A 121,284-nucleotide genomic window follows, 5' to 3' on the forward strand; every position below is an offset into this window, starting at 1 on the left:
ACAGGTCTGACAGGCATTTCCTGAATCTTTTTTTTTTTTTTTCTTCTTTTTTCTTTTGCTGGGCGGTGGGGGTTAAGTGACTTGCCCAGGGTCACACAACTAGTGTCAAGTGTCTGAGGCCAGATCTGAACTCAGGTCCTCCTGAATCCAGGGCCTGTGCAGCAACACCTAGCTGCCCCCCAGATAGGCATTTCCGTTGACGCCTTGGCAAACCTTCTGATAGGGTTTGATTGATTGTTTTTTTTCCCTGTTGGATTGGTTAATCCCATCTTTTGCACCTTCTCCAACCCCTCCAGACAAATGAAAATCTATGGTTTTAGACAAGTTACATTTAAGTTAAAAAACACGCCCGAAAGACAGGTGAATATTCACACTTTTATTTTCTTTTAGGGGTGAAAGGAAAGGATAGTTGAATTAATCAGAAACATCACAAAAGCAATCAATTTCAAACATGGCAGTGATACAGAGTTGAAGCAACACTCCATTTATACGGATTCTGGATTAATAGTTTCTATTTTCATGCCTTGTTGAGCACTTTAATATAGAATTAGGAATAAGGCATTAAATATTACAAAATGCAATCAAAATACATATTTTGGAAACATTCCTTCATTACTGCAAACGTTTTGCTAAATTAAGATAATATTGATATTTCTTATGATAACATGTACTTTATATATATATGTAGTTCAGTGTAATATAAATACTGATAAAGCTGCTCAAATTAATTTAGTATTACAAAATCCATAATGCATTATTTTCCAGTTACTTTGGAAAGTAAGAAAGATACATAGAAATGAGATCCTTATAATCTTAATATTTTGGTGTGCAGAAATGTGATGGTATAGTTTTTCAAAATTAAATGCTTATTAAAGCTAAAGGAAAAGTATCAACAGAAAACGCCAGTGATAAGATAACAAGTTAATATCATACTTAGAGTAGCAAGACAAATCATGGTATTCTCTACATAGAATTCAATGGAATCCCCTTTCCCCCATCTCATGCTTAGATCTGCAGAAAAATAAATAGCGATTTTGTTAAGAATTACTGTTGTTGGTTTTTTTTTTCAGACCCTAAATCTGGATGACAAAACTCATAATGCTAATAGTTGTTTCTCAAAGAGATGCACTGAGCAAATTGAGTGCATTTTAAAGGCAATAAGGAATCCTGCAGCTAGGTGTCTACAAATATATATTTGTTTGGATAACCAGCACCTGACTACAACCTCTAGACCCTAGCCTGCTATATTAATATTGATCATTTGTCAAATTGGGGAAAATGTGACCTGTTTGCCAAAGGATTCGATTGTTCTTCTAATTCCCTCTTATTGTATGATACCAAAATGTAGGATTATCAAATTGTTCCTTTAGTACCCTCTATTCTCACAAAGCATAAACTTCTCTCTTCATAGGTTGAGTCCCCCAATTAGAATAAAAACTCTTTGAAGGCTGGGACAGGTTTTTTGTTTTTGTTTTTTTTTTTGCTTTTTGCAGTAGTTTAATTGCACTGAAAGTCTTTATTTGGTGGGAGTCAGCCTCACACTGGGTGGTAGGAGGATAAAACACAATAATGTATGGAAAGCCGTAAGCACCATATACATATCTATTATTTAAACTTCACTAGTATGGTTTAAAGCTTGGAATACTTTTTTAAAAGCTGCTCAGATGCTTTATATCTACCATAATACTTAGAAATTGAGCGAGATGATGATGTCGCACTTTTTACAGAAGTCGGGCAGGAGCCTGACATGGTGGAATGATTTCGTTGCTGTTTTGCAGAATGTATGAAGTTTGTTAGAATGCTCAACCAGCCCAGTTGGAGAAGATTAAATAGCCACAGAGATCACAACAAATCACTAACAAGCCAAGACAATCTAGCACTAACAATAACACACAGAATTTTATCCAAGTAAGATGTGTACTTCTAGCAAGTGGATTATTCGCTGGAGCAAACTGTGTAATATCCACAGGTTCCTAGGTCTACTTTTAGGACCCACTTTTTCAAAACCTCACTTGTATGTTTGGATGGTACGCGAACAAATCCCGATTTCCCCACTAAACGAAGAGGAAGAACTATTGCACTTTTCCCTTTAAGAGGTACCACTAATGAGATCTGAGCTGATTTTTTGCATCACTCAGGAGAGTGAAATAACTATGGTAGGGCCCATCAGCTGGGGACTTCCTTGGGGTTGAAGGTAGGGGTGTTTCAACTGAAGGGGTCGTGTGGCTGAGGGCTATGGCCAATTTGCATAAAATGGAAAATGGCAATTTGATTGCTGCTGAATGCAGAGGTGGAGTGAGAGGGTGATATAGGCATGCTCAGTCCTTGCAGTGCGGGATCCCCAGCATGCTTGCAGAGACAAGGTAAGCTGATCTCAGTTAAATGGAGAGAAGTAGTGGGTTTCACCTGGTCACCCCCTCTTCTGCATTAATAAATAAGAAGCATCACCCTCCCCTGCCTGGGCAGGAAAATCATGAAACTGCAAACGCTGTGGAAGGATCACACTTTAAACTCAGCCAATGCTACAGTAACAGACGTCCATGATCTCAGTGGTGGGCAGGAGTTCTTCATTACGGACTATACGGAGGCGGCTTTTCAAAAGGCGAATAATATGGTGGAGAGTACTGTGGCGGCTCATTGGAGGACCACATGTAGCTTGGAGAAGGCGAATTAGATTGAGGCTCATCGGAAAGTCCTGGTGGGTTGGAGCCCGGAAAGACACTGCTATGCTGTGTGAAGAAAACAAAAGTCAGTTCAAGGCCCAGTTGGTCACTCTTTGAACAAAGGGTTAATGTATTCAAGAGTCCGTTAACCATCAAATTAATTTCTGCCCCTTTACCTTTGAGTTTCACATTTTCTCATCAGACACAGCTTGGTATAGTGGATGGAGAGCTGCCCAAAAGCTAGGATGACCTGGGTTCAAGTTTTACCTCTGATATACTGGCTGTGTACCCCTGTGCAGGTCCTTTAGCTGAGTGCCAGTGGTGTCAAATTCAAATAGAAACTAAACCATACCTAAGAATCCCTGCTGGTACATACTGACCTAGAAAACCACATATTAACATTGTCTATGTTTTATTGTATTCTTATTTTCTTTGTTAAATATTTCCCAATTATATTTTTAATCTGGTTTTGCATTTGACACCTCTGCTCTAGGCTAACAACTCTCTAAGCTCCTAAATTGCAGAGAAGGTGCCAACCCACAGCCCTTATATCAGTGAAATCTGAGGTCTGCTCCTTACCCCTACTTTCACAACCAGTTAAAAAGCCTTTTTTTGAATGATCAATTGAGAATTTATGAAACTCCTACTATGTGCCGGGTAGAAACCAACTGTGGCAGCTCTACTGTCCTCCATGTCAAAAAAATTGTTATTAAAAATCTTTGCAGTCCATTTTCACTTCCCTGTTTGTTGTCTTAATTCCATTTTCACTCCTACACGGCCTTGGGAAAACTTCTTAGTTGGGTCTCTTGCCAAGCTGCCTTTAAATTGGTTTTTACTTTCCACTGCCTCTCTTTTACGGGGGGATGCTACTTACAGTTTTCTAACAGCCTTTTTGGTCAAAATAGAGACATGAGTTTTGTTATCCCTTCCATATCATGGAGGCTAGGGGCAAAGCACCCCTGCGATCAGGAAAACCCACATAAAATTCTTTGGCCTTCCCTTTATACCAGAGAGGAAGTCTGACTTTGATCTTTTTCTTTTTTTCTTTTCTTTTTTTTTTTTAAGTGAGGCAATTGGGGTTAAGTGACTTGCCCAGGGTCACACAGTTAGTAAGTATCAAGCGTCTGAGGCCGGATTTGAACTCAGGTCCTCCTGAATCCAGGGCCAGTGCTCTATCCACTGCGCCACCTAGCTGCCCCTGATCTTTTTCTTTTATGGGGTGTTTACAGCACCTTATTGCAAAACTGGAGTTAAATATTTGGTCACAGGCTCTGTGTCGTCTTCATATTTCTGTGGCTTCTGTAAGACTTCCTCCAAATTCCCATTTCATTTCTTAGGTACTTGCATGATAGATTGAAATTGCCATGAGGAAAGTTGTGATGTGGAATGGATAACTATATTCTAATCATGTATTGCTATTGGCTGCCATAGCTTTCCGCCTGACAATTACCTATTGCATATGGCCATGATTTTTCAATTCCTTTGGTTTTCCTCATTATGGCCACTGATCGATACTAGTTAAAACTTTTGTATGCGATCATTGTGTTTTGCAATTGTTTTAAATTGTATATCACATCTTGCCCCCCTTTCCTCTAGCTATATACTAAGTTTGGTTTTTAATATGACGTCGGTGGTCTGACTGTACGGCAACAGCTGCTTTGGGAACGACTCCCACATCAGTAACAAGTCATCTCCTGTCTGTTAAAATATCAGTTTCATTTTTTGGTGATGCTATTGGGTACTTGCCATGTCCTGTGTCTTCTAATACTTTAAAATACTTTTTTCCCCTGAAACTTTCTTTTTTTTTTTGTGAGGCAATTGGGGTTAAGTGACTTTCCCAGGGTCACACAGCTAGTAAGTGTTAAGTGTCTGAGGCTGGATCTGAACTCAGGTCCTCCTGACTCCAGGGCCAGTGCTCTATCCACTCCGCCACCTAGCTGCCCCCTAAAACTTTCTTGAAGAAAATATTCATGGTATAAAGGCATAAGACTTCTGTATAGTTAAAAAGTCGAACCCTCTCATTCTTTATTCCAAGCTATACTTTACATCCATATTTCTCTACATCCTCACTTGTTCCTACCTTTCCTTCAAGGTCATTGAGCATACAAGTGTGGATTGATTTAATTTGGAGAGTCTTATCAAATTCTTTGTAGAACTCTACCATTTCATCATTGGCGACAGATATTGGTACATACTCTCATGGTGGACTTTGCTAGTCTTCTTGTTGCCTTTGAGTATGTGATAAAGTTGACTCTGCCAACCTCTTTTTTTTTTGTCTCTACAAGGAACAGACCAATCTTGCCATTTAGCTGCCATCTCCCTCTTTTTTTCTGGTCTCATTTATAACAAGAATGTTGAGATGGCTATCATTTGGTTCCCACAGTGGGATGTCCATTGGTTATACTAGTTGGTCACTGAGCATGGATCTCAAATTAGAGCAAACTACCATTCTCCAGCTAAGAATGGTTTTTGCCTTTTTTTTTTTTTTGGTGAGGCAATTGGGAGTGAAGTGACTTGCCCAGGGTCACACAGCTAGTAAGTGTCAAGTGTCTGGAGCCAGATTTGAACTCAGATCCTCCCGACTCCAGGGCCGGTGCTCTATCCACTGCGCCACCTAGCTGCCCCACATATCCAGAGGCTCTTAAGAGTTCATTGAAGGCTAGGTGGCCCAGTGGATAGAGCACCGGCCCTGGAGTCGGGAGGATCTGAGTTCAAATCCAGCCTCAGACACTTGACACTTACTAGCTGTGTGACCCTGGGCAAGTCACTTCACTCCCAATTGCCTCACCAAAAAAAATGTTAAGAATTCATTGGGAAGTCATAATTCCTATTTTTCCTGCTCACTCAAGTTTGTGTGGGCCCAGAGCTCTCTGCAATCAGTGGAAGGATGGTCTAACATATAGAATAGTAGACCTGGAGTCAGGAGGACCAAGGTTCAAATCCTGCCTGAGATACTTACTGTGTGATCCCAGCCAAGTCACTTAACCTCTATGTGCCTCATCTATAAAACGAGGGGGTTATACTTGATGGCCTCCAAGGTTCCTTCCAGCTAGAAATCTATGAGCCTATGATCATGAAAGCAATAAAGCTGTGCCCTCTTTACCACCCCCCAACCTAGTTGTTGGGGAAGGCATGTCAGGCATTTCCTTTGCTTGATGAACTGTGAGCACTCCTATTACATTACTGAGAAGACATCACAACTGCCATGTTTTATTGCCCCAGGATAAAATTTCCAACTGAAGGAATGAGAGAGTCATTGAAACTGGAGACCTTTCCCCAGGTCTTCATTCCAGGAGGGAAACTGAAGGGAAACTCAGTTCACCTCCCTGATCAGCACAATTTCTCTCTCTTGGCTCTCCAATGAATACATCCTCTGAACCACCAAAGACTGATTGGGGAGAGGGAGGGGGAGGGCAGTGGGGATGGCACCAGTCCTTGTTCGAGTAGATCTGGTCCCTCCCTCCCTCCCTCCCTCCCTCCCTCCCTCCCTCCCTCCCTCCCTTCCTTCCTTCCTTCCTTCCTTCCTTCCTTCCTTCCTTCCTTCCTTCCTTCCTTCCTTCCTTCCTTCCTTCCTTCCTTCCTTCCTTCCTTCCTTCCTTCCTTCCTTCCTTCCTTCCTTCCTTCCTTCCTTCCTTCCTTCCTTCCTTCCTCTCTCTCTCTTTCTTTGCGGGGCAGTGAGGGTTAAGTGACTGTATGTTTGATCATGTGTATGTGTGAAACTGTGTGTGATTATGTGTGAGAGCATGAGAGAGAGTAGGTGGATATGTATGATCATGTGGATGAGTGAGACCACGTGTGTGTATGACAGCATGTGAGAGAACAGGTAGATGGGTGAGCATGTATGTGTTCAACATGTGATCGATTTTTGAATATCATGTATGAGTATGTGTGTTTCTGAGTGTGTATAAGCATGTGTATGAGTGTGTGACACCATACGTGTAAACATGTTTGTGTGAGAGAATATGTATGTGCACATATGTTAAAGAGTATTGTGAGATTGTGTGGATGTGGATGAGCCGGTATGTATGAGTGTAGGAGCATGTGAGAGACAGTATGTGTATGAGTATGAGTGTGAGAATATGTGTATCAGTAAGTATGTGAATGTATGTGTAAGTGCGTGGATGTGTGAATGTGTCTGAGAGCATATATATGTATGAGAGCATTGTGTATGTGTGAGTGTGAGTGCTGAGTTTATGTGGGAGAAAGCATTCTATATAAGTGGCATGTGTGTATGAAAGCATGTGTATGAATGTAAGAGTATGTGAGAGCATGTGTGAGCACATGACCATGAGTATATGTGCGAATGTGTATGCATGTGTATGTATGAGTGAGCATATGTATGTGTATCTACAAATATGCATGTTTGAGAACATGTGTATATGTGTATGTGCATGTGTGCCATACTGTATGTGTCAGCATATGGATACAAGCATGTATAAGCATAAGAATGGGTATGAGAGCATGCATATGAGCACATGTTTGCATGTGCATATGTACATGTATGCATCAGGGTGTGTATATATGTGAGAGAATGTATTAGAGTATATATGAGAATGGTGTGAGTTTGTATATTTGAGAGTGTATGTGTATACAAGTGTGTGTGAGCTTGTATGTGGGTGAGAGCATGTATGTTTGTAAGCATATGTGTGTCTGTGTGTATATGTGAGGAGGCATGTGTGCAAGAGCATGTGGGTATGAGTGTGAGAGCATGTGTGTGACTGGATGTGTGAAAGAGCATGTCGTGTGAGTATGGGAGATCATGTGTACATTAGTGTATGAGACTGAGAGCGTGTGAGTATATGTGTGAGTTCATGTGCATATATGATGATGTGGCCACATTTGTGAGAACGTGTGTGAGGGCACATCTGTGTATAAGCATTGTGTGCATAGGAATTGTTAGAGCATGTAGGTAAACGTGTACACATGTGAGAGAGCATGTACATAAATGTGTGAATGAGTATACTAGAGCATGTATTAGTGTGTATGTGTGAGAATATGGGGTATGAGGTGTGTGAACATGATAGTGTGTGTGTATGAAGGGATTGTGTGTGAATAGGAGCATGCGTATGTGAGAACATATAGATATGTGTGTATGTAGATATGTACGTGCATGCAGATACATGAGAGCATGTAGATATGTATGTGCATGTAGATACATATGGGAGAGTGTATACATGTGTGTAAGCATATAAGTCTATGTGGTATGATTATATGCATGTAGTGTGTGAGAGATGGATATTGTAAAAGAGATGTGTATTGTGTGTGCATATGTGTACATTATAGTGTGTATAAGTATGTATGTGTGACATCATGGGTATGAGTATATGTGTGAGTGTTTGTATAAATGTGTCTAAGTGTGAATGTATCAGTATATATGTGTGAGAGTGTGTGTATAAGTGAGTGTGCGAATGTGAGCCTGTGTGCATGTGCGCTTGTGCGAGAGTGTATACATCTGTAAGCACATGTAGATTGTATTGAGAATATTCTAAGGGGGGGGTGTCAGAGTGTGTCTATGTGTGAGCACATGAACATAAGTATGTATTGTGAGTGTTTATATGAGTGAGGGCATGTGTGTGAGAGCATATTGTATGGGAGTGTGTGATAGCATGTATGTGTATGTGTGTTGTGAAAGAGTATGTAAATACATGTATGTGTTTGTGAGGGCATGTGTGCATAAATGTGTCTGTGTGAGAGGATATTTATTGTGTGGCAGGCAGTGAGAGCATGTGTGTATCAGTATTATATGTGGGTGTGTATGAGTATGAGGGCATATGTGTGTGAATGCATGAGAATATGTATGTGAGAGTGTGTGTATATATGGGGGTGTATATGTGTGTCAGTGTGAGAATGTATATGCAGACAAATATGTGTAAGAATGTGTTATGTGTGTGTGAGAGAATGTGTGTTTGTGTTGTGTGTGAACATGTAAGAGGATATTTGTAGACGTGAGAGTGCACGTGTATGTGTCAGAGCACATGTGCGTATGAGTGTGTGTGTCTTTCTCTCTGCATATGGTGCTCCTGTATCTGGCTGAGGTGATGGAGAAGGGAGAGGCAGGGGTTAAAGATGAGCCCAGGCATTAGCATGTGGCTGCCTAGCAACAGCCGGCACCTTGGAGACCACTAGCTTTGTTCCAGCTGGAGAGCAGGCCGGTGCATTTTGGTCCCAGCCCGAGTCTGCCTTTATTAATGGGATGGGCAGTTGGAGAGGCCAGGCCTTTGATTTTTCCCAGCACACCACAGGGCATGAAAGGCCATCTAAATCGCCTACTGCTGGGCCCAGTCAGCCTAGTCCTTCCTGCTCCTCCTCAGTGGCAGCCTGAGGGTGCCCAAAATTGTACCACACTGGGAGGAAGGCAAGAGGCCAGCCTCTCCCTCCCTCCCTCCCTCCCGCCTTCCCTTTCCTTCCCCCACCTGGCCCCCTGTGAGATTTGAGTTCCCTCTTTAGAACAGCTTCACTGCTTATGGAATCCCAACCACCCCCACCCCACTCACTATACAATCAATTTGGAATAATGACTTGGGCAAAAAAAAAAATCCCTAACTCAATTATGGTAGTAAAGGCTGCCACCAAGTATGGAGGAAGAGGTAGGGCCCTGAAATCCCAGTGCCAACATCACTGCCCTGCTCAGAAACCTTCAGTAGCTCCCTATTACCTACTGAGAGGTATAGTGGATAGTGCTGGCCCTAGTAGCAGGAAGGCCTGGCTTCAACACTGTTTTAGCTGTGTGACTATGGATGAGTCATTTAACCTTTTGGGGCCTCAGTTTCCTCACCTGCAAAATGGGGCTACTAATACTTATACTACCTGTCCCACAGGGTTGATGAGATGAGGCAATTAAACAAAGACATAAAGTTTTCTGCAAATCTTAAAGCATCATATCAGTTTTTACCTCTTATTACAGAATTGAGTTGAAATTCAGCCTGCCATTCAAGGTTTTTCCAAATCTGGCCCAATTCTGCTTTTCCAACCTGACATCTTACAGTTCTTCTACATATAACATATACTCAACAAACCAGACTATTAGTTGTACCCTGTTCCCACACTCTTTTCCTCTTCCTGGAGTTTCCTGTTTCCCCCTGCACCCCCTTCAATCCCTGCCTGTTGAAACCTAGCCATCTCTCAAAGCTGTTTTTCCCAAAGCCTTTTGAGATCCTTTCTGAGCAGACACAAAATGGCTCCCTTGTCACAATCCATGAATTACTTTGATACCTCTCTTAATGCATACAACCTCTGCCCAGCATCATGGTTATTTGTTGCTTATCTTATTTCACCCATTAGATTGGAAGCTCCAGCTGAAATTTTGAGAAAACAGACCTCAAAGGGCTCAGGTAAGATCCCATGGACTAAAAGAATTCTGATCAGGAAGTCCGCTCAGAAGGGTTGGGAAACTCTCGCCAAGAATGAAATTCTGAAGACATAAAGGGAAAGGGTTCCAATGAAGAGGAAAACTGGCAGTGGTCAGAAAGAGAAAGAAGGTCAAAGAAGGGATAAATGGGATTGTGGTTAAGAACATAGAGGAGGCTGAGCTGCTTAATTTTTATTTTGCTTCTCTTTTCTCTACCAAGAAGAATGACCTTTGAATTGCGTGGCTAATATAGGAGTTGGATAGGAAGAGGACACGTAGCTGCCCGGGATGACTACAACCAATGGGCCCAAATGACCTACATCCTTGGGTACTGAAAAAGCTGGCAGATGTGACTGCTGAGTCGTTATCAGTGACATTCAAAAGATGGTGGAGAATGGGAGAGGTCCCAGTAAGCAGGATGAGAGAAGGGGAAGTATTGCAACGTTTTAACAAGGAAAGAGAACAGAGTCTGCAAACAAGTCTGCAAACTTGGGGCCAATGAGCTTGATTTCCACTCCTGGGAAAATCTGAGAACAAGTCATTAAAGGGATGGTTAGTGAACACCTAGAAAAGGAAGCAGCAACTACAAAGACCCAGCAGGGCTTCATGAAGAACAGCTCATGCCAGACTAACCTCATTTCCATTTTTGCACTGTGTTACTAAGAAAAGCAGACCAGAGGAGTGCCACAGATATAGGTTATCTAGCTTTTAGCAAAGTCTTTGATAAAGCATCTCACACTGCTCTGGTGGGAAAAAATATGGGGATTTTGGAAAGAAATGGAGAGAAAAAATATAGATCTCACTAGAGTGAACTCCATATTTTTTGGGGGGGCTGGGCAATGAGGGTTAAGTGACTTGCCCAGGGTCACACAGCTAGCAAGTGTCAAGTGTCTGAGGCTGGATTGGAACTCAGGTCCTCCTGAATCCAGGGCCGGTGCTTTATCCACTGAGCCACCCACCTGTCCCCTATACGTTTTTGATTATGTACCTCATCAGTGAAACATTTTTGAGCTTGTGACATATATATATATAATATACATAATATATATTATACACATATAGTATAATACACATTTTATATATATACATTTATAACTTGTGTGTATACATAGTATACTAATAATTGTGTACATTATGAAGCATCTACATAAATAGAAAGGGAGGAGATAAAGATGAAATAATATTTGATCCTAGAATCAGTAGGGAGCCACTGGAATTTGTTGAGTAAGGGAGTGACATGCTTAGACTGGCACTGTGGTAGCTGTGTGGTAGATGGATTAGAAAAGGGACAGACTTGTGGCAGAGAGGCCATTGCAATAGTCCTGGCGAGAGGTAAGGGCCTTAATTAGGCTGTGGGGATACAGAGAAGAGGACAGATTTTAGAGGCTTAGTTAAGGCAGAAATGACAAGAGCTGGTGCCTGACAAGATAGGTTATATGGATGTAGGGTATGGGAAAGTGAGGCATCCAAGATGATGCTGAGCTTGTGAGAAAACCTAGGCAACTGGAAGGATGGCAGCACCCTTGACGGTAACAGAGAAGCTTAGAAGATGGTGAGGTTTGGGCGGGGGAGGGTCAAGAGATAATGCATTGCAGATCCTAACCCATACATCCCTGCTTATTGTGGGTGACTTTTCCACTCATAATAAAATGGGGGGAGGGGGAGGAAACAGCTGGCTCTTATCCACACGTCAGAGGATGCTTCCATAGCCACAAGGTGATCTTGGGGCCAGATTTTTTCCAGTGGCACCTGTGAACTGCTACGGGTAGCAGTTGGTTTAGATTCTAATTTCCCTGAGGGGCCAGCACCAGGTTCCAAAGGAAGAGGTGGAGTGGGGAAGCAATGGGGAGTAAGAGTTGTGTCAGAGAAAAACCCCGCTACTGACTACTGCAGAGCAGATGGGACACAGTCTGTCAACCTGCACTCAGACTGGTTTTGACACCCTTGGGGTCAGGCCACGGTCCCCCTGGAGCAATGCCATGGCCCACCTGGGGTCCCTGCTCCCACTTGGCTAGATGACAATACGATCAAAGGATTTGGAACTGGTTAAATAGCTAGATCCAAAGAACAGGTCAAAATGGCAGGTCTCCAGTGGAGTGCCCCAGGGATCTATGCCTGGCCCTATGCTGTTTAACATTTTAAGTAATGACTTCCATCACAAAGGCCCAGAAAGAGCTGCCCCTACAAAGGACAACTTCTTTGCAAAGTCCCCAAAGATTTCTTTGGTGCCTTTGCTTGGTCTTCATCTTTTTCTTTCTTTCTTTTTTTCTGATTTCTGCCTCATTTAACCCTGCTGACCACCCTGTTCCTCAAGTTCTCTCTCCAACTTGGTTGGCTCCTTCTGACCTGTTAGACTGGTCTTTCTTGGTTTCCTCCACAGGCCCATTCTCCGCTGCGCTCCTCCCCACCCCGCAGGGCTCTGTACTCAGTTACTCTTTACCCTTCCTCCTTCTCTCTGGGGATGAAGCCATTAGCTCCCATCAGCTCAATTATCCTCTTTCTGCAAAATGACTCTGAAATCTACCTAAGCAACCCAGCAGGCAGCTAGAGCTTACAAGGCTTACAGTATGGGGTCTGGGGTCAGAAAGACCTGGGTTTGAATTCTGTCTGGGAGGGACCCTCATTAGCTGGGTGAGCTGGGGCAAGTCCACTATGAACCTCAGTTTCCTCAACTGTAAAATAAGGCTACAATAGGCCTATTTCCCTGGGTTGTTGTGAAAATCAAAAGAAAGAATATCTGTAAATATAATACTCCAGATAGAAAACATATTCAAACACCTATAATATATGCAAATATATTAATATATGACATATGCAAATATAACACTGTAAATATGATCTGCAAAATATAAGAATATCCCTAAAAGGATTTGGTGAACCTCAACGCACCATGTAAATATTAGATATTATTATTAGTCCCTCCTTGATCTCCAATTCTGAATCTCCAACTGCCTGATAGCTACTGCGCCCCTGGAGAGCTCAGTATGTTTAAAACAGAACTCATCATATTTTCCCCATAACATCCCCACCGCCACCCCACCTCGCCCCCTTCAAACAGCCTTATTTTTGCTGATAGCATCACTCTGATTCTAGTAATAATAGCCAATATTTCTTTTTTAAAAAAATTTTAATCTTTAATTTATTTGATTTTGCTTCCAAAATGAATGCAGATATATTTCCATCTATCTGTATATCTGTACATGTTGGGGATAGTGGGGGGGAAGGGGGGTTTGGCTGTCCGAAATCATGAAGGGCCCTGCTGGGAGGAATAGCCAATATTTCTTCAGAATTTTAAGGTTTGTAAACCATTTATGTAATTTATCTCATCTGACCCTTACAAGAATCCTAGGAGGTATTATTGTCGTCGTTGTCATTATCATCCCTATTTCATAACACCTGCAAACTAGACAAGCCAAATCACCAATAAAAATGTTGATCTACATATTAACAGATTCCTGGGGTGCTTCACCAGAGGGTTCTCTCCAAGGGGAAATCACTGACTTACCAGTGGCTATTGTTGGGGTCTTGTCAATCCACCTAACTAGACTCAATCTTGTTTGTGGTTTTTTTTTAAAGGATGAATCAGTCTGGAATGACTTGCCCTCAATGAAGCTATTGTGATGCTTTGTAATCACTGCTTCCCTTTCTAAATTCTCCCAAACCAACTCTTGGAAATAGTCTTAAATTTACTCCATTGCACATGATGTCCTATCTCCCAACCTGAGGCATTTTCACTGGCTATCCCCTGTGCCTGGAATTCTCTGCCTCCTTATTTCTGGCTTCTGACTTCCTTCAAGCCTCAGTTAAGCTCCCATCTCCTATAAGAAGCCTTTCCTGATTTCCCTTAATGCTAAAGCCTTCCCTCTGAGATTATCTTTGATTCATCCTGTCTATATCCTATTTGTATAGAGTTGTTTGTACATTGTCTTCCAGATTAGCCTAACTCCTTTATGATCATAGTTAATATTTATGTAGTGTTTAATATGTGCCACACTAAGTGCTTTACAACAATTATCTCATGTGACCCTCACAACAACCGTGGAGGGGTAGGTGCCATTATCATCCTTGCTTTGCAGATGGGGAAAGTGCTGCAAGCAGTGGTCATATGACTTGTCCAGGGTCACACAGCTAAGGTGTCTGAGGCTGGATTTGAATTCAGGTCTTCCTGAGTCCAGATCCATCACTCTATCCACTGTGCTACCTAACAGTTCCTCCTTGGCTTTGTGTCTCCAGTGCTTAGTCCAGTGCATGGAATATAGGAGGCACTTAATAAATGCTTATTGACTTGATTCCACTTGGAAGACTAATAATATTGTCCACTATGAGGGGCTATCTCCAGGGATTCAGATAATTGGCAGAAGAACATAGCCTCTCTCTTCCACTTGGCCCCTCTTTTGTCCCAACACTCAGAGGCAAGAGAAAAACCAATATTGCCTGACCAAAAGTCACATAAAGGATCTCCTTGGGAGGTAATGGGCCATTGGCAGGACACAAGATGAACGTTTAAAAAGATACATCCTTTGACTAGAAGTGGGGCTTGTCTATAATTGGATGCAGTAGAGCAGGGCTGGCAGGGCTGTAGGGGGGGGGTTAGTGGGCTGGCACTTTTGTTGGTTTCACAGACCTGGGATACTCCTAACAGCTTTTTATTTATCTGGGAAGAGAAGCAGCTCCTCATTTCTCCAGGTAAAGACTACTATTTCCTTTAGTAAAACTACACAGGATGGTACCACGAACAAAGCACCACTTTGGGCAGTCATTAAGTACTAGAAGGGAGAGTCGGGTGCCCCTTGGTTGGGAAACGGTTGAACAAGTTCATAGGATCTGAAATCAAGAACTGGAAGGGCCCTCAGAAGTCACTTATTGTTTGTTTGTGTGTTTTTGCAGGGCAATAAGGGTCAAGTGACTTGCCCAGGGTCACATAGCTAGTAAGTGTCAAGTATCTGAGGCCAAATTTGAACTCAGGTCCTCCTGAATCCAGGGCTGGTGCTTTATCCACTGTGCCACCTAGCTGTCCCCCCTCATAAGTCACTTAGAGCTCTTTCATTTTACAGATGAGGACATCAAAGCCCGGAAAATGACTTATCCAAGGTAAAACCACTGGATCCTAGATCTAGAACTAGAAGGAATAGCAGAGGTTACCCAGTCCAAATCCCCATTTTTCAGATGAAGTCTCTTCTAGCTCTTTCTTTCCCATAACTTACTCAAAGTCATGTAGAAAATAATCGTTAGAGAAGGGATTTGAAACCAGGGCCTTTGACCCCAGATTCTGTGCTCTTTCTTTTCATATATCCCATTGCCCGACTCGTGAATATCATGAAATATTGTTGTATAAGAACTGATGGATATAAAGAAATTCAGAGAAACTTTGGGAAACTTCTACAAACTGATAGAGAGGGAAGCAAGCAGAATTAGGAGAACCATTTCCATGACGACTATAATAATATAAACCAAACCAATATGAAAAGGCTCAGAGCTCTGATTAATTCTGAAAAACCCTAGAACCAATGACCAATCTTGACTTCTGAGAACTGGTAGGCAATCATGTTTCCCACTTCTAGGTACAGAAGTGGTGGGCCATGGGTATGGAATGAAGGAGACATTTTCAGACATTGCCAAAGGGTTGATTTATTTCATTTGACTGTACTTGTTATAGTCAAGGGAGGGTTCAAATCAATGGTGGAGGCTTCAGGGAGTCCCCAGGAAGAGGCAGTGAACGTAGGAGTGTGGTATGGTAGAAAGGATGCTGACTCCTTTGGAATCCTAGCTCTACCACTTACAAGCTATGTAGCCTTGGACAAGTCCCTTAACCTCTCTGGTTTTGTTTGTTTGTTTGTTTGGTTTTTTGCAGGGCAATGAGGGTTAAGTGACTTGCCCAGAGTCACACAGCTAGTAAGTGTCAAGTGTCTGAGGCCGGATTTGAACTCAGGTACACCTGAATCCAGGGCCAGTGCTCTATCCACTGCGCCATCTAGCTGCCCCCCTTAACCTCTCTGGACTTCAGTTTCCTTGTCTGTAAAATGAGGGAGCTGGACTAAATGACTTCTGAGATCCCTCCCAGTTCTAGAGCTCAGATCCTCTGTGTGACCTTGAGCAAGTCCCCTCCATGGGCTTCAGTTTCCTCCTCTGTAAAAGGAGGGGCTTAGAGTAGATGGCTTATGTTGGTCCCTTCCAACTCTAGATCTGTGTCCCTGAGAAAAATAGAAGGGTTAATAAAAGGATTTACAAAGAAAAATAAAGGATAAAATAATGTTTGCTTTGCAAACCTTGAAGGTTTTTTAAATGTCAGTTATGATTGCTGGGTAAAACTAAACTGAGAATGTTGAAAGAAAGCTGAGCTTGGATACTCCAGAGAAATGTTCATCTGAGCTCTTTTCTGTCAAAAACAAACCAAATTTTTTATTGATGCCTTTTGTCTTTACATCACAGGGAATGCGGGAAAAATACACATCTTCCCTTCCAGAGTGAACTCTCCTTTGTAACAAAGAAAAACTAAATAAACTACCCGAAACAATGCCCACATCTGACAACATGCACAGCCTTCTACTCTAGTCCCTAAGCTTAGAAGAGGGGGGAAGTTGGAAATCACCTATTCCAACTCCATGATTTTTATCTGATGAAACCAAGGCCCAGAGAAGTCATATAATTTGACCCAAGTCACACAGGCAGTTAGATATGGAGTCAGATTTTAAACCTAGGTCCTTTTATACTTCCAAATCCAATGTTCTTTCTGGGAGGACACTTACTAGCTGTGTGACCCTGGGCAAATCACTTAACCCCAATTGCCTTAAACATCCGGGGCCATCTCCAATCATCCTGATATGTATCTTGCCACTGGACCCAAATGGCTCTGGAGGAGAGACTGGTGACTTTGCACAGCCCTCCCTCACTTGAATCCAATTCACTGCAAGTCATGACATCAACCTGATGTCATGGTCCTCTCAGAGAACAAAGGACAAACAACAACAATCAACTCTATATTTGTCAGGGAGGGTTGGAGGGGGAAAAACAAATGTTTAACAACTGAGGGAAATTTTTTTTTTGGTGGGGCAATGAGGGTTAAATGACTTGCCTAAGGTCACACAGCTACTAAGTGTCTGAGGTCAGATTCGAACTCAGGTCCTCCTGAATCCAGGGCCCGTGCTTTATCAACCTAGCTGCCCCTGAGGAAAATTTTTAAATAAAAGGAGGCAAAATGTAAACTCCTTAAGGGCAAGAACTGTCTCTCCTTAAATGTATTTTCCTTCTCTCCCTTCCTCCTTTCTTTCCCTCTGTTTGTCACCACTACAACCTTGCCCTATACAGATATTTATCATTTAGGAATTTTGTAACGAGTACCAGCCTCCATTTGTGAACGGAAAATAACAGATGCTACTTGCTAGACAATGTGTCCACGCATTAGGATCTGCCTGCTGACCTCAGAGATAATTTAGTCCAACCCCCTCATTTTACAGAGGAGGAAACTGAGGCCCAGGGAGGGGAAGGGACTTAGCTAAGGTCACACATAGAATCCTAGATCTAAAGCTGGAAGAGACCTCTGAGGCCATCTAGGCCAACCCCTCATCACTTGCCAGAGGAGGAAACTGAGGCCGATTTACTTTATTTCAAGCTGAAACAAGGTCCCCAAAGTATTTCAACATGATTTAAATGGAAACCTCATACAGTGATCCCTTCATGTTCTCTTTTTTTTCCTTTTTTTTTGTGAAGCAATTGGGGTTAAGTGACTTTCCCAAGGTCACACAGCTAGTAAGTGTTAAGTGTCTGAGGCTGGATCTGAACTCAGGTCCTCCTGAATCTAGGGCCGGTGCTCTATCTACTGCACCACCTAGCTGCCCCGCCTTTAGGTTCTCTTGAGATTCTTCATGCGGTTCTTTGAAAAACCAAACTAACGAGGCAGGAGTTTTCATCTCCTTTGTCTGTTATAGATTACTTATTCCTCTAACATTGTTCATTGATTTAACGAAAATATGTCAAGAGAAACAATATAAAAGGGATAATTAATTCTATCAAAGTAGTGTTATAAATGTCACACACAAGTGGGTGCTCAGATAATTGACATTGTAGTGGTATTTGCACAACATATTGTGGGGTTTGGTTAGAATATATTTACGAACCAATTTTGTCCAGGGCAAAACTCAGGCCAGGTTGGGGGGCGGTGCTGTCTGTACATCTCTGGATCAGTCTGAGGCTTGGCACAGTACCATGAGCTGACATACATGTTTGTTGAATGAATGAATGAATGAATGAGTAAATGAATGAATCTAGAAACAATCATCATTTAGGGGGCACCCGGTCTGACTTTCTATGAGACTGACTGCACCAAAAGAAGGAAGAAGAAGAAGGGGAAGGAAGACTAGCAAAATCAGAAAAATCTACTAACTCCTCTCCAGTTTGCCTAGACAATTGCAGTAGCCAGCTGATTGGTCTCCCTGCCTCACATTTCTCCCCCTCCCAAACCCATCTTCCACTTAGCTTCCAAAGTGATCCTCCCAAACTACGTCATCCAGCCCCCTACTCAATAAACTCCAGTGCTTCTCGGTCACAGCCAGGATCAAATCCAAAATCCTCTGGCTTTTAGAACCTGGCACCTTCCTGCCTTTCCAATCTTCTTCTACCTTCCAACCCAACACATACTTCACAATCCTGTGACTCTGGCTTCTTTGCCGTTCCTTGAACCTGCTACTCCATCTCTGGAATCTGGGCATTTTCACTTGTTGGCCTCCAAGAGTTCTCTCACTCTTCATCCCTTTCCCCCTCTCTTTCTCCCTCTGTCTGTCCCTCTCTATCTCTGTTTCTCTCTCCCTCTCTCTTGCTCTCTGTATGTCTCTCCCTCTCCTCTCTCTTTCTGTCTCTTTCTCTCTCCCCCCTTTCCTCCTCTCTCTCTCCCTCTTTCTCCCCCATATTACCTGCAATCTGCCCAGGAGAGATCTGGTACATACAGAGTTGTTTGCATGCTTTCTCCCCCATTAGAATGGGAGCTCCCTGAGGGCAGGGCATGTTTTTGCCTGGCTGCACATCCCAGGTGCCTGCCACATAGCTTAATGAATGCTTCTTGATTTGAGTTCACTGAGTCTCTTCCATCTCAATATCCTTGCTCCCTTTAACTGCTTTTAAAGAACCATCTCACAGGCCTTGTTGGAGAATATCCCCAGCTCATGGACGTGCACATCCAAATGGGGTGCAAGCTGGCATGTGTACATTTTAGCCCTTATTCTATGATGCCGCATCACTCTGTATTCTCCTTAGCTTATCAATGTCCTTGTTAATCTGTGACCCAACCAAGAGCAGAGGAAAGAGACTATCGCTTCATTTCTGGAAGCTCCAATATATATCTCTTCATGTAGTCCAAGATCCACACTGGCTTAGAGTGTAGGGCCTGGAGTCAGGAAGACTCATCTTCCTGAGTTCCAATCTGGCCTCATACATTTACCAGCCGTGTGGGGGGCAAGTCACTTCACCCTGTTGGCCTCAGTTTCCTCATTTGCAAAATGAGCAGCTAGAGAAGGAAATGGCAAAGCACTCTGGCATCTCTGCCAAGAAAACCCCAAATGAAGTCACCAAGAGTTGGACCTGCTGAAAAAAACAACAGATTTGTATTGAGCCCCAGGCAAACTGGGAAGGGAGGGGAAGAGAAAGGAAAGGAATAACCATTTTTATAGCACCTACTATTTGTCAGGCACAGTGCTAAGGATCCCAACAAAGGCAGAGACATTCCCTGCCCTCAAGAAATGTACATTCTAATGGACAGAAAACATGTACATAGGGAAATGGTAGGGAATGAGAATCTATAGTACCTACTATGTGGTAGGTGCTGTGCCAAGTGCTTTTTAGAAATTTTCTCTCATTTGATTCTCACAACAACCTGTGAGGTGGGTGCTATTATTAGTCCCTCTTTATAGTTGGGGAAACTGAGGCAGACAGCATTTAAGTGACCCGCCATAGTCATACAGCTAACAAGTATCTGAGGCCAGATTTGGGCTCCAGGCCCACCTCTATCCACTGTGCCACCAGCTTCTGTCTAACCATGCCTATACTGGTGATTTAAAAAATTTTTTGAACCAAAGTATAAAACTTTCCATTTGTCCCTAGTGAATTTCATCTCCGTGAGCCCAGTGAGCTAGCCTGTCAAGATCTCTTCGGATCCCAACTTGTCATCCAAGGGGTGAGCAGACCCTTCCAAGTTTGGTGTTATCTCCCAAAGTGATGAGAGTGCCATCTCTTGGCTAAAGCCAAGTCAGTGATCAAAATATTCAACAGCACAGATTTTCCAGGCAGTGCACTACACCCTTGCCAGGTTCCAAGCAAATCATTAACAACGATTCTTTGAATCCAACCATTCAAGCAGTTCCCAAAGTAATCTGGATTACTGCCTAATCCACATCTCTCCATATCTGCTACCCAAACCTCATGAGATTCTTTATCAAATGCTTTGCGAAAGCCCAGGTACATGGTCTTGGCTGAATTACCTTGAGCTGCTAGTTAAGTGACTCTGCTAAAGAAGGAAATAAGGTTAACCAGGCATGAACTATTCTGGATGAAGCTTCTCTGGCTCTTCATAATCACTGTTTTCTTTGCTAGATATTCAGTAACCATCTCTTTAATGATCCATTCTAGGATTTTGCCATGAATAAATTTCAAGCTCACTGACCTACTCTGGTCTCTTCCCTTTTTTGAAAATTGCGGGGGGGGGGGCAGCCAGGTGGCACTATAGTAGCTAGAGCACCGGCTCTGGATTCAGGAGGACTTGAGTTCAAATCCGGCCTCAGACACTTGACACTTACTAACTGTGTGATCCTGGGCAAGTCACTTAACCCCCATTGCCTCACCAAAAAAATAAATAAATTGGGGCAGTGACTTTCTCTAGGCCGTTGGTACCGCTCCCATTCTCCATAGTCTTGAAAATATCTCTAATAGTGGCTTAGCAATCCCGTCCTCCCATTCTTTCATCCTCTGGGCCTGGTGACTTGAATTTATCAAAGGTCAGCACTTCTTTTTTTTTGTGGGGCAATGAGGGTTAAGTGACTTGCCCAGGGTCACACAGCTAGTAAGTGTCAAGTATCTGAGGCCAAATTTGAACTCAGGTCCTCCTGAATCCAGGGCCAGTGCTCTATCCACTGTGCTACCTAGCTGCCCCAGGTCAGCACTTCTAACACTATTTTTACAACCCTTATACTTCTCCTGCATTATTCAGACTCGCCTCAATCTTCTGTATGGATCTAAGTTGGTGGGGGGGGCAGCTAGGTGGTGCTGCAGTGGATAAAGAACCAGCCCTGAATTTGGGAGGACCTGAGTTCAAATCCGGCCTCAGATACTTGACACTTACTAGCTGTGTGACCCTGGGTAAATCACTTAACCCTCATTGCCCCTGCAAAAACAAAACAAAACAAAACAAAACAAAACAAAACAAAACAAAACAACTAAGTTGGCTAGTGAGTTCCCTGGGCAGTCACATCCCATTTTTTTCTTCTCATTGAAATATTTCCCTTTGAATCATTATAATTCCCTTTAATCGTTTACTAACCCCCCTGGGCTGAATTTCTCTATAAAATTTCCATGGAATCCTGTGTATCTTTCCTACCTACAAGACTTCTGAAATTTGTTTCCCCCAAAACTGTTCAGCCTGTTTCCAGCTTTCCTCTCCATCTCTTCTCCTCCAGTTTCTGCATTTCTTCGCATACAAGGCTTCCTTACCCACTCCCTGACTTCCCCCTCCCCTTTTTCCTATCTTGTTTCTTTTGAATGATGTTGTGAATGAGCTGTTTTAGTAACTCAGCACTTCCAAGTGAAAGATAAACTGAGACTGCTACCTTAGCCTACTAGCTTACTGACTTCCATTTCCATCTGCCAATTGGAGATCTCAAAGTAGATATCCAGTAGACATCTTAGCCTCAGCATGTCTAAAACGGAACTTATTACTTCCCCCCAAACCCTCCTGCTTCCTAGCTTCTCCATTACTGTAGAGGGTTACACCATTCTCCTAGTCCCCCAGGCCCATAAGCTAAGATTCATCCCGGATTCCTCACTAGCTCTCACTTCTCACATGCAATTTCATGTCAAGTCTTGTTGTTTGTACCTTTGTAACATTTCTCCTATATGCCCCCTTCTCTCCTGTGCCATTGCTACTACTCTGGGGAAGGCCTTCATCACCCTATGCCTGGACTACTGCAATATCCTGCTGGATGGTCTCCCTGCCTCAAATCTAGTCCCACTCCAGTCTACCTTCCATTCAGCTATTTGCTGACAGTATCAAATTAATCTTCCTAAAGCATAGGACTGACCATGTCACCCCTCCCTCCTGTAACTCCAGTAGCTCCCTATTACTTCCAGTATTGAATATAAAATCCTTTGTTTGACATTCAAAGCTCTTCATAATCTGGCCCCTTTCTAACCTTTCCAGTCTTCTTCTACCTTATGTCCTCCCTGCCCCCATACTCTGTGATCTCGGGACACTTGGCCACCTTGCTATCCCTTGAGCATGACATTTCATCTCTGGTGTCTGGGATTTTCACCAGCTGTCCCTAAGCTCCTCATGAGAAACCATTCTAAGGAGGCACAGCTGAATTCCCCAAGCAAGGGGATGCCAAAGTTAACCCAATTAGAAGAATATCAATTTCCTGCCATTTTAATCAGAGGGATACAAACTAGGGCAGTGCAAGGTTCTGAGTTCCTTCTTTATCCACAGTGGTGCTGGAGGGTCATGTGAGAAGAACATCAGTGGCTGGGATCAACATCTGTCTATGTCACACTGACCATAGTGGGGCTTGTGCAAAAAAAGGGGAATTGACAAGGGCCTGGATTTGCTTTGGAACAGGAGCCAGGGGAGGAGGGAGGATGGATCTATTTGGAGATGAAGGTCATGTTAAAACCAAAGAGAGAAATACAAATTTCTTTTAAAGTGATTATTAAGAAAAAGGCAGAATAAAGGAGGAAGGAGGGGAAGGAGGGAGGGAAGGAAGGAAAAAAGGGAGGGAGGGAAGGAGGGAGCCATTTCCTAATGAAACATACCTGGAAGTCATAAGCAGAATAGGGCGGCAGATGGGGCGTACTATGGTAGTAAGTATTGTACGATGCTATCTGAGGCCGCGAGTAGTAAGAGACCCTCGGATGGGCACTTTCCACCGAACAGTTCATTGCCGGAATCGTAGGAGTCTGTTTAAAAACATCAAACAAACAATCCATAAATTGTCCTTGTGTAAAGTTGAATGGGCAGGGGAATGGTTTTGTCCTCTAAAAAACCATGTAGATAAGGGGCATCAGAATGTTATGGAAAGAATATATGCCTGGGAATTAGGAGGCTTGGGTGTGAGTCCTGACTCAGTCATCAACTTGCTGGGTAACCTTAAGTGCCCAGTTTAGTCAGATGGGGAAGAACAGGATTTAGTGAGATGGTCTGCTGATTCTTTAAAGACCAGTTCTTTTTTTTGTGAGGCAATTGGGGTTAAGTGACTTGCCCAGGGTCATACAGCCAGTAAGTGTCAAGTGTCTGAGGCCGGATTTGAACTCAAGTCCTCATGAATCCAGGGCCGGTGCTCTAACCACTGTGCCACCTAGCGGCCCCTGACCAGTTCTTTTTGAGAAAAGACAACAAATGCCATAAAAAGAATGTGCTTTCCACTTCACTTTTCTACATCCTCCCCAACCCTTCCTCAGTGCCCTCTCCTTCCTTCTTGAGGGCCCACTACTCTCCATTTGTCTCTTGTTGGTAGGCTCCTATAAAGATCCAGAGTTGGGAAATAGCTTCAGATCCATCTGGTCCAACTCCCTCATTTTACAGAAAAGGAAACTGAGGCCCAGAAAGGGGAAGGGATTTACCTGCCTGAGGCCACACAGGTGGTAACTGTCAGAAGTGGGATTGAAACCCACTTCCTGTAGTCCCAGAACCAAGGTTTTCCCCAATATACCACAATGATCCTTCGAAAGGGATCTCATCAAGTCATTTATTCTCACACTAAGGAGGGCAGAGTTTCTTGTGGTTTTTTTTTTGTGGGGCAATGAGGGTTAAGTGACTTGCCTAGGGTCACACAGCTAGTAAGTGTCAAGTATCTGAGGCCAGATTTGAACTCAGGTCCTCCTGAATCCAGGGCTGGTGCTCTATTCACTGTGCCACCTAGCTGCCCCTGAGGGCAGAGTTTCTTAACCTGAGGCCCATGACCTTGCTTTTAAAAAGTCTTTTGACAAGTGTAATTCAATATAATTGGCTTGCTTTGCCTTCCTCTGTATTTTATTTGATGCCTTTAAAACCATGATTCTGAGAAGGAATCTATATAGATTTTCCCAGACTGCCCAAGAAGTCCAGGACCCCAAAGGTGAAAAATCCGTGCACTAAGACCCCATGACTTGTTGGGCTGGGTCTCCTGATTGCATTTGCCCAAAGGAATGAATACTGAATATTTTAATTTTTTTCATCATCTGACCCCTTCCTGCCATGACGGTCACAGTACTTGGCACATAACAGATGTTTAATAAATGCTTGTTCCTTTTTCTTCCCTTTCCTCATATTCTACTTTATTCCTCTTCCAATTATTCTGTTATCTAACCACAGTGGCCATCCCCCATGCCTGGAATAAGAGTTCTTCCTCTTTACTTCCTCTGCCCGGCTTCCCCAGCCTCCTTCAAGACTCAGATGGAATCCTACCCCACCCCAATGCTGGCCTTCCAAGATCACCCTCCAACTACTTTGTATATATCTGTATGTATGCAGTTATTGATGTGTTGGCTCCCTAAGTAGAATGGGAGCTTATTGAGAGCAGGGTTTGTGTCTTTTGTTTTTGTTTTTGTTTTGTTTTTTTAAGTGAGGCAATTGGGGTTAAGTGACTTGCCCAGGGTCACACAGCTAGTAAGTGTTAAGTGTCTGAGGTTGGATTTGAACTCAAGTCCTCCTGACTCCAGGGCCGGTACTCTATCCATTGCGCCACCTAGCTGCCCCGTTGCCTGTCTTTGTATCTGCAATACTTAGCACAGTGCCTGGAACATAATAAGCGCTTAACAAACAGTTGTAGACTGACATCTGAGAGAGAGAGAGAGAGAGAGAGAGAGAAAACCATACCTTATATGTAAGGCTGACCTTGCTACGTATACTTTTTTTGTTCGTTTTGTTTTTTGGTGGGGCAATGAGGGTTAAGTGACTTGCCCAGGGTCACACAGCTAGTAAGTGTCAAGTGTCTGAGGCCAGATTTGAACTTAGGTCCTCCTGAATCTAGGGCCAGTGCTCTATCCATTGCACCACCCAGCTGCCCCCACTACCTACACTTTAAGCTTATGGGAACCCACTAAGAATAATTCATGGCTTTACTAAAGAGGAAGCCTGGTAGAATCGTAGCCCGGAGCCTAAGGTTCTGGGTTTGAATCTAAGCCTTGTCAAGGCACCAGATTACATTTATCACCTGACCTCTCTGGGACTCAGTTTCCTGCTCTGTAAAACTTGATGGCCCTCACAGTCCTTTCTAGATTCATGCTCCTATGACCACAGAGATGGTCTCCAAGGTTCCTTCTCACTTCCAATGCTAGGGCCCTCTGACATGGAGAATCTCTCACACTAATAGGAGCTGGGCAGCTCCCCCTCAATGGAAATACACAGTAATCAATGAACTCTGCATCCTATGCAGACTCCTCTGCTCTCCCATCTCGTTTACCCAGGTCTCCCAGGGGGAGCCCCAACCCAAGAGCCAAATCTTCCCAAGGATCCTTCACCTGAATGCCCACAGGTGATTAAAATTTCCTCTACTTTTTTCCTCTACTTTTGCTCCTCTAGAGGAGACACAAAGCTATTTCCTTCCAGCATCCTTTTGGCTTTCCAGAAAATGAAAGGAGGGGTTATTGGGAGGGAGGAGAGGTGCAGAATTGGGGGATTCATCTGCTTTAGAGGCAGCAGCACCCCTCCACTAACACAATCCTACCACTAATATCCTGCCCAAATATTACTGGGCCTTGGGGGAAACAGAGGGTGTGTGAGTCAAAGGAAGGCCTTATTAACTGCCCTCCCACTCCCCATAGTTCACAGATGAGCAAGACACACTTGTGTGAGGATTGGGGCACCCATGGCCTGGGATGGGAGAAGGTGGGGGGCATCCCAGCAGCCCGACCTGCTCTGCTAGTTTGCCTTTCACTAACAAAAAGAAAACTCTCTTGACAAACCCTGGGGCCAAACCAGGGAGAGAATCCCAATGAAATCCAGGTTACCAATATTTCGAATGACTCAAAAATTGTGCAAATGAGGTTATTCCATAGGAGAAAAATATAGGTCGGCATTTATATGATAATTAGTGTGAGTGGGGGAAGCAGAAAGGCCACCCCTCCACTCTTCCCATTAGTGTTTAGAACAGGAGACACTGTGTATATTGGCATCCTGGGAAATACACTACAACCTCCTGGCAGAAAAGGTGCCAACTTGAATTGATGGAAGGAGTTTCTTCACCTGGGAAATCACAAGTCCAATATCCCTCTCTCTTCCTCCCTCTCTCTTTGACCCTGTCCCTCCATTCAGAACATTATGTACCCAAAGCAGATTTATCTGGTTTCCAAACCTTGGGTCTCATTCTCCCTTCCCCCACTCCCATCTACCAGGGCATCACAAACAGGATGTTTTGTGCCTTGGGACTCCCCCTTCTCTCCATATTGTTTTTGGTGAGGCAATTGGGGTTAAGTGACTTGCCCAGGGTCACACAGCTAGCAAGTGTCAAGTGTCTGCGGTCACATTTGAACTCAGGTCCTCCTGAATCCAGGACTGGTGCTCTATCCACTGCGCCACCTAGAGCTGCCCCCTCCTTACCATATCTTTAAAGCTTCCAAGGATGGCCGCAGTGATGATTCCCAAGAAGAGTCCCACTATATTCAAGATGGTGGCCGACCACAGCAGGTGGTAGAGATGGATGATATCCTGGCAGCTGCTGACATCAATGTATTCGTAATAGCCTCCAGAGATCTCCACACGGCTGGATGGGGAAAGGAGGAGGACACACACACATACATACATCAGTTTCCCAGGAGTACCTTAGGGTATCCTATAGGCATGGGGATCGAATGGCCCAATGGATAAAAAGCACAGGGGGATGTCCTGGAAATAAAAGCATTTTGGAAATAAGACACTATATCAATCCAAGGTATGGTTTGTATCATGAGAGGCAGTGTGGTGTAGTAGATGGAGAGCTAGCGTTAGTGAGAGAAACCTGGATTCAAGTCCCACTTCTGACCCTGACTAGCTATGAAACCATAGGCAAGACACCTCCCTTCTTCTCCCTCAGTTGTATCACCTAGCAAATGACTTATAAAGAAATGCAAGCCATGCCTAACCTGTCCAAAGGCCAAGAGCTAGAGGAGAGGCTCTCTTGAGGTCCTTTCTATAGCTCTTGGATCTCTGAGTCTACAAACCCAAGCCGTCAGTCTCTGTCTACTTAGGCAAGGCCAAATCAGCTGAGAGTTTAAGCACGAAAATGAATGATGACATCGGCAGCCCATGGTCCTTTGAATGAAAAGCAGCATGGCGGAGCAGAGAGAGACCTGGCCTGGGAGACTAGAAGATCTACATTCCAATCCCAACTCAATTTAGCTGTATGACATTGGGCAAGTCACTTACCCTCTCCAGGCCTCAGTTCCCTCATCTGCAAAATGAGGTGTTAGAATAGATGATGTCTAAGGGTCCCTTCCAGCTCTAAGTCTATGATCCTATAAACCTAAATGTCACATATTGAGACGAATATTTCTACTTTAAGAAAAAACGAACTCAACAATCCAATCACGTAAGACACTCTTACTCTGTTTACTCAAGAAATCTCATGGTTCTTTTCTTTTTCTTTTTTGCAGGGCAATGGGGGTTAAGTGACTTGCCCAGGGTCACACAGCTAGTAAGTGTCAAGTGTCTGAGGCCGGATTTGAATTCAGGTCCTTCTGAATCCAGGGCCGGTGCTTTATCCACTGTGCCACCTAGCTGCCCCCTTCATGGTTCATTTAACTAGTGAGTTTCTCAAGAGCATTCCACATATGCCTCAAGAGACCCAAATGTATGGGGCAGAGAGGTGGTGCAGTGGATAGAGCACAGGCCCTGGAGTCAGGAGGACCTGAGTTCATATCCGGCCTCAGACAATTGACACTTACTAGCTGTGTGACCCTGGGCAAGTCACTTAACCCCAACTGCCTCACCAAAAAAAAGACCCAAATGTGAAGTGTGCACATTTTTTTCCAGTAACACATCCACTTCATAAACTGAAAGCCACCTGTAAATGGGACTCAGATGAAATCTGAGTGATGGGTCTGAGTGATGAGAGAGGCTAGGGTAGATGTGCAGGGAGGCAGATAGTGGAGTCTGAGAGTCTCAGTTCAAATCCTGTCTCTGCTACTTACTAGTTATATGACCTTGGGCAAGACCCTTCCCCTCCCTGTGTCTCAGTTTCCTCCTCTGTAAAATGAAGGACTAGTTGTCCTCTGAGGTCCTTTCCAGTTCTAGATTTAGGAAACTATATGGGACCTTGGGCAGGTCACTTCCCTTTCTTGGGCCTCAGTTTCCTCCTCTGTAAAATAAGGGAGTTGAGCCAGATAATTACTAAGGCCCTTCCAGCTCTGAATGCTGTGATTCTCCTGGTTTTGGTTGTTTGTTTTGTATGCGAATTCCCAGGGCCTAGCACAGTACCTTGAACACAGTAGGTGGTTGAATTAATGATTAATTTATAATGAATGAATGAATATTGAGTGAATCCAATGATTCTAGTTCCTGATGCAGCAACATCAGTTTCCAAACCCAGCCTTTCTTTACATTGTTAAGTGTGCCTACTGCTTACTTACTTGAGTGTGATGGTGCTGGGCATTGCCAATAACAGTAACCATGTCTCCATCCCTAAGAACAGCCAGAATGATCTAGGTGCTATAGGAGGACCAAAGATGAAGAGGAGGAGACAGAGGAGGAGAAGGAGGAGGAGGAAGAGGAAGAAGAGGAGGAGGCAGTGGCTTTCTCTTGTTTCGTTTTTGTTTTTTGCTTTTTGAGGGTTAAGTGACTTGCCCAGGGCCACACAGCTAGTAAGTGTGTCAAGTGTCTGAGGCTGGATTTGAACTCAGGTCCTCTTGAATCCAAGGCCAGCGCTTTATCCACTATAGCACCACCTAGCTGCCCCTAGTGGCTTTCCCTTTAGAGAAAACTTGACTACCACACATACAACAGTCAGAGAGCAAGGAATGGTGTCTGGAACCAAAGGCCAAGTAGGGCACTATGGACCAGGGTATAGTGAAAAGGATGCTGGATTTGAAGTCACTTACTCATTTTGGGTCTCAGTTTTCTCATTGGGAAAATAAGAGGATAGATTAGATTGGAGTTGTCAAACACTTGGCCTAGGCCTGGTGCTGCCTGAAGCAGGTTAAATGGTAATTGGGAAACACTGAACAAAATAAAAATACAATAAAATGTAGATGATGTTAATTTGTGGTTTTCTAAGTTGAGATACCACCTGCTGGGACCCTTAGAAATGGGGGTTTAGTGGCCCCCAGGTGGGGATAGAATGCCAGGCCTGGAGTTAGGAAGACTCATCTTCCTGTGCAAATCCATCCTCAGACACTCACCAGCTGTGTGACCCTGGGCAAGTCACTTTACCCTGTTTGCCTCAGATCCTCATCTGTAAAATGAGCTAGAGAAGGCAATGGCAAACCGCCCCAGTATGTTTGCTAAGAAAACCCCAAATGGGGTCATGAAGAGTGTTACACTACTAACAACCACGACTGGACCAGATGACATGAGAGAGCCTTTTTTTAATACTTATGACTATAGTATTCAGGAATTCAGTTCAGAAATTATCTTAATGCTTAGGTTTTATAGGGGTAAAGACAGGGACTGGTCCTGTGGATTTTACTGGAAGAGGGAACTCCCAGGGGAGGAAATTCCCTCTGCTAATGCAAGGCAGCACCTGCTCTGTGAACGCAGATCAAAGGCTTTGCCCAGAGTCATGCAGTGGGTATGTGCCAGAAATGGGCCTTGGAGCCCAGGTTTTCTGGCATTGAGGCAGCTCTCCATTCGCTAATGCTGTAAGTGTTCATGGAAAGGAGTCCAGATTCAGTTTCAAATGGTTTGCCAAGTAGAGGGGTTTCTTTTATTTGTTTACATTTGGGTTGTGTTTTTTTTAATAGTAGAATCAAAGTGACCCTTTCAGATTCGGTGTCTCACAAAGGGCGCTTTGTTCTTGTCTAGATCAATTTACTGATCAATTTTTTAAAAAAATTAAGCATCCCTGCAAAATGGTGGCTGTAACTGCTCTATCCTCTATGCTCCGGGCCCTCACTGTCTGGGCTCTTTTTTTTTGCAAGACAATGAGGGTTAAGTGACTTGCCCAGGGTCACACAGCTAGTGTCAAGTGTCTGAGGCTGGATTTGAACTCAGGTCCTACTGAATCCAGGGCCGGTGCTTTATCCACTATAGCTTTATCCACCTAGCTGCTCCCTGGGCTCAAATAGCCTCCTGAAACAGTCTCTGCCTCCATACAGTCCCTCCCTTCTGTAATCTACCCCTGCCTGCACACAGCTGCCACATTAATGCTCCGATGCATCTGCGCGATCCTGCCTTTGAATATTCCCTTCACTGATGGGCACATTCATGCATGTATTCGTTCCTTTACGCCTTCTTCACAAATCCTTCACAGAGGATTAAGGGAGCATGACGCCCTGGACACAGACTAGCCTGAGGTTCAAATGCTGCTTCAGATACTCTACTTCCTAGCTATGTGACTGGATAAGTTACTTCCCTCACTGGGCCTCAGTTTCCTCCTCTGAAAATGGGAGGTTTGGTTTAGATGGCCTGGGAGGTCTCTCTCAGCTCTCAGTCAAGGATCTTCTGAGTATAAGATTCTTTCATTAAGTTGGAAGCTTGCCTCTGGTTCTTTTGGTATACTGGAGTACCAATGAACCCCATGGTTGTCCACCTGCCATCCTACATTCCCATTTCCTTTAAAAGTCAGATTCTCCAATGTGGTTCCAACACACCTCTCTGCTCTGGCCAGGCTGGGCTCCTTACCAGCCCCTGGTCATATCATGCTGGTTTCCAACTTGAAACCTTTGCTCACATTCTTTACTTTTCCATCTGCCTGTTCTAATCTTCTCTATCCTTCCAAGCTAAGCTTTGTCTTCTCCCTTCTCTGATCACGTCTGGTACAATCTGTACCACCCACCTTGGCCCTGAATATATTGCCTTATATTGTCATTAGTGGTTTCATATTTGCCTATCTTTTCTCCTCAACTAGATAATGAATTCTTGGGGGCAGAGACTGTGTGTGTATGTATACACACACATACATGTATGTACATGTGTATATGTACATATGTATATACATGTGTATTTATCTATCTACTTTTGTACATCTTATATCTGGTGTACAGTAGGCACTCAATAAAACCTTGGGAAATGAATGGTGTTCAGTCTCATCGGATCATAGACTTAGAGCTGGAAGGATCCTTAGATATTATTAAACTTGACCCCCTCAATTTAGAGATGAGGAAACTGAGGCAGAGAGAGGTTAAGTGTCCAAGGTCACACAACCACTAAGCGTCAGAGGCAGGATTCAAACTCAGGTCTTCTCATCTCCAAGTCCAGTGCTCTATCTGTTATACCATGCTGCCAGTAACAATAAGAATGACTAACATTATATGATACATTATTATATGTAGTGATACCTAATATTTGTATAGCACTTTCAGGTTTATAAAGCACTTTACATATGTAGGAGTCATTTGATTGTGAGTTATGTATCCTTATCATCTCAATTTTACAGTTGGGGGAAACTGAGGCTAACAGAGATGAAGTGATTTGACCAGGGTCACACAACTAGTAAATGTCAGATGCTAGATTTGAATTCAAGTCTTCCTGACTCCAAAATTAGGTGTCCATTCAGTGGGCTGCCTAGATGATTCTTGTGGTGATCATCAGAAGTACCCAGTGTTTGTCTCCCCTTTCTTTGCTCTCAAGTTGTGTGTCTTGTCTTGGGAAACCTAATCTACATCTTTGTGTCAGTGTCTAGTTTATAAAGGCCTGGAGCAGGGCTGTATTATTTTTGTGGGGCAATGAGGGTTAAATGACTTGCCCAGGGTCACACAGCTAGTGTCAAGTGTCTGAGGCCGGATTTGAACTCAGGTCCTCCTGAATCCAGGGCCGGTGCTTTATCCACTGCAGCACCACCTAGCCCACAGGGCTATATTAACGAGAGGCTCTTTGTGTCAAGTGGAAGGCAAGGACTAGACAATCTCTCAAGTCTCTTCCAAGTCTAGGCTTCAATGGTTCCAAGGCAGGAGATGATACTGGTTCTTTCTAAAAGGCATCACAGGGGCAGCTAGGTGGCACAGTGGATAAAGCACAGGCCCTGGATTCAGGAGGACCTGAGTTCAAATCTGGCCTCAGACACTTGGCACTTACTAGTTGTGTGACCTTGGGCAAGTCACCTAACCCTCATTGCCCTGCAAAAAAACAAAAAACAAAAAACAAAAAAACAAAAAAAGGCATCATGGCTTAGCAGATAGAGTATCGTCCTTGGAGTCAGGAAGACTAGGTCGAGTTCAAACCCTGCCTTCCAAACTCGCTGTGTGTCCTTGGGCAAATCAATCAAATCACCTCAGTTTCACTTTCCTCATGTCTAAAATGAGAGGGTTGGGCCAGATGGCCTCGGAGGTCCCTTGCACATCTAGACCCAGGAGCCTGGGTGTGACCTGGACAAATCACTTCCCCTCCCAGAACCTCAGTTTCCCCCTCTGTTAAACGAGAGAGCTGGAGCCGATGGCCTCTAAGGTCCCTCCCAGTTCTACATCTCTCCTTTGATTCTGTGACGCTTTGATCCCACGGTCCTTGCGTCCCACAGCTATCGATGCCTCTCCTGTCCCTGACTTTGGTGAATTTCGGCGGGCACAGAGCGGTGGAGGTCGTTTCCATAGCGCCATACAAATGACTACCTGGTCGTTTTTCTCCCGACATTTTTCTTCTTGGCCTTCTTTCCAGGAAATGTGCTGGGGGAGCTGGTAATTGATTAAAAATAGGTGAGGAAGACATATACGCACGCATTAGGCAAAATCACGGTCCCTGGCCCCTGGGGGCTCGTCATCAGCTATATTTAGTCCTTGTGGTCAGGTCTGAATTTTAGCTGGCCTGAAAAAACCTTGGTACTGGACAGCGGCTGTTCCACAGAGATATATGCCTCCTATTATAGGATTATTGCTTCCTGACTCTTGGGCCTTGAACGGACTGCAGACTCCCCACAGAACAGCTGGGGCTAATCTCTAAGTGACCTTGTCCTTAGAAGGGGTCTCCAAAGCTTTCCAACCTTCATGCAAGTGAAGAGCTAACCATTCAGCACAGACAATTTGCTAATCTCATCATGAAAGTATTCAGAGAGAGACAGCGGCCAACCTTTCCAAACTTGCTACCCAGTCTAATAAAAATGTCCCTTGGTATGGTGAGAAGGGTGTCGAGGGACCTGGGTTCGAATCCTAGCTCTACCACTTCCTACCTGTGTGACCTTGAGCAAGTCCCTTCTCCTCCTTGGGCCTCAGTTTCTTCCTATGTAAAATAAGGGGGGGGTTGGAGTAGAGGGCATCTGAAGGACCTTCCTGTTCTAAATCTAGACCCCAGACCTAGAACATTATGATTGACCTCTTTCTCTTCTTTATACACTTAAAGACAGTAATGCTGTACTTTACTTGAAACAAAGCTGATGCTATGGAAATATTGACTTTGAGACAGGGTAGCTTGGTGAATTGACTGTTGGACCTGGACTCATGAAGATCTGCCTGCCACCTCAGTGCTGCTTTGGATTTTTACTAGGTGTATGACTATGGGCAAATCAATTCACTTCTCTCAGCCTCAGTTTCCTCATCTATAAAATGGGGAGAATATTCTCTATAACAGTTACAGGGCTGTTGGATGTAAAACCCTTTGTAAATGATAAAGCACAATCTAAATAGCAGGGCTTTTTTGAATCACTCCTATTATTTTATTGGGCAAGGAACTCCAGCTGAGGTGATTCCCTCCACCGATGAAGATGGGCACCCATTCTTCACCTTATAGTTGGAGAGAGTTGGTGGGAGCAATGAGAGGTACAGTGATTTGCCCAGAGTCAAACAGTCCATAGGTATCAAAGGCAGGATTTAAACTCGGGTCTTCTTGACTCATGGCTAGCCATGCCCCCAAACAGTGGCTCATATAAGTGAGGGCTCAGAGTCTGATTCAGATGAGAAGGGACCTAAGTGTTTGGTAGGTTAGTAAAGTTCAGGAAAAGCCACTGAGTCTTTCCTGGACCAAGGGGAATCTCTGTCTAGGTGGGGCTATGGGAAGGATGAACCCAGAGGCAGCCCATTTCCTGCCTAAAATCCCAGTGGTGAGGAGCCCTGTGGGAACAGAGGCCCCCTATGTGAGTTGGAGCTAGGGACAAGCACTACAGGCTAGCCACATGCTCTGAATTCAGAGTGCAGAGCAGCGCCATTAAGGATGTTGATAGTCAGGCCTGGTCATTCCCAGGTTTGGGATTAGGCCTGTAGCTGGGTATATCTGAAGATTCCAAGGGGACAGAACTGCCAATAGGCTACTAGCAAAGTGCCAGAGACCAAGCTACCTTACGATGTATTATTTTGTGATCATTTACTTGTGTAGCCACTGTAGAGAATGAATGTAAGCACCTTGGGGGTAGGCATGATTTTGTTTTCATCTTTGTATCCATCCCCAGAATCTAACTTAGTGCCTTGCAGATGGTAGGTATTTAATAAATGTTGACAGAATTGAATGCTTTGCTTTTGGTTACCCATTATGTAGTTGGGATAATCACCTGTATTCAGGGACTACAAATTTCTTACTAGGAGGGGAATATGGGGAGACAAGCAAGAGGGGATCTTTACTTCTCACTTTATTTGCTGTGCTGTTTGCTTAAATGTCTTTTTTTCAACTGATGCAGTGGAGAAACGAATCAGAAAGTTGGTAAGATGCTGTGAGGCCAAATGCATTAGTCATCAAGAAAACTGTGATGGTGGGGGACCTTCTGAGCAGCCGAGACATAGGGCAGAATTAGTGAGAAACAAATGTATGTATATAAGAGCAAAAGGGCAGGAAAACCCGAGAAAATAAAAAACAAAGAATGTTTACACATCTGGTCAAGAGAAAGCAAAAGGGTCAGCTACAGTGACTTTGGCACAAAGGTGAAAATAGGTGGGGATGGCAAAAAATATTGGATGGTCAGTCCCTAAGAACATCACAAAAATGAAATTGATTGTATTTTAATAGACAGGAAAGGCCTGATTATGATGTGGAAACCATTCCTCAATCAGCCATCTGTACAGAGAGAACACTGATCAAAATCAATTACATATCTAGAAGAAAGAGTAAAAATGAGAAAAAAGATACTATGCCCAATTAAAACAACTCCAATCTGACCTCTTTAGACACGTGATTAATGCTAAAATGGGATATGGATAGATACAAAGACATCAGCACGACTGCTATTATTTCATGGCAAATTCAACCCATGTAAATTGATTACCAGAACAAAGAGACCCAAAAGAGCCTAAGATCCACCCCAATCAGCAACCACTTGACTTATTTGCCAAGCAGATAGAGATATGGCAGCCAAGGGTAACATCGGTTTGGAATATAGACTCATTTATAAAATCTTATGGAAAAGAATGGGAATGGATTATAAGCATTATCACCTCATAAAAGAGAGAAAAAGCAGAAGGAATTTAAAGAAATCTTGGCCAAGAGACCCCTACAAAGCAAAGTCATTCTGGGGGTGGGAGGCATTTAAGGATAAAGCTGGATGAAAGACAACAAAGGGAAGAGATCTGCATAATATATGTATTTTATCAGATAAAGATTGGTAAAACGGGTATATTTTAAACACACTCTTTCCGTCATTAAGGAGTAAGGTCCTCCCATTTGTACTCTAACCTCACAGTCTTTTGGATGAGTCTACAGAGGAGATAGGAATGATATTGAAGGGAACAAAGATAGCAAACCACTGGACTAGAACAAGTATACCCAGAGGAGGTCTGTCTGAGGTTGGGAGGTAGTATAAACATGAGTGTAGCGAGGGATCAGTTCTCAAGGTATTTGAGGGAGGGGAAGACACTAAAAGCCTGGGGAAAACATCTCAGGCTTTATTACTACCAAAAAGAAAAAAAAGAAAAAGGTAACTGAGAGAACATAAATAATGACCAACCTACATGCTTAGTTTCCCATCTATATAAATATTTTATGAGAATCATCTTCACACACATGGACAGCATCCTTGATGAGGGCATTAGCAGGGAAAAGGCAGGTTTCTGCAAGTGATATTTCATAGTACGCCACATCTTTACCATCCCGCAATGGAAGACAGAGAAAATAAGATCCTGCTGTGCTTACTGCTTGGAGAGTATAAAAAAAGCATTGTACTTGATGGTGAAAATGTGATCTTAAAGACTGTCCTCCAACAAGGGGGCTTCTGTGGATCAAAATTATACGAGACATCATCTGAAAGATATAATGGCAGCCCCTTTGATCATAATAAAAGGAGAGGTAGAAAACAGAGATCTGTAGCTCTAGCCAAGGTGTGCCTCACTGTCATGGAGGGGATCTGGTATAACATCCAAGATAAAGGGGAATCCCCTAGAGAGAGAGAGAGTGACATGTTTGCATATGACATGTTGACTTCACCAAGCCTTAGAAGGGGGCGGAGCCTCCTGGATGATCAGATGAGAACCACAGGAAAGAGTCTGGCCAAGTGGATGAAAAAGTTGCCTATTTGTCCAGACTATGATACACAGTTTTAAGGATAATCTACTGAGCTTCATTCTGTGTGTGTGTGTGTGTGTGTGTGTGTATGGCAGGTGTGTACACACACACACAGACCACATGTAGACACAAACCTCAGATATGTATGTGAGCAGATAAAGAGTGATCCTCTATCATTTTTTCTTCAGCCTGTTTACAATTAATTGATTTTTATGCCGTAACTGCTTAATTCATAGTTCTTTGTCTCTGAACTTAGTTCACAGTTAAGCTGGCCTGCAATGGGTTAAATTTAAAAAACCCATCTAGCCTTGCCTCGAGATATTTTGCCTAACCTTGGGAAATGCATGTGAACAGAAAGGGAGTTTGGCCCTACTATCTTTTGTCCACCAGTTTATCCTTCAAGGATATCTGGTTTGCTGTCCAAAAGTCTGGGCCACTATCTCAAACCTGGACTCAAACAAAGAGCACATCTTAGTCTCATGAGAGAAGAGGATGGGGGTCATTGTTAGCCCCCATTACCAAATTTCCAACCAATCATGTTGTTCCTTGTGCAACCAATCATGTTGCTCTTAATTCTATGATGTCATCTCCCCCATTTTGTTCTTTGTTCTGAACTCCCCAAAACCTATAGAAGGGGAACTGTCCTTTTGCTTGGGGTCTTTGACATTCACAGAGGTGATCCATTGACCCATTTGTTGACAGGTAGCATGCCCCTGCTAACAAATGTTATCTTGCGTGGAGATCTGCCTCAGTTTACCCTTTGGTTGAAATTTAATTGTGAAAATGTTTTTGTATATATGTATGTATACACACACACACACACACACACACACAAATACACCTTCGGGTAGACACGGCAAATGGACAATAAACTGGGCCCTCAGTTTAATAGGAAGAAGAGAGCTAATAGGATTGCCTTTGGAAGAGTGTGCTTAATTTTAAGCATTCCAAATGTCTCCCAGAAACCAAGGCCCATCTTTTTAATACCAATTTCTTTCAGTGTTGTTGTAGTGTATGGCTGTGGGACATGGAACCCTACTGTTTTTCATTCATTTATTTATTTATTTGTTTGTTTGTTTATTTATTCATTCATTCATTCATTCATTTATCTATCTATCTATCTATCTATCTATCTATCTATCTATCTATCTATCTATCTATCTATCTATCTATCTATCTATCTATCTATTTGTGAGGCAATTGGGGTTAAGTGACTTGCCCAGAGTCACCCAGCTAGTATTAAGTGTCTGAGGCCAGATTTGAACTCAGGTTCTCCTGACTCCAGGGCCAGTGCTCTATCCACTGTGCCACCTAGCTGTCCTGAACCCTACTGTCTTGAAAGAACTGAAAATGAGCATTTTCCTAAGGGCAGTGACATGCCAAGGCATATAGTGAATATTCGATGATAAGAGGAGGAATAATGAAGAAGTAGAAGGAACAGTTACTAAAGAAATATTTGAGTGAAAAGAAGATGCTAATTGATTGATGTTGGTATGCTCCTTTTTTTTCAAGAGAAAGCAAGGAGGGCTCCCAGAACTCTGGGAGCATCCCATGTGGACTTATGGGAGGACAGGGACAAGAATCTCACAGTCTGGGCTGGCATGGATGAGTACTCTGCTTTGCTGGAGGGAATCCCCATATCAATGAGATCATGGGTGCAACTCAAGTATTTCAGAAATCGTGAAGCAGATTTATGGCCAACGCCCAGCTGACTATGTTCAGAAAGGACAGGGAGTGTATAAGTACTGGAAAGACCAGGAATCCCTAAGCTTCATCTCCAAACTAATGAAAGAGACTGTTTATAAGAAAGTAGGGGCACTGACTGGTAAGTGTTCTACCCTCCTGCTTCCAGACTGAAGTGGGAGAGAGGGGCTAATGGATAACACAGAACAGAGCCCAAAGTTTGGAAGAGCAACTCTGGAAGGAAAGGGGCAAGAGCTAATCCAGAGATCCAAGGACTCCCTGAATAACTGCAAGAAGAATACTGGAGATGAAATAACAGGAAGATTAATAACAGAGATTAAACTGTACCATTTCAAGGTCCATACGTGGCCTCTGCTGGAACAATCTGCAGCCCATGCTCATGATTTCAGACTCAGTTCAAGCAGTGCCTTTTATGGGAAGCCCTTCCTGATCCCCACCTCACCCCCAACTGCCTCCTTCCCTCCCTCCCTATATGGTATTTAATTATTCTTGTATTTAATGACTTCTGATTTATTCTAGATACACTTAGATGTGTACTTGTGTCTCACCCATTAAAATGTAAGCTCCGTGAGACTAGGAAGGGTTTCATTTTTTGTCTTGATCTCATCAGCACCCAGGACATTGGTCGTACACAGCATGTGCTTAATAAATGCTTGTTGATTGTGAGATGCCCCCTCTGGCTTTCCATAAACAGTTTGGCATTATGAGTGCACACAGCCTGACGCATTTCACCTATGTGTTCTAATCTATATCCCCACCTAGTCAGCAAACCATTGGTGGGTTGGGCCCAAATTCGAGGGTAAATTTAAGCTTGATGTCAGGGAAAGCTTCCTAATAATTGAAGGTATCCTCAGGTGCAATGGGTTGACCCAATAGGTGGCGGGCTCTCTCTCTCTATGGTGCTTTCCAAATAGAGGCTGCATTACCACTTGTCGGGGATATTTCACTGGAGATTTCTGCCATGGGTGGGTTGGCTACATGGCCTGTGTGGTCCCTTCCAATTCTCCAATCTGGTGATTTTATGCCTGGCACAGAATTGGTGCTTATGAGATTATCAAATGCTCAGGGACCGACTGATTTTGTGACCACATCCTTGAGTTCTTTGATGTCTGCCCCCATCACAGTGCCTAGCACAGGGCTGGATGAATGGGGGTGGAGATTCCTCCCTTCCAGGGATAACCCACTTCTACTCCCTTCCCAGCCCTGCCCCAGGCTCCTTCCTTACTTGCCACAGTTGTAGAGATCACAGCAGAAGCAGGTGTTGCCCCGAATCCTGGATTTGCAATAGCCCTGGTTTGCTCGGAGGCAGTTCACCTGGAGGGGAATATGGGGAGTTTAGGCAAGGCAGGAGGGGAGGACGGAGCCTGGGACTGGAAGGAGTGTTAATGAAGATGGCGGCCATTGGTAGGAATTTCTTGCAAGCAAACAACCCAGAAATGAGAAGTGTGGGGCTAGGCAGGAAGTTGTGACCAGAGCTGGAAGAGGCTGGTGGCTGGATGGTTGGGTTTATGTCCATTCTCAAACTGGAGGGAGGATCTGAATTAGCAGGGGAAATGGGAACTGCAAGGCTTCCTGGCATCCTCCCTGAGAAGTCTGAAGAGCAACTCGTGCATCCCTTCCCCCCACCACATCCCCCATGCGTGGAGAGAAGGAGACAGAGAAAAGGAGACGGTCTGAGATAACAACACTCAAAAAGAGCAGGACAAGGAAGATGATGGAGTTCCAAGGAAGCCAATCAACCCTGCATGCCATGCCACCAGGACCTCCAGTATACGTTACTCTGCCAGCATGCGGATGCTGTCTTTCATGAACCAAGATGGCGACACTGGACAACCATCCTAGGCGATGCCCTCGGAGATGGGTTTCCAGGGCTAAGGAAATGTCTTGGCCCTGAGCCATGCACACTCTCACCTCATCTCTCTTGTGGCCAGGATCACATACCTGGGAAGTAACTGGGGCCAAGGGGAACAGCCTGGCTCTGGAACAGGGTGAAGCTAGGTGGGCCACATGGGGACAGAAAGCCTGGCCATGGCTCCTTAGCCCACTGACAGCTAGCTGTAGATTCTCCCCAAAAGATCAGCTCTAGTCCTGTGAGAAGGAAGGGGTTGGGGGGGCGGGGCAGGGGTGGGGGGAAAATGGCCTCTCTGGGAAGCCACCTGCTCTTACCTCCTCAGCCTCCTTCTGGGATGTCTTAGAGTAGTAGTGACAGCGGTTCGCGTAAAGAGGTTTGAGATCCTGAGAAAAACAGAATGAAGGTAAAGGTGTTAGATGTTTGGGAAGCAAACAAGGTAACTTTGTTTAGCAATAAGGAGGCTGCGCACATACACACACACACACACACACACACACACACACACACACACACCACTGGGTGGAACAAGAAGAGGGGGGCAAAATGATAAGCTTGTTATTTCCAGGAAGCAGCAAGTTTCCTATAGAGGCAAAATGTCCCTGACACTTGAGGGAACCCCAGATGTAACAACAATAGCTAGCACTTTTTACATGTCATCTCACAAAAACCCTTGGTTGTTACATCTAAGTAAAAAATCAGCCAAGAGAAAAGGCAAAATCCAGATTGTCAGGCCAGGGTAGGAAATAGTTGACTTGCGGTCCTTTAGGGCCCCTGAGAGTGATTTCCAGTGACAAGGCTACAAAAGCAGTCCTGGTAGAAGTCACTCGCTGGCTCCCTAGGACAAATCAGGCTCCTACTAACAGCTTCTCCTATGCTAGCTTTTCCTTCTTTCAGAGGAGCACTCTTTTTTTTTTTTTTTTAGTGAGGCAATTGGGGTTAAGTGACTTGCCCAGGGTCACACAGCTAGTAAGTGTCAAGTGTCTGAGGCCAGATTTGAACTCAGGTCCTCCTGAATCTAGGGTTGGTGCTCTATCCACTGCGCCACCTAGCTGCCCCTCACAGGAGCACTCTTGACATGAGTGGCTCCATCTTGAATTTGTCATACTCTAAGCCCATAGGTATGTGACCAGCTTGGTGGGGTAAATCTGCTGTTGGTACCGATCAGGCTGGCTCAGTCTGATTGATGGCCAGTCATTTAGCATCAACATTTGATAGTCATCTCCAAGGTATAAAGGTGGGAGTGGGGGTGTGTGGCCAATGGATTAAAAAAGAGAGGACAACAAAGAGCTGAAATGGCTAACTATTGGGCTAAAGTTGGACGGTGACCAGTGGAGGGATTAAAAATGTTGATGTGGGGGGCAGCTAGATGGCGCAGTGGATAGAGCACCGGCCCTGGAGTCAGAAGTACCTGAGTTCAAATCCGGCCTCAGACACTTAACACTTACTAGCTGTGTGACCCTAGGCAAGTCACTTAACCCCAATTGCCTCACTAAAAAAAAAATGTTGATGTGGGTGAATAGGCTTGGGGAGGTGGTGAAGCAATTGGGGGAGATGGAATGGTAGGAGGGTAGGGTCAGTTAAGGGGAAGAGTTTCTAATCAAGGAAGTGGAAGCCTTGTGGGTAATGGCTATATCTAGTGTATGACTCTCTCAATGTGTGGATGAAGTGGACTGAAGGAGTGGCTCATGGGATTTAAGGGGCTGGGGAGGAGAAGAAGATGGTGAACAAGGTGCTGGACTCCTTGAGAAAGGAGGAAGAATGACCACTATAGGAACCGTAATTTTGATTGAAATAAGAATTTTGATTTGAGTAAACTTCAAAAGATGAAAGTTTGCTGAGTGAAGGAGGCAAAGGGGTTGACTTTGGAAGAAAGGATGGAGCTCAAGGAGTCTTCGAATTATTCCAGGACCAGTGTGAATGGGCATGTGTGCTGCAGTCAGCTCAAACTGGAGCTGATTGTTCAATTTTCACTGTGAACATTTACACCTCAGAAATTGGTAATTGCTACAAATTGCCTGATAATTGCCTGATTTATTGCATTGTTGATTTCTAGACTTAAGAAAGTGTCTGGAGAAAATGTTAATAATGCAAATTAAACTTAAAAGTGTAGCATGCACAATTTGGGGGGGGGAGTGCCAGTTGTTAAACATTTCCCAGCACACCCCAGGGTGTGAGAAAAGGCATAGCCAGCACTGGAGAGGAAAGCCAAGGATTAGGTGTCATAGCAGAGCCAGGTCTTGGTGAGGGCTAAGAGATGAAATGAGAGTAAGGGGAAGAGTTTAAAGGTGAAAGGCAGGTAAGCAGGGTTAGATTAGGACACAGATGGAGTCAGGTTAAGGGGGATAAAAATGAGAGAACATGAGGAGGGGGCAGGGGACAATTTTTTCCTCAATGGCTACTGATGAGTTATTGCAGGAATAGGAAACAGGAGAAACCAAAGGGAAATAGTGGGTGGGAGAGAGAGAGAGAAAGAGAGAGAGAGAGAGAGAGAGAGAGAGAGAGAGAGAGAGAGAGAGAGAGACAGACAGACAGACAGACAGACAGACACAGAGACACAGAGAGACAGAGAGACAGAAAGAAGAGACAGAGACAGACAGACACAGAGACAGACACACAGAGAGAAAGAGAGACAGAGACAGACAGAGAGAGAGACAGAGACAGACAAAGAGACAGAGACAGAGAGACAGAGAGAGAGACAGAGACACAGAGAGAGACAGAGACAGAGAGAAGAGACAGAGACAGACAGAGAGACAGACACACAGAGAGAAACAGAGAGAGACAGAGAGACAGAGACAGAGAGAGAAAGAGAGAGAGAGAGAGAGAAGAGAGAGAGAGAGAGAGAGAGAGAGAGAGAGAGAGAGAGAGAGAGAGAGAGAGAGAGGGAGGGAGGGAGAGGGAGGGGAGAGAAAGAAGCCAGCTCACAGTCCAGGGGTGTTGTGGAGAGAACTTAGGTTCAAGCTAGTTTCTGAAAACCACAAAACACTTTTTTAGTGCTGGTAGAAATGACTACTTGGGTTTGGTTTGGGGTTCAGCTTGCTCTGGGTTTTGGTCTCTGGGGTAATCTAGAAAGGTGTTAGGGGCTTTTTGCAGGCAAGTGTTCTGCTAGGACACCTGGGCCTCCCCAGAAGAAAACAAAATGTGGCCAGCTGTGACTTCCTCTCCTTGCCCCCTCGCCTGGGCCCCACTCTGACATGGGATTCGGGGAGAGAAATGCCCCTACCAGCCCAGATGCTCATTGAGCCTACTTCTCTTAGCGCTCTTGCCAAGGTCCACGCCAGGCCATTACCCCCATGCTTAGCTGTACCCTGGTTTCCTACATTTTTAAGCTCTCTCTGAGTACTCAACTTGATCTTCTCTTTCTGATGGGTTCCCTAAGCCCCTTGGCCCAGCACGGTGCACAATGCAAGCATTCATTACCCAGTTGCAGCTCTCAGCTTAATATACTCACGATGTGGCGGGCCGCAAATACTCCATCCACGATAGCACAACAGAAAGCAGCAATCACACCAAAACTGATGAAGACGATGGAGGCCACCAACTGCAAAGAGGGCAGGGAAGAAAAGAAGAGGATGACAGACAAAACAGACGAGGTATTTGTTAACCAATCACTGTAGCTTCTGGAGAATGGGAACTCCCTCTGAACTATAAAGTGTAATTCCAGTCTTATGAAGGCATGATTTAAAAAAAATGATACAGAGGCAAGGAGAGGGAGCAGGGTGGAGAGAGGACTTATTTCTGTCTTTGACTTCCTTGGGGTATATACCTAGTACTGTGTCCTCTGGGTTACAAGGGATGCATAATTTGGTGCCTTTTGTAGTCCAATGCCAAATGGTTTTCCAGAGTGGTTGGATAAATTCATAGGTCCACCAACAATGCATGAGCATGCCTGTCTTCTTGTTGCCTCTCCACTATTTCTCATTTTTGGCTTTGCCAATCTGACAGGTACGAGATGAAATCTGAGATTCCTTTATCTTACCATAACCTTCTACGTCTCCATCTTTTCCTGTCTTTACAACCCTTAACCCTGTTCTTCATTCTCTCTGAGACATCCAGTCCTCCACAACCCCCTCAGTTCTTTCCCAGGCCATCACCCCTACATAAGCTGCTCTCTCCTGCTTTCCCTATCTCTATCATTTGATGAGTCATATCAACTCTACAATATCCTCTACACTCACTCTCTTTCCCCCTTTTCCTATGTACAATCGTGCTTTGCCAAATCCTAGGTGGCTAGGCAGCAGTGGATAGAGTGCCAGGTCTGGAGTCAGGAAGCCAGCCTCAGACACTTACTAGCTGTGTGACCTTGGGCAAGTCACTGAACCCCAGTTGCCTCAGTTTATTCATCTGTTGTTTGCAAACCACTCCAGAATCTTTGCCAAGAAAACCCCAAAAGGGGTCACAAAGAATTGGATACAACTGAATAAAAACAGTCTTGGATTACTGCTATCATCCTTTTCCTTTAGTCCTGTTCACATGCAGCTGGATGGCGTTGGAGACGGTCACAAAACCCTGGTGACTAGGTCCACTCCAAATTTAAGTTACCTTATCTTTTTTTTTTTTTTTGTGGGGCAAGGGGGGTTAAGTGACTTGCCCAGGGCCACACAGCTAGTAAGTGTCAAGTGTCTGAGGCCGGATTTGAACTCAGGTACTCCTGAATCCAGGGCCGGTGCTTTATCTACTGCGCCACCTAGCCGCCCCCTAAGTTACCTAATCTTAACTGGGCTTTCACCACATCAAGGCAATTCTTCTATACTTCCCTACTCAATTTGCTCTTTCACTCACCACAGTGGCTATTCCAAACCTTTTCATCCCTCTTCAAGCCTTTCATGGGACCTCTCTCCCCATCCTCTCAGCTAAAGACCTTTCTTCATACTTTACTGAGCCTCTTCTTACCTCTTCCTTATCACATATCACCCAGAATTCTTCCCCCACCATCTCCTCTTTTATTCCCATCTCACTTGAAGAGATAGACCTTCTCTTTGCCAAGGCCATCTTCTTTGCATGCATCCTTGATCCTATCTCATCACATCCAATTGTAAAGGATTAATTGTTATTTGAGGTTTTTATGCCTCCACGTGCACTGGCCTGGGGCTCCGCAAACTGCAGGGTGCTCCACCCACTGGTTGTAGCCGTTGCCATGGTGCTGGCACATCACGTCATCACCACTGCTGATGCCTACGTGGGCCTGGCAAAATTATGATTGGAAGCCTAGTGAGGGCAGTCATGTGACTGTCAGAGCGGCCATCCCATTGGCTGGGGCTGTGTGGGGTTTTTCTGGGATTTGGGGGAGGAGAATTGGGCATTCTAGTGGGACGCTGGAATGACAGGAGGTCTGCTGTGTATTCTCAGCTGATTCCTGGGTAGTGGTATCTTTTTTTTTTTCTGGTGTCTAACCTCAAGGAGGTTATATTTTATTTGTTTGGTTTTTGTGTGTGTGTGTGTGTGTGTGTGTGTGTGTGTGTGAGGCAATTGGGGTTAAGTGACTTGCCCAGGGTCACACAGCTAGTAAGTGTTAAGTGTCTGAGACCGGATTTGAACTCAGGTCCTTCTGAATCCAGGGCCAGTGTTCTATCCACTGCGCCACCTAGCTTCCCGGGTGGTATCTTTTAAGGTTGTATAATTTCCCTTTTCCCATTTTATTTCCTTTCCCTTGATCCTACTGATCCTGTGTGTGTGTGTGTGTGTGTGTGTGTGTTTAAGTTCGTTCTTGTTAAAATAAATCCTGTTCTATTTTGAGGGAGGCTGCCGGTCTCCTTCCTTGCCCCAATATTGCAGCGAGCCGCTTAGCTAGCACTCCCCAATTAAAAATTGGTCCCCACACAATCTTCTCCAGTAGACTACTCCCCTCTATGACCCCCACTATCTCTATAATGTTCAATCTCTCCCTACCGACTGATTGACTGCTTCCGCACTTTAATTTTCATTTTGCGTATGGATCAGAGCAATCTATATGGTTGTTGATAGTTTGCATTCCTTACCTACTGGCTCCTTTCTTGCTGCCTAGAAAAATGCCCATGGCTGCCCCATTTTTATGAAACCCTCACTTTTATCCTATCATCTTCTCTCTCCTCCCCTTCTGAACTAAACTTGAGATATTACCTTTAGCTCCAATTGTCTTCTAAACTTCACTATTACTGGTGGAGGATGGTGGTCACCAAGGCTTACAACCGAGGAGGCATCATCCTTGATTATTCACTCTCTCTCACCCCCACCCCAAGATCCAAGCTGTAACCAAGGTCTGTTGACTTCAGCTTTGCAACATCTCTTGAATATGCCCTTGTCAATCCATCCTCCACTCAGCTGTCAAAGTGATCTTTTGTTTTTTGTTTGTTTTTGCAGGACAATAAGGGTTAAGTGACTTGCCCAGGGTCACACAGCTGATAAGTGTCAAGTGTCTGAGGCTGGATTTGAACTCAGGTCCTCCTGAATCCAAGGCCAGTGCATTATCCACTGCTCCACCTAGCTGCCCAAAAGTGATCTTGCTAAAGCACAAGTCTGGCCGTGTTACCCCCTCCCTAACACACGTTCAATAACATCAATTCCCTATTATCTCTAGGATCAAATGTAAAATCCTTTCTGGCACCTACCTTGTTCCTCACAGCCACACTCCATCTCCCATCTCTGTGTCTTTTCACATGGCTGGAATGTTCTCCTTCCACCTCCCAGTTTCCGTGGCTTCCTTTTGTAAGAGGCCTTTCCTGTTACGCTGCACTTCCTGCCCCCCAACCCACTTTACTCTGGTACTTCTCATTTTTACGGTATATCTCTTGGCTGTACATAGTTGTTTGCATGTTGTCTCCTTGTTAGAATGTAAGTTCCTTGAGAAACTGTTTTTGCCTTTCTTTGCATACTGTTTCTTAGCACAATGCCTGGCACAAAGTAAGCCCTTACTAAACACTTGTTGATTGATTGATTGCTTCCTACCTTTAATTTTCATTTTGCTTATGAACCAGAGCGATCTTTCATATGGTTATTGATAGTTTGCATTTCCTCTTTTGAAAACTACCTGTTCATATCCTTTGATCATTTACCCACTTTTGTTCTTATATATTTGCAGCAATTCCCTACATATCTTGGATATCAGACTCTTCTCAGAGTTATTTTCCATGAAGTCTTAGTTTCTTTCTTTTTTATTATTAATTTTATTTTTGTTTTGTTTTATTTTTTTTTCTTAGTTTCTTTCAAGGTTCAGTTCAGGTGCCACTTCCTTTGGAAAGCCTTTTCTTATAAACCTAGTCTTTAGCGCTGTCTCCCTCTTCAAATAATTTATATTTAGTCATCTGTCAAGGAGGTATGCTAGTCCCCTAACAGAATGTAAAGTCCTTGTAGGCAGAGATTTGGGTGAGTTTGTTTAGTCTTTATATCCCCAGAGTTTAAAAAGTGTTGTCCACAAAGTAAGCACTTAATACACCTTTGTTAAGCTGAATATATAACTAGTTGCTCTTGGCCAAATACTCTGGAGAACTTTCACTTTCTCAGAACCTCCTTACTTAAACCTTTGGGTTAGAAACTTCTGTGCCCCATGCAATTGCTAATCTTGTCTCTAGTATCTAAGACATCAGAGATGGAAAATTAAATGAGCCTGCTAGGAACTCCACCCTTTTCTATAAAATATCTGGCTCTTGTTCAGCTGGCTTGAGGAGCCAGAACCCAGGTGTGCCTGCACTGAGCCTGGAAGAATGACAAGAGCCTGGTAACCTCAGCACCAAACCAAATGGGGCTTTGTCTCTTGGTGGATCATTAACTTCCCACCTCCTCCCGCTGAGGCCCAGACAGATAATCTCACCTAAGATCTAGATCCCTCTGCTGGCTGGATCACCTACCAATGTATCTTACTCCCCTGGAGATCTCATTGAGGAATCACAGAGTTGTAAACTGGAAGATACATCAGGAGCCATCTAGTCCAATCCATAGCCCAAAATAATGATGATAATGACCGGCATTTATATAATGCTTTAAGTTTATACATATTAGCTCATTTGATCCTCACTGCATCTTTGTGAAGTAGGTGGCATTATTATTCTCATTTTACCTATGGGGAAAGTGAGGCAGTCAAAGGTTAAGTGACCTGCCCAGGGTCACAGAGCTAAATGTCTGAAGTTGGATTTGAACTCCGGACTTCCTGACTCCAGGCCCAGCATTCTACCACTTCACAACCCAGCTGCCCCATGCCACAGTGGCATATCAAGCCTGGAGTTCCCTAAAAGTCCTCAAATATTTTTCACATCGACTGTAGTCTAGCCAGACCTGCACCATCTTGTACTTGTGAAATTGTTTTTTCAAATCCAAGTGTAAGATTTTACATATATTCCTACAATACTTCATCTCATTAAATTTTCCCCAATGTTCTAGCATGCCAAGAACTTCTTGAATCCCAATGCTACCAATCCAACATGAAGTCTGTTATTCCTACCTTCATGTCATCTGCAGACTTGAAAAGTATGCTACCTGGGTTTATGCAAGTTGTGAAAAAGCGTGGGGAAAAACCACACTGAGAGAAGTGTTCACACACTCCCATCTAACACACCTTTCTATCATACTCCACCCAAAAACATATAGCTCATTCTGTTGATGGAAAGTGTCAATAGTAAGAAATGGCTTCCTTATATTCTTTTGTTTTGTTTTGTTTTTGTGAGGCAATTGGGGTTAAGTGACTTGCCCAGGGTCACACAGCTACTAAGTGTTAAGTGTCTGAGGCCACATTTGAACTCAGGTCCTCCTGAATTCAGGGCCGGTGCTCTATCCACTGCAGCGCCACCTAGCTGCCCCTGCTTCCTTATATTCTGAGCTGAAATCTGCCTCCCTCCCTATATCTCCACTTTCTTCCCCCATTGTTTCTGGGCTCTGCCCTCTAGGGCCACACAGAACAAATGTCTAAGCCCTCTTTCCCCAGGATAGCTCTTCAAATATTTAAAGACAGCCATTGTGTCCTCCCCAAGGCTTCTCTTCCCTGGTCCCTTCAGTTGATTCTGACATGCCTGTTTGGAGTCACCTCCCAATCTCAGTCACTCTATTCTGGATGAGCTCTAGTTTTCATTATCCTTTGGAAAATGTGACCTTCAGTCACCAAGATCTGAGTTCAAATCCAGCCTCAGACACTTATTAGCTGTGTGACCCCGGGCAAGTCACTTAACCTCTGTTTGCCTTAATTCACAGGAAAAGGAAATGATAAACCACTGTAATATCTTTGCCAAGAAAATCCCATATTGATGTGATATTGCCCATGGGGTTACAAAGAGTCAGACAGGACTCAACGACTGAACAATAACAACAATAGAAAGAAGTCTGGACTTGGAATCTTGAGACCTAGGTTCAAATCCTGCCTCTAATGCTTATTGGTTATATTACCCTAGGCAAGCCATTTCTTCTTTCTGAGCCTCAGTTTCCCCATGTATAAAATGGTAACAATTGCATACAACTCACAGAGTGGTAAAGAAAGTACTTTATGAACCCTTAAGCTCTAGAGAAATGAGTGTTATGTGGCCTAGTCCTCCTATCAACTCAGTGTGTTTCCATTAAAGTTTTCACAAAATGCATTTCTGTTTCACGGAGCCCTGGATTTATTTCTACGTTGGATATGAATTATCTTTGCATCAAGCCTATGTCATAACCATACATCAATGAAAGATATAAAAGCCTTCTTTGGCTCTTAATGCCATTGCTAACAAACTTACCATTTGCCTTTTATTTTCAATTAAGTTTGAGCCGATGATTCCGAGAAATGATCCAAATCCAAGCTGAAAAAACAAGATAACATCGCTTTAGAAAAAAAAAACACTCAGTGAATGTCACAGTTAATTACCTAAGTTGCCACTAGCTTCCAGGGGGAAATGCCCACCAGTGACCAGCAAGAAAGCAAATTGTATCTGGGTTCTGGAACCTAATGGTTTCTATATCGAACCAATGATGGCTTTGGTCTCCATTAGGGGTCATTGATATATCAAAATAGAAATGGTTAAGTAAATAAATTATGCTTGTGTTTACTCTTTTGTCATTAAGGCTAACTGCTGGGTAGGGATTTTTTTAAAGTACCCTTTTGATGTACTGAGCATTAAGGAAAGGAGTCAAATAAACAGATCATTAGAGTAAGAATGCAGTGTCAACCCCCCTCCCCCCAATTTGTTGACCCCTCCCCCCAAGGTTTATAAGGTAGTTAAGAATGTATGGTAAAACCAGATGGGGTTCATATACATACACTTACATAAAGGAAACCCAATAGAAGGATACTTCCACAGCCTAACATTTGACAAATATGCTTTGGGGGGACAAATCATACCCCCAAACCGAAGCAAAATGACTACGTGTAATGGACTCATATTAATTCTGTATAAACTTCTCTGAGTCTTTGTTGTCCCTCCCAATGATCCTAAACTCCTGGTGGTAGAGATGATATTTGTTTATGCAGCACCCAGCAGAGGGCCTGTCACATAGTAGGTGTTTAATAAATACCTGCTGATTCACTTATTGACTGAAGGGTTGTCATCAGTGAAAGCCTGAATAAATAAGTCTTCAAGGAGAGGCCTATATGAGGCAGGCTGGACCAACCATAGACCAAGCAAGGTGCTACTTGCCTCTAAAAGTCCAAAGTTCTCCCAAAGTAAACAAATTCAGAGAAATGTTGAGTGGGCAATAGCTGGACAAGGGAGGGGTGTTTGGTGACAAACACAAGAAGGGTGGTGGGGGGCACAGAGACAGAAGAGAAATTCTTTGGAACCAAATATCCCAGAAATCTTGAGGGAGAATCAGAAAACTCTAAATTCTAGAAGGGATCTCAGAAGTTTGCCCTGAGCCTGAGCAGGAATTATCTTCCATGATATACTAGATAAGTGGTTCAGCCTGTGCTCTCAGGGGCCAAGAAGAACATGTCTGAGGTCTCTTCCATTGAAATATCTGATGGTGTCTCCCTGCTAAGTCTTCTCTTTTCTACGCTAAGCATCTCCAATTCTTTCAAGCAAACCTCATATCCTATCTTCTCCATTATTTCTCCCCATTCCCATCAATCTCTTCTAGGCCTCTTCCTGCTTGTCTTTCCTCAAAGATGGTACCAAGAACTAGACGTGGTACTGCAGGTGTGGCCTAGCCAGGGCTGACCAGAGGACAACTATTACCTTCATCATTCTGACCACTAGGCCTCTCCAAATGCGGCCCCAGATCATGTTAGACGTTAGGGGAGTTGCCTCCATCGGCTCATTCGGTGCTCCAAGAAGAGCCATTGCCTAATCCCTCCTCCCCTATCCTATGCTTAGGAAACTGATTTTTCAACCAAGTACAGAAATGTACATTTTTCCTGTTGCATTTTACCTTGTTCTTTCAGGCGCAGGTTCTAACATACACTATCTTTTGAGATACAGACTTTTCATCTAGCGTATAACCATCCTTATGAGTACTGTGTCATTCACAAGCTTGACAAGCACACCATCTATACTGTCAGCCAAATCACTCACTGATCAAAGTGCTGAACAGCACAAGGTGGAGGACAGATTCCTGAGATACTCCACTTAGAGACATCATTGTAAGCTGATGAGGATTCCCTAATAACTTTTCTTAGGGTCCCTTCATTCAAGCAGTTCCAAAGTCACCTCCTCTCACGTAGCTCTCATTTCTCCATCCTGTCCACAGGATTGCCTGAGAGACTAAGTGTATTATGTCTCGGGTATTTCCCTGCCCTACTAGCCTCTTCACCCTGTCCATAAAAGGAAGTGAAATTACTCGGGCATGACTCTGCCTCGATGAAACCATGTTCACTTTTGTTGATTAGTGTTTCCCTATTCTTTTACTTTAAGATACCACCCTCATCCCCCCCCTTTTTTGGAGGTGAGACAATTGGGGTTAAGTGACTTGCCCAGGGTCACACAGCTAGTAAGTGTCAAGTGTCTGAGGTCGGATTTGAACTCAGATCCTCCTGACTCCAGGGCCGGTGCTCTATCCACTGCACCACCTAGCTATGCAGTCCCAGTTTTAAGAAAGGGATGAGGAGGGGCAGCTTCATTGATCAGAACCAGATCCAAGAGAACAGTTCCCTTTTGTGGCTTTTTCTACTTTTTGAAGGCTACAATGATTACTAATCAAGTCGTAAATTTATGAGCTACCCTGCTTTTGACAGAGAGAGAATGTAAGGAACCACTTCTTCCAGTGGGAGTCCAGCACCTGCCCTATGGGAAGAATCTCATAATACATTGCTCCAGATATTCAGAGGTCCTTCCTCTCTCCTTCCTTCTCTGTGTCATATTCTACCATGGGACAGCTAGGTGGCACAGTGGATAGAGCACTGGCTCTAGAGTCAGGAGGATCTGAGTTCAAATCTCTCCTCAGACACTTACTAGCTGTGTGACCCTGGGCAAGTCATTTAAACGCCAATTGCCTTAAACATCCGGGGCCATCTCCAATCGTCCTGATGTATTTCTTGCCTCTGGACCCAGATGGCTCTGGGGGAGAGATTGAGGTTGCTGACCTTGCACAGTCCTCCCTCACTTAAATCCAATTCAGTGCAAGTCATGACAGCACCCTGATGTTATGGTCCTCTTTTTTTTGTGGGGCAGTGAGGGTTAAATGACTTGCCCAGGGTCACACAGCTAGTAAGCGTCAAGTGTCTGAGGCCGGATTTGAACTCAGGTACTCCTGAATCCAGGGTTGGTACTTTATCCACTGCGCCACCTAGCTGCCCCTGTCATGGTCCTCTTTGACAATGAAGGCTAAACAACAACCATGCTCCGACCTCCAGAGACAGGGGAGAATTGTAGCTCTTTATACAGTTTTTCCATTTTGTTTCCTCCTTGAAGCACATCCATTTTCTTGAGGAATCTATCATTCTCTCTGATAACCGGGAGAGTAAAACTGTCTTCCTCTAGCTTTCACTTTCTCGTCTAGAATGGGAACCAATTTGTATTTTGAACACTTTGGGGTGTTTCTTGCCACTGGCCAAAATACAAACAGTGCCCAGTCTCTGCAGGTCACAGCAAAATTTCCCTTGTCCCTTTCTATTTGCTTAGCGAGTCCCCCATCTTTGTCTTGTTGTATTAGCTTCCTGGGCTAACCCTCATGGCTAAATACTATGGTAACTGCCTGCTGTAAGTCGGCACGAGACTTGAGATATCAATATTTAATATAGTATTTTATTATTTTCCAGTTACATGTAGAGACAGTTTGCAACGTTTGTTTCTATAAGATTTCTAGTTTCAAATCTTTCTCCCTCCCTCCCCCCTCCCCAAGAGAGCAAGCAATCTGATATAGGTTATATATGTACAATCACATTAAACATATTTCTGCATTAGTCATGATGTGAAAGAAGAATCAGAGCAAAAGGGAAAACCATCAAAAAAGAAAAAAAATAGAAATAGTATGGTGCAATCTGCATCTAGATTCCACAGTTCTTTTTTCTGGATTTGGAGAGCATTTTCTTTTTGTTTTGTTTTTGCTTTGTTTGTTTGTTTGGGCTTTTTTGCGGGGCAATGAGGGTTAAGCGACTTGCCCAAGGTCACACAGCTAATAAGTGTCAAGTGTCTGAGGCCGGATCTGAACTCAAGTCCTCCTGAATCCAGGGCCAGTGATTTATCCACTTCGCCCCCTAACTGCCCCCTGGAGAGCATTTTCCATCATGAGTCCTTTGAAACTATCTTGGACCATTGTGTTGCTGAGAAGAGTTAAGTCTATCACAGTTGATCAACACACAATGTTGTCGATACTGTGTACAATGTTCTCCTGGTTCTGCTCATTAAGATAGCAATATAATGAAATCCACCCATGTCCTTTCACCCAGCTGCTGGGTCCTTTGTTGAACACCGTGCTCTCTGACCCCACTCAGAGATGGAGCCTTAATTGATTTAGCAAATGGAAGCAACCAAGACAAGGTGAAATCAAATTATCTAAGAGGATCTACAGAACCTGTTTCACCTGGCTGCTGCTTTCCCCAACACTTCATTTACATCTAGGCTCCCTGGCCCCATGTGAGAGCCAAGGCTTGATTTATTTAGCAGCCAGAAGCACATAATGGTACAAGGAAGGACACAGGATGAAATACAATCATCGAATGAAATCTACCAATCGTGTTCACCTTCCCACTACTTTCCAGAAGCTCCCTGAGGTTTCTAAGAGGAGTTAGCCCTCACTGATTTGGGATCTAATGAGGGAGAGGGATGAGATAAAGGGGGGAAAACCCTTCCTGGAAGTAAAAACCCTGGAAGAGGTGGCGCTGATTCTGCGAACTACTCGCTAGCTGGCTGGCCCGCCTTGGCTAAGTCACTCTCTGAGCCTCATCAGGGGACTGAACTAAATGATCTCTGAGGTCTCTTTGGGCTTTGACAACCTGGGATGCTACAACCTTGTAACTCTTCAGTGAGTACTGCTTATCTTTGAATTTCCTCACCTATGGTGCTGAACTGGGTGGGGGGGTGTCAAAGAATACAAGTTCAAAACCTACTTCTGCCACTTCTTATCTGTGTGACTTTGGGCAAATCACTTCCCCTCCTGGGCCTAAGTTTCCTCTTCTGTAAAATGAGGGGGTTGGACTGGAGGGCCTCTGAGGCACCTTTCTAGCTTTAGAGCTCAGAGTCGGGGGCAGCTATATGGTGCAGTGGATAGAGCACTGGCCCTGGAGTCAGGAGGACCTGAGTTGAAATCCAGCCTCAGACACTTGACACTTACTAGGTATGTGACCTTGGGCAAGTCACTTAACCCCCATTGCCCCACAAACAAAGAGCTCAGAGTATATGACCTTCTCGAACTCAGTGTTTGCCTTTTGACTTGGTATTAGGTAAATAACAAGAATTATAGTCCAAATTTCTCTTTTTGGAAGAGAACTTTTCATAGGCTAATAACCGGACTCCAGAGCGACTGTTTGAAAGGAAGGGCAGTCTTGAAGGTATCTGGCATGCTAATCAACCCCAGGGAGTACTTTACAAACCAACACACTCCTTAACACCCACATTTTTTTAAAAGACAGGACTTTTTTGAAAGCAGCAGGCATTTGTGGTTAGCCTACTGCAATCTCTATTCGCATTTATTCACCCCTTCCTCCACCTCGGCTTCACTTCCCTCACTCAGGGTCGAGCAGAAACAACCAGGTAAATGCTGAAAAGTAATTTCCCTAAGTGGTTGGCATGACAGCCAGTGCCCTCTCATCCCTGCCATTAGTGGGTCGAGCCTGCCAGGTTGGCTGAGAACAACAGCTGACTGATTGGCCTTGATGGAGCTGTGGAAGAAGATGAAAATTAAATTAGGGGAAAAATGGTGAGAATAGGCCAATTAATCTTAATACCAGTTGCAGATGAACAAGCCCTGCCTTGATTTATATTCACTGAAGAGCTAGGCTTTCACAGGAGGAAATATTTTAATTCTAGGACTGATTAGAAAAAAATTCCAGCCCAGAAAAAGGACAACGAATCCTCAGAAACATCCTTGTGGGGGGGACATAGGGGGATGAGGGGCCTTCCTCTGGGGGGCCCTCAAAGTGTATGCAATAACTTATCATTTCCCCCTCCAAAAAAAATTGCACAATTTTTTATCAGCTCTTTGGGTTTGGGAAGCCATAGACAAGTGCCTAGAACACCTGTCTTTTGGATAATCCAACCCCAATGACAGAGCCTCACAGGCCCCACAGGCCTCCTTGGGAGCCAGTCACAATATATGCAACCTCCAACCTCTGCTGACAGATGTTCTCCCTGGGGGTGGGTTATCTCTATTGCACAGACTCCCCTGGAGGGCAAACAGACATCTCCCTAAAGAGGCTGGGCAAACAGAGAATGGGCCTGCTCTGTCGGTCCTTCCACAGTGGGGGATGGAGTCTGTGGATGCTGCCCCCACTGGCTTGGCCTCCTGGGAATCTGTCCAGCTGGCTTGATGGCAGCGGTCCAATCACAATCTTTTCTCTTCAGGTTGGGACGTGTGCAATTTGACAAATGACTCAGATACTTAACTCAAAGGAAGGCCAAATAAGGCAGGGAAATGCAGCATATGCAAGTTTGGAAAAATACCTCCTTGGGGGTGGGGGCAAGTTGTTTTCCCCTCTAGAAAGGGGGAGCAAGAATATGCGCCATGGTGGGGGGTGAAGGGAGTAAGCAAAATTGTCCAGAGAGCCCTCTTATAGAGAGGCAGGGAAATGAAGGAAAACATCTTGGGTGTCAAACCTGGCAACGTCCTCCTCCCCCATCTCATTTCCCAAAAACCAGATAGGCAATAAGGGCCATGCCCAATTTATCTGGAACTCTTTATCAGTCCTTACCTAATTTCATGACAAGACAAACTCTTGAAAATCTACCCCTGGCCAAGGAAAAGCACTCCTAATGGTATGCATCTAATTTTTTTTTGGTTTTGTTTTATTTTGTGGGGCAATAAGGGTTAAGTGACTTGCCCAAGGTCATACAGCTAGCAAGTGTCAAGTGTCTGAGGCTGGATTTGAACTCAGGTCCTCCTGAATCCACGGCCAGTGCTTTATCCACTGCAGTGCCACCTAGTTGCCCACTGCTCTTTCCTTTAAAAGAAATGTTGAGCTCTAACATTCAAATGTCTCTTCGGCTCTCAAGATCCCAGATCGATGGCCGAAGGGAGTGCAGAGGCTGTTTCTGAACAAGAATCCTCTCTGCAGCTTTCCCAGTAAGTGGGTATCCTGACTGCCTGAAGACCTCCAGGGAGGGGGAAGCCATCACCTCTTAAGGACCTGGCTTCCACCTTGTGATAGCTCTCATGATGTGGAAATCTCTTCTGACATCTAACCTCAATGTGCTTCAGTGCAACTCCTACCCTGTGCTCCAAGTTCTGCCCTCTGGGGCCAAGTGAAACAAAGCTAATGCCTCTCCCACTTGGCAGGCCTTTGAATGCTTAAATACAGTTATCCAGTCTCCCTTGAGTCTTCTCTTCTCCAAGGCTAACCATCCCCAAGTCCTTCCATTAAGCCTCCTATCGCATGATCTCGAGGCCCTTTCACTATGCTTGCCTCCCTTTGGGTGTTGTCTAGCTTGTCAAAATTCTCAAAAAAGGAAAATAATAAATGTTGGAGAAGCTGTGGGAAAATTGGAACACTAATGCATTGTTGGTGGAGCTGTGAACTGATCCAACCATTCTGGAGAGCAATTTGGAATTATGCCCAAAGGGCGATAAAGCTGTGCATACCCCTTGATCCAGCAATACCACTTTTAGGTCTTTTGCCCAAAGAAATCATGGAAAGGGGAAAGGGACCCACATGTACAAAAATATTTATAGCTGCTCTTTACGTGGTGGCAAGGAATTGGAAGTTGAGGGGGTGCCCATCAATTGAGGAATGGCTGGACAAGCTGTGGTATATGAATGTAATGGAATACTATTGTGCTGTAAGAAACGATGAGCAGGAGGAGTTCAGAGAAACCTGGAGGGTCTTACGTGAGCTGATGATGAGTGAGATGAGCAGAACCAGAAGAACACTGTACACAGTATCATCAACATTGAGTGTTGACCTACTGTGATGGGCTATATTCTTCTCACCAATGCAATGGTACAGAAGAGTTCCAGGGAACTCATGATAGAAGAGGATCTCCAAATCCAAGAAAAAAAAAAGAACTGTGGAGTATAGATGCTGAATGAACCATACTATTTCTTTTGTTTTTGGTGCTGTTGGTTTTTTTTTTCTATTTTGAGGTTTTTCATCATTGCTCTGATTTTTTCTCTTATAACAGGACTAGTGCAGAAATAGGATTAATGTTATTATGTGTATATATATGTGTGTGTATAGATATATATATCTATATAGATGTATATGTATATAGATATATAGATATAACCTATATCAGATTACCTGCTGTCTAGGGGAGGGGGGAGGGAAGGGAGGGAGGGAGAAAAATCTGAAATTGTAAAGCTTGTATAAACAAAAGTTGAGAACTACCTTTATATGTAATGGAAAAAATAAAATACCTTATATGTAAAAAAACAACAAAAACAAAACAAAAAAAACCCAACCACTTAAAAAATTCTTCCTAGAACTCTGCCCAAAGGGCAATCAAACTGGGCATCCCCTTTGAGCCAACAACATCACTACCAGTCTGTATCCCAAAGAGATCATAAATAAAAAAGGGAAAAGGACCCACTTGTACAAAAATATTTATCGTAGTTCTTTTGTGGTGGCAAAGAACTGGAAATTGAGGGGATGCCCATGAATTGGGGAATGGCTGAAGGAGTTGTGGTACAGGATTGTGATGGAATCCTACTGTGCTATAAGAAATAACAAGTAGGCAGATTTTCAGAAAAACCTGGAAAGATTTACATGAACTAATGCATAGTGAAGTGAGCAGAACCAGGAGAACATTGTACACAGTAACAACAACGTTGTGTGATGATCAACTGTGATAGACTTAGCTCTTCTCAGCAATACAAGGATCCAAGACAATTCCAAAGGACTTATGATGGAAAATGCTCTCCACATTCAGAGAATGAACTATGGAGTCTGAATGTAAATTGAAGCAGACTATTTTCACTTTCTTTGTTTTTTTGTGTGTTTTTTCCCTTTTCTTTTGTTTCTTCTTTCACAACATGACTAATGTGGAAATATGTTTAACATGATTGTACATATATAACCTATATCAGATTGGCTGCTGTCTTGGGGAGGGGGAAAAGATGGAAGGAAAGGGATCATTTGGAACTTGAAAAAATTTTCTAAATGAATGTTGAAAATTGTCTTTACATGTAATTGGAAAAAATTAAATACTATTAAAATTCTTCCTAAAAAAGAGTTGAAAAGTAGGGAAGCTAGGTCTTATGGGGAAGGGGTGATGGTAATGGTGGAAATGATGTAGGCCTGATCAATACGTGAACTTTCCCCTCCCTAATAATAGACAGAGGTCAAGGATGGTGAAGTTGACTGGAGATGAGCCCCCTTTGGCTACTGGGTAGGACTGGGAGACCTGGGCTGGGCCTCCTTTATAGAACTTGCAGCAGTGAGCTCACTGATGGTCAAGAAATGGGAGCCAATGAGAAATGGAGAACCCAGATAGCCAGGACTGCAGCTAAGGAGGAGCCTGAGACTCCCAAGTTCCACGTTTCTCAGATCACTTGACTATGTGACCCTTGAGGAAAGCACGAGTGGGAATTCCAATGAGGGATACTTAAGTCGTGAGTAGGAAGCCCTGGGGAACTTTATTAAGTCCAATGTGTCTAGGCATCTGAATCGTGTATAGGAATTTCTGGGTTTGAGGTGTACCTACAAATTGCTCATGGGAAATCTGGGATTAGAAGAGGCTGTGGCTGCCAAGTTCATGCAGCAGTTTAAAGATATGTAGGTATTAGGGGCAGCTAGGTGGCGCAGTGGATAGAGCACTGGCCCTGGAGTCAGGAGGACCTGAGTTCAAATTTGACCTCAGACACTTAACACTTACTAGCTGTGTGACCCTGGGCAAGTCACTTAACCCCAATTGCCTCACTAAAAAAAAAAAAGATATGTAGGTATGTATGCGTGCATATATGTGTACATATGCGTGCATGTTATATATTATATATGTGCATAAAATAGATAAAAGTATCATAATGGAGCAAATAAAATAAATACTTAAAAGGAAAATATACATGCATATATACACATTGCTGTACATATTTTTAACACTGTATTCCTTTTACATCCTTGGTCACAAGTAAAGGCCATCTAAGCAAGCTTGCATGGTTATCTCCATTATGCAATGCTGATGTGACGAGGGTTCACTGAAATACAGCCAAATAGGAAAACAGGCAGAGTTTTCCTCGGTCTTAAGCTAAGATTGAAATTTGATAAATCGTACTGAGCACCCTTGCCCAGATCAGGGGCCAACATACTATGGCCTGCGGGCCGAATCTGGCCTGCTGCGTGTTCTGTTGCAGCCTATGGCCCAAGAATGATTTTTCTTATTTTTAAATATAATGTTTATTTCCAAGACAGGTTGGCCATAGTTTGTCAGGCTTTGCCCTAGACTAACAAGGCAAGCAGCTCCCAACACAAAAGGCTAGAGCCAGAGGACACTTTATAAAAGCTTTCTGAAAATGACAGAGACATTGGAATTCATCCTGCTGACCTCCTGGTGTTGGCTAGAAAGCATGACCACAGGGTAGAGATGAGATTGCCCATACCTGTGTCTTCCCAAAGAAAAAGGGTCAGAAACTGGGAAGCACATCCCCAGTGGGGGGAAGTTTAAAGCAGATTCTGATGTGGAATCTCAAATGGACTTTTTCTTCTTTGAATAAGAACTTTCTTTCTTTTTTATTTTATTTTATTTTAATTTATTTTTTAATTTAACTTATTTTTTTTTAATCAGAACTTTCTTCTTCAATTTCCATCACTCCAATTCACTGGAGTGCCTGAGAAACACTTAGAACTATCCAGAAATGAAATGGACTGCCCGGGTGAGTGAATTTCCCATCCCTGTAGGTCTTCCAGAGGAAGCTCGTGGAGGGGATTCTGACTTTGGGTGAAGGTCAGATGAGGTAGATAAGCAGAGCATTATAGACTTATTGCTGAAAGGGACCTTTGAAGCCAACCCTCGCTCTTCACAGGATAGGCTGGGGAGACTCAGAAAGGTCAAGTGTTTGCCCAGGGTCACATGGGTAACTGAGGCAGGGTTTGAACATTGTTGGTCTCTTACTCCCAATGTAGCCCTCTTTCCTCCATATCATGAGATCCCTTCGAACTGTAAGATTCTGGGCTGGGGATCAAAGAGAGATCTGATACAAGCCCTGCCCTGACAGTGCTTCCAATCTAACGGAGGGGAAAAACAAGCACACATCTAGAATAAAGGGCCCACTGCCCACCAGGGCATGGCCTCTTCCCTCTCCTCACTCTTCTACTGGCTTTGCATGTTCCGTACGCTCACTCTGACTGCAAGCCTATTTCTCTGTTCCCAGGGTAGAGCCGAGCTAGATAGAGGGAATGTGGCACAAACCGTTTGACAGTTGTCAAATTAGTTCTAATTGGCACCGAAGAAAGGTCTGCCTAATCAAATACTCAACAAAAGCAGAGGTGGTCTGGGATGTCTGATAGAATGGAGCTGTCCAGTCAAGTGTCAAGGGCAGAAAAACCAAGGCCTACAATAATCATGGGTCCCCTGGACCCACCCCCCTCCCCCACCGCCTCTGCCTAACCTAGAAAAAAATGCAAGGAGCAGATTCATTTTTTGATCCAGTAAATGAAAAATATCTTCCTCTCATCCATCTGAGATTCAGAATCTTGACTTTTGTATTTGGTTTTCAATGGTGGCAAGAAGGTTAGGTCTGCTCCCTGAAGACCCTGGCATTTAGTGGCAGTTGGAAGGGTTCTCATCAACCGTCTTGGGCAGGGGTTCCTCACCCACTTTATGGACAATCTGGGGAAGTCTACAGATCTCTTCTCAGAATATGATTTTTAAAGGCAGCAAATAAAATGCATAGGGCTGATGACAAAGAACAACAATTACCTCGAAACACAGTTGTCAAAGCATTTTTTTTTAAAGTTCACAGACATGCAAAAAAAAAAGTTCACAGACCTTCAGGTTTAAAAGCCCCTAATTTGACTAAATTTAATTTCAATTAAATCTAAATTTTATTTTGACCAATCCAAACCCCAAAAGAATTCGTACTACAACCGACCCACCCAAGGGGTCATCCAGCTTCAACCTGATGACTTCCAAAAAAGAGGAACCCCCCACAAATCACTTCAGGATACCTCTTGTGGTTAGGAAGTCTTTCCCTACTCCAGGCTGAAACGTTCACCCCTTTTCTCCCTGTCCTGCTCCCCAGGGCCAGACAGAACAAACTTAATCCCGTCTCCACAAGACAGCCCTTCCTGCATAGAGCCTGGGTTCGAATCCCAGCTCCATCACTTATGTCCTGTGTGACTTTGGACAAACTGCTTAATGGTGGTGGGCTTCATCTGTAAAACGAGGGGGCGAGATCCTTCCACTTTGGTGAACCTCTTACTTGCAGAATGTCATTGCTGGCAGGATCTGGGGCCCCTCTCCTCATTTTCCTGAGGCCTGTAGGGCAGTGACTTACTCCAAGTCAGAGGTATGACTAGAACCCAGGCCTTTGGAATTTCCATTCAGGGGCCTTCCTAGTACACATTAGGCAGGAACGTCTTCTTAAAGAAAGGTGTCCAGAGCAGATCTGACAGACTGCATTTTCAAGCCACCAAAATCCCCATCGGAAATGGGCGCTTACTTCAATCTTATTTCAGTTTAAAAATAAAAACCAATTCTGCTGAGGAGGAGAGTTCTTGCCTCACCACAGGAAGAGAACAGGCTGAGCATTTACGTCAGGACTGAAGCAGAGGATACCAAGCAGGTAGGCACACACACACACACACATACACACAACTGCCTCTCTGGGGTGGGGGAGGGGGAGCCCCACTGGCAGAAGCACCAACCAGCTGGGACTACAGCAGCACTGACCTAGGCTCCAGGCCAGCAGAGCCTCTCTTGGACCTTGGCTACACCTGCTGTCTTTAGACAAGAACAACTAAAGCTGGAGCGCTTGTGATGTTTTCTTCCCCAAAGCACAGACTTTGAAAAAAATTCTCAATTTTAATTAAAAGCTTTTGTTCATCCATTATCTTCATTTCCAAATATATCCATCCTCCCTCCCCACGACAGTCAGTCAGTCAGCCAGCCAGCCAGCCAACCAACCCTTGTAACAAAGAATAAAAAAACGAAAACCAGTTCAGCAAAATGATTCGACACAATCACCAAATGTGACAGTATATGCAGCATTACACACTCATAGGCCCCCACCTTTGCAAAGAGAGGGAGGTACATTTTCTCATCTCTTAAAAGCATCAACTGTCTTATCCGGAACAATGGAATGGCTGCTAGTTTGGGGGTCAGAGAACCCAGGTTCAGCCTCTAATATTTACTATCAGTGTGACTTTGGGCAATGTGTAGCACATCCCTGAGCTTTAGTTCCCTCATCTCTATATGGAGGAGGTTGGACTTTATGGTCTCTTGAGATCCCTTCTAGCTCTAGAGTTCAGATTCTATGTGTGACCTTGAACAAGTCCCTTCCCCTCTCTGGGCCTCAGTTTCTTCCTCTGTAAAGTGAGGGAGTTAGGCTAGATGAGCTCTGGGGTCCCTTCTGGCTCTAGATCTATGAGTTCATGATCCTTTGCTGCTTCTATTTTCCATCCCCCTCCATCTTTCCTCACACCCCCTTCTGCTGCTTCTAGAAACTCAAGGTCAGTGGAAATGACTGTCCCTTTCTACCAAACCAAAGTATTCCCGACAACTAATGGTAATGAGTCTGGGAGGGCTACTCCACTGGTCCCATACATGGGTCTTATCCCCTAGAGCTAGATAATGAGATGAAAAGCACAGGGGCCAAGTCAGGACAGAGAGGGGACTCTGATCCCACTCTTGCCTCTTTAATTTATGTGTGACCATTGACCAGTCACTTTACCCTCTGGGCTAAAGTTTGCTCACTTGTAAAATGTGGGTTTTAATGATCATTGTCCAAGGAGATCAGAGACCATGGAGAGGCACTGAAGGAAGAAGGGAGCGGAGGGGTAAATAGTAAACAGGCATTTATTAGGCACCTACTGTATACTAAGCTCTATGCTAAGCTCTTTACAAATATTATCTCATTGGATCCTTACAATAATCCTCTGAAGGTAGGCACTTTATTAAACCCATTTTACAGATGAGGGAATTGAGGCAAACAGAGGTAAAGTGACTCGCCCAGAGACACACAACTAATAAATGTCTGAGGCTGGATTTGAACTCAGGTCTTCTTAACTCCAAGCCCCACACGTTGTGCACTCTGGCACCACTAGCTACTTCTATGCAAACTCTAACTTGAAGAGAAGGTACCAATCTGCATTCGTAGAGGGAGTTTTTTCCTCTGGGAGTTCCCTAAGCCAATGAAATCACAGGTCCAGTCTCTAACCTCATCCCTACCTACTTAATTACATTTGCCAAGGGCTTTATCTGTGTTATCTCATTGGCCTTCACAACAATACTTCAATACAGGCATCATGATTCCCATAGCCAGGACTCTGTCCACTCCATCCCCAAAGAAGCAGGAGCTAGCATGGCCAGTGTTGTTTGGAGGGGGGTATTATAACCTTATTTGTCTCTACATACCCCTATACGTCTTTCCCTCCAGAAAGATCTCGTTTGAGGGGAACAGCCTATATCGAGGCCAACAACGTGAGTGTTTCATGTGACAGGTGGTGTCTGAAGCCTCTGGGAATTCCACCACCGAGTCTTGATGAAGCACTCTGGGATCGAGTCAGCGGAGTACATGAGAGATCAGGGGCTCTCAGTTCGAAACCTGCATCCATTACTTACTACCTATGTGACCTTGGGGAGATCATTTCATTTCTGTGATCTTCCATTTCTTCTCTGTGAAGTGAGGGAGTTGGACTCAGTGGCCTCTGAGGGCCCTTCTAGTTCTTTTTTTTTTTTTTTGGTGAGGCAATTGGGGTTAAGTGACTTGCCCAGAGTCACACAGCTAGTGTCAAGTGTCTAAGGTCAGATTTGAACTCAGGTCCTCCTGAATCCAGGGCCGGTGCTCTATCCACTGAGCTACCTAGCTGCCCCGGCCCTTCTAGTTCTAGACCTAGAATTCTATGCATGACCTTCCTTGGGCCTCAGTTTCCCCCTCTGTAAAACAAAGGGATTAGATCAGCTGGCCTCTGAGGGCTTTCCCAGCTCTGGATCTAGGAGCCTATGTGCCACCTTGGATAAGTCCCTTCCCCTCCCTGGGCCTCAGTTTCCCCCTCTGTAAAACAAAGGGATTGGACCAGTTGGCCTCCCCGAGAGCTTTGCTCCTAAGATCCTGTGTGCCCAGGGTGGGGAAGAGGGAAATCATGAAAAGATAAATCCATCCTTCCTGATGCGGAGGAGTTTAATAGGAATCTGATGACTTCATTCACATCTTATTTATACAGAAAAGTGCCAAATTGCAGTTGAGTTGGGGAGAGACTAAGAGGCAATTAGCAAACAATATAAAACAACATCTAATTAACTACTGAATTGTTTGGTGTAGATTCATGATGTGGCAGAAAGAGTGGAGTTGCTGAGGCAGAGGCTTTGGGTGCGAGTGCTGCTTCTGCCATTTCCCAGCTGTATGACCTTCACTTCTCTGGGCCAGGTCCCTACCCTGGAAACTAAAGAGGGCAGCCAGGCCCTAAGATACCTTTCAGCTCTCAGTCCAATGGCCAAAGAATCCTAGAAGCAGGAAAGGCCATTCCAGGCTTTGGGGGTGGAGGGGCGGGGTCAACTCCCCTGCCTGCAAATAAGATCAGTGCCTTTAAGGCAGCCAATGAGAGTGTGACTCAGTTTCCCTTACTAGCATCTAGGGTGTTCAGGTCCCCTGAAGAGCAGAGAGGGAGCATTAGGAGAAGATAACAGCTAAAAGCAGCAGTGGAAACTGGTCACCCTGGCCCAGTCAACTTCCCACCAACAGTCCCTAAAGGCTGAGATGGGAAGGATGAGAAGATTCCTCACACTGAGACACTGAGCCCTTGGTGGGTCCCCAGGGAATTCTAAGAGATGATGTCTTCAAAGCCCTTTATAGAAACGATCACACTTGAAGCTCACAGCAACCCTGCAAGGTAGGGTTTGGGTTTTTTTCCTTTTGGGTCTTGTAATTTCATTGGTATAAGGAAGTTCAGAGAGGCCCAAGAGACCTGGGTTCAAGTACTACCTTTGACACATCCTGGGTGTATGACCCTGGGTAAGTCATACACTCTTTAGTATTCTAAGCAGCTCCCTAAGATTAGAAATGCAGATAAGGTGGCAATCCACATTAATAGACAGTTTCCTTGGGTGAGGAGGGGTGCGTTGGGGGAGTTCCTTATACTGGTGAAATCACAGGTCTAGATAAAAAAAGACAGCTAGGGGCAGCTAGGTGGCGCAGTGGATAGAGCACCGGCCCTGGAGTCAGGAGTACCTGAGTTCAAATCCGGCCTCAGACACTTGACACTTACTAGCTGTGTGACCCTGGGCAAGTCACTTAACCCCAATTGCCTTACCCCCTCTCCAAAAAAAAAAAAAGACAGCTAGGGAACACTGCAGTGGATAGACTCCTCTTGGTGAGTTAAAATCTGTCCTCAGACACTTACTAGCTGCATGACCCTGGACAAGTCATTTAACCCTGCTTGCCTCAGTTTCCTCATCTGTCAAATGAGCTGGAGAAGGAAATGGCAAACCCCTCCAGTATCTCTGCCAAGAAAAACCCAAACGGGGTCATGAAGAGTCAATACTGAAAATAACCGAACAAATAATAACAGACCAAAAAAAGAAAAAAAATCCTACCAGGTGAGGAGGCTTCCAGTACTAATGCAAACCTGCCCCCATTCCACACCTTAGAGTCTGAGAGAGTCTAAATGAGGTAGGCATTTCAGGTATTGTAACTCCCACTTTACAGATGAGAAAACCGAGGCTCAGAGAGGTGGTATGTGAATGCAAATCTTCCTAATTCCACCCACTAGGCCAAGATACCTCCCTGTTTACTTGGTGCAGAACACTGAACTTTCTTTGGTTTCCATTTTTCTTTTTTTTGTGGGGCAATGGGGGTTAAGTGACTTGCCCAGGGTCACACAGCTAGTAAGTTTCTATTTTTCTTATTAAAATCTACCTCTAATGGCAGACCATGGCATGTAAAAGGGGTGTTGGTACCAGCCTTCAAGGCCATCCACAGAATTCTCATTTTTCCCTCTTTTGGGGGGGAGTAAAATGTTTCAAGCCAATAGAAGTATGACATCTCTAGTAAACAACCAAGCCCCCTTGACCCACACATTCCTAGGACTAGGGTCACTCAGTGAACACTACAGAAAAAGGGTTAAGTAAATATTATTATCTTGGAAGATTCTCCCATCTTAAAAGTAAGCTCTGGTACCACATAAGGAGCCCTAGGCTGAAAGTCTGGGGGCCTGACTTTTTTTTTTTGGTGGGGCAATGGGGGTTAAGTGACTTGCCCAGGGTCACACAGCTAGTAAGTGTCAAGTGTCTGAGGCCAGATTTGAACTCAGGTACTCCTGAGTCCAGGGCCGGTGCTTTACCACTGCACCACCTAGCTGCCCCCAGGGGGCCTGACTTTTAACCCAGCTCTCTTGCAACCTGGCTGTGTGATTTGGGACAGGTCACATCCCCTCTCTAGGCCTCAGTTTCTTCATCTGTTAAATGGATTACTTGACGTGTAAGTCTGTGCCCAACTGAAACGCATCATCGTGGGATGCGAAACACCACAGCGGTCGAGTAACAGAGAGGCATTCGCTTACTAGCTCAAAACTTGGTACTTACAATAACTCCGGGATAATAACCTCCAACGGTCACATTCTGGGTTCTGGTGGTAGCAGCCAGACCCACAGTCAGGATCAGCACTGACACAATGAGCAGTGTCACTGTGACATAGAGGGAGTTACGTTTCCTTCGGTTGAAGGTGCCTAAAAAGACAAAGAAAAATACTTTGTTCATATCATCCAGGGCTGGGGTGGCTCCCAAGACAGGGCACAGGCTTCTTTTGTCAAAGCAACAATATAAACTGCTCTTGACAATTACTAGCTATGTGACCCTGGGCAAGTCACTTAATCCCCATTGCCCCCCTAAACAACAACAACCCCCCCAAAAAACAAAAAAACCTCAAGCAAGTAGCTTTTAGGGGGCAGCTAGGTGGCGCTGCAGTGGATAAAACACCAGCCCTGGATTCAGGAGGACCTGAGTTCAAATCCAGCCTCAGACACTTGGCACTTAATGGTTGTGTGACCCTGGGCAAGTCACTTAACCATCATTGCCCTGCCCAAAAAACCCATAACCAAACAAACAATACAAACTGCAGGCCAAGGATGTGCCAAGTACATATGTGTGTGTATTTTTATCGATAGCTTGTGTTTCTACATCACCTTTATTTCTGAAGATATCATCATGTAGTTATCACTTGTAGGATTACTGTTCATCCTTCATTCTCAAAGAGGGAATGACAGATGTCATGACTTGCAGTGAACTGGATTCAAGTGAGGGAGAGCTGTGCAAGGTCACCAACCTCACTTTTTCCTCCAGAGCCACTGGGGTCCAGTGGTAAGATATACATCAGGATGACTGGAGATGGCCCTGGATGTTTAAGGCAATTGGGGTTAAGTGTCTTGCCCAGGGTCACACAGCTAGTAAGTGTCTGTGCTGAGATTTGTTTTGTTTTTTGTTTTTTGGTGAGGCAATTGGGGTTAAGTGACTTGCCCAGGGTCACACAGCTAGTAAGTGTTAAGTGTCTGAGGCCAGATTTGAACTCAGGTACTCCTGACTCCAGGGCCGGTGCTTATCCACTGCGCCACCTAGCTGCCCCCTGTGGTGAGATTTGAACTCAGATCCTCCCAACTTCAGGGCCAGTGCTCTATCCACTGTGCTACCTAGCCGTTCCTCACTTGTAGGATAAAGAGAGGGACTACACCCATGATTTCATAAGGAGAGGGAATTCTTAGGTGAGGAAACTGTCTTCTGATGCAGGTTGGCCCCTTCTTGGCAAAGTCTAGTTTCAAAGAGGTTAGTGTGAGAGGCAAAAATTGGACTTTGATGCCAGCTCTCTTTATCCATGCTATCTCCAATGTAAAAATGGATTAAAAAAGAAAGAGAAAAAAAAAGGAAAGCAAAACTAACCAGAACATTATCAGTGAGTCTGACAGTGTATGAAATGTTCCACACCCAGAGTCCCCCACTTTTACAAAGAGGGGAAGGGGATCTGTTCCCATCTCTTCTTCAGGGCCAGACCTGCACCAATTATATTTAAAAAGAAAGCTTTGTACTTTTGGCAAGCTAGAAAAATTATGTCATACCCACTTAGTAAAGTGGTTTTTTGGCCAACTTCTAAGGCACATAATATATGTTCGTTGGTGGTGGTATTGCATGATAATGTTTCTGGATCTGGCTCTGGAGCTCAAGATGCTTCAGGGTTGCAAGAACCCTATGATTTCATCTCCAAGGTGGCAGCTTCTCTCCCAATGCACATGGAGGCCCCTCCGGGCCTGAATGGCCAACCTTGAATTTAGCTGAGGCTAAGGGCTACTGGATGACTCACCACCACTCCCCCCCTCCCCAGGAAGCTCTCCCAACTTGGCCCTGCTGATCTGGCCTTGGAGAGGGTCATCTTCACCTCACAAGGACATCTGGAGGGAGGAATGAGAGATTAGGAAATATCTGCCTTGGTGGAAATCAGAAGACAGGCACTACTGGTTTTCTCTATTGATAAGTGCTTCTGATATGTCCTCTATAAATGCATCAACTCAGAAAATTCTAGCAAGGTCCACCAGGAAGAACCAAATGTCCTCTGAGCTCTATCAACCCACAGATAGGGGAAGTGGGGATCAGGTCTTTCTATCTTATCCTAGATCCACATAGAGACGATTGAGAAATAGTTCTTGTGGGGCAGCTAGGTGGCACAGTGGATAAAGCACCAGCTCTGGATTCAGGAGGACCTAAGTTCAAATCTGGCCTCAGACACTTGACACTTACTATCTGTGTGACAAGGGCAAGTCACTTAACCCTCATTGCCTCAGCAAAAGTAAATTTTTTTTAAAAAGGAAAAGAAATAGTTCTGCCTTACAATGCATATAAGAAACAAAGATTCAACCTGATAGCTTTAGAAAGTGGCTTGCTCAAGTCAGTTTTTTCTTAAAAAGTAAATTAAGGTGGAATTTTCAAGTTCATTTTTTTTTTACTTATTTTATTTATTTATTTTTTTTAGTGAGGCAATTGGGGTTAAGTGAGTTGCCCAGGGTCACACAGCCAGTAAGTATTAAGTGTCTGAGGCCGGATTTGAACTCAGGTACTCCTGACTCCAGGGCCGGTGCTCTATCTACTGCGCCACCCAGCTGCCCCTCAAGTTCATTTTTTAAAAGATACATCGCCCCCTCTCCAACAGACTCCAATTTTTGTTTTGTTTTGTTTTTGGCAGGGCAATGGGGGTTAAGTGACTTGCCCAGGGTCACACAGCTAGGAAGTGTCAAGTGTCTGAGGCTGGATTTGAACTCAGGTCCTCCTGAATCCTGGGCTGGTGCTTTACCCACTGTGCCACCTAGCTGCCCCTCAGACTCCAATTTTAACACTGATCTTATGTAATAAAGACCATTATTGATTGGCCAAATATTTGCCTGAAATGACACATTGGCAACCATTGAAGTAAAACCTTGCCCTTGAGGTCCACATCAGACTATGAAGGCTCAGACCTTGTTTGAGGAGGCAGAAATGTTTAATGGGTCTCCTGGGAAGCTCTGCTTCACGATGGAAATCCAAAAAGGAATTGCTAGAGTTTTGTGGAAGGCCCCAGCCAAACGAGGCAGAAGGCCTGGGTTTGGAACCCTTCTTCCTCCCAAGGTGTCACCTAATTCTTCTGGGCCTCTACTAGAGAATAAGGGTGATCCTAAGAACTGCTCCTATATTCCTACCCCTTTCTTCCCCCCCCCAAGGGAAGAAAGTGTTTTGGGATCCTTGTAGTTGCTGAAATGGAAACTGACAAAATTCTTCAAGAGCCGAGCATCCTGGGAAGCCTTGTTGACAGTAGCTTCAGGAAGCTGCAGCTCCCTAAGGCCTCAAAGCCCTGGGGGAACATCAGAGGCCTAGCCATCTTGAAGATTGGATTTGTGGCTGTCACAGAAAGGAGGATGTCTATCAGACAATTCCTCCCCCGAGAATCAAAATTGAGAACAGAGACAAGGTTTCACTGTTGTTACAGCTGCCTTGTTCTCCTTCTTTTTGAAATGGGGGGAGGAGAGATTCATTGATCTAGAGAACTCCCAGTGTAGAATCCCCCCCCCCCATTAGACTGCCATTTCATGGGTAATTTATAGTCTCAGAGTTGTCAAGGGGAATTGAGGTGAAATGACTAGCCCAGGAACATACAGCTAATGTGTCAGAGGTAGGCCTTCCTGATACCAATCCTAATTTCCTGACTCTATCCTCTAGGCCAATGCTGTCCTACCAACTCACTGTCCAACCTACCCCCCCATGGGATAAAGCATAAGAGCAGAGCACTGGAAGGGGGAAGTTGGGGTGTGGGGGTGTGGGGGTGGGTCAGGAAGTGATTAAAGGCAGCTCACTGGCTTGGAACCTAGCACTAGCAGGGTCTACCCAGGCCACAGGGCAGCCTCTGCTGGAGACAGCCCAATGCAATGTCATTGTTTGCGGCCTGAACCCAATTCAGCCCATTGGTCACACCTGCTAAGCAAGAGTCTGGCAAAGTCAGCCACACTTCAAAGTGTCCATTGTCCTAGATGGTGACTCACACTTTGAAGCACAGTCCATTGGTTCAACACAATTACCCCCTACCTGTATCTGCAGGGTATTCTGCAAAGCTGACTGGCTCCTGGGCCATTCTCTCACAGTGGCCAAACCTGGCAGGCAGGCAGGCTCATGATTTTATTCATGAGGAGAGCTCCCAGTATGGAATCTCCCTACATCTGGAGGTGGGAGGGGCGGTTTCTTAACCTTCATCCCAGATCCCTTTGGAAGTCTGGAAAAACTTATGAACCCCTTTTAAGAATCAGGTTTCTAAATGCATAAGATAAAATATTATTTTATTATATCAAAATGTTATTATTTTTAAAAAGAAACAAGTTCGGGGCAGCTAGGTGGCACAGTGGATAGAGCACCAGCCCTGGATTCAGGAAGACCTGAGTTCAAATTCAGCCTCAGACACTTGACCACCTGACCACTTGACACTTACTAGCTGTGTGACCCTGGGCAATCACTTAACCCTCATTGCCCTGCGAAAAAGAAAAAAGAAAAAAAAAAAGAAACAAGTTCATGGGCCCCAGGTTAAAAAACTCCTGTTGTAGGGGCAGCTGGGGGCGGGGGGGGGCACAGTGGCTAGACCACTGGCCCTGGATTCAGGAGGACCTGAGTTCAAATCCAGCTTCAGACACTTGGCACTTACTAGCTGTGTGACCCTAGGCAAGTCACTTAACCCCAACTGCCACAAAAAGAAAACCAAAACAAAAACTCCTGTTGTATTTATAATGTATGCCTTATAAAGTTGCCCTGGGCACGCAGAGGTAAAGGGACTTCCCCAAGGTCACCCATTTCATTTTAGCCTTGGTTGCTTCATTTATTGAATGGCACTAGTAACTACCTACCTTTGTATAGGTAGTTCAGTGAATAGAGCACTGACCCTGAAGTTGGGAGGACCTGAGTTCAAATCTCCCCTCAGACACTTATTAGCTATGTGACCCTGGGCAAGTCACTTAATCCCAATTGCCTCAAAAACATCGGGGGCCATCTCCAGTTGTCCTGATCTATATCTTGCCACTGAATCCAGATGGCTCTGGAGGAGAGAGTGAGACTGGTGACCTTGCACAGCCCTCCTTCCCTTAAATCCAATTCATGGCAATTCATGGCATCTGTCATGGTCTTCTTCGAGAATGAAGGACAAACAACAACAATCACCTCACATAAATATGAGCATCTGTGACAATTATGGGCCACATGTAGAAAGGGCCCCTCGTGGGAGAAAGCAACACTCTTGTCAGGCTCAAGGGGGATGAGAGGAAGACAACATTCATTTTTTGCAACCTAAACTCTGGGTCTCAGTCCCTGTCACTAGAAAATGAAGGAGTTGGAGCAGAATATGTGATTTAGAGCTAAAAGGGTGGTGGTGGTGGGGGGTGTCCCAACCTTCTTAGGGAGGGGAAGAGATCTGCCCAGAGTCCTTACAGAGAACAATCCTTAGAGTCAGGATTCGAACTCAGGTCCTGCAATTCTCAGTTGGGCATTCTTTGGGCTGCCCCCTATTAAGCCAGTGAACAGACCCAAATGTCCTTTGTGGAAGGCTCATCTGAAATCAGTGCCAACCTTCCTCAAGATTCTCCTCACTGAGCACAATTACCTATCACAAATGAAATCAAACAGGAAAAATCCTCTGTTAGCTTCTCCCAACCTGCCCCCTTTCTACCTTTCCAGCATTCTTTTTTTAAAGACAATTGGGGTAAGCGACTTGCCCAGGGTCATACAGCTAGTAGGTGTCTGAGGGAGGATTTGAACTAGGGTCCTCCTGACTCCAGGTCTGGTGCTCTATGCCCTGAGCCACCTTAGCTGCCCCCTTTTCAGTGTTCTTAGACATCATTCCCCTCTTTATACAAACTCTAGCCCCCATATACACCAGCAGACTTGCTCTTCCACATCTCCAGTCTCTGACTTTGCATCACCCCCCCCCATGCCTAGAATGCTCACCTCCCCCTCTTAAAAGTCCCTGGCTTTCTTCAAGCTGCACCTTCTTCATGAAACCTTTCCTGATTCTCCCAGCTGTAACTGCCTTGCCCCTAGCCCTTCTATCTAGCTATATTGTATAACTGTGTCTTACATATAAACATACACACATTATATACATGCTTACACATACATGTTATCTTCCCTAGAAAATGAATGTAAGCTTCTTGAAGGTAGGGACTGATTCCCTTTTGGTTTTGTATCCCTTTCACTTGGCACAAGTGCCTAGCACACAGTAGGTGATGAATAAATAGGGGCAGCTAGGTGACACAGTGGATAGAGTGCGGGTCCTTTAAATCAGGAAGACCTGAATTAAAATCTGACCTCAGACACTAATGTTGTGATCTTAGGCAAGTCACTTAACCAGTTTGCCAGGTTTGCTATTTGTGATTATTATAGGCAGCTAGGTGACACGACAGTGGATAGAGTTCTGGTCTTAGAGTCAGGAAGACTCATCTTCCTGAGTTCAAATCTGGCCTCAGACACATATTAGCTGGGTGGCCCTAGGCAAGTCACTTTATCCTGTTTGCCTTAGTTTCCTCATCTGTAAAATGAGCTGGTGAAGGAAATGGCAAAGCACTCCAGCATTTCTGCCAAGAAAACCCCAAATGGGGTCACCAAGAGTCAGATACAACTGAACAACACCAATTATTATTATATTAAATGCTTATTGAAGGACTGCTGGCTCATTGATTTCCATTTCCTTCTCTACCACAGATGCCACCTCCCCCAAGCTGGTCAAAAATTAGCAAGGAGAAAACTCAATTAATGGGAATTGCTAGGGTACAATAGAATTGCATCACATCCACACATTTAAATTACCAGGGAGAGATTTAAATAGTGCCCTGGGGCAGTAGAAGAAGGGAAATGTGAAAGTGCTGCTCCCTCTGTGGGAGGGAGTCTCTCCTTCAGGGGCCATCTCTTTAAGCTGTGTGTGATTCTAGAATCTTCTCTTAGTCAAATGCGCGCGCACGCGCACACACACAGTCTATTCTTTCTGCTGGGGCTAGTAGAGAGCTAAGGAGAGGATCAGCTTTCCCAGCACTGTTGGTCAGCTAGAGGGGCCCTGCTGTGTGACCTTGGACTTCCTTGTATCCTCTCTTGCCTCCCACAGTTACTGTGACCCCACAATATAATTAAATTCTTTTGTAAAAAAGCCCTTTACAGACAATTCCACCCCCTCCATCCCCCAGCCTCATCATCAGATTTCCTTCCAGCTAAAATCTTTCCTTCTTTTTCTTTTCTCCAACTTGAGCAGAAGTCCTGGTTCTCCACTCTATTGATCAGCGGGATAAGTGGGTATTGAGGAAAAATAGAATTTACATCCAACTGTTTCCATAGGAACCACTTCAGCCCCAACCACTTTCTGATACAGACTGTCTTCTTTTAAAGAGCTGTTGTTGTTTGTTCTTCGTTCTGGAAGAGGACCATGACATCGGGGTGATGTCATGACTTGCAATGAATTAGATTTAAGTGAGGGAAGGCTGTGCAAGGTCACCAGCCTCACAGAGCCATCTGGGTCTAGTGACAAGATATACATCAGGGCAACTAGAGATGGCCCTGGATGTTTAAGGCAATTGGAGTTAAGTGACTTGCCCAGGGTCACACAGCTAAGTAAGTGTCTAAGGAGAGATTTTAACTCGGGTCCTCCCAACTTCAGGGCCAGTGTGCTATCCATTGCACCACCAGCTACCCCCTTTTGAGCTACAACTGTGTAAGGACACTGTGCTAAACTTCCTAGGTGATTTAAAGGATTTTCAAGAACCATGTGATTTTCCCCCTTACTATGGCCCCCAAATCTCAGAATCTAAGAGCTGGAAGGAAACCCAGTCCAACCCATCTACAAAGGGAATCCCAGTATAACAAATCTGAGTAGTGGTAATCTCCAAGTAAAGGGAGCCTACCACTTCCTATGGTAGTCCATTCCACTTTGGGACAGCTCTGATTGTTAGGAAGTTTTCCTGACACTGCCTGTAACATCAACCCACTGCTCATGGCCCACACCCGAGGCCAAGCATATCAATGCTAATTCCAGGTCAGCCCTTCACCTCCAAATACTTGATGACACCTAGTATGGCTCTCTGCCATTAGGATCAAATGAGATAATAACTATAAAGCACTTAGTACAGGACCATCCACATTGAAAGTGCTTAATGTATCCTTGTTGACTGCTGGACTGAGAGACTTGATCAAAAGCTTTGCTAAAATCAAAGTTTACAACATGCTACTATTACTATCTTAGTAATCCTGTCAAAAAAGAAAATGAGGTTAGTCTGGCAGAACCTATTCTTGATGAAGCCAAGCATTGTGATCACTGCTTCCATTTCTAGATGTCCACTAACCATTCTTTTAATGATTTGTTCTAGAATTTTCCCAAGGGTTCCCATGGAGTTAGGCTCACTGGCCTAGTTTGATGACTCTGTTCTTTCTTGCTTCCTGAAAATTGGGACATTTGCTCTCTCCAAACCTTTCAAATATCACTGATGGTAGATGGATACTCACATCTTCCAGGTCCTTCAGGGGTCTGAGGATGGAGTTCATCTGGGCCAAATGAATTGAATTCCTCAATGGCAGCTAGGGGCTCTCTTACTTATCTTGGGTATGTGCTAGGCATTTTTGTTGTCATTTCCAGAGCAAATTTTCTCTTTGGCAGAGAAAACACACAAAATAATTGAGCAGCTCTGTCATCTCTCTCCGTTGCAGTTATTATCACGCCAATCACCCCAAGCAAAAGTCTCAGCCCTCTGATTCTCCCTTTTCTTTTTTTTTTTGCGGGGCAATGGGGGTTAAGTGACTTGCCCAGGGTCACACAGCTAGTAAGTGTCAAGTGTCTGAGGCCGCACTTGAACTCAGGTACTCCTGAATCCAGGGCTGGTGCTTTATCCACTGCACCACCTAGCCACCCCCTCTCCCTTTTCTTTTTAAAGGACAAAAACCCAATTTTCATTGTCTTTCAAGTCTCTCCCTAGCCTCAGCTCATTCTGAGCTTTAGCATTTGACAGTTTTTACAAGGTCATGACACATGAATTCTTATATTCATCTTCTGCACATTTCTTTTTTTGTTGTTGTTTGGTTTTTGTTTGTTTTTTTTTAGTGAGGCAATTAGGGTTAAGTGACTTGCCCAGGGTCACACAGCTGGTAAGTGTTAAGTGTCTGAGGCTGGATTTGAACTCAGGTACCCCTGACTCCAGGGCCGGTGCTCTATCCACTGCGCCACCTAGCTGCCCCCCTGCACATTTCTTTTTGAAAATCTAAGTTGGATCTCCAATTGATAAATGGTCAAAGGATATGAACTGGCAGTTTTCAGATGAAGAAATATGAAAAATGTGCTAAATCATTATTTTTTATTTTATTTTTTTAGTGAGGCAATTGGGGTTAAGTGACTTGCCCAGAGTCACACAGCTAGTAAGTGTTATGTGTCTGAGGCCGGATTTGAACTCAGGTCCTCCTGAATCCAGGGCCGGTGCTCTATCCACTGCGCCACCTAGCCGCCCCTCTAAATCATTATTGTTCAGAGAAATGCAAATTAAAACATCTCTGAGGTACCACCTCACACCTATCAGATTGGTTAATATGACAGAAAATAAAAATGATAAATGTTGCAGGCAATGTGGGAAAAGTGGTACACTTAAGCACTATTGGTAGAGTTGTGAACTGATGCAAAAATTCTGGAGAACAATTTGGAACTACACCCAAAGGCAATCAAACTGTGCATACGCTTTGACCCAGCAATATCACTACTAGGTCTGTATCCCAAAAAGACCAGAGAAAAAGGAAAAGGACCGATAGGTACAAAAATGTATAGCAGCTCTTTTTTGTGGTGGCTAAGGATTAGAAATTGAGGGATACCCATTAATGGGGGAATGGCTGTTAAGCTGTGGGGAATACTATTATGCTATAAGAAATGATGAGCAGAATGCTCTCAGAAAAACCTGGAAGACATATGAACTGATGCAAAGTGAAGTGAGCACAACCAGGAGAACATTATACACAGTAACAGCAATACTGTATGATGATCAAATGTGAATGACTTAGCTATTCTCAGCAATCCAATGATGATAAGAAAATTCTGAAGGACCCAAGATGAAAAATGCTCTCCATCTAGCTGATGGAGTCTGAATAAAGATAAAACATACCTTTTAATTTTTTCTTTTGGAACATGGCTAAAATGGAAATATGTTTTGCATGATTACACATGCATAATCTATATCAAAGTGCCTGTTTTCTCAAAGATGAGTGAGGGGAAGAAGGGAAAGAGAGAATTTAAAACTCAAAAAATCATCAAAAGTTAATGTTAAAATTGTTTTTACATGTAATTAAGAAAAAAATAAAACTATTCTTTTAAAAAAATCTAAAAATGGGCTGATGAGTTTCCTGTGCATCCACACTGGTCCCTTCAGACAAATCTCATTTTTCCTCCTCAGTGGAATTATTTGGAAAAATATCAATTCCTCACAGGTAGGCCAAGCTAATATAATAAAAATGACAATTCATTGGAATTATTTCCCTTTGTGTTTTCAGAATTACATTCTTGGGCATCTCCCATCCCTCCTGGGCTGACTCCCTATCTATCCTTTTATCTCCATGGTATCCTATTTCTTTTCTTTTCCTTCTCTGAACCCTTTGAAACTTGTTTTCTTAGAATCTTGGGTGTGTATCAGACTAGGCACAGCTTTCCTCTCCTTCTCTGTCACAAACTCTAGGAGGGAATGCTCTCTTCCTCCAGGGTTCCCATCATTTCTCTCCCAGCAACCTCTCTGTTAGTGAGAATCAAATCCAGAACAGAATTCATCCTTGTTGGTTCCTCCATCTTTTGAAGGATGAAATCATCACTAAGGCAAGTCAAGAAGTTATTAGCTACTTGACTTTTGGCAGAGAGAGAGTGAGAGAGACAGAGAGCGAGAGAGAGAGCTCCAGCCAATGTATGGATAATTAAAGACTTACAACACTACAATACTGTGCCTCAGTTAGATTGGACTTCAGTGTAGTGGTTTCTTAAAGGAGGATGCACCTGGAGTCTGAAGCAATTAAGTAATACTGGGGGCCTAGAGATGGAAGCTCATGCTCTCTCACAAGGCCTCTTTTTCGTGATTCTACTAGGGATCTGCCATCACCATATGGCTCTGAAAAGTCCTGGAAATCAACCTACCTTCCTGAGACAAAGTGTCACAGGATCACACATTTTGAGCGGGCAGAGACCTCAGAGGCCACCTCATCCAACCCCCTCATTTTATAGAGGAGGAAACTGAGGCCCAGTGAGGGGAAGGGACTTATCCAAGGTCACACATGGGATCCTAGATCTAGAGCTGATAGGACCCTCAGATGTCATTGAGTTTTACAGTGGAGGACACCAAGACCCAGGGAGGGGAAGTGATCTGTCCAAGGTCACATGGATGGTAATCCTCAGGGGTGTCAGTTGAATCTGGTCCTCCAACTTCTCCATTGTACCCTTCTGCCCCTCAAGGTCTCCAGACACCTTGGCTGGGAGTATAAGCTCCTTAGCGAGCAGATGAAGTGTATTCTACTTTCTCCCTGGCCCACAGTGGCCAAAGCAAGGCCACAGTCACTGCTGGCTTGCTTTGATCTCCTTTGAAAATCTCTCTATAACTCATGCTTAAAAGCACAGGAGTCCTGTCAGAAACATGAGTCAGCAAACCACATAGTGGCACTTGGGAAGCTATTTTGTTCCTTCTTAGCCTTTCTCTGTGTGTGTGTGTGTGTGTGTGTGTGTGTGTGTGTGTAGCGGGGAGGTTGGGCAGTCGAGAAACTCATGGAATGATCTCCTAGTCCAATGAGAGCCTCCACTCTGCAGATATGTCTTTTTTTTTTGCGGGGCAATGGGGGTTAAGTGACTTGCCCAGGGTCACACAGCTAGTAAATGTCAAGTGTCTAAGGCCGGATTTGAACTCAGGTACTCCTGAATCCAGGGCCGGTGCTTTATCCACTGCACCACCTAGCCGCTCCCAGATATGTCTTTTATTGGGGAAAATTCCCGCAAAGTCTCCCCATCATTGTGCTACCTGGTTCCTCTTGTACCCAGTCATCCTGTAGGAATGTTTTCTTTTATGCCCTTTCTAGGGCACACTTCTGCATGGGGGCAGATGGGGCAGTAGCCTCTTGTCCAATGAATTACACAAAGCGTACCAGTTTGGGAGACATCAAGGAATAGAGGAGGGTATGAAATTTTGAGTGAAGATCTCTGAACTTCCATGCACTGCCACAAACTAGCTGTGTGATTTTTCCTATTCTGGGTCTCAGTTTTCCTCTCAGTGAAACAGGGTTAATAACACTTATGCTACACAGGATGATTATGACCAAAAAAGTGATTTATAAACTTGAAATTACTTATAGAAATAAAGCAATGGATTTGGAATCAGAGGACTTGGATTCAAAGGTCCTACTTCTGTAGGACCTTGGATTTCCCTTCTCCTCCCTGGGCCTCATTTTCTCCACTGTAAAATGAGGGGGTTGGACCCAGTCATCTTCTAGGGCTATTCCAGTTCTTTTTTTTTTTTGTGAGGCAATTGGGGTTAAATGACTTGCCCAGGGTCACACAGCTAGTATGTGTTAAGTGTCTGAGGCCGGATTTGAACCCAGGTCCTCTTGACTCCAGGGCCGGTGCTCTATCCACTGAGCCACCTAGCTGCCCCGTTATTCCAGTTCTAGTTATTGGATCCTATGGGTGACCTTGAAGAAGTCCCTTCCCCTCTTTGGGCCTCAGTTTCCTCCTCTATAAAATGAGAAGGCTGACCTAGATGGCCACTGAGGGCCCTTCCTGTTATGAATCTATGATCCTAAAAATAGAAGTTATTATTATTATTATTCAGACAGATCTGCATATATTGGGCTTGTCAGTACATGTGTCCTAGCACGTCCTAGAACCTCAACCCGGTTGACTCTCTATGGTGAGCTTACATAGATCAGAGTCCCACAGTGGTAGGAATGCCCACATCAGGGGGATTCTTGATCCAACTATTCGGAGATTTGCTTAGGAGGTAGCTAGGTGGTGCAGTGGATAGAGTGATGGGCCTGGAGTCAGGAATACCTGAGTTCCAATCTGACTTCAGACACTTCCTAGCTGTGTGCCTCCAGGCAAGTCACTTTACCCTGTTTGCCTCAGGTTCCTCACCTGTCAAACGAGCTGGAGAAGGAAATGGCAAACTACTGCAGTATCTCTGCCAAGAAAACCCCAAATGGGGTCACGACTAAATAGAACAAGTGGATATCTATCCTGTGCCTGAAGACCCCCAAGGAGGGGCATACTCACCACCTCCTAAAGTAGCCCATTCCATTTGGGGACAGCCCTCATCTGGTCTCTTTGTATCTTCTACCCACTGCAGCTCATTGTCCCCTCTAGGGCTGAACAGAACAACTCTCCACTCCCTCCTCTGCTCTAAGCATGTCCCCACGAACCATCCCTAGTTCCTCATATGACATGGACTCAAGGCCCCTTATTGTCCTGGTTTAACCTGAAATCTTTTACAGGATGAGTGCTGTCTAAACATACCTCCCACATCTTGTATTTGTGAGGCTGATTTTTTGCACCCAAATTTAAGACTTTACATTTATCCCCACTGAATGTTATTACATTCAACCCAGTGCTTGTCAAGATCCTTTTGGATTTGGACTCTTGTCATCCATTGTGCTTGCTTCTCCTCCCAGCTAAGGTCCCCTGCAAATGTGAGCATCTTGTCTCTGTCTGCATCCAAGTCACTGATCAAAGTGATAAAAAGGATGGGACTGAACAACTGATACCAGGAGTATGCCACCAGAGCCCTCACCCACTAGGTAGGAACCTTATTCAAAAGGGAGATGAGGCGGGGCATGGGAAGGGAGGGAGGAAGAGAAGTTGGAACACAAAGTTTTAAAAAATCGATGTCAAAATTTGTTTTTACATGTAATTTGAAAAGTAAAATTCTAAACAGAGGGAAAAAAGGGAGATGAGGCCAGTCTGGCATGATCTGTTCTTGAGAAGGCCATCCTGGCTCTTTGTAACTACCACTTCCCCTTCATCCTCCTCCAGCTTTTACAATCCCTTCCAGAATTTCCCCAGAAATCAAAGTCAAGCTCACTAGCCTATGGTTTGCAGTCTGCTATCTCCTCTTATTTGGAAACTGGGATATCTGTCCATCTACAGGTTTGTGGTACCTCTATGACCCTCCAGAATCTTTCAAACATCCCTGGCAGTGGCTCAGTGATCTCACCCACCTCTTCTCTGGGTACCTGAGGATGGAGTTCATCTGGGTCAAGTGTCTTGGATTCAGCAAGGGCAGCTGCGAACTCTCTTACTCTCCCCTTACTTACCTTAATATTAACTCCCTGCTAGTCATTTTTGTTCTGTCCCTTTCAGGGCAAAGGTTGTTCTCCTTGCCAGAGAAATCAGAAACACAAAATCGTAATTGAACATCTCTGCCTTCTCTCATGTTCTCATCATCTCATCCACCCCAAGCAAAGGGCCAATCCCTTCTTCAATTCTCCTTTTTCTCCTAATATAGCTTTTTTCACTAGCTTTTTTTTTCAGGGCAATTGGGGTTAAGTGACTTGCCCAAGGTCACACAACTAGTAAGTGTTAAGTGTCTGAGGCCAGATTTGAACTCAGGTACTCCTGAATCCAGAGCTGGTGCTCTATCCACTGCGCCACCTAGCTGCCCCCTAATATAGCTTTTTAAAAGATTCCTCTTTGTGCTCCTTAGCTCCCTTGCTAGCTATGTCCTGTTACCTGGTTTTGCTTTCATCTTCTGTATATTTCTTTTAAAGAAATCTAAGTTAGTTAGTGAATTCCCTATGCATCCACATTGGTTTCTTCACATAAATCCCATTTTCCCCTCTTCACTGGAATTGTTTCCCTTTGTAGCTTCAGAGCTTCATTTTTTTTTTTTGGGTGCAGGGCAATGAGGGTTAAGTGACTTGCCCAGGGTCACACAGCTAGTAAGTGTCAAGTGTCTGAGGCCGGATTTGAACTCAGGTCCTCCTGAATCCAGAGCCAGTGCTTTATCCACTGTGCCACCTAGTTGCCCCCTAGAGCTTCATTCTTGAGCATCTCCCATCCTTCTTGGGCTGACTTCCCCCATAACATTTTACTCCATGGGATACTAACTTTCTTTCAAACTCTTCCAAATCTGCTTTCCCTAAATCTAGGGTACATTTCAGACCCTGCCCAGCTTTCCTCTCCTTCTTGGTCACAAACTCAATATGAATGAATGATTACTTTCTCCCAGGGTTCCCATCATATCTATCCCCAAGAACCTCCTTGTTTTTTGTTTTGTTTTTTTAGTGAGGCAATTGGGGTTAAGTGACTTGCCCAGGGTCACACAGCTAGTAAGTGTTAAGTGTCTGAGGCCGAATTTGAACTCAGGTACTCCTGACTCCAGGGCCGGTGCTCTATCCACTGTGCCACCTAGCTGCCCCAAACCGCCTTGTTAATGAAAATCAAATCCAGAATAGAATTCTCCCTTGTTGCTTTGAAGGATGAAATTATCATTAAGGCAAGGCAAGTCAAGAAGTTATTAGCTAGGGGCTAGGTGGCACAGTGGATAGAGCACTGGCCCTGGATTCAGGAGGACCTGAGTTCAAATCCAGCCTCAGACATTTGACACTTACTAGCTGTGTCACCCTGGGCAAGGCACTTAACCCCAATTGCCTCACCAAAAAAAAGAAAAGAAAAAAAAGAAGTTATTAGCTAGTCTTCTTTCAGCAAAGAGGTCCAGGTGATGTCCAAAGAATTGAAGACTATCTACCCCCTTCTTCCTCTCCCCACTATTTGTGTCAGATTTCTAATCTATTTTCCAAATAACTCATCTATTTCTTCTTTCTCTCCAGGTGGTCTGTAGTATATTCCAATGACAGCATCATTTCTGTTTCTCTCTCCTTTGAGCTTAACCCCAATACTCTCCTGTCCCCCTATAGTTCCGTCAGTGAAAATCCTCACATAATTATACCTTCTTATTATGCAATGTTACCCCCACTCCTACCTCTTTTTGCCTCTACCCTGTCTCATCTTTTTTTTTCTTTTTTCGTGAGGCAATTAGGGTTAAGTGACTTGCCCAAGGTCACACAGCTAGTAAGTGTCAGGTGTCTGAGGCTGGATCTGAACTCAGGTCTTCCTGAATCCAGGGCTGGTGCTTTATCCACTGTGCCACCTAGCTGCCCCTGTGTATCCCTTTCTTTCAATGGTTAATGGTAAGGAAACTGCAAACAGTGCCCGTATGGTCTTCAGCTTCTTTGCTAAGACTTCCTAATTATTGGTAACACTTTTTAGTTTCCTTCTAGAAGTGTCATTTTACATACACAACTGGTCACCCAAAGTGGGTACTTTGCTATCCATTTGGAGGGAGATCAACCTGCACTTGGAACATAGAGTCCGATGTCAGCCAAGATCGTTTGAGTGCCTCAGGGTGGGCCACGCTGACTGCCAGCCCGCTAGGCAGCCTTACTTGGTATTCCTAGTAGAGACCTGCTAAGGCACTCTGTTGCCCAGACCTAGGCATGCCTGGAAATCTGCAGGATGCCAGGAACCCCCAAATCATCCCCTGCACCTGATTACTGCAGCTCTCTGTCTGTCTGTCTGTCTCTGTCTGTCTGTCTCTCTGTCTCTGTCTCTCTCCTGGGCTTCCTGATCACATGGATTCCCCCCATTCCTACCAGAAAAGCCCAACTGCTTACTGTCTCCTCCTCCCATCTCACCCCATGGCCAGGCCCAAAGATGACTCATCTGTACCCACCTCTATGTCTTTGCACTTGCCACTCATCTCATATGGAATATGTACTTACTTGGAATCGGTGTCCCTCCTTTTCCTTCAAAACTCACCTTCTCCGGGGAGCCTTCCCTGATTGACCCACTCCACTAGGTTCATCCTTTTGTTCAGATTACATAGTCTGCTGATACTTTTATTAATTCATTATTCTCAAGAACAGAAAAGAGTTATGTTGCTGGCTCAGCAGACCCAAACACCAAGGGATAAGAACCAGATGTAGGGGACTTGCTTTCTATGTGTTTGTGTGTTGCTCTGTCAATGTTCTCAAATCATTTTTCACCGTGTGATAGCCATGGAGAGCCCTGAGCCAAAACGCCAGTTCTGCCACCAACCTATCTGGACCTACTCCTCCAACCTCAATTTCCCCCTCTGTACAATGGGATCTGAAGAGAATGGGATCCAAGGTCACCTTTCAATAAGTCCATCCTCCCAGGAGAAGGCTGGACTTCCCATTCTCCCATTCTCCCCATTTTACAGATTAAAGTCCTGGTCTCCTTACTTCTAGGTACTATACCACACACACTGCCTCCTAAGGATAGGTGAGACTTCTTAGGAATGGAGAAAAGGAGCAGATTCACTGCCCAGGGAGAACAGCTAGGCTTGGGGTGCTCCAGAAGGGGGCCCTGACTACTTGGAGGACCCAAGGATTTGCCAAGAGAGGCATTGAGTGTACAACCTCAGGCAATGGCCAATATGCCTTGCTGCAGGCCTGGGCTATTATCTCAATAATCCTAATAGCCATCATTTATTTTGTGCCTTCAAGATGGCACAGAGTTTTAGAAGCATTATCTCATTTGATAATGAACCCTGTGAAGTGGGTACTCTTATCATCATCCCCATTTTAAGGATAAGGAAACAGGCTCAGAGAGAAGTTAAGAGACCTCAGAAGCAGTATTTGTACCCAGGTCTCTACTTACCTCTCTCTAATTTATAGAGGAGGAAACTGAGGCCCGGGTAGGGGAAGGGATTTGTCCAAAGTCACACACATAGATCTGGACCTGGAAGGGTCTTCTAGTCCAACCCCCTCATTTTACAGAGGAGGAAACTGAGGCCCAAGGAGGGGAAGGAAGAGTGTCTGTAGTAATGGAGGCCTTGTTTCAGAGTGCCTAGATTTGGGGGGGGGGGGCACAGATATTTGGCTCAGTTTTTGGTGGGGCTAGTTTCCTTCCTGTTAAGGGAATCCCCTCACAACTGCTGAGACTGGAGGCTGAAACACTAAACGCCCTCCAGGGGAGTAAAGGAGGCTTTGCCAGAGCTGAGTTCAGCATGAGCTGCTCCTAAGTAGCCCAGAAGCTGATTCAGACTTGGGTTTGGTGGGAGCCGAGCCAGGGAACTCCGGGGAGCCTCCCCTGACTGCACAATGGTAGTCTAGGGCTTGCAATGAACTCAGGGATTGCTCAGTGCCCCCACCCAGAGGTAGCTGTAGTGGAGAAGAGTGTGGGAGTGGCAGAGCCAAAGGTCAGGCCCAGGATTCCCTTCTGTTCCTATTCGATTTCTCCTGGAACCCTCCTCTCCTCCCCTCCTCCCCTCCCCAAGGTTCCCTCTTCATTTGGCCTTATGCCAACAGATTCTGCCACTGAGCTAAGTGTGACCCTTGCTTGACCTTAGAGGATGTTCAGAATCCAAGTTCTTCTTGTCCTCTATGGGCCTGTTGGATCAAGGTGACAGGTCCAGTCTGCGGCTGTGGGACAAAGACTGCCTCCAAGTCCTTCCCCCAAGCCAGGCCCCACTGGCTTCTTACCACATTTACTACAAAGCATCGAGCTAGAACGCAAGGTGTGGTGGCTAGGATCACCCCCCCCTCAGTGCCATTTACCAGCAATGTGACCTTGGGCAAGCCACATCACTTCTTCTGGTCTCAGTTTCCTCAACTGTCAAATGAGGCCAGTTAGATAAGAGGCTGCCTCTAGATCTGTGCTCCTACTCTGTGTGTATGTGACTTTGGACAAGTCCCTTCCCTTCCCTCAGTTTTCTCCTCTGTAAAATGAGGGGGTTGGACTAGCTGGTCTCTGAGGTCCCCTCTAGCTCTTGACCCAGGATTCAATGTGTGACCTCGGGCAGGTAACTTCCCCTCCCTGGGCCTCAGTTTCTTCACCTGTAAAATGTGATTTCTGGTTAGATCTGATGACTGTGCAGGTGCCTCTGATGCTAAGATGTGAAGATAATGGGACCAGGTTCATCCCCCTATAAACCCATTCTCTTGGGGTTCTGTCTTGGGATCAGACTTTGACCTCATTAGGTCTGTGCCCTAACAGCACTGATGGGCTGACCCCATTTAAAGTAGCAATCTTTCTGTTATCCAAAGGATGCTGCTTTCTGGGGCCTTTTTCAAAGGAATTCCAGACTCCTTGCCTTTTCACACAAGGGAAGGCTAAAGCAGGGTGAACCCCTCCCAAGCCTGAAACATCTCATTCCAGGCTTCTGTCACCAATAATAATTGGAGGCCATAATTCAGGCCTATGGGATTCTGCAGCCTGTGAAGTACTGGAAGAAAAAAAAAAGGCAACTCATGTCTGACTACCTCAGGGAACCAGTTAGGCTAAGCAGCCTTATTATTTTAAATCTTTAAATCCTACTTTATTGGACCCAGAAGGAAATTTTCAACCCTTAAGAAGAGGGAAGACATGGAGCTGGTGCAATTACCCAATGACTAGGGTAAGGTTTCCTAAGTAACAGAAGGCAGCTTCAGGCCCCCCCCCCCAATTGTTGCTTTGAATTAGCTTCCCCCAAATTCTGACAAAGATGGGGCACAAGCTACCTGGGCTGGGCAGCCTAGAAGGAGGGGGTGCCCCTCAGAGCCTAAAAGAGGCTGGCTCATGGAAGGTGGCTGGTTAATGGCGGAAGGACGCTGGGGGTCTTGATGACGCATCCTGGCCCTGCAGAGCTGCTCACTCACCCTGCAGTGAATCCCCCATATTAGGGCCCCAGGGAAACCGCAGAGGCAGGTCCTCCATCCCCCCCCCCCCCAACCACTGGCTGCTGCCAAAGCCCAGCCCTACAGCCCTGTGCTATTGAGGGGAGGGGCTTTCTGAGCCCTTTGCATTAGGGGTGAGGTGCAATACATGAATATTATTAGTGACAAGCAGGGAAAATTGATGAGGGTTTGGGCATCTATGGAGACCACCCAGGGAGCAAGCTGTAGGGAACTGCCTGGATCCAGAAGAAACTGGAATCCACCTCCAGGCTTCATGCCTGGGCATCCGCAGCCAGGCACACACTCACACACTCATACACGCACACACGCACACTCATACATATGCACAGACACACACACAGAGTCACAGGACAATCAATCAATCAATCAATCAGCAGTTATTAAGCAGTTATTACAGTACCAGGCACTGTTCAGGGGCCACACACACACACACACACACACACACACACACACACGGCAGGCACACACATACAAACCCAGCTACAGACACACACAAGACCAATCAATCAATCAATCCACAAATCTTGACTAAGAGGCCAAGCAGTGTGCAGAGGAGACACACAGACGTTCCCATCGACACAGAGATTCAGACCCACACAGACAGACGCAAACGCACAAACATACAGGACACATCCGCTGACACAAAGCTACGGGGAACCCCTATTTCTAGACACAGAACGATCAATCTAAAAAGCAACAAGCATTTAATAAGTGGCTACTGTGTGCGGGGCACTGTACCGGGCAGCCCCACACACACACACACACACACATACATACACACACACGCGCACGCATAGACAGTCCCAGACTTAAACACAGACACGCAGACACACCCACATACATACCCAGACGCACCGGCGGGCAGACGGCTGCATGAGCCGCGCACTGACGGACACACACGCACATACGATCACACACATGCTCACCTCCCCCCCGCCCCCCCCCACCTCCCGCCAGCGCAGCTCCCCGCGGCTCGGCCCCCTCCCGTCCCCGCCGGCCCGCTGGGCGCACGGAGCGCACCGCACCGAGCGCGCACCTCACCGAGCGCTCCCAAGCGCTCCGCACCGAGCGCACCCGCACCGAGCGCGCGGCGGCGGGGGCGGCGGGGGCGACGGGCCAGGGGAGGGGGCGGCCCCCCTGGGTTGCTTCTCCACCTCCCACCGTGGCCAGGGCTGGTGCGCTCGCAGGCACGCACGCCAGGCAGCCCGTTCCAAGCGGCCCGGGCCAGGCGGCTGGCAGGTAGGCGGGAGGCTCGGCGAGCGGACGGGCGCGGAGCCTCTACTTACTTACCCATGGAATCGGCCAGCGAGATTTCGCTGGAGCGCTGCTGAGTCAGGGACTGGTGCATGGTGAGAGGCGCGGCGCTGCAGCGCCCCCCGCCCCAGTTCCCGGGCTCGGGAACCTCCGGCTGCCCCGCCGTGGCCGTGGTGGCGGCCGCTCGCTCCCTCCCGGAGCCTCGCTAGGAGAGAGCGCTCGCTCAGGAGCTGCAGCCGCCGCCGCCGCCGCCTCTCCCTCTCTATCCCCAGGGCGCCCGCGGCATTGGCTGGCTGGCTGGCGGTCTGCGCTTGCGCAACCGCCCCCCCCACCTACCCCCCTCCCCCCTCCCCATCCCTACACCCCTCCCCAGCCCCAGCCCCAGCTCTCCCCTCTTACTTCTAGACTTCGCCCATTAAGACCCTGTTCTGGCTAGAAAAGTGGAGGGGCTGGTCATGTTGGGGTGCTGCGGAGGAGAAAAGGGGGAATGCAGAGAAGCCTCCTGATTTAAAGTTGGATTTGGGGGGCCAGGGTCACACACCCAGCCGCGAGCACACACACACACACACACACACACACACACACACACACACACACACACACACACACGGGCTTTGCAGTGTTCTCTGCATTGCCCCAGGGAAGACACCAGGGAGCTGGCAGAGGAGCCTGCGAGACGGTCAAGGGGATTAGTCAGGACAGGGACCGGGGACTTGGGGCCCCTTTGGCCCAGAGATGATAAAGGCTGAGAAGGAATGTGATGGGGTCCGGCCAACAGAGTACCCCAGAAAGAGGCCCTGGGGTCGTTGTCAGAGGGAGCTAGGTTCAGATCCCACCCCCGCTGCTTTCTACCTTCCTGGGCCTCAGTTTCCTCCTCTGTCAAATGAATAAATTGGTTGGAAGAGATGGCCTCTGGAATCTCTTCCAGTTCTAGACTTAGGATCCCTACTGTGTGACTAGAAGCAAGTTACTTCACTTCCTCAGTTTCCTTCTCTGTAATATGAACAGGCGATTTATGAACCAGACAGACCTCGGCCGACTCTTGCATCCTAGAACTGGAGACAGAAAGGCTGCAGGTCGAGTAACAGGCGTTATCTCATTTTAGACTTACAACAACTCAGTGAGGACCGGCAGGAATCCGGATCCCCACTTTACATCTGGGGAGAAACTGAGGCCCAGAGAGGGGCGGTGACTTGCCTCAGATCACCCGCTGAAACAGGGGCAGAGTCCCCCTTAGAACCCAGGTTTCCTGACTCCCGGATTGCTGTGTTGTTTTGTTGTTGTTTGTTTTTTCCTGCTCCGCTAGTTGGAGGGAAAGGCGCCTTTGCCCACTGTAGTCAGTAAGCTTATGCAACATGTTATTCTAGCAGGGGACACGAGGGGAAAATAGGGATCAATTCAGCAAGGTGGAGGTGAAGCCATCCATGGATGACAGGTCCGGGATGGGTTAATGGAACAGCTGGTTGGTCGCTGCTGCAAAAACCCGACCATCTCCCCGGCACCGCTAATCTCCAGGGGACGCCATATGGCTGTGAATCAAGGATCACCAAGAACTCGGAAGAAACACAATTGCGGGTGACCCAAAGATCAAGGGAGAGACACGGTGGGTGGAAATAGGTGATAGCACATCAGGAAAGGCTCCGCAAGAAAGGGGGAGGGGCCGGGAAAGGCGGGCGTCATCTAGGGCGGGTCAAGGCTGCCCAAGGGCTGCTGTGGGCCCCCTCTGCTCCAAGGGAGGGCTCCTCGGAGAGGGTAGATCAGGCCACCGCCGGTCGGGAGCAAATGTATGGAAAACGAGAGCAGCACACCGACAGTCACCCACCTCTGCAGCGAAGAGGGAATGCCTAGATTGTTGAGTTTGCAGATTTTGATTGATCTTTTCTTTAAAAATATCACCTATATTTCCCAGTGTATCCCAGCCCTCCCCTGCCCACCTCAGAGAGCTATGCCCCTTGTCTGAAGGAATAAAAAAAGAGAAGGAAGCAACCAGTTCAGCTGAACTAACCAACGAATTGAAAAACCGTGGCATACTGGGTGGGTGGTGGCTGTCGTACCTGAAGTGGGGGGGGCACCCAGAGATATTAAAAGCCCAAGGGGAGCTTGTGGCCTGATAAAGGGACTCAGAAGGGATGACACAAGAATATGGAGGCCACTTGCACAGGATGAGAAGGTTATGGCAGGAGGTGCTCAGCACCAGTAGAAAATCTCACCCAAGCTGGTGATGTCACACGGGCATTTATAGGGCTATGTAGCTTTGGAACTGGAAGGGGCCCCAAAGACCCCCTCATTTTACTAAGGAGGAAACTGAGGCCCAAGGAAGAGAAGTGACCTGCCCAGAATCTCACCTAGGCCCCTAGATGTAGAGCAGGAAGGGACCTGAGGCCCTCTAGTGTAACTCTCTCTTTTTACAGAGGGGGAAACTGAGGCCCAGTGAGGGGAAGGGACTTTCCCAAGGTCACACACAGGTTTTGATCTGGAAGGGCCCTCCTCAGAGGTCATCCAGTCCACCCTCCTCAATTTTACAGAGGAGGAAACCGAGGCCTTAGGCCTCGCTCAAGATCATACAGGTCAGTAACGATGGAATTTGAATGTCTTTGCACTCCAAAGCCAATGCTTTTTCTACTCTACTACACCCAAAGGACATTTCTAACCCTTGATGACAAGGGGGTCTTCTTGTCTCCTGGCCTTCTGCTTCCAGAAAAGGCACGTCTTGAGCCCCCCTTTCCCCTAGAGACAGAATCTTGGACTGGTTGGTGGTTGGGCTGCAGGACCACTCATGTTTCTGGGGGATTGGGGCGGGGGCATGTGTCCAACCCTCTGATGTTCTTGTGAATGATGCTGACTTGGTCAGGGATTCACCAGAGTTCGTTTAGACTCCAGAGGAAACCTTCATTTGGGCTAGGATTTGGGTTCTGATGGTGGAAGGGGGAGGGGGGGAGGTTTCCCACCCACCTACCCCCAAGCTGGGCCCTAGTATCCTGGCATGCTAGGGCCTCTGTCTGTGTCCCCGTACTAACACAGAGGAGAGATTATTACCTTGCCTCCCTCTCGTTCCCCTAACCACTGTCAGAAGCCCACATCTCTTCATCCTGCCTCCCCACTCTGTACTCCCCAAAAAGGAAAGGCTCTCTCTTCTGGGTCACAGGGACCCAAGGCCTCATCTTGCATCTGTTTCACTGACCTGACCACTAGGCCTTGCTTTCCTTATCTGGGAAATGGGAATCACACCCCCTGCCCTTTCCCAGCTTCCTGGGGGGCAAGGGGCTTCCTGAGGTTAAGATGAAAACCATCTGCAAACACTTTGGGGATCCCCAGAGAACAGACTGAAGGAGAGAGAAAAGGAGTGAGCTGCGCCAGGTTCTAGGACACAGAAATCAGGCCTCTGCTCCCGGCCGGGCCGCTTGCTTGTTAGCCACAGAGAAGGCCTCTGGCCCCTCGGAGCCTCTTTCCTTCTGTGTAAAATGGGTAACTCTCAGGGGGGGATCGCTGAGCCCAACTCGGGGAATGGCTGGGAAAGGGCTTCATAAACCACCCACCCAGAAGGGCAGGGAAGTGGAAGGGATCCATAGAAGATGTTACTCATGTGCCCTCCCTCTCTAATGGGAGCCCCGGGGCACTTGGGTTATGCCTCTCCTGCACTTAGCCCAGTCTCTTGTGGGCTTAATCACAGTCTGCCTTGTAGTGTAGTTATTTGTGTCTAAATCTTGCTGCTTTCCCCTTTGAGACTCAGCTCCTGCAGGGGCAGGAGTAGGAAGGAAAGAAGGAGAGACAGGGAGGGGGAGAGGGAAGGAAGGAAGGAAGCAGGGAGGGAGCGAAAGAAGGGAGCAGGGAGGGAGGAATAGAGGAAACAGGGAGGGAGTGAAGGAAAGGAGCAGGGAGGGAAGGAAGCAAGCAGGGAAGGGAGGAAGCAGGGAGGGAGTGAAAGAAGGGAGCAGGGAGGGAAGGAAGGAAGGAAGGAAGGAAAGGAGAGAGGGAGGAAGCAGGGATGGAGGAAGGGAGGAAGCAGGGAGGGAGTAAAGGAAGGGAGCAGGAAGGGAAGGGAGGAAGCAGGGAGGATGGAAGGGAGGAAGCAGGGAGGGGTGAAGGAAAGGAGCAGGGAAGGAAGGGAGGAGGGAAGGAAGCAGGGAGGGAGTGATGGAAGGGAGCAGGGAGGGAAGGAAGGAAGCAAACAGGGAAGGGAGGAAGCAGAGAAGGAAGAAAGGAAGCAGGGAGGGAGTAAAAGAAGGGAGCAGGAAGGGAAGGGAAGGGAAGAAGCAGGGAGGGAGGAAGGGAGGAAGTAGGGAGGGAGTGAAAGAAGGGAGCAGGGAGGGAAGGGAGGAAGGAAGGAAGGAAAGGAGAGAGGGAGAAAGCAGGAAGGGAGGAAGCAGGGATGGAGGAAGGGAGGAAGCAGGGATGGAGGAAGGGAGGAAGCAGGGAGGGAGTAAAGGAAGGGAGCAGGAAGGGAAGGGAGGAAGCAGGGAGGGAGGAAGGGAGCAGGGAAGGCAGCCGAGAGGGAGGGAGGCCCCACCTGCGTGTTCCCTTCACCTCAGGCTGCTGTCAGAGCTCTCCTCCCACACAAACACTTTGGATTTCTTTGTGTGTGCTCACTGGATGTACCCAGTGCAATGCAAGCCCCTTCATTTTTCGCTTTGTATCTCAAGCATCCAGCAAAGTCCCCGGCACACCGAGCACACTCAACAAGGACTTGTTGAAGCTCACTCCCCAGAAGAGTTGCAAAAATGCTTCTGTTTAGAACCGGGCTCTAGAGCTGGGAGAGACCTCAGGGGTCATTGTGCCCATCCCCCTCATTTTACACAGGAGGAAACTGAGGCCCAAGGAGGGGAAGGGACTTTCCCAGGGTCACACAGCTAGTGTTAGAGAGGATTTGAGCCCAGCTTCCCGGGACTTTCACAGGACTCGTCTGCCCTGTGCCACATTTACCTCCTCCTGGTTTTGTAAGAGTGAGAGATGAGAAGTGTGGAATATTGGCTGGTTTTGCCAAAATGCTTCCCCTCTACTTTATTGTTCTTTCTTTGTTAAAAGAGCCGAGTTAATAAGTAGGGGAGAGGAGGTGGATGTGGACAGAAATGAAGGTAATGTACAAACAAAAACACCATTATAATTTAAAAAATAAATACGAATTGAATTGACATCTCTGCTGTCTGGCTTACTGATAGACAAGTGTGATCTATGGCAGAGCCTAGAGGGAGAGCAGGCTGAGGGCAGAGTCAGGATAGATCTGGGTTCTGGGTTTAAGCCCCTTTCTCTCTCAGTGCCCTACATACCTCTTTAAGTTGCAGAGCAGGAGACATCCTGCATGGGTAGAGGGGATTCCCTGTGCCAATTAAAAAATGGGGATGTTGGTGATTTTTTAATTGATACTGTATGTGTGAGTGTATGTGTGTGCTTGTGTGCTTGCACCTTCATCAGCTCCTAAAAAGAATGAAAAGCTCTCAGATGCAGGGCAATAGGCCCTGTCTACTCCACCAAAGCCAAGAAGGAGAATAATGCTAACAATACTAACAATATCAAGATTATTTCTGCCCCCACCCATTCCTACTCCTAAGTGCTTTGGGATTCCAAATTCTTTCCTTTGGACACTCTTGTGAGCTAAGTAATTGTTGCAAATATTGTTCTCATACAGATGAGGGAACCGAAGTTCATTATAGATGAATGTGAGCTATTGTTACTAATGCAATTAGTAACTTGCCCACAGTTATTCTACCAGTTGGACCAGAGTCCAAAATGGGACCAGGGCCTGGCTAAAGCCTTCTCTCTGTCTCTCTCTGTCTCTCTGTCTCCTTTTGGGAGGCAATTGGGGTTAAGTGACTTGCCTGGATCACACAGCTCGTAAGTGTCTGAGGTGAGATTTGGACTCAGGTCCTCAACTCCAGGGCCAGGGTGCATAATAAATGCTTATTATGGGGCAGCTAGGTGGTGCAGTGGATAAAGCACCGGCCCTGGATTCAGGACAATCTGAGTTTAAATCTGGCCTCATACACTTGACACTTACTAGTTGTGTGACCCTGGGCAAGTCACTTAACCCTCATTGCCCTGCAAATAAATAAATAAACAAACAAACAAACAAACAAGCAAATAAATAAATAAATGCTTATTACTTGACCAGGAGCTTGCAATATCTCTTCTCAAAGAATGTCTTCATTCTATGCTTATCACAGTACCTGGTGCATAAAAGCTTGGTGACTATCACATCATCTTGCCTCTTAGATGTAAATCCAATCCTCTTTGAAATGAGGCCATCACCAGACATCCCTGTACTGGAGTGAAGTATCTGTTCGATGCCTCCCAACTGTGTTCTCTGGAACAACCTGTGAGCAACCCAAATATTAGCACCGCAGGTAAGTAGTGAGCACCAGAGCCAGTGGCCAATGGGGATGACAGTGTTGTCCAGGCCCACCTGGCCCAGTGGGCAGAGGAGGATGCTCTCCAAACCTTGCCACCCTCCATTGGGGGTTCATTTGTGGCTTCTACATCCTCCTGAGAAACATGGGACATGGGATCTTAATTGGCAGTCTGTGGTTCTGCTGTTTGTTTTTATTATTTTGTTCACTACTTTTCATAATAGCATTCCTTTATAATCCTTTGTATTTTATTTGATGCACTTAAAAGCAGGACTATGAGAAGGGCTCCACCAATAAGTTTCCTCAGCCTTCCTGCTTGAGGGGTTGAAGATACAACAAAGGCTAAGAACCCCGCCCCCTTAACCTGACATAAGAACCCCAGGTTCCTTAGAAATGGCCTAGATCTAGTCCAAGTCCTTCATTTTACAGAGGAGGAAACCCAGCACCAGGGAGGGAAAGTGACTTGCCCAAGGTCACACCTAGGCTCCTAGAGCTAGAGCTAGAAGAAACTTTGGACACCAAAATCTAATTACAGAGGAAGAAACTGAGGCCCAGGGAGGGGAAAGGACTTGCCCGGACAATGGGGGAAATCTGGAAATAGCAAACGCCTTATGGTCATGCTCAGTACAAAAGGAACAAAAACTTTCTGTTCTGGAAAGTTCTAGAAAGAAATTTCATTCTCAGAGAGCCAAACCATTTCAAATCAAAGGCAGATTTTCCTATGCTCCAGGGCTGTGTATGAGGCAATCAGGAAGGCATTCTGCCCTCGTAGATAGTAGAGATATGGGTTCAAATCCTGCCTCTAGCATTTACTAGCTGTGTGACTAAGGGCAAGATGCTTATCCCCTCTAAGCCTTGATTTTCTCATCTGTTAAATGGGGCTAATAATGTCTGTCTGCGGTTAGTCAATAAACATACATTAGTCCCCTACTATGTGCTAGGCACTGTGCTAAGTTCAAAGAAGAAGAAAAACAGGCCCTTCCCGGAATTAAACCTTACAGCAATACATAATTGTCAGCTTGGGTTTTTTTGGTCAAAATCCATATGAATTTGATGTTTCATTGGTTCCTGATAAAGTCCAGTGGCCTGCTATGGGCGAGTCCCTACTCTCTGGACCTCGGTTTCCTTCTCTGTCCAATGAGGGGTCCCCCCTCCCCTTTACCCCCTCCAGCCCCATCTTCCTCTGTTGACAATCAGCAGCTTCTTTGATGAATGGTCCTTCAGGCCAAGGGAGGCTGCTATCAAAAGAATGAAAACAGCTTATAAATCACAGGCTCAGACATCCTGAGCTAGTAGGGACATGGGAAAGGATTTATCCCAACCCCTTCATTTTGCACTGGAGGTAGCTGAGGGGTGGGGGTGGGGTGAGCTTAGGCCCAAGGTCATACAGGTCATATGATATTGGGGTCAGGATTCGAACCCAGATCCTCTGATTTCCAAACCACCATGCTATCTCCCAAAATGCGGCGGGGGGAGGGGGGGGAAGGGGCACATGGCCCCCAGTGGGCAGCTTCGGTCACCTCTAATTCTCTCTTCAGCTACTGGCTAGGGACCTGCAGCCAGAGGTGGGGGAAAGGAATGAGTCTCTTGCCCTGTTGCCCAAGTATCAGGCTCAAGTCGAGATGCAGCCATCAGGCATCCCAGGCCAGCTTAACCTCTGACCCAGCCTGGAACATCTTTCATTTGTACATGAAGATGGGAGTCCTGAACTGGGTCAGTACCCTAGTGTTTGGCCCTGAAGGAGCGCTGTGGGCTCCCACGTGCACTAGGGTGAAATAGACTCTGGCCTAAATTTCTGAAGAACTTGTGGGGGCATCAGATCTACATGGGGACACCATTGGTGGTTCCCAGAAAGTGGGGTGGGGGTGGGGCTTTCTCTCTGTGGCTGAGAGTTGGAAGAGGAGCTACATGGGGGTGGGGGAAAGGGTGGGCGAATCATGGGTGGAGTCACAAAGGGAAGTGGGAGGAGCTTATGGGATAGCCTCCCTGCCACACACCCCCCTCCTGCATCCAGGGCCACTGCAGGCTGCCCAGAGACTTTTGGGTGCTGTTATCCCACACCTTTGTAGTGAGTTCAGCACCTCAGTTTTCTTTCTGTTTATTTGAGCAGAACATTGTTTTCATGTTTGATTTATTCATGAATAGTATTTGAAAATAGCCAGTAATTGTTGATATTGCTTACCATCCTATCCCCCGCAAGGGTCTTGTAGCCCACAGTTTGGAAAATTCTTGTGTATGGGAGGGGCAGTGAATAAACAGAATAAAGATATCACAGTTCTTTGGAAATATTAAGGCACATAAATATGTATTTATACACAAACATATATATGGTATATGCACACATTCACATATAAAGGTTGTATAGTTCTCCCGCACACACATACACCCTCCTCCCCCATGAATGGCCTTTAGCAAGGGGCCAGAAGACACATACACACTTTGGGCCCCTCTCCCTCTATCATCCCCTTGTTCCTCTTTCCAAACTCTAACCATTCTCCTACCTATGCCTCTTCCATATCTTGGATTGGCCGAAGGGAGCTAGGAGACAATAGTCAGCATCTAGATGTCCCAGAGTGTTCCAACTCCCCTCAGGGGAAGTTAGGACCTTGGAGAGCAGATACCCTTTATGTCTGACTCCTATAAAGGCAGTGCTCAGCCTAGCTCATCCAAACAGCCAAGCACTTCCTAAATGCCTTCTGGTTGTTGGCCCAACAGCATTAGTGATTTGCCTGGCTTCCAGATCCTCATGTTAGTGTGTCTCAGCACAAGGGCTTTGAGAAGCCCTGAGATCTGGGTTTGGGGACCATAGTGTGAGGGTAAGACAGGCAAATCATATTTCTTTCTAGAAGGAAAGAAGAGATGCAAATGTGGCTTAACAATCCCCAAAAGTGGGACTGCTGCAATATAGCCGAAGGGCAACAGAGAAGGTGGCACAGTGGATAGAGCACTGGCCCTGGAGTTGAGAGGACCTGAGTTCAAATCTCACCTCAGACACTTACTAGCTGGATGACCCTGGGCAAGTCACTTAATCCAATTGCCTTAAACATCTGGGGCCATCTCCAGTCATCCTGATGTATATCTTGCCACTGGACACAGATGGCTCTGGAGGAGAGACTGAGGTTAGTGACTTTGCACAGACCTCCCTCACTTAAATCCAATTCACTGCAAGTCTCGACATCATCACCTCTCTGATGTCATGGTGCTCTTTGAGAATGAAGGACAATCAACAACAACAAGCTGAAGGGAAACAGTCTCGATATTCTAAAAGTTAGAAATGGCAAGATTGAGGGATGGCCTCCTGGTAGTAGCAAAAGAATTTTAAGCAGCTGAAGGGAAACTTCTGACTTCTACTTCTATCTTGTTGTTGTTGAGTCATTTTAGACATGTCCAACTCTTCCTGATCCCATTTGGGGTTTCCTTGGCAGAGATCCTAGAGTGGTTTTCCATTTCCTTCTTCAGCTCATTTTACAGATGAGGAAACTGAGGCAAACAGGGTGAGGTGACTTTCCCAAGGTCACACAACCAGGAAGTGTCTAAGGCTGGATTTGAACTCAGGTCTTCCTGACTCCAGGCCCAGTTGTATCCACTGTAGCAACACCCAGATGCCCTTTGTCGATCTTATATCCTTCCAATGGCTCTCCCACACAAGTCTTCCCACATCCCTTTCTTCAAATGAGAGTTTGTGTTGAGCTTCTCCATGGGCATTCTGGAAAGAAATTAGGCATTTCCCGACGTCCTATTCTCCAATATTTTTCCTTCTCTCTGTTTCCTGCTCCCTCTCCCATAGTTTGTTATGTATCTGACTAATGTATCCTTTAATCTACCCTCCCTCTTAGTCCCCAAACCAGAGAATATGCTAAGAGCGTCATCACTTACAATGCTCCACACAGGCTCATGGGAAATGAAGATTATAAAAAGAATGTATCTCTCTTAGGTCTCTAAAGAGAATATACATCCAAGGGGCCCACAAAGGATGGGCCCAGTCTTGTTTGGGAAGAAAAACTCAGGCAAAGTCTATTTTTAGTAACTAACCTTTTTTTAGGTAATGAGAAAGAAGATCCGTGGGTTTGATTATTATTTCAACGGTTTCACTGAGTTTGAAAAGTTGACAGTTTGGAATCTACAAACTAGTACCCTTTGTTTCAGTTCGGGGTTCATGGTGATGTTTACATAGATGTTTAACTCTACCAAAAGGCCTTAACATGCCACGGATGTGACACCAGATTCTCAAATCTCCTGTCAGGGGTGTGAGAGCTTAGGAAGGTCCAACCCATCTGGAAAGGTCTAGAAACAGACCTTGTTTGCTGTCTGAAGGCCACCCTATGTGCAGAATGACTCAGCACCATTAGACTGGCCTCTTGGTGGTAAGTCCTTTGGTCATGTTGAGCCCTGAACAAAGGTCCTCAGTTCTAAGCAAACCCTTTCCACTTCTCCCGTGATGGAGAAAAGGAGAGGGAAGAGCATAGGACTTAGTCAGGAAGACTTGTGTTCAAATCCCATCTCAGGCTACTTCTGTCAACCTCAGTTTCCCCCTTTGTAAAATAATCAGGTTGGCCTAGATCTAGTCCTCTCAGGTTCCTTCCACCTCTAGCTCTAAAATCTTATGGGTGACCTTTGGCCTAAGCTCACCCCCCCCACACCCCCCGTCAGTTATCTCATCTGAAAAATGAGGGGGTTGGGCTAAATCCTTTCCCATGTCCCTACTAGCTCAGGATGTCTGAGCCTGTGATTTATAAGCCGTTTTCATTCTTTTGATAGCAGTCTCCCTTGGCCTAAAGGACCATTCATCAAAGGAGCTGCTGATTGTCAACAAAGGAAGATGGAGCTGGAGGGGGTGAAAGGGAGGGAGGACTCCATAATTGGACAGAAGAGGAAACTGAGGACCAGGGAGGGTAGCAACTTGCCAAAATCAGGCCACTGGACTTTATCAGGAACCAATTAAATATAAAATCCATGTGGATTTTGACAAAAAACCCCAAGCTGACAATTATGTATTGCTGTAAGGTTTACAGATTTTTTTTTTTTGGTGAGGCAATTGGGGTTAAGTGACTTGCCCAGGGTCACACAGCTAGTAAGTGTCAAGTGTCTGAGTCTGGATTTGAACTCAGGTCCTCCTGAATCCAAGGCCGGTGCTCTATCCACTGCGTCACCTAGCCGCCCCCAGATTTTTTTTGGTCCCCACAACAACCCTGTGAGGTAGGTTGTATTGCAGGCATTATCATATTCATTTAACCAGTCGCTTCCAGCTCTGGATCTATTATCCCTTGACTTATGATCCTCTGGGAACTTTGGGCTAGTCATTTTAACTCTCTGTCCCTCAGTTTCCTTATCTGTAAAATGAGGGGGTTAGACTAGTGCCTTCAGATTATAGAGCTCTGATGCTATGTTCTTAGGAAAGTGCTGGAAATGACGTCATTTTTATACCATCTAGAAACATGACAGTAACTGTCAGTCCTCAGAACATGAGATTTTTGTCCAGTAACTAAGCATTAAAGAACCACTTGAAAAACTGAATCACATCTGTGTAGCTCAGGGGTTCTCAGCCCAATGAGGGGGAGCTGTAAGCAGAACTTAGATGGGGGAGGGGGAATGACATCTTGGTTTTTACTGACCTCTAGCTGAAATGTAACATTTCCTCCAATTACTGAACTGATGCTGATGTGATGCTGATCTGACTTCCCCAGAATGCCAAAGGGGTCCCTGACACCTAAAATCTAAAACCTCCAACATGCCCTAGACATCCTCTCCATAAGTGAGACCCCAAAACTTAAAGGAAGAAGAAGCCAAATGGCTTCTCCTCGGAGAATCAAATCCCAGCTTCTCCTAGGAGAATCAAATGAAGGACTTAGGGCCAATCAATTAATTGCTCTACATTTATTAAGTGCTGACTGTGTGCCATAATGTGTTGGGCTCTAGGAATATAAACACAAAGAATGAGACAATCCACCAGGAGGAGGCAACACAAACATATGTATATAGACACACACACACACACACACACACACACACACACAGAAGAAAAAAATCCAAAGCAGTTGGGCAGACAAGACACTACGCAGTTCTGGGGTAAAGAAAGACTTCATGTAGAAGGTGGTACTTGTTTGTTGTTGTTCTTCCTTCGTTCTTGAAGAGGACCATGACAGTGGGAAAGTGACATCTTAACTTACAAGTGAATTGCATTTAAGTGAGGCAGAGCTATGTAGTCATCAGCCTCCATCTCTTCTCCAGAGTCATTGGAGTCCAGTGAAAAGACACAGGTCAGATCGACTGGTGATGGCCCAGGATGCAGAGGGAGACCTTGGCCTTTTTAAGCTAAGGTCTTTCCCAGGTCTCAGTTTGTCTGAGGCAACACCCATTCAGTAATTAAAGGCTAGGTAAGAACTGAGGCCAAAGATGGCCTAGTTTGCCTTCACAAAAGAATCAGTCAGAGAGGGAAAGACCCTTAGAGTTTCTGGTGAGGGTGATGCTTGACCTGCATCTTGAATGAATAGAAGGATTCTATGAGGTAGAGATGAGGATAGTGGGCATTCCAGGCATGGGGAACAGACAGTGCAAAGGTATGGAGTTGGGAGATGGAAGAACAGTATGTGAGGAACAGAAAGAAAGCCAGTTTGGCTGGAGTAGCCAATAAGTGTTAGAAGTGAAGGAATAGGATCTTAGATCTAGAGCCAAGAAGGCCAACTAGTCTAACCCCCTTATTTCACAAAAGAGAAAACCGAGGCCCCTGGAGGGGAAGGGGCTGACCCAAGGTCACATAGGTAGTAAGTGGCTGAGCTGGGGACTGGAATCCATGTTCTCTGACTGCCAAGCCACTTCCTTTCCCACTAACTGCTGATTCCCAACTCGGGGGTGGTTTCATCCTGTGTCCAAAGTAACAAGAAAGCCCCAGGATACATTGCTATTGTGCTTTTGCAGTACCCACAATGAACCTGTGCTCAAGGCCACTGGAATGAAAAGAATTGCAACTTATGCAGCACCATGTTCAGAAGGGGACAAGACAAGAGTGACAGTTTCAACAGTAACACATAAGACATTTCTTTTTAAAAAATATTTAATTTTTTAAAGAGCAAGTTGTAGACAATAGAAATTTGTAGTTTCACGTTTAATCCTTTTTTCCTTTTTTGAAAGGTCCTTTCTTTGGGATGGTCATTAAATTCAAAGTGAAAAAACTTAATTTAAAAAAATTCTAAGGAATTGAGAGAGAAGTCAGATTTCTCTCAAGGGGAGATAATGGCTTAGAGATCTCATGATTCTCTGAAATGCATTTCTCCTCAAACAGAAGAAAGGCCAAAGTTTTTATAAATGGTAGATGGGGTGATCACCTTGAGAGTGAAATGTCAGGTGAGGGGCCGTTGTTCTGATTTCTGGAGTTATCTTTTTTCTTTTTGTTTTTGGGTTTTTTTGTTTTTTGTTTTGCGGGGCAATGGGGATTAAATGACTTGCCCAGGGTCACACAGCTAGTAAGTGTTAAGTGTCTGAGGCTGGATTTGAACTCAGGTCCTCCTGAATCCAGGGCCAGTGCTTTATCCACTGTGCCACCTAGCTGCCCCATCTTTTTTCTTTTTGATGAGGCAATTGGGGTTAAGTGACTTGCCCAGGATCACACAGCTAGTAAGTGTTAAGTGTCTGAGGCCGGATTTGAACTCAGGAGAGCTGATGTTCTATCCACTGTGCCACCTAGCTGCCCCTCCCTTACTTCTCAAGGAGTATCTGTCCTTTAGTTTAGCTTCTCAAGGAGAGTTACCCCAGACCCATGTCCTTTAGTCAAGCTGACCAGTTTATGCCCCAACCCCATAACATATTTGTTTCAAAAAGTCTTGCCCAGTTTTCTGCTTCCCTTTTAATCTTGGTTACATTGGTTTTGTTTGTGCAAAAACTTTTTTAATTTTATAGAATCAAAATGATCTATTATACATTTTGTTTTACTCTTGATATCTTCTTTGGTCATAAATTCTCCCACTGCCATTCATTTATCTGACAGATAAATGAAAAAAAAATTCGAATAACTTAACCATGTTTTCTAACCCAGGGGTTTCACACATGTACTGAGCACAGTCCTGAGTATAGGCAAATCAGATTAAACGGTAATTGGGAAAGATTGAACAAAGTAAATAAAAATAGCATAAAATATAGATAATAGAAATATATGGTTTTCTACATCAATACAGGGCCCACGGCCCTGTTTCTGTTTGATTTTGATACCACTGGGCTAAACTAAGTCAAACATGAATGAATGAATGAATGAATGAGCATTTAATGGGCCAAGGAAACACTGTACGCATAGGTGTATAGCTTTGATCTTTGGTGATTCTAGTGCAAGGATGGGCACAGGGGAGAATAGTGAAAAAGATGCTGGAAAATATTGCTTCGGGATTAAGAGATGAAATAGGCAAAAGGCTTAGAGATTACTCAGAAGCCTGATTCCTGCATGACATAAATACACAGATTCTTCAGGAAGACAGTTATAAGATGCTGGATTTGACTGAATCTTAAGCAACAGGAAATGAATGGTCGATGACATCAGGAATCATTTCAGAATCAGCTGTCTGTGTGTGTCTGTGTGCACTGAGATCAACGGGTAAAAGCAAAGGTCAGAATGAAATCAGAATAAAGGCTGAAGATGAGCCAATGCTGTGTGCACTTGTGGTAGTGCCAACCTGGCCTATTCCAACAGCTTGTTGGCTTATCTGCAGATAAGATTAAATCTTTGTGAGAATGACCGACACACATATAGAGGGGAAATGGTTAGACAGTAGTTCATCTGAAAAAAGATCTGGGAGCTTTCGTGGATTAGATTTCATTAGCTTACTAGAAGTCAATAGTATAACATGGCAACCAGTAAAGCTAATGAGAATCTTAGACTTCATTAAGAGAGACATAACTGGGGCAGCTAGGTGGCGCTGCAGTGGATAAAGCACCGGCCCTGGATTCAAGAGGACCTGAGTTCAAATCCGGCCTCAGACACTTGACACTTACTGGCTGTGTGACCCTGGGCAAGTCACTTAACACTCATTGCCCCACAAAAAAGAGAGACGTGGCTGCTAGGAATAAGAAGGTGACATGACCACTGTACTCTGCCCTGGAGTATTTTGTTCAGTTCTGAGTATCACATTTCAGGAAGGATGTCGATGAGTTGGAAAGAGGCCAAAAGATGGCAACTGGGATGGAGAAGGGCCTTGTATTCATGTCAGATGGGGATCAGTTAATGGACCTGGGGGTGTCTAGTCTGGAAAAAAGAAGACAGGGTCAGGAGGATACAATAACCATCGTCAAATATCTGAAGGGCTATCACATGGAAGACCAAGGAGATTTGGTCTGGCCCCAGAAGGCCAAACTAGGAGCAGTGAGCAGAAGAAACAAAAAGACAAGTTGAGATATAGTAGAGAGATGAAAAACACTACCTCTCTCTACAGGGCTTGAATCAAAGGCTGAATGACTCCTTGTCAGGTACATTATAGAATCCTTTTCTAAGTATGGCTTAGACTAAATGACCCCTGAGGTCTCTTCCAATTCAAAAATTCTGGTGAGTTTCATGAAAATAAGAGGGGAACAGACAGGCTTTTGCAGCTTTTTCTCTGGAACTGGCCACATCTTCATTCACACGGTTGGTTGAGAAGCGTAGACAGAGAATCCCAGTGTTTTTTATTATTTGTTGGTTGCAAAAAAGAAATTATTTGGTTTAGTAGAGCAAAATACTGTCTGAAAGACCCTCCTCCAACGAGGGGTCTTCCATATATGTGTTGGGGTCATACATGATTCCTTGATCAAAGCAACCACTGAGATAATGCTATTCAGTCATCCTCTTAGCATAAATATCAAGGGAAACATCAAACAGGGAGTTGGACGCTGGCCAAAACTGTTTACAATTGTCATGGAAGACATCCTGCATAGTGCCCAACTACAGATGGCGAGACCTTCCAGATGTCCCTGTTTGCAGATGGCAATAGGGTAATTACACCAAGCCTCCTCAAGGGGGTCTGGAACAACTAAATAGAGGTCGACCTCAATTTTCACCCAGATCATGCCATCCCTTTGAATGGGCGGTTCACTGAGCGAGTCCATTAGTATGCATATCTGGGATGGGTCCTGCAGATGGATGAGGAGCTGGGCCCAGAATGAAGGGCAGGATAGTGGGCTGCATTCCGTGGGTGAGACCCTGCAGTGCCGCCAATGCTTCTCCTTGCCACCCAGGCCCATTTCTTGAATGCCAATATTCTCCCAATGTTTTTGTATGACTAGGGATTGTGGAAGAGGATTAAAATGCTGGTGATTAAAGGAATCTTATGGCCTTGTACAAATCCCTTCCCCTCCCTTAGGCCTCAGTTTCCCTAACTGTAAAAATGAGAGTGTTAGACTGGATGGTCTTTGAGATCCCTTCCAACTCTAGATCTAGGGTCCTATGTATGATCTTGGGCAGGTCACTTCCCCTTCCTTGGGCCTCAGTTTCCCTAACTGTAAAAATGAAAGTATTAGACTGGATGCTCTTCGAGATCCCTTCCATCTCTAGGGCTCTGGTCCCATGACAAAATGCAAACAGCTCCAGGCAGTAATGTATTCATTTAATGACAACAACCCCTGTTTCTCTTTGGTTTCGTATCGTTACAAAGTTCTTGCCTCACAACAGCCCTCTTAGGCAGGCAGTAGGAATCTCATCGTCTACTTTTACAGAAGAGCAAATTGAAGCAATTGTGACTTGCCCAGGGTCACACAGCTAGTAAGTGTCTAAGGCAAGATTTGAACCCAGGTTTTCCTGACTCCAAGGAGATAAGAGTGGCCTATCTATTATACCACACTGCCTCTCTTGGGGAGAAGGATAGAAAGAGCCTAGAGGTTATAGTGTTCATGCCCTGAAGGATGAGGTGCTAGGGCCATTTTCTCTCCTTTGCTATAACCATAAAGGCTTCTGGGAGGAGGCAAGGTTTACAGCGGTGAGCCTGTATGGCCTTCTCAGTAAGATAGGACACATGGACATCTGGGCCTACTAGACTATTAGACAATCTTCCTGGTCAGGAGCCAAGAATTCTGCTCTCGGTATCACTAAGCTGAATCCATGGAGGGCTCAGTCATTTTCTGGGGTTCCCTGATATTATTGGGGAGCCTGCCAAGCGGGCTATTTCTTATCCCTCTGCTCCCAGATCCCTGTGCTTAGTAGCTTAATCCGGACAGCCTCTCTCCCCCAGTGACCCCTCATGACGTCCAGGACCCTGGGAGAACCCCACCTGAAGCTAACGGCAAGGATCCCAGCTTCATCTTTATTTTGCTAACTCATGGCCACAGGCTTGGGTTTGCACAGATGGTTAAATGCCCTCCTTGAGGGAAGAGGCATTTTTATCTTTGTAGCCCCAGTGCCTGGCACGGGCTGGGCACTTAATAAATGCCTTTTGATTGATGGATTGTGGGCTTTTTACAAATGGCTCCCTTTGATTCATACTCCCACCCAGGGTTTCAGAACTTGGCTCATTTTGCCCACAACCAGGGTTTTCCCAGGGAGCCTTAAAACCCAGCTCATGTCTAGGTCTCTTCAGAAACGGTTGAATCATAGTGTATAGAGCTGGAAGGCTGTTTAAGCCATCCCCTTCACTTTACAGACAAGGAAACTGAGGCCTAGAGAGGTTAAATGACTCGCTCAAAATGAATGTACTTACAAAGGGCTCTCAGCTCCCATGCAAACATCCAGGCCAACAATGTATCAAATAGAGAGCAGGATTTATTTCACCTGGCATCCCCCTCCCAAAAAAGAAAAAGGTAACACAAAATGCTAATAATTGACATTTCTATATACATGATCTTATTCGATTCTCACAAGAATCCTGTGAGGTATTACTATAGGCATTGCTGTGATTTAGCAGCTAGAGAGACTGAGGCTAAAGAGATTGAGGTTCAGAGTTAAGTGACTTATCCAGGGTTACACAGATACTAAGTGTTTATGGCAGACTTCAAACCCAGACCTTCTTGATCCCAAGTCTAGTACTCTATTAACTATCTCAGAACAGAAAGAACCTGAATAGGTAAACAATCTTTTTCCCTATGGGCCTCCAGCTTCCTCAGAGACTGGGGTGTGTGTGTGTGTGTGTGTGTGTGTGTGTGAATGAGAGAGAGAGAGAGAGAGAGAGAGAGAGAGAGAGAAGAGAAACACTCACAGAGAGAGAGACAGAAAGACACAGACAGAGATATAGACAGAAAGAGACAAAGACTGAGACAGACATACAGAGACAGGGAAACAGAGACAGACAGGGAAACAGAGAGAGACAGAGACACAGAGACAGAAATACAGAGACAGGGATAGAGACAGAAAGACACAGACAGAGAGACAGAGATACAGAGACAGATACAGAGATAGAGACAGAGAGACAGAGAGACAAAGGCAGAGACAGAGAGACAGAAACAGGAAAACAGAGACACAGAGACAGAGACAGAGATAGAGACAGAAAGACACAGAGACAGAGACAGACAGAGAGAGCTGAGAGCACAGTTGCAGGCTAGGGCTGGTGAAGGGGAGCTGCCAGGTGGCCACTGCTACTGCTGCCACTGCCCAACCTTCCCCTCCAAGTCCCTGCCCCCGTGTGGGGCCCCTTGAGTTCAGCTCCACTCCCAGCCCAGCAACCAAACCCGGCATTGGAGAGGCTCCTTTCCCCAGCCCCCACCCCCAGCAGCTGTCTGTAGCTGTCATCCCCCCGGATCAGTTTCCTCCTGGAAACTGTGGATGTGCCCTGAACGGGTTAGCCATGTTGGGTCCAAATGTGTGCTAGGGCCCCGTGGCCATGACCTTACCTCGTGCAGACTGGGGCAGCAGACAGGTGCTGGCAATCACAGAGCTGAGGAAGGCAGGCCTTGCATGGAGTCCAAGAATCCAGGGAATAAATCCAGAGTTGCCCCAACCAGGCTGGCCAGGGATGGATCGAGGCTGAGTTTTATGTAGAAAATCATGGTCCCCAGTGGCTGAAACTCCAGTGTGGCTCCCAAGATCATAGGTGTAGATCAGGAAGGGACCTTCAAGGTCACCTCCTTTAGAGGACTGTTTATTTTTTAAGGGCCAGAGGATAACTGATGGGCTTCTGGAAACAAGGGCTAGCTTGGGATACAGGATCACATTGGCATTTTTCTTGGGAACTGGATGGGGGCAGGACCAGTTAGACCTACCCAAGCCACCCCCCCAACCTTTGTACTGTGTTCTGAGAGCCTCTGCACAAAGCCTTCAAAACCAATTAGTTGGTCCCCTTCATTTTAGGGCCCTAGGACTGTGGGCAGTGCCGTGTAGTTGTGCATAGAGTACTAGACTTGGAGTCAGGAAGACCTGGGTTTGAATCGTTCTTTGGACACTTAGAGAGAGACACAGAGACAGATACAGAGATAGAGACAGAAAGACACAGAGACACAGAGACAGAGACAGAGAGACAAAGACAGGGAAACAGAGACACAGGAAATAGCAAACCCCTTCAGGGTCTTTGCCAAGAAAACCCCAAAAGGGGTCACCAAGAGTCGGTCACAACAATGACAACAATGCTAATTCATATTTACATAGCTCTTCCCATCCATCATCTCATTTTATCCTCCCAATAGCCCCAGGAGGTAGGCAGACTGGGGTGCATGACATCCATTTTACAGATAAGAAGATGGCATCTCAGAGAGGTAGCACAGCAAGGTCCAGTAATTGTTTTCTTTCTGGCTGTCCCTTCCTGTCCCCCAGAGTTAGTGCAGAGATGGATGGCTCCAACCCCATCAGGAAGAGAGCAGCATGGGGATTATGTTCTTGTGGTCTGTGGCCTCCTGGCTGGCCTCATCTGCTCTGAGACACAGAGTCCCAGGCCTTACCCAGGATTACACCAGCAAACTGTACCACCATAAATAATGGAAGATGATGCCCTATCCTTAGAGCCTAATGCAATTGAGAATGCTGTGTAGAGTGGACTACCACTTAATTGGAAAGATGTACTGGACCACTGGGGATGCTCCGGTACATTTGGCACATTCATTCTAACTCTTTCCCAGAGCCCAGGAAACACAGTGCAAAGATCGAGGTGAAGCCCAGTTGATAGAAGACTTTTCCCCCCTGGGCTCTGAAGGAGAATTTGACATTTGGTTTGTCATTTGGGCTCTTCAGTCAGGGCCGGGCAAAGGGGCTGGGGAGGCGGGGGGGTGGGGGTGGGGGAAGGTGCACTGACTTCATAAGGGTGTGTTGGAAGCTTTTGATTCAATCAATGCGGGTGCTTCCTCTGCCAATACAGAGCCCTATCTTACAAGTGAGGAAACTGAGGCTCAAAGAAGTGAAATAGAACAGAGGATCCTGGGATCCTAGCTCTAGAGCTGGAAAGGTCATTGAGTCCACCCTCCCCTCATTTTACAGGTGAGGAGACTGAGGCCCAGAGAGGGAAGTGACTTGGCCAAGGTCACACAGCTGGTAAATACTAGAGCTGGGGGTTGAAGCCTGGTCCCCTGGCTCCCAATCCAGTTGTCAGAATCATTGTCGGAGGAATAGTAAAGGTGGGAATGGTGAACTGGGTCAGTACTTTGGCAAGGGAGAATACAGAGTCAATATCAAGCAATCAATCAACAAGCATTTATTAAATGCCTATTGTGTGCCAGGCACTGTGCTAAGCTAGTTGTCACAGGCTGTCATTATAGGCATACCAGGGCAATGTGTGGTGGGAGGAGGGGAAGAGGAGGAGGGATTAATGAGGAGGAAGAGGAGAAACTGCAGGCTTTCTGGGCCAGTGGATAATGGGTAAACTTGGGGCAGATTCAACTGTATACAGAGAGAGTCTCTTAGATAGAAATGAATCTCCCAGGACCAAGTGCTAGGATGGTCTTTCAGGATGCTAAGTCCTGGAAAGCCAGGAGCCAGGAGCCCCCTGTGTTTCCATTTCCCTTCTCTCATTCATCTGGGGGCCATGGCTGTGCTTAGCATCTGATGGGGTTGTGTTTCCATTTCAGGTCTACCTATAATGAATGATCAGCCCTCCTGGAGACCAACCACCTAAGCAGCAGCTCAGAGACAGCTCGTCTGTAACCATGCCCCATGAGCCTCTGGTTTATGGAATGTACCAGACAGAGCACCATGCTGCCTAGAGCAGGGCATCTTCACCATTTGGGGGTATCCTTGACCCTCTTGGGCAGTCTGAGGAAGTCTCAGGAACATGTTTTTTAATGCAAAAAAATATAGAGAGTGACAAAGGAAACCAATTATATCAAAAGACAGTTATCAAAATATATATGACCTTTCAAATGAAGTTCGTGGGATACAGGTTAAGAAGCCTTGGTTGGCCTAAGGCCTTTTCATAGCTTTAATAGACTATCCTACAGGATTTAAGTTTCTCTGGAAGCTGTTGGGCCTGGGTGATGTCAGAACTGACCTTTAGGCAGGAAGAGGAGGCAGCCAGTGGTACAATGGATAGAGCACTGGGTCTTAAGTCAGGGAGAATTGAGTTCAAATTTGGTCTCAGATACTTACGAGCTGTGTGACCCTGGGCAAGTCACTTAACCTCTGTCTCAGTTTCCCCCTCTGTAAAATGAAGATAAGAAAAGCACTCACCTCCCAGGGTTGTTGTGAGGATCAAATGAGACCCCTGTAAAGCACTTAGTATGTGGTATATAAATGTTGGCTATTGTTATTTCATCTAGACTTAATGAACCAGGCTTTAATTAAATCCCCACTGTGTAAGTGCTGGTGTGGCCTGGATAAAGTTCTTCAGCTTTCTGGGCTTTGGTATAAGTGATAACAGAGCTTGAGGAAGGGCCTCGAACCCCTGATGTGGTCCAGGGAAAAAGGGGCTACAGTTTTATCCAGCATAAAATGTATAGAGCAGAGATCAGTTTTCTTGAATAGTTCTAAATTGTTTTCCAGAATGGTTGAACCAATTCATAGTTCCACTAACAGGGTGCCTGTCTTCCCACAACCCCACCAACACTGATTGAAATTCCTGTCCTGCGTCATCTTTGTCAATTTACCAGATGTGAAGTGAAATCTTACAGTGTGTTAATTTCTAGTTCTTATTATTTTCTTCCTTATGATTAATAGTTTGTAATTCTTTTCAGAGATGTTTGTTCAGATGCTTCTGCATATCTTTACATTATTTCCCTTTTCCTAATTCCCTTTTATCAGAGCTATTTGATGCCAAAAGAAATTTTCCATTTAACAACCTCTCTTCTTATGCTAGCTTCTTTGCTTTTGTTCATGCAAAAACTCAACCTAATTGAAATCATATATTGCATTTTTTATGATCATTTCTATCCTGTTCGGTTGGAAATTCTCCCCGTAGCCATAGTTATGAAAAGTATTACCTTCCATTTTCCTGGTGTGGTTTTTTTTTAACGATGCAACTTTTTATATTCAACTTACACATATCCATTTGGAACTTGTTGTGGTATATGGGGTAATAGGCTAGACTAAACCGATGCTTTGCCAAAAAATAGACACCACCTTGTGAATTGATCCAGTCATTCTGGAAAGGAATTTGGAACTAGGCCCCAAAAGTGACTAATCTGTGCCTTGACGCAAAGATACCACTACTAGGCCCACATCCCAAAGAGATCAAAGAAAGAGGGAAAAGACCCATATGTACAAAAATACTTATAACAGCTCTTTTTTGTGGTGGCAAAGAACTGGAAAGTAAGGGAGTGCCCATCAATTAAAGAATGGCTGAACAAATTGTGGTTTATAACTCTAACAGAATACTACAATGTTGTTAGAAATGATAACAGTTACAATGAAACTGGAGACTTGCATGAACTGATGTGGAGGAATAAAGTGAGCAGAACTAGAACAATTTACCCAATAACAAAAACAATGTAAAGATAAACAACTTGGAAGACTTAAGAACTTGGATCAATGAAATGACCAAGTAGGATTCCAGAGGACTCACTTCCTGGCAGAGGTGGAGTAGACTCAGAATGAAGAATGAGGCATATATTTCTGAGTCCTGGCCAATGTGGGGGAATTAGCTTTGTTTGACTAAGAAGAACAAAAACAAAACAAAAAATGGTTGATGTTTGGTATTTAAAAATGCACAGGGGCAGCTAGGTGGCGCAGTGGATAGAGCACCGGCCCTGGAGTCAGGAGTACCTGAGTTCAAATCTGGCCTCAGACACTTAACACTTACTAGCTGTGTGACCCTGGGCAAGTCACTTAACCCCAATTACCTCACTAAAAAAAAAAAAATTAAAAATGCACAAAGGGGGGCAGCTAGGTAGCACAGTGGATAAAGCACCAGCCCTGGATTCGGGAGGACTTGAGTTCAAATCCATCCTCAGACACTTGACACTTACTAGATGTGTGACCCCAGGCAAGTCACTTAACCCTCATTGCCCCACAAAAAACCAAAAAATTAAAATAAATGCACAAAGGGCCATGTGTATGTTGGCTTACAGTCCTATGAGATAGGTAGCAATGTGTCAATGTTCCCATTTTACAGATGAGAAAACTGAGGCCCATGTAATATGATCTGCATCACCGACCAACCCTGAATCAGTTCATGCAAGTCTTCTCAAGTTTCTCTGTAACTGTTATCATCTCTAATGGCACTAGAGTGTCCTATTACATTCATAAACCATAATTTGGCCATTCTTTAATTGACAACAGAGACCTAGGTCTTCTGACCTCCTATACTCTTTGTTGCTTCTCTACAGAGCCATCATACTAATGTTCCCCTCCTGAGGACTGGCCAGGCCTAATTAGCCCAAGAATGAGACAACTTCTTGCCTGTGACTGCCCCTGGGCTCCCCACAGTTTATTTTTGAAAATACAGTTTTACTTAGATCTTTCATTTTTATATCATAGTCTCATAACAACACACAATTAAGTAAGTTCAAGCTACATAATAACCCCATTGATTATGATTGTTATATTCTACAGCCATAGTCCCCCACCTCTCTGAGAAATGAGGGACATACATTTCAGGAGGGAGAATTCTGACACGGGGGCAGTCAGAGGCAGAGCTGAATCCCTTCTCTACGCTATAATGTCTCCTGGGAAGCCTGGCCTAATAAAGCATCTAATAATGATGACATTATAGTAGACATTATTAGGCAATATATGATTTCAATTAGATTGAGTTTTTGCATGAACAAAAGCAAAGAAGCTAGCATAAGAAGAGAGGTTGTTAAATGGGAAATTTCTTTTGGCATCAAATAGCTTTGATAAAAGGGAATTAGGGGGGCAGCTAGGTGGCGCAGTGGATAGAATACTGGCCCTGGATTCAGAAGGACCTGAGTTCAAATCTGACCTCAGACATTTAACACTTACTAGCTGTGTGACCCTGGGCAAGTCACTTAACCCCAATTGCCTCACCAAAAAAAAAAAGGGAATTAGGAATAGGGATAGGAATATAGGAATAGTAGACATTATTGTCTATGGGCAGCTATGGCCAGGTGTATAGAGTGACTGGCCTGGAGTCAGGAGGACTCATCTTCCTGAGTTCAAATCTGGCCTCAGACACTTACCAACTGTGTGACCCTGGGCAAGTCACCTCAACCTGCTTGCCTCAGTTTCCTCATCTGTCAAGTGAGCTGGAGAAGGAAATGGCAAACCGCTCAGTATCTTTGCCAAGAAAACCCCCAATGGGGTAACGAAGAGTTAGACATGGCTGAAAAATACTGAACAAAGTGGAAAGAACCGGGAGAAGGAATCCAAGTGAGCCTTAATTCTTATTCCCCTCTAGCAAACGTATCAAAGAGCTTCCTCATTCAGGTTTTGATGGCCCCAACCAAAGGGTTGTCTCGTTTCATTCTTTTCCTGGCCCTCTTGCCTCTGTGCTCTGAGCAGAGAAGGAATTGTCCAAATTTCTTCAGGGCTGGCCACAGAAGCACCCCTAAGCTGTGTTCTGTTTTGAACAAGATCCGAGAAGGCAGAAAAACATTTTTTTAGAAAAGGATCAGAGTCAGAGCTGGAAGGGACTTCAGAGGTCATTGAGTCTAATTCCCTGAATTTACAGATGAAGAAAATGAGGAAATTCCCTTCCTTGGGAAAGGGAAGCCACACATCTGGAAAGGGTCACAGGTAGCATCCTTTTTTTTTTTTTTGGTGAGGCAATTGGGGTTAAGTGACTTGCCCAGGGTCACACAGCTAGTGTTAAGTCTCTGAGTCTGGATTTGAACTCAGGTCCTCCTGACTCCAGGGCCAGTGCTCTATCCACTGCACCACTAGCTGCCCCACAGGTAGGATCTTCAACTGAGGTCTTCCTGACTCTAGGCCCAGTGCTTTAAGCCACTGTCCTGAATAAGGGGACCCCAGAAAATTTGGGCATCACTGACTACCTGAGTAAAGGCATTGACTCCAAGTCCCGAATGGATGGGGAGAAGGCCACAATCAGCCCATTTGTCCTCTTCTACTTATAGAGACCTGAAGGGGCAAGGCCCTTCCCTGAGCGGACTGGGAATCATAATTAATCTCATGAAGGCCTTCCCTCTGCAAAGATACAGCAGTCTGGATGCTGGCCCACTAGTGAGAGAATCTAGCCACCACAGTCGCTGAGTAGAGGTAGAATGAGGTCCTCTGCTGCAGACCTCCTGTGATGTCCTTGGAGCCAAAGTCCTGCCTGGTCCTGCCAAGCAGGAAAGGCTTGGGAAGTGGACTCGTGACCCATTAGTGTCTGGGGCCCAGCCTGGCTTACGGGCATGATGATTATTGTTAGAAGGTGGCAGCAGGCTAGTAAGTTGCAAAGGGGCTGCTCTCTGCCTCAGTGGAGGCGCTACCCACACTGCTGAAAGCAATCAATTAGCATTCATTGTCTACTCTGGGCCCTGGATCTTTGAGAATATCAGAGAATCCAAATTCTGGAGGCTAAAGGAGATATTAGAGACCATTAAAACCAACCTCCACATTTTACAGAGGGGGAGACTGAGGCTCAGGGAGGGGTAGTGATTTGTCCAAGGTCACACATAGGATCCTAGATCTTGAGCTGGAAGGAGCTTCAGAGGCCCACTAATCTGACCCTCTCATTTCCCCCCCTAACCCTCTCATTTTAAAAAGAGGCTGGGGGGGGTGCAGCTAGGTGGTGCAGTGGATAGAGCACCGGCCCTGGATTCAGGAGGAGCTAAGTTCAAATCCGGCCTCAGACACTTGACACTTACTAGCTGTGTGACCCTGGGCAAGTCACTTAACCCTCATTGCCCTGAAAAAAAAGAGGCTCAGGGAACCTCTCCCTCTTTCCTCCCTCTCCTCTCTCTTTCTCCTTCCTTCCTTCCCTTCACTTCTTCTTTACTTCTCTCTCTTCTCCCCTCCTCTCCCCTCCCTTCTCCTTCCCTCCTCTCTCCTCTCTCTCTCCCCTTCCCATCACCTCTTCTTCACTTCTCTCTCTCCTCCCCTCCCCCTCCTCTCCTCTCTCCTTCTCTCCATCTTTCTCTCGTCTCTTCTCCGGATTCAGCCCCCAACAGTAGGTTTTCTATAGTTTACCCCCAAGGAAGAAGAGTAGTAACAGAAACAGCCAGAATGAGGCTACAAGGAATGGAAAGCAGATCTCAAGGAATTCCATCTAACCCAACAGGGCTGCTTCCAAGATAGCTGGGCTCTCCATACCCCTTCCGCTTTTCCCCTGGCTGACTCGAGGGCCGATATCATTCCATCTCTAGCCTGGAGACTGGTATTTAAGGAAAAACACAACCAATTCTGGCATGGAGAGGGTCTTACCTGGGTCTCTTTCTCCTCCTCCTAAGACACCCAACCTTGGCCTTCCCATTGGCTGAACCAGCCTAGAGCCAATAATGGGCCAGGTGTCCTGGCTCTCCTTCCTTTGACCTTCTGGGCTGTTCGCTGGCAGGGACCTCCCTGCTCCCACATCTCAGCTGCCCTGCCTCCTGTGTGCTTCCGTGAGGCCTGCCTTCTTTGATGCTCTCATCCCAAAGTGATCTGCTCCCCATCACGTCTCCTTTGGCACGGAATCTAAGGCTTTCCTCAGGAGGACCTGGCTTCAAGTCCCAGCTTGGATACTAGGGACCTGTCTGTCAGTTAATTACCCCCTGGCCCTCAGTTTCTGTTTCTGTAATGAGGAGGATGGACTAGGTGAACAGTGGGATTCTTTCCAGCTCAAAATCTAGGCTCTTTGTTGAGTCACTTCACATCCTGGGGCCTCAGTTGCCTCCTCTGGGGTTGAACTAGGTGAACCCTTCCAAGTCTAAATTTAGAATCCTATGCTCTTGTAGGTGGTGCAGTATATAGAGTGCTGGGCCTGGATTCAGGAGGACCTGAGTTCAAATGCGGCCTCAGACACTTACTAGCTGTGTGATCCTGGGCAAGTCGCTTTACCCTGCTTGCCTCAGTTTCCTCAGGCCATTGGTCACTCTCCCCTATCTCAGCCCATTTCAATGACTTCTTCCAGAATCATAGATCAAAAGCAGAGCTTGTAGTCTTGTCTTGACTGTAGAGCTAGAAGGAGCTTCAGAGGCCTTCTGGACTAACCCTACCATTTTTTACAGAGGAGGAAACTGAGGCCCATGGTAAAGTGACTTGCCTAAGGTGACACTGATAATAAGCACTTCAAAAAATCTGATTCTGGGAGTCTGTGGGCTTCACCAAATTTTTAAGGGGATCCAAGATATGCCCCAAAGTTTGAGAACCCCCAGCCTACAGTATCATCTCCCCAGTAACCCAAGCTTTCAACTTTAGCGTCATCTTCACTTTTAAATTTTTTTTTTTTGCGACAATGGGGGTTAAGTGACCTGCCCAGGGTCACACAGCTAGTAAGTGTCAAATGGCTGAGGCCGGATTTGAACTCAGGTACTGCTGACTCAAGAGTTGGTGCTTTATCCACTGCGCCACCTAGCTGCACCGACCCATCTTTTTCAATTAGACATTCCTCTGATGACATCCTTTGCTCCGGTTCTTCTTTGAAGTTCCTTACTTGTAATGTGCTGCAGCCTGCTGGCAGGCACCCCGGGCCTCTCTGTTGCCCTCAGAGTGATGCTCATTTTCAATTCTTTGGAGACTGTTCTGTTCCATCTCTCATAACCGTGTAACAACACCAGTAGAATACTCATATTCAAGAAATGGGCCTTCGTTTCTGGGAGAAGTTGGGGGCCATTAAAGAAATATTGTTGAGGAAGCTGGGAGGTGCAGTGGATAAAGTACTGGCCAGGGAGTCAGGAGGACCTGGGTTCAAATCCGGCCTCAGACACTTGACACTTACTAGCTGTGTGACCCTGGGCAAGTCACTTAACCCCAATTGCCTCACAAAACGCCCCAAAAAACAATACCCCACATATAAAGAAACATTGCCAATCTGCTCTGCTCTTCTGGGGTTCAAGGCCCAGCTCTGGCTCCATTTGTGCCAGGCATAATCTCCTAACCAGCGAGCAATTATATATGTACATAATATATGTGTATACATATATACATATCTGTGTGTATGTATACATTCACTATAGCAGTAGCTGGCTGTTCAACATTACTACCCAGCCCTCTTCTCAACGGCTGCCCTGCTGAGGCTCTGAGCCCCTCTTCTGACTCCTCCCCAATACCTCCCACCACAATTTCTAGTTCTGGATCTGAGTAGGGACTGACATAGCCTTTCATTTCATCATTTTGCACCTTTTCAAGCAACTTTGAGTCTTAGAGAATTGCCTAGACCAGTGGCATCAAACTCAAATAGAAATGAGGATCACTGATCTATAATAACTTAGAAAAGCACACATTAACATTATCTGTGGCCTCAGACACTCACTAGCTGTGTGACCCTGGGTAGGTCACTTAACCTTGTTTGCCTTAGTTTCTTCATCTGTCAAATGAGCTGGAGAAGGAAATGGTAAACCACTCCAATATCTCTGCCAAGAAAAACTCCAAATGGGGTCATAAAGAGTCAGTCACAACGTAAATGACTCAATAATCAATGTTCTATTTTATTTTTTTGTTAAATATTTCCCAATTATGTTTTCATTGGTTTAGCTGTACTCAGGAGTGTTGTAGGCTCACATCAGATCTGTGAGCTGCATGTTTGACACCTCTGGCATCTAGAGAAGTGACTTGTCTAGGGCTACACAGCCAGCAGGTATCAGAGAAAAGGTCTTCTTTCCACATTGAGGCTACTTCTCTATCCAACACACAATTCTGTCTCGTCTCAATACTACCAACTCTAGTCAGAAAAGCATATCAGTCTGTTCCCCTGTGATCTACTCAACATCTCTGCAACTTTTCAAACCAAAATACCCTTCAGAGCCACCACTCTCCCATGTATTATCCCCCCATTAAAATGTAAGTTCCTTGAGGGTAGGGACTGTGTTTTTATATTCCTAGCTTAGCTTTGTCATTGTTGTCATCGTTGTCATCTTCATCATCATAGCTCCCATTTATTTAGCACCTACTATGTGCCAGCCACTGTGCTAAGAACTTTACAAATATTATCTATCATCAAAATTATTATTATTATTATCCTGAAGGGAGTAAGTACAAGAGATGTTATGGTTGTTGTTTGTCCTTCATTCTCGAAGAGGACCAATGACATCGGGAGGGTGATGTCTTGACTTGCAAGTGAATTGGATTTAAGTGAGGCAGAGCTGGACAGAGTCATTAGCCATGTTCTTTCCCCCAGAGCCATCAGAGTCCAGGGGGCAGCTAGGTGTTGCAGTGGATAAAGCACCAGCCCTGGATTCAGGAGGACCTGAGTTCAAATACAGATTCAGACAAATGGCACTTACTAGCTATGTGACCCTGGGCAAGTCACTTAACCATCATTGCCCTGCCAAAAAACAAAAACAGAGTCATCAGAGTCCAGGGGCAAGACATAGGTCAAGAAGACTGGAGATGACTCAGCATAGAGCTGACACATATTGGTTAACTGATTGCATCTGGGACCCAAGAAAAGGAAAATTCATGGAAAGGTTAGGAAGGTGGGAGGCTGAGTAACTGGTGAAGCTACCCTCCCCAGCCCCCCCACCACTCCAATCCATCCTCCATTTAACAACCACCAAAGTGCTTTTCCTAAAGTGTAGATCTGTCACCCCTCCTACCCACTCAGTTAATGCTCCCTATTACCTCCAGGAACAAATACAAGATGTTCAGTTTGGCATTCAAAGCCTTCCATAACCTAGCCTGGCCCCCTCCTACCTTTCCAATATTCTTACATCTTACTCCCTGTCTACAATCCAATGACACTGGCTCCAGGCTATTCCATGAACAAGACACTCCATCTCTCTGCTCTAGACATTTTTTTCTAGTTGTCCCCCATGCCTGGGACACTTCCCCTCCTCCACTCTGTTTACTGACTTTCCTGGGTTCCTTTAAGTCTCAACTAATGGAAGCCTTTCCCAAACCCTCTTAATTTGAGTGCCTTCCCTCTCTTAATTATTTCCTATTTATCCTAGATGGAGCTTGTTATGTAATACTTATTTGCATAATGTCTCTCCGGTTAACCCCTTGAGGGCAGGGATTGTCTTCACAACCCTAGGAACACCTAGGTGCTTAGCATGTCGCAGGTGCTTAATGAATGTTTGTTAATTGACGGATTGATTGATTGCTCAGAATGGGGAATTTAGAAGGAAGTGAGGGCTTGAAGGGAAGCTTCTGCCTCAGTGAACAGCATCTCAGGACTCTGGTGGACTCTTTTCTGATTTAGGGTTTTGCAAGGTCTTGGGGGAAGCCTGAATAGACAGGCAGCCCAGTCTATTGCAAAGTATTCACAGTCCAAAGACCTTCACTGGAAGGGACAGGGAGGTGGCACAGTGGATAGAGCACCGGCCCTGGATTCAGGAGGACCTGAGTTCAAATCCGACCTCAGACACTTGACACTTGCTAGCCGAGTAACCCTAGGCAAGTCACTTAACCCTCATTGCCCCACGAAAACAAAAACATTCACTGGAGTCCCGGCTTGGATATGTCCTCACTGTGTGACTATACACAATTCAGTGCCCCCAGGGGGCAGCTAGATGACGCAGTAGTAAAGCACCGGCCCTGGATTCAGGAGGACCTGAGTTCAAATCCGGCCTCAGACACTTGACACTTACTAGCTGTGTGACCCTGGGCAAGTCACTTAACCCTCATTGCCCTGCAAAAAAACCCCAAAAAACAAAAACAATTCAGTGCCCCCTCTGAACAGCAGTTTTCCTATCTCGCAATGAGGATAACAATCCCCTCCCCTCCCCAGCAATATGCATTGCTAACTGCCCAACGGGGTTATTTTGAGGAAAGTGCTTTGTAGATTTTAAATCTATATGGAAATGAGAATTTTTATTATTACCCTCATCAGCAACTACTGCCTGGGGCTAGAAATGGAGATTGAGATGGGGGCGGGAGGTGAGAGATGGGAGATGGGAGATGGAGATGGAGATATAGGAAGGAGAGAGAGAGACAAAGAGAGACAGAGACACAGAGAGAGAGAGAGAGAGACAGAGACACAGAGAGAGACACAGAGAGAGAGACAGAGACACAGAGAGAGACAGAGACACAGAGAGAGAGACAGAGACACAGAGAGAGAGAGAGACAGAGAGAGAGAGAGAGTATAGTCTTAGCTCAGGCTGGTCTTTGAGTATTATTTCCTTTTGAATCCAGTCGCTGACAGGAGTAGGAGAGTGAGATTTATTTCAATTTCTCCGAACTCAAATTCATTGTAACCTGGGAGAGTTTTAGTTAACTGAGGGTCGCAGTTATCAGGATTCTAGCTGACCATGAGGTAGCACAGGTAGTTTGGAACAGGAATGCCTGGATTTAAATCTTGAATGATCTTGGGAAATCCCCTTCCCCTCCCTGGACCTCAGTTTCCCTCCTCTGTAAAAGGAAGGGGCTTGGCTAGCTGGCCTCTGAGCTCCTTTCCAGCTTAGATTTCAGAGCCTACGTGTGACCTTGAGCAAGCCCCTTCCCCTCCCTGAGCCTCAGTTTCCCTCCTCTGTACAAGGAAGGGGCGGGGCTCAGATCTTGGAGCCTACGTGTGACCTTGAGCAAGCTAAGACCCCTTCCTGGGCCTCCGTCCAATGAGGGGGTGGGATCTGGTGGCCGAGCTCCCCTCCAGCTAGAGGGCTCGGATCCGGGACTGTTCTCATCGAACAGCCTGGATCAGGTTCACACCAGACAAATCAAGCTAAGCAGCTAGACTGTTCCTCTTCAGCCCTAACGTGACTGGAATCCCAGTTTCCAAGGCATTTGCAGCCACCTGGCAACAGGGTCACGTGCTGTGCTCACCACAGACCTCCGGGTAAATGGGTCCCCAGCGGGCCAGCAACACTGTCTGATGTTCTTGGCCCTTTCTCCCGATTTTTCTCCCGCTGGATCCCACACAGGCTTTGGGAGATATATATGTCTGGGAAACTGACACTGCAAAAGTCCCAGTTTGTTCCCTGCCTCAATGCTAAGGCGATAAATATAGCCTCTGCAGCCGCTCCGGAGATTTGGCCAGGATTCCTGGGGGTGGGGGGAGGGGGTGACTGATGGGGACAGGCTGACATGTGGCTGTGGCCAGGAGGGGTCCGTAGCCCCCGGGGCTCCTCATTCTTTCCACAAATATTCTCATTCAGCCATCCATTCGCCGGACAAATACATATTCAAACACCTTCTGGTGGCATGTATGGGGAGGGGAGGGCTTAAATCCTCACTAGAAGGGGTCCCTGGTTGTCACAGAGATGGGACATTAGAGCTGAGTATGGCTCCTGTTTGGGGGCCAAAGATAATCTATC

The 121,284-nt window shown here is 45.4% G+C and overlaps 1 protein-coding gene across 2 annotated transcripts; it reads right to left on the reverse strand.

Annotated features, from left to right (window-relative positions):
• Positions 1-361: 361 nt before the first annotated feature.
• TMEM255A (transmembrane protein 255A) lies at positions 362-88,583 on the reverse strand. 2 transcript variants are annotated; one of them, XM_043973571.1, is made up of 10 exons: positions 88,394-88,583; positions 67,469-67,611; positions 49,949-50,011; positions 43,726-43,815; positions 40,592-40,660; positions 39,651-39,739; positions 32,917-32,979; positions 26,780-26,942; positions 23,017-23,160; positions 362-2,729 (listed from the first exon to the last, which is right to left on the reverse strand). In XM_043973571.1, exons 1-10 carry the CDS (start codon positions 88,449-88,451, stop codon positions 2,571-2,573), a joined length of 1,041 nt encoding a protein of 346 aa, XP_043829506.1. In that variant the 5' UTR covers positions 88,452-88,583; the 3' UTR covers positions 362-2,570. The 2 variants fall into 2 exon arrangements, with proteins under 2 accessions (XP_043829506.1, XP_043829507.1); XM_043973572.1 differs by lacking the exon at positions 32,917-32,979 and having other exon boundaries at positions 88,394-88,582.
• Between the last annotated feature and the right edge of the window lie 32,701 nt (positions 88,584-121,284).

The sequence above is a fragment of the Dromiciops gliroides genome, chromosome X (genome assembly GCF_019393635.1).
Source record: "Dromiciops gliroides isolate mDroGli1 chromosome X, mDroGli1.pri, whole genome shotgun sequence".
Taxonomy (NCBI): domain Eukaryota; kingdom Metazoa; phylum Chordata; class Mammalia; order Microbiotheria; family Microbiotheriidae; genus Dromiciops; species Dromiciops gliroides.

Bases quoted from the DNA above. Each gene is read 5' to 3' on its own strand.
- TMEM255A (XM_043973571.1), bottom strand. From the start codon at position 88,451: ATGCACCAGTCCCTGACTCAGCAGCGCTCCAGCGAAATCTCGCTGGCC. The intron at 43,816-49,948 runs GTAAGTTTGTTA...CCCTCTTTGCAG, and splicing joins TTGAAAATAAAAGGCAAATG to TTGGTGGCCTCCATCGTCTT. The intron at 32,980-39,650 runs GTAAGGAAGGAG...ATCAATTACCAG, and splicing joins GATCTCTACAACTGTGGCAA to CTCCCCCAGCACATTTCCTG.